This window comes from Agelaius phoeniceus, chromosome 30, assembly GCF_051311805.1.
Source record: "Agelaius phoeniceus isolate bAgePho1 chromosome 30, bAgePho1.hap1, whole genome shotgun sequence".
Taxonomy (NCBI): Eukaryota; Metazoa; Chordata; class Aves; order Passeriformes; family Icteridae; genus Agelaius; species Agelaius phoeniceus.
In genome coordinates, this window is record NC_135294.1 from 4,658,128 (window position 1) to 4,783,266 (window position 125,139).

At 54.2% G+C, this 125,139-nt stretch overlaps 3 protein-coding genes and 2 long non-coding RNA genes across 10 annotated transcripts; 4 read left to right on the forward strand and 1 right to left on the reverse strand.

The window, feature by feature from the left end:
- Positions 1-444: 444 nt before the first annotated feature.
- On the reverse strand, positions 445-35,225 carry FGFR1 (fibroblast growth factor receptor 1). 3 transcript variants are annotated; one of them, XM_054650508.2, is made up of 18 exons: positions 34,950-35,224; positions 29,062-29,258; positions 20,552-20,815; positions 19,622-19,705; positions 18,831-19,006; positions 16,650-16,773; positions 15,193-15,383; positions 12,402-12,546; positions 10,316-10,512; positions 8,812-8,957; positions 7,262-7,383; positions 6,183-6,293; positions 5,886-6,076; positions 4,807-4,929; positions 4,622-4,692; positions 4,247-4,384; positions 3,745-3,850; positions 445-2,832 (listed from the first exon to the last, which is right to left on the reverse strand). In XM_054650508.2, the coding sequence occupies exons 2-18, from the start codon at positions 29,150-29,152 to the stop codon at positions 2,656-2,658; spliced, it is 2,457 nt and encodes an 818-aa protein (XP_054506483.1). In that variant the 5' UTR covers positions 29,153-29,258; positions 34,950-35,224; the 3' UTR covers positions 445-2,655. The 3 variants fall into 3 exon arrangements, with proteins under 3 accessions (XP_054506483.1, XP_077047756.1, XP_077047757.1); XM_077191641.1 differs by having other exon boundaries at positions 8,812-8,956; positions 10,309-10,512; XM_077191642.1 differs by lacking the exon at positions 445-2,832 and adding an exon at positions 3,613-3,669 and having other exon boundaries at positions 8,812-8,956; positions 10,309-10,512; positions 34,950-35,225.
- Positions 35,226-40,015: 4,790 nt separating this feature from the next.
- Positions 40,016-56,245, forward strand: LOC129131741 (uncharacterized). Its single transcript, XR_008535721.2, has 2 exons — positions 40,016-40,185; positions 55,799-56,245. It is a non-coding gene; the product is annotated as an uncharacterized LOC129131741 (long non-coding RNA).
- Positions 56,246-64,386: 8,141 nt separating this feature from the next.
- On the forward strand, positions 64,387-71,777 carry LOC129131787 (uncharacterized). The gene is made up of 3 exons (XR_008535733.2): positions 64,387-64,500; positions 68,778-68,955; positions 69,448-71,777. It is a non-coding gene; the product is annotated as an uncharacterized LOC129131787 (long non-coding RNA).
- Positions 71,778-83,870: 12,093 nt separating this feature from the next.
- Positions 83,871-120,149, forward strand: TACC1 (transforming acidic coiled-coil containing protein 1). Of its 4 annotated transcripts, XR_013185627.1 has the most exons (15): positions 90,529-90,870; positions 91,331-91,443; positions 100,518-101,442; positions 103,825-103,860; positions 105,707-105,770; positions 106,610-106,808; positions 109,436-109,491; positions 112,003-112,125; positions 113,219-113,295; positions 114,308-114,351; positions 114,453-114,613; positions 114,831-114,937; positions 115,559-115,679; positions 116,767-117,038; positions 117,554-120,149. XR_013185627.1 is itself a non-coding variant. In XM_077191779.1 (14 exons), exons 1-14 carry the CDS (start codon positions 83,920-83,922, stop codon positions 116,833-116,835), a joined length of 2,157 nt encoding a protein of 718 aa, XP_077047894.1. In that variant the 5' UTR covers positions 83,871-83,919; the 3' UTR covers positions 116,836-117,153. The 4 variants fall into 4 exon arrangements, 3 of the variants coding, with proteins under 3 accessions (XP_077047894.1, XP_077047893.1, XP_054506578.2); XM_077191779.1 differs by lacking the exons at positions 90,529-90,870; positions 117,554-120,149 and adding an exon at positions 83,871-83,981 and having other exon boundaries at positions 116,767-117,153; XM_077191778.1 differs by lacking the exon at positions 117,554-120,149 and having other exon boundaries at positions 116,767-117,153.
- A 152-nt stretch (positions 120,150-120,301) lies between these two features.
- Positions 120,302-124,667, forward strand: LOC129131566 (uncharacterized). The gene is made up of 3 exons (XM_077191780.1): positions 120,302-121,122; positions 123,152-123,265; positions 124,167-124,667. The coding sequence occupies exons 1-3, from the start codon at positions 121,065-121,067 to the stop codon at positions 124,376-124,378; spliced, it is 384 nt and encodes a 127-aa protein (XP_077047895.1). The 5' UTR covers positions 120,302-121,064; the 3' UTR covers positions 124,379-124,667.
- The last annotated feature ends 472 nt before the right edge of the window (positions 124,668-125,139 follow it).

Genomic DNA, 125,139 nt, shown 5'->3' on the forward strand with positions numbered 1-125,139 from the left:
TGCAAATTCAACATAAATCACTTGATTAAAAGCTCTACTTAATTTAAAGGGGGTGGGGGGTGGGCAGAGTGCAGCTGATCGATTTAATTTACACCGGGAAACAGCAACAAGCAGACACATTTAAAAAGGTTTAAAAAGGCCAGGGAGGCCCCGGTGATGCTGCAGCTGCTTCAGCTGCCTCAGTTTAACCATTTAAAGGCTCTGGAGGGGCTGGCAGCCCCTCTCACCCTCCCTCTATGCATGGCCAGCCACCTCCCACACCCTATCCAGGCCCATGTGGAGTGCAGGGTGTTGGAAGATTTTTATGGGAAGCGCTGGAGCCGTGAAAAACAGAATTCCCCCAAAAGCAGCTGAGCATCACCTTCCCAAAGTGCTGCCTGGATGAGCTGGAGCACCCAGAGTCCCCTCCCCATCACCCCCCTCCCCACCCAAGGGAGATGTAAGGGTGGTTAAAGTCTTTTAATAATTACAAGAATTCCAGAATTTCATTACAGGAAGAGTTTACAACAAATAATATTTCTCCGTACAAAGGCAAAATAAAACTTTTCAAGTAACAGCGGCCTGGCACCGGCGGCAGGGAGGGGTGGGAGGGAGGATTTCAGGGAGTGCCCTGTCTGTCTGTCTGTCTGTCTGTCCGTGGGACTGCAGGGGGAGCACAGAGCTGGGGTGAGGATGTGATGATGAGGATGTGATGATGAGGATGTGAGGATGCTCCCCCCTCCCAGGTAAGGCACTGGTGGGGTTGGCACCGAGCTGGGCACTGCCCGGAGCTCCCCCCAGGGCAGGGGATGGGGGGCAAGGGCAGCCCCCTCCTTCCTTCCCTCCTTCCCTCCCTCCCTCCCCGGGGCCAGGGCAAGGCCAGGCACGTAATGACAATGGATTCCCAAAAGGCATCATCGACACATTATTATTATTCTTCTTATTATTGTTGTTTAATACAACCCCATATAAAACTGAAGCAGCAGCAGCAAATTCTTATCGAGGGGACCTAAACTGAAATAGGTTTAGAACATAATTTAAAAAAATAAAACCAGCAAAAATAGCAAAATATATGACTTTTTTTTTTTTTTTATATATAGCAACTGATATCTACCAGCCACTAGTACCTTCCTACCAAACTGGTATATCTCTGGTAACAACCCTTTTTAAAAAGACATGTAAATATATATTCATATTTATACATATTTTTCGTTATGTACATGGGACTCTGGGTTTAGCACAGGTGGGTTCAGTCACCTCTGAGCAGTGCAGGGCTCCTGCCCTGGGTGTGCCAGGCCTGGCTCAGCAAAGCCCTGGGGTGCTGGTCCTGTGGCCTGGGGGCATCCTGGGCAGGGAGGGAGCCCCACACCACGAGGGTCCTGGCGTGCTGAGGGTCCCAGTGAGGCTCCTGGCACACCAGTGATGGTTACAGAACACCAGTGGGGCTCCTGGCACACCAGTGATGGTTACAGAACACCAGGGAGGCTCCTGGCACACCAGTGATGGTTACAGAACACCAGGGAGGCTCCTGGCACACCAGTGATGGTTACAGAACACCAGTGATGGTCCTGGCACACCAGGGAGAGTCCTGGCACACCAGTGATGGTTACAGAACACCAGTGGGGCTCCTGGCACACCAGTGATGGTTACAGAACACCAGGGAGGTTCCTGGCACACCAGTGATGGTTACAGAACACCAGGGAGGCTCCTGGCACACCAGTGATGGTTACAGAACACCAGTGGGGCTCCTGGCACACCAGTGATGGTTACAGAACACCAGGGAGGCTCCTGGCACACCAGTCAGGGTCACAAAATACCAATGAGGCTCATGGCACACCAGTGAGGCTCCCAGCACACCAATGAGGGTCCTGGCACATTGGTGAGGGTCCTGGCACACCAGTGAGGCTCCCAGCACACCAGTGAGGCTCCTGGTGCACATGTGATGGTTACAGAACACCAATGAGGCTCCCAGCACACCAGTGATGGTTACAGAACACCAGTAAGGCTCCTGGCACACCAGTGAGGCTCCCAGCACACCACTGAGGCTCCTGGCACACCAGTGAGGGTCCTGGCACACCAGTCAGGGTCCTGGCACTCCAGTGAGGCTCCCAGCACACCAGTGATGGTCCTGGCACACCAGTGAGGCTCCCAGCACACCAGTGAGGCTCCTGGCACACCAGTGATGGTTACAGAACACCAGTGAGGCTCCCAGCACACCAGTGAGGCTCCCAGCACACCAGTGAGGCTCCCAGCACACCAAGGCTCCCCCCTTGTGCAGCTGCAGGAGCTGGGTGCTGCTCCCAGCTCACCAGGTTCTCCTGGGGGCACACCAGCCCAGCTCCTGTGCCTGACCAGGCTGTGCCACCCCAGGATGCCTGGCTGGGCTCTTTGGCCACGCATTGCCCAAGGGAGAGGATTTCAGCTCAGCCAAGTGGGAACTCTCCAGCACAGAACTGACGGAAAAGAGGTTTAAAAACAGGAGGAAAGGCCACGGAAACCCTGGAGCCTTTGGGCTGTGCAGAGCTGACACGAGAGGCAGGAGGAGCTGGGTGGTTTTGGTTATGTTGAGATGCTACAGATGTCTCTGAACCCTTTCTGCACCAGCCGAGCACAACCAGGCTGTGCAGGCAGCGTCCACGGGCACGGCCCGGCGGGGCAGCCCTGGCAGTGCCACCCTCAGTGTCGCTTCAGTCCACCATTGCTGTGCTGAGGGGGGAGCTTGGGGAGGCAGGGCTCATCCGGGAGCGGGTCGTGGGAGAACACCGAGTCCTCTCCCGAGGAGCAGGTGGAGCTGCGCGTGTCCGGGAAGCCGGGGGAGTACTGGTCCAGAGGCATGGACAGGTCCAGGTACTCCTGGAGGGACAAACCCCAGTCACAGGCTCAGGAGGGGACAGGGCAGAGCCTCATGTAGGTGCCACTTCTCCTACTGACCCCAGGAACCAGGGGAGTACTGATCCAGAGGCATGGACAGGTCCAGGGACAAACCCCAGTGCCAGGCTCAGGAAAGGATAAAGCAGCCCCCAGGGAGAGCCCCTCACCCAGGTGCCACCAGTGCCACCTCTCCTACAGACCCTGGGAAGCCATGGACAGGTCCAGGTACTCCTGGCAAGGACAAACCCCAGTGCCAGGCTCAGCAAGGGACAGGGCAGAGCCTCACCAAGGTGCCACCAGTGCCACCTCTCCTACTGACCCCAGAGTACTGATCCAGAGGCATGGACAGGTCCAGGTACTCCTGGAGGGACAAACCCCAGTGCCAGGCTCAGCAGGGGACAGGGCAGAGCCTCACGTAGGTGCCACTTCTCCTACTGAGCCCAGGAACCAGGGGAGTACTGATCCAGAGGCATGGACAAACTCCTGGCAGGGACAAACCCCAGTGCCAGGCTCAGGAAAGGACAAAGCAGCCCCCAGGGAGAGCCCCTCACCCAGGTGCCACCAGTGCCACCTCTCCTACTGACCCTGATCCTACTCCTGGAGGGACAAACCCCAGTGACAGACCCAGGAGGGGACAGGGCAGAGCCTCACCCAGGTGCCACCACTGCCACCTCTCCTACTGACCCTGATCCTACTCCTGGCAGGGACAAACCCCAGTGCCAGGCTCAGGAAGGGACAGGGCAGAGCCTCATCCAGGTGCCACCAGTGCCACCTCTCCTACTGACCCTGATCCAGGGGCATGGACAGGTCCAGGTACTCCTGGCAGTGACAGGTTCAGGAGGGGACAGGGCAGCCCCCAGGGAGAGCCCCTCAGCCAGGTGCCACCTCTCCTACCTGGTTGGAGGTCATGGCCACGATCCTGTCCAGGTCTTCCACCAGCTGCTTGAAGGTGGGTCTCTGGGAAGGGACGGCGTGCCAGCAATCCCTCATCATCATGTACCTGTGAGGGCAGGCCAGGAAGGGGCTCAGCCTGGGGACCCTCACCCACAGGAGCAGAGAAGCACCAGGAATGTGTGCCCGGTGTCCCTGTGCCCAGGCTGGACCCATGGCCAGGGCAGATGCTACTCCAGGGTGATCCCCCATGTGCAAGGAAGGGAAACTCTCCTGCCTGCCCTCACCACCCAGGGCAGAGGATGGACACAGTCTGGGCTGCTCCCTGTGCTGGGATTCCCTCCTGTCCAGGGAGATGCTCATTATTGCAAATCTGTTTGATGGTTTTGCAGGGCTGGGACTGTAACTCCAAACATCTGCCTGCCACCCTCCATGGCCCAGCCCACGCTCTGCACCCAGCAATGGCACTCAGAGACTTCAAACCCCTCTTCCCCATGCCACTCACAGCTCGTTGGTGCAGTTGCTGGGCTTGTCCATCCTGTGACCTTCCTTCAGCAGCTTGAAGAGCTCCTCAACGGGCACACCAGGGTAGGGTGACCCACCCAGTGTGAAAATCTCCCACAGCAGCACCCCAAAGGACCACCTGGGAACACAGGGCAGATGCTGAGGGACCAGGGTGCTGACACCCTGCTGGGCCCCAGTGAGAGGCTGCTTTGCTGGGAGGAACAGCACCCACAGCATCGATTCACTCTGCAGGATAAATGAGTCCCAGCACCAAACACAATTTGGATTCAAAACGTTTGGTTGGCTGGCACTAATTGTAATTTCATTAAACCAAGGCAAATCCCATCCATGCATGTCTCCAGCAGGCCCTACTCACACGTCACTCTGGTGGGTGTAGATTCTGTCAAAGAGAGCCTCGGGGGCCATCCACTTCACTGGCAGGCGACCCTGGAGCACAAAACCCACAGTGGCTGTGAGGGAACCTGAGCCCTGCATGCCTGGGGCATTCCCAGCACAGACTGGAGCCTCCCCACCCCGCAGAGCCCCTGGCACAGCACTCACATTTGTGGTCTTCTTGTAGTAATCGATGTGGTGGATGTCACGGGCCAGCCCGAAGTCAGCGATTTTCATCACGTTGTCCTCTGTCACCAGCACGTTCCTGGCTGCCAGGTCCCTGTGGATGCACTGACCAAGCACAGGGCTCTCAGCACCAGAGGGTTCCCCATGATGGGATGTGTCATGGACATATTTTATGAAAATTCCTTTATCATTAGGGTTTTTTGAAATCCTTTCATTAGGATTTGACCAAGCACAGGGCTCTCAGCACCAGAGGGTTCCCCATGATGGGACGTGTCACGGACATATTTTATGAAAAATCCTTTATCATTAGGATTTTTTCTCCTGAGAAGCTGAGAGGCCTCAGAAGCGAAATGTAAACATTGATTATCTGCTGCTGTGGAATGCAACAGGTGCATCTGGGATTGGTCTCATGTGGTTGTTTCTAATTAATGGCCAATCACAGTCCAGCTGTCTCAGACTCTCTGGTCAATCACAAGATTTTATTATCATTCCATTCCTTTCCTTTCAAGCCTTCTGATGAAATCCTTTCTCTCTTCTTTTAGTAGAGTTTTAATATATAATTTTCTTTTAATACAATACGTATCATAAAATAATAAATCAGCCTTCTGATGAAATCCCTTCTCTATTCTTTTAGAATAATTTTTATTATTAAGTTTTAATATATTATATTATAATAATTATATTTTATATTATAGTAATAATATATAATAATTGTTATTATTTATAATCTATAAAGATTTATTATTTATAATTTATATTTATTATAGTAATTATATATAATTTATTATATATACTATATAATAAAATTATTATGTTTTAATATAATATATTTTAATATATCATATATTGTTTTATGAGATATATATGATATTAAATTTTCTTTTAATATAATATATATATCATAAAATAATGAATCAGCATTCTGAAACATGGAGTCAAGATTCTCATCTCTTCCCTTGTCCTGGGACCCCTGCGAGGGACGGGCAGGGAGGGAAGGGTGCGTGCCCCAGGCCCAGCTGCTGGGCTCCCCATCCCACCACAACCTCCTGGGAGCTCCTCACCTTCTTGGAGGCCAGGTACTCCATGCCCCGTGCCACCTGGTAGGCACAGGAGACCAGGTCCTTGAAGGAGAGCTGCTCCTCGGGGACACGGGCGGGGTTGTAGCAGTACTCCATGCCCGGGGGCCGCCGCGCCTGCAGGTACTCCCGGAGGTTGCCCTTGCTGGCATATTCCACAATCACATACAGGGGTCCTGAGGGGATGGTGGGATGAGAACGAGGAGCAGGGCTGCCAGGCCAGCCCCTCCAGGGGACAGCAGCTGGAGGGGTGGCACAGGGGACACCTCCTCCCCTGCTCACCGTCCTGCGTGCAGGCTCCCAGCAGGTTGATGATGTTCTTGTGCTTGCCAATCATCTTCATCATCTCCATCTCGGAGATGAGGTCAGACAAGTCCTTCTCTGTGGCGTCGGCTGAAGTGGAGAAGGCAGCACTTAGGGGGTGCCAGGCTGGGCTGCACACTGCAGACCCCAGCCAGGGCTGTGACATCGTGCCAGTATAAATTTAATATATAATTTTCTTTTAATATAATATATATCATAAAATAATAAATCAGCCTTCTGAAACATGGAGTCAAGATTCTCATCTCTTCCCTTGTCCTAGGACCCCTGTGAACACCACCACAGGAAGGGTGCATGCCCCAGGCCCAGCTGCTGGGCTCCCCATCCCACCAAACCCCCCTTCCCCATCCCAGCACTGCACCCACAGCTGTTGGTGAGCTGGGAGTTTTGTGAGCAACTGCATCTTATAAATACTGACAGTTATCTCTATCTAGTATTGTATTAAGGGCTACTGCAGCACTGAAAGTTTGGCTTTGCAGGTAAGATATAAACCTGAAAACTCATCTCTCTTGCTTGCTAAAGATCTCACAGCACTGTTTTGCAAGAATAATTCGTTACCATCAGTTTCTTGTATAAACTGCTGTGTAGCCATGATATTTTCTGAAAAATCCTTTCCTTGGGATTTTTTCCCCTGAGAAGCTGAGAGGCCTCAGGAACAAAATGTAAGCAATGGTTATCTGCTGCTGTGGAATGCAACAGGTGCATCTGGGATTGGTCTCATGTGGTTGTTTCTAATTAATGGCCAATCACAGTCCAGCTGGCTCAGACTTTCTGTCCAAGCCACAAACCTTTGTTATCATTCCTTCTTTTTCTATTCTTAGCCAGCCTTCTGATTAAGTCCCTGCTTCTATTCTTTTAGTACAGTTTTAATATAATAAAATAATAAATCAGCCTTCTGAAACATGGAGTCAGCATTCTCGTCTCTTCCCTCACCCTAAGCCCCTGCAAACACCACCACACTGCAGTCAGTTAATTACATTCTGTCCCCTTAAATTCCTTCTCTAGCATCATTTTGCTAAGACATTTTTGCTGCCACTCACACTTGAGCATCTTCACCGCCACCTTGGTCACACGGTTGGGCTTGTCCTTGTCCAGGCCGATGGCTTCTGCCAGCACCACCTGCCCGAAGCATCCTTCTCCCAAGGGCTTGCCCAGGATCAGCCTGCAGGGAGAAGACCCCGATTGTTGGGGAAGATGGAACAGGAAAGCCTTATCAATATGATTGCCTGGCAAAAGATTCTGAGAATATGGAAACTATAAGTGAGATTGAAATGAAAGCAGCTTTGAGATCCCTCAGTTACTGAACAACTGGAAAACAATGGTGTGGCTGGCTGAAGGTGATCCCCTTTTGATGGAACAACACCCTCTGCTTGCAGACAGCCCCAAGGGTCAGAGCAGACCCTGCCAGCTTGGCAGAAGGGGCCCAAAGAGGAGTTTGTAGGGTTTGAAATGGAACACAGTGTGGTGATGTAGTGATTCTTACAGGCTGCATGTAAATGCTATAGGATTTGTATCTTGTACTAGATTGGTTGGTGAGAATCAGAATATTCAACACATTAGAAGATTTATTGTATTAGAACAGGAACCTTGCTCTCTTACCCCTTTTACTCCTCTTATGCTCTTGCATTCTTACCCCTTTTACTCTCTTACGCTTTTGCTCTCTTACCCTCTTACCTTTTCTCTCTCACCCTCTCTTCTCTCAGTCCTGCTCTGAGCTGTGCCTGGCAGCTCCCAGCAGTGCCCTGCACCCAGGCCCTTTGCAATAAACCCCAAATTCCAAAACCTGGCTTAAAAAATCTCTCATCTCCGTCCATGCTGACCATCCTACCCCCATTGCTCCTACACCTGATGCAGCAGGGCAGCAGGATGCTCTGGGCACCAGCAGCATCCTCCGGTGTAAGAGCTTAAATGAGAGATGTGGGACTCCAGGCAGCTCTCCAAAATACAGTTTATTCCATCTAAGAGGTTACAGCAGTCCAGGGTCATGGGTGACAGAGCTGTGCCCACAGCTGCCAGCTCCAGCTGCAGGCAGGCCTGGAGACCCTTTGGGTTTGGTTACAATGCATTATTTACTTTTCTTTTGGTTACATTGCATTATTTACTTTTCTTTGCTGAGCATCTTAATGCAGTAGAACCAATCTATACCTTAACTTTTATCTACAGCCTATCATAACTACTATAATTACCATATTCATGTTACTGTTCTCCAGTCACTCAAAGTCAGTACATTACAGTTTAAGCTAGAAGTTGTTTTTCAGTCTTCTTGCAGTAGAAAATTCTGAGACTTTTTTCCTACTTGCAACTTTGCTGACTTGTTTCCCTGTGCTATCTTCCTGCTTGGTAAAAAACATCTTCTTTTTTGGGGTGGGTTTATCTTTTGCTCTGAGTCATAAAAACTCTTTCTAACTAACATACTCTTTACTTCTTTGAGTGGCTCAGCAATTCTTTTTTTCTATATCAAAACTTGCTTCCATCTCTATTCTTTCATCAGACTCAACATCTAAAAATCTTTCTGCTAAGCACACATATCTGTGTGAGACTTTCTTGTCAAACTCCCATCCTTCCCAACACTCTGGGGTGCTGGGCTCACCTGTCCCGGGGCAGCTCCCAGCGTGGATCCTCGGGCAGCTCGTACTCAGAGACACCAGCCAGCATGGGGGTGCCGCTGGAGGAGAGGCGTGAGGGCCTCACCAGCATCACTCCCGAGTTCATGGACGAGCTGGAGTCGGCTGACACCTGCAGGGGGGACGTGGGTTACCTTCATGCAATGCCCAGCCCGTGGCTGGCTGCCCCCGAGGTGGGGGAAATGGTGATGGGAGCATTGGCACCCTATAGAAGTGTGCTCCCTGTTGATGGAGTGACAAAACTATCCTTTGTCCTGTTAAAGAAATGACAAAACTATCCTCTGTACCCTTGAAGGAGTGAGAAAACTATCCTTTGTCCCCTTGAAGGAGTGACAAAACTATCTTCTGTCCCCTTAAAGGAGTGACAAAACTATTCTCTGTATCCTTAAAGGAGTGACAAAACTATCCTCTGTCCCCTTGAAGGAGTGACAAAACTATCCTCTGTACCCTTGAAGGAGTGACAAAACTATCCTCTGTACCCTTGAAGGAGTGACAAAACTATCCCCTCAAAAAGGAAAGAAACCCAGAATTTTCTCTCCTGGATTAGGTGAAAAAACCATCTCATAGGACCTAGGGGACTCAAACTTAAGGATACTACACTTAAGCATATTACACTTAAGGATAGCTAATTGCACAGGAGCCACAAAGTCTTGTATAGGAATGTGCTGGCTGTTGACAGACTCACAAAATTCTCCTTTGTCCCCTCAAAAAGGAGAGAAGCCCAGAAGTTTCTCTCCTCAACTGGGTAAAAAGACACCTCATAGGACATGGGGGACTTCACCTCAAACTTAAGGATACCCAATGGCACAGGAGCCAAAAAGTCCTGCCTGAGCAATTAATTAGAAAAAGAAGTGAACAAAGAAACAAATTGCTTTTGTGAGGTGTTTTACCTCCTACACCTGGCTCGGTTTTTCTCTATTTGTTATTTTGCCTTTTATTAAACCTTTCTGTTTCCAACACTGCACCAGAAGCCATCCTACTGATTTTTATGCATCTAAGGGTAGCTGAGCTATCTTGGGTGTGTTATAGACCTCTGAAATCTTATTAGACCTGGCTTGAGGAGGCTCCTGTAACAGCACCTGCCCTGCCTGCAGCCCCCTGCCCACCCTACCCGTGTGCCCAGCAGTGCTGCTCCCCTCTGTGGAGCTTTTAATTACTCTCCATCATGCTGCAGCCCAAAAATGCACAGCCCGGGAGCTCTCCCATCTCCTCAGTGTGTCCCACACTCTGCTCAAACCTTAACCTGCTGCAAATCCTCCTGGTTCTCCTCATCAGGGGAGGGATGAGGGGGAGCTGTGCTGACTGTGCTGCCACCAGAGGCACAGCCAGGTGGGCACAGGCTGGAGGGGGTGGGTGGCACATGCAGCAGGGTGAGATGGTCCCAGTTCTTTCCATCCCTCCTCCCCCATGTCCCCTGGGCTCCAGGAGAGGCAGTAGGTGCAAACAAACCCCCTCTCTACTTTCTGTTACCTGTCTGCGCAGGGGGATGCTCTTGGCCAGCTTGTGCACGGCCAGCTGGCTGTTGAAATCTGTCTTCTTGGTGGTGCTCTTCAGCTTGTAGATGATGATGGTCACCACCATGCAGGAGATGAGGAAGGCTCCGATGCAGTAGATGATGATCTCCAGGTAGAAGGGAGATGTCATCATGGCTGGGGTGTCTTCAATAGCTGGGTCAGCGTGAACAGGGGGTTTTTGTTAGCACCCACCAGGCCCCAGGGAGTGGCACTGGGGAGCCCCTGGCTCGTCCCCAAGCTCAGTGGGGATGGCAGTGCAGCAGGGACTGGGGGCTGCCCCCCAACCCTCGCAGGGAAGGTGTGCAAGCACCCCCAGCTCATCACCCCCACAGCCAAGCAATGCCTTTGCCACTCTGCAGGCAGCCCAGGGCGGGATGTGGTCAAATGGGACAGGTATGAAAAGTGGGGGGACATGGCCTGGGTCACCCCACAGGGATGTGGCACCACTCTGGGGACAGGTGTCTGTCCCAGCTGCTCTGCTCTGCCCACATTTGGGAGCTGCAGGTCCAGGGAGTGGCACTGGGGAGCCCCTGGCTCGTCCCCAAGCTCAGTGGGGACCTTGGTGCAGCAGGGACTGGGGGCTGCCCCCCAACCCTTGCAGGGAAGGTGAGCAAGCAGCCCCAGCTCATCACCCCCACGGCCAAGCAATGCCTTTGCCACAGGGTGGTCAAATGGGACAGGTACGAAGTGAGGGGACAGGGCCGGGGTCACCCCACAGGGATGTGGCACCATGGGCACCTTTGGGGACAGGTTGTTTACAACTTTGTGGAAGTTGTAAAGCTGGTATGTTTATTACAGTGCTGGACGCATGTGGAAATGATTCTCTTTAAAAGACATGCGTACTTTTGGGAATTTCAGGGTTTTTTAAAATTTTTCTTTTAAATATATATGCATACAATTTTACAATAGGTTTATATATTCATTTTTATGAATTTTGCATGACATTTGCTGTTAGTTCTTTATTAGAAAGAATTTTTAGGTCAGGTTGACTTGCTTTCATTGTCTTTCTGTCTTTTTTTATCACTCTTTGTCTCTTTTTTTTTAATTCCTGTTTTTCACCAAAGCAGTTTTTTTGAGCTTAGGTTTTTGTAGTCAGGCTAAATAGTCATGTTTTCTAACTACAGATTTAACTTAAAAATGTACATTTCACTTAAATTTAAATGGATTTCTGTTTTGGAGAATTTTTATTTTGTCGGGGTTTTTTTTAGAGAATAAGTAAATTTTTTTTTTATTTAATGCAATGCAGCCAGGGGCACTCCAGTGGCAATGACCTGCTGTGGGGAGCCTGGGCTGCTGGGAGAAGGGACCCACAGACCCTGCCCTGGTGGCTGAGGGGGTGTTGGAGCCCTGGACAGCTCAGAGCCCGCTGCCATGTGCCTGGTCCGTGGTGAATCTGGCAGGAGGGGGCTGCCAGTCCACCTTGTGCACCCCCAGAGAGCAGAGCCTCAGAGAGAGGTGTAAGAGGGAGCTGAAGATTCCTGCCCCACCTCTGAGCACACCCGGCTGACAAAGCAGTGGCTGATAACTGGGAAAGTTTTGGCTGGGAAGCAAGGAGCACACAGCAGCACCCCGAAAGCTTTCCCACAGCTGTTATCAGGCTTTGGTCCCTCATTGATAGCCAGCAGCAGCATCAATGGGCACGGGGCAGCCATCCCCACAGGGCAGGCACACACAGCCCTGGACAGTCCCACACCACAGGGCAAGGCCAGGCCTTGGCAGGGAAGGGCAGCACCCCCAAACCCCCCCTGGAGCCCCTGAATGGCAGCACTGGCCTGGCCTGGGGGTGTGAGACCGTCCTGCTCCAGTGGAGCCAGCCCTGGTTAAGTAGCCCAGGTATGCATTGCCTGGGCCAGGGAGAGAGCAGGGGCAGACCCCAGCTGGGGTGGAGGGGGGCACAGAGCCAGGGGACACTGGGGACACTGGGGACACTGCCCCAGCTGCAGGGCAGCCCAGCTGAGCCAGGGAAGGGGCTGGGGAGGGCTCTCTCCCGGACCACAATGCATACATTGGAAAGGAGGGAGGAAAGGAAGAGGAGTATATACCTTCAAGAACTGTCAACCATGCAGAGTGATGGGAGATCCCAATAGAATTACCCGCCAAACATGTATACTCCCCAGCATCCTCAAATGAGACATTCCTTAAGTGAAGCACTTCCATTTCTTTGTCTGTCGTGTTAACGCCAGCCGTCTGGAAGGGAAAAAATGGAAGCAAAAAAACGGAGAAGCAAACGACATGAGATCTTCTGGGAGGAGGCCAGAGAGGAGGGAGAGCCCAGTCTCATTTGCCAGACCCCCGGGGAGCAGACAGAGACCACTGCAGAGACGAGAGACCCTCAGGATGACCACTCATCCCGGCCGACCTAGGGAGATGCTGTTAAATAAAACCCTCCACCAGACGGGGAGTCCTGCCCATCCGAGCATGCTGGTGATGGGCTGCATGGAGAAATCACCTCTGCAGGGCTGGCTGGACAGGGATGGGAGCACAGGGACACGACACAGACAAGGGGATGGTGGCAGGAGGGCAGCACAGACAGGGGATGCAGCACGGTGCCAGTCTGGGGTGCCTGGACTGGCCTGATGGCAGCAGCCTCATGTAGATATTGTATTAAGGGCTACTGCAGCACTGAAAGTTTGGCTTTGCAGGTAAGATATAAACCTGAAAACTCATCTCTCTTGCTTGCTGAAGATCTCACAGCATTGTTTTGCAAGAATAATTCGTTGCCATCAGTTTCTTGTATAAACTGCAGTGTAGCCATGATATTTTCTGAAAAATCCTTTCCTTAGGATTTTTCCTCCTGAGAAAGCTAAGAGGCCTCAGGAACAAAAGGTAACCAATGGTTATCTGCTGCTGTGGAATGCAACAGGGGGATCTGGGATTGGTCTCATGTGGTTATTTCTAATTAATGGCCAATCACAGCCCAGCTGGCTCGGACTCTCTGTCTGAGACACAAACCTTTGTTATTCATTCTTCCTTTTCTATTCTTAGCCAGCCTTCTGATGAAATCCTTTCTTCTATTCTTTTAGTATAGTTTTAATATAATATATATCATAAAATAATAAATCAGCCTTCTGAAACATGGAGTCAGATCCTCGTCTCTTCCCTCATCCTAAGACCCCTGCGAACGCCGTCACACCCTCAGTTATCATTCTTTTTCATTAACCCTTTGTTATTATTGTTTTTCTACTCTTAGAAAAGAATAGCTAGCCTTTGTTATCATTATTTTTCTATTCTTAGCTAGCCTTCTGATCCTAAGACCCCTGAGAACACCAGCACACCCTCAGAGACCCAGGTTCCCACAACTGTCTATCAAATTCTCTTTTTCCATAAAAGAATATAAAACAGTAAGTTATTTACAGAAAGCGTGTGAGAAAGTTTGCTACAAGAATGTGAACATCAGAAGGCTTAGAAAAATCTTAAAAAATCAGGGTGACACCAGACCCAGCAGGCACCTGCTGTGTGCATGATGGGGAGGGCAGCACAAAGGACAGACAGCAGGACACTGGGACACACACACAGAGCACAGCCAGCCCCACCGGGTATTTTTCCATGGTTGTTGCACCAGAAACAGCAGAAACAGGAGAGCCCAGAGTTTTGTCTTCCACCGCCAGGCATTCCTCGTGTTACCTGTGGCCAGGGGCCTGGTGACTGTGAGCCACGCAGACTGGTTGGCCTCTCCAATATAATTGGAAACCTTACAAACATACTCCCCGCTCTCGGCCTCTGTCACATTGTACAGGGTCAGCACCTCCGCATCTGAGCTATTAATCCCCGAGTGCTGGAACAGACCAACAACACGCAGTCACACGGGTGTGCCCAGGAACCCCAGCACCCTCAGGGCTGGCACGGGCTCTGCCAGCCCCCACAGGGCTGGGGGGCATGGGGATGCACACAGGGGGTCACAGGAGGGATGGGGGTGTAACTCTGCTCCCCCCCGGTTAGGAGCACAGCTGGGATGGAATCACTGAATGGCTTGGAAGGGATCCCTAAAGGCCACCCAGTCTGACCTCCTGGCACAGCGGGACTGGTGGCCAGCCTGCCCACTGAGTGCCACTGCTGTCCCTGGGACCATCCAGGGCTCAGCTCCCAGCTCCAGAGCTGGGCTGGTGCCCAGGACACCCACCCAGCCCTGTGCTGAGTGCCCTTAGGGCTCCAAAGGTACTGGGATAACACACCCAGCCCTGTGCTGAGTGCCCTTAGGGCCCCAAAAGCACTGGGGTAACACACCCAGCCCTGTGCTGAGTGCCCTTAGGGCTCCAAAGGCACCCCCAGTCCTGTGCTGAGTGCCCTTAGGGCCCCAAAAGCACTGGGATAACACACCCAGCTCTGTGCTGAGTGCCCTTAGGGCTCCAAAGGCACTGGGATAACACCCCCAGCCCTGTGCTGAGTGCCCTTAGGGCTCCAAAGGCACTGGGGTAACACACCCAGCCCTGTGCTGAGTGCCCTTAGGGCTCCAAAGGCACTGGGGTAACACACCCAGCCCTGTGCTGAGCGCCCTTAGGGCTCCAAAGGCACTGGGGTAACACACCCAGCCCTGTGCTGGGTGCCCATAGGGCTCCAAAAGCACCAGGACAGCCCACCTAGCCCTGTGCTGGGTGCCCTTAGGGCTCCAAAGGCACAGCAGAGCCAGCACACAGCTGGCACACACAGCTGGCACACACAGCTGGCACACACAGCTGGCACACACAGCCCTCCCTGCTCCCCGCTGGTGATGGCTCTGGGCTCCAGCTGCCCCCAGGCAGGTCCCCAGCCCCAGGTGACTCTGGTGGCTGCCAGAGCCCTGCTCCTGCCCCAGGCACTGGGAGCTGGCTGGGAGCCCCCAGAGCGTGGCTTTACCTTCAGGATCTGCACGTAGGGCAGGTTGTCGGGGCCGATCTTGCTGCCGTTCACCTCAATGTGCTTCAGCCACTGGATGTGGGGCTGGGGGTCGCTGTAGACCTTGCAGACAAACTCCACGTTGCTGCCCAGGGCCACTGTCTTGTTGGCAGGCAGCCCTGCCTGCAGGATGGGCCGGTGTGGGGAGCGCTCTGCGGGACCAGACGTATTTATGAAAAATATTTGATTTTATGAAAAATCACGAATATATTTTATTTTATGAAAAATCCTTTTGCTAGGATCTTTTCTCCTGACAGGCTGAGAGGCCTCAGAAATGAAATGTAACCAATGGTTATCTGCTGCTGTGGAATGCAACAGGTGGATCTGTGATTGCTCTCATGTGGTTGTTTTTAATTAATGGCCAATCACAGCCCAGCTGGCTCAGACTCTCTGGTCAGTCACAAGATTTTATTATATTCCATTCCTTTCTATTCCTTTCGAGCCTTCTGATGAAATCCTTTCTTCTATTATTTTAGTATAGTTATAATATATCAATATAATATAATATAATATAATATAATATAATATAATATAATATAATATAATATAACATAACGTAACATAATACAACATAACATTATATTATATTATATTATATTATATTATATTATATTATATTATATTATATTATATTATATTATATTATATTATATTATATTATATTATATTATATATAATAATAAATCAGCCTTCTGTTCCCTCATCCTGGGACCCCCTGTGAACAGCACCACAATGGGGCACCTTACAACAGGGTCTGGGGTGGCTGCTGCCCATCCTGGGGGCACCCTGCAGCCCCCCATGCCCAGGACCCCCGGCTGAGGTGGGCACCAATGCCCCCAACCCAGCATTAGTGTCCCCTCACCCAGGAGCCTGCCTGCAGCGGGGTGACAGCATCCAGGATGGGGGACAGGTGAAACCCCTGGGGGACAGGGACATCAGCACCTATTGGGCAGGGTCAGAGGTCAAACAAACCTATGGAGGGTCCTGGCTGTTCACAAAGGGGCTGCCACTGTGGTGAGTCAGCATTAACAAACCCCTTTGTTCACCTCGCTGACTGTTCCCTTCAGTTTGCTCAGTGTAATCAAATTAAATCACATTTTTAATGGTTCATTTACTGGCATTTAGAGCAGCTCCACATGTGGAACTGCTCAGACCAGCCTTCCCAGCTGGGAATTATGGCCAATAAGGCGATTACAAGAAGTTTCTGTCTGGTCTATGAAATTATTTTCACCACAATTAGAAACCTCCAGAACAGGGTGGGGCGAAGCTCTCACTGCCCAGACTGGGGCAGGAGGCCTGGGATGGTGGGCAAGACCCTTCCCTGGTAGCACAACCCACCCAACCCCACAGGATGCAGCACCCATTGCTGTTTGGGAGGGCTGAGGGTGTGGGGTGAGCCCCCAGCCCCCTGCACTCACCCACAACATCCAGCTGGTAGGTGTGGTTGATGCTGCCATACTTGTTCTCCACGATGCAGGTGTAGTTGCCCTTGTCAGATGGCACCACCGAGTCCATGATGATGCTCCAGGTGGCCTGGCGGACCTGGGGGGACAGAGCCAGTTACCTGCAGCCTGCAGAGCCCCAGGCCCTGCTCATGTTCAACCCCTGGCATGGGCAGGACACACATCTCCCTTTGAGGTCACCTTTTTCCTACCCTGCAGAGGGGCTGTAATTGCTCCCAGCTGTCCCAGGAGGGACAGGAGGCACAGAGCCAGCTCTGGCCACACAGAGCCAGCTGTGCTGAGCAGATGTTGTCGCTGGGCTGGTGGGGACACCCTCCCTGGTGGCCCCTGTGTGTGCAGGGAACAGAGCAGAGCTTTGTTCCTCCTGCAGGAGCTGCTGCCCTGGCTGGTGCTGGGTCCCCATGGTCAGTGGGGGCTGAGATGGGCAGTGGGCAGCTGCAGCCTGGTGTGCTGCACCCAGGGCGCTCTGTGGGTGCTGCTGACCCAGTGCTCCTCCTTTGGGACCGCCTCAGTGGCTCTGCTGGGCACACAGGGCTCTCCAAATTCCAGCCCTGGCACTGCCTGCCCCAGCTGTGGCTCCTCATGGCAAACCCTCCTAGAGCCCAGCTGGAAACTGGTTTATTTTCACAGTGCTGCATTTCAGCCCTGCTGGCACTGTGCTGGCACCAGCCCTGTCCTGGCTGAGCCTGTGTCCCTCCAGGACAGCCTGCACAGAGCTGGCAGCTGTGACGTGGCTGCATTCCTGCTGCTGCCCCAGTCTCCTGCCAGGAGCCCTGGCATGCAGGGCACGTCTGCAGCCACTTGTGACATGTGGCACGTGGCCCAGGGGTGATGGTGGCCCCTGGGTGGGCTGGTTCAGGGCTCCCAGCCTCTGAGCCCCAGGCAGCCCTGCTCTCAAAAACAGAGATGGCAAAAGGCAAAAGTGCTTTTAATTAATGGCCAATCACAGTCCAGCTGTCTGGACTGTCTCAGTCAGTCACAAGCCTTGGTTATCATTCTTTTTCTATTCTCAGCTAGCCTTCTGATGAAATAATTTCTTCTATTCTTTTAGTATAATAATTAGTTAATAATAATTAGTTTTAATATAATATAATATAATATAATAATAATAAATATTATGTATAATAATAGAAGATATAATAATATATGATATAATAAATATAATATACATAATTATATTATGTATATTATTATATATAATATATATTATTATACATATTATATATAATATAATATATAAATATATATAATATTTTTCTATTATTATATATTATATATTTATATAAATATATAAAATATATATAAATACATTGTATATTTTTATATATTATCTGTAAATATATATAATATATAATAGTATATTATGATGTAATAATAATAATAATAATAATAATAATAATAATAATAATAATAATAATAAATCACCCTTCTGAAACATGGAGGGAGTCAGATCCTTGTCTCTTCCCTCATCCTAAGACCCCTGTGAACACCACCACACCCCCCCCAACCACTGCTGGGCATGGAGGGGGCTCCAGACCCCTCTCCCTGCCCTGTCCCCTGTCCTTGGAGGGGGGATTAGGCAGAGGTGGCCGAGCCAGGCTGGCTCTCAGCACAAACCCCCTCCCCCAGGGCTGAGCTGGTACAAACATGACCCAGAAGCAGCAGCAGCAGCAGGAGGTCACTGCTCTAGGGCCCCTCCCAAACAGCAACGTCAGGGGGACCCATCTGCCCAGCTGGGGTGGTGTGGGTGGGGGCTCAGTGTCTGTCCAGCCCCGTCCCAGTGCTGCCCCTCTCCCCAGGAGCCCCCAGCCTGCAGTGCCTGGATCTGGGGGCTGCTCCCCCTGCCCCAGGAGCCCCAGCCCTGCAGTGCCTGGATCTGGGGGCTGTTCCCCCTGCCCCAGGAGCCCCCAGCCCTGCAGTGCCTGGATCTGGGGGCTGCTCCCCCTGCCCCGGCTGTCCCTTGGTGCCTTTCCCTTCTCCCCAGGAGCCCCAGCCCTGCAGTGCCTGGATCTGGGGGCTGTTCCCCCTGCCCCAGGAGCCCCCAGCCCTGCAGTGCCCAGCCCTGGGGGCTGCTCCCCCTGCCCCAGGAGCCCCCAGCCCTGCAGTTCCCACTGTTTCCCCCCTCCCCAGCTGTACCTTGTAGCCCCCGATGCGATGGTCAGGTTTGAACTCTTTGCCGTTCTTCAGCCAGCGCAGGGTGGGGTTGGGGGTCCCGCTGGAGGGACATTTGAATTTCACTGTTTTGGCAGCAGGGACAGCGTGGAGCTTCTTCTCCATCTTCTCAGGATAGGTCCAGTAGGGAGCAATGGCCTCTGGGGAGCAGAGGGAGGGCTCAGCACAGCCAAACCCAGCAGCCTCCTGCTCCTGAGACACCCAAGGATGCCCAGAGCAGCAATCAGGAGAGATGCCAGCAGGCAATGCCAGCTAAAGCAGAGAGGGGAGCTCTGGGGCATTACCCAGAGACACAGCAGCCCTTTCCCTGTGGGGAGGATGCTCAGCTAAAGCAGGGAGGGGAATTCAATATGTTGCATATTTTTTAAATAGACAGGCTAAATTTTTTTAAATCCATATCTTAATAGGTCTTACAATATCAGAATTATTTCTTTGTTTGCAGGTTTTTATGTGGAAAAATATTTCAGCTTTTCAGACTAATAAAGACATGTTTTTGTCTAAGCAGTGAAATTTTGATTATTTCTTGTTTTGGAGTTCTGGGGCATCACCCAGAGACCCAGCAGCCCTTTCCCTGTGGGGTGGATGCTCAGCTGCACCAGCAGTGACCCCAACCCAGCCCTGCTCTCCCCACCATGCCCTCGACACTGCCAGGTGCCCTGGGCTGCTCTCCCCATTCCTGGGTGATGCCCATTTGTGCCCAGCCTCCCCCTGCCTGCCCACAGGGCAGTGCCAGGGCAAACCCAGCTCGCACGTACGGTTGGGCTTGGTGTTATCAGCCTCCTTCTCCTCCGACGAGGAATCATCTTCATCATCATCATCCTCTGCAGAGGGGAGAGCGTCTGCAAGAGAGGCAAGGGCCCTGCTGAGTGCCTGGGTGTGTGAGGGGAGCTCTGTGGCTGGCAGAGCACAAAGGGTGGGTGGGTGGGTGGGTGGGTGGTGGGGCTGTGCCCGGTGGTGCTGGTGCCCAGCAGGGGCACAGGGATCCACAGAAATCCCACAGAATCCCCAGCAGAGCCAGTGCCTGCAGCCATCCTGAAGAGATTTGCTGTCAGAGGTGACTTTGGAGCTCCTCACCCCACGTTTGGTGCCACCAACACCCCTGGGGTGGCAGCCAAGACCCGTGAGCACAGACACGTCCCCACCTCGAGCATTCCTCCCTCTCCAGCCTCACACTCCATCAACAGCACTGCAGAGCACGGCTCACACCCAGAACATGGCCCTTTTGGGGCAGCCCTGCAGCCCCCAACCCTTCAGATAAACATGAGATGATTTCTGGCTGCTCCTCCTTGCAGTGGCTCTGCAGCCTCCTGCCCCTTCAGATAAACATGAGATGATTTCTGCCTGCAGTGGCCAGGAAGCCACAGCACCACACTGGAAACTCTCCTGGGCAAACGCAAGGTGCAGGTTGGCCCTGAACTCACTGTGTGTGACCAGCGTGTGTGCAGGGACCTGCAGGGGTGTGCAGAACTGTGCAGAAGTGTGCAGGGGTGTGCAGAAATGTGCAGGGACCTGCAGAGGAGTGCAGAGACCTGCAGGGGTGTGAAGAAATGTGCAGGGACCTGCAGGGGTGTGCAGAGATGTGCGGGGACCTGCAGAGGAGTGCAGAGACCTGCAGGGGTGTGCAGAGGCTGCCTCCTCCTCGCTTCACAGCCCGGCCCCGTGGCTGCCCTGTCCCTGCTACGAACCTGAGACGTTGACGGAGAAGAAGGTGGTGTCGCTCCCCGAGGGGCTGTTGGTCATGCAGGCATAGAGCCCTGAGTCCTCGGGCACCACGTCCCTGACCTCTACCTCGTCCCCAGTGATGCGTGTGCGGTTGTTCTCGGCCAGCTGGACGCCGTCCCTCACCCAGTTGATGCTCTGCACGTCGTCCCGCAGCCGGCAGCGCAGCTGGAGCAGCTCACCGGGGTGGGCTGAGTACGACTCCACTTCCATTTTTGCTTTGGGCACAGCTGGAGGGGTTAGGGGAGAGAAGAAGAGAAAAAAAAAAGGAGAAAAAGGATAGAGACCGGAGGAAAACCATGCTGCTGCTGCTGCTGCTGTGGCCTGGTTAATGAGGCAACATGCACTGCTGGGATATTCCCACTGCTGGGATATTCCCATTGCTGGGACATTCCCACTGCTGGGACATTCCCACTGCTGGGACATTCCCATTGCTGGGACATTCTCATTGCTGGGATGCTCCCATTGCTGGGACATTCCCATTGCTGGGACATTCCCACTGCTGGGACATTCTCACTGCTGGGATATTCCCATTGCTGGGACATTCCCACTGCTGGGACATTCCCACTGCTGGGACATTCTCATTGCTGGGACATTCCCACTGATGGGATATTCTCATTGCTGGGATGCTCCCATTGCTGGGACATTCCCATTGCTGAGACATTCCCACTGCTGAGACATTCTCATTGCTGGGACATTCCCACTGATGGGACATTCTCATTGCTGGGACATTCCCATTGCTGGGACATTCCCATTGCTGGGACATTCTCATTGCTGGGACATTCCCACTGATGGGACATTCCCACTGATGGGACATTCCCACTGATGGGACATTCCCATTGCTGGGACATTCCCACTGCTGGGACATTCCCACTGCTGGGACATTCCCATTGCTGGGACATTCCCACTGCTGGGATAGTCCCTCTGGGACACTGGGGTCCCAGCACTCAGGGGATGGAGCCCATGGCAGCAGCAGAGCAGAGCAGAGGCTGAGAGCTCCCCAAGCAGCACCAAGTGCTCCCCTCTGCAGCAGGACCCAGCTCCAAAGGCCTCACCCTCCTCAGCCCTTATGGAGCCTGACAGGGCAGGGGATCCCCCACAGGGGAGAAACAGGCAGCAGTGACACCTCAGTGCTGCTGTATGGCAGGATCCAGGCTCAGAAGCACCCCAGATCCCTGCATGGCTCTGCCACCACCTCGCAGGGCTCTCGCCATCCCCACCACCACAAGCGGGCAGCCAGCAAAGCAGGCCAGGGTCCCCATGGCACCAGGAGCCCCAGCCTGGTTAGAGCAGGGCACTGCAGGGGTGAAAGGGCAGCAGAGCAGGCAGGGAGGGAGGGGGACAGGGCAGCCCAGGGAGCTCTGGCCATGTGTTCCCATCCACAGCATCCAGGAGGGGAGCTGAGCTCCCCGAGGTGAGCAGCACAAAGATCCTTTCTCTCCGTCCTGCTGTGACGTGATCTCATCTCTCCCAGCCCTGAAGTGTGTAGGGCTCTGTCCTCAAGTCCTGCCCTCCATGGTGGGTGGTGCATGAGCAGCTCTCCTGGCCCCAGGCTTGGGGAAGATGCTGGCTTCCAAATCACCTCTTCAAATTCCATGCCCCATGGAAGAGTCCAGGCTGCTACAGCTCTGCAGGGGCTCCCTGTGATGATGGTGAGGGTGGATTCAGTGTGATCATCATCCTAGACTGAGCTCTACAGGTTGCTGGGCACAGCTACAGAGCCCAACTCTTCAGGCATCCCTTGACCTCTGCCTCCTCTTCCTCAATAATGTGTGTCTGGTTGTTCTTGGATGCCATGGGATGCTGTGGGAGCTGCAGATGCTCCTCTCAAGGGCTGGAAAATCCCAATACAGGCAGCAGAACCAGCCAGGACATGTTCAAGCTTCAGCTCCAGGGCTGAGCCCCCCAGGATTTTCTGAGTGCCCAATGAACCAGAAAAGAACAAACTCTGCTCCCTGCTCTGCCCACAGAGCAGCTCACCCTGGGTCAGTGCTGCAGAGTGGCACAGGGCTCGCTCCTCCCTGCTCCTCCCTGCTCCCAACAGCCACTCTGTGCAGCCAAAAATGAAACCTTGGCTCTCCAGAGCTCTGATTCACCGCACCGTGACCTGCACTTCACTTTCTGGCCACTTCTCTTTGCCTTGGACTGATGAGAAGCTTCATGGGAAAAACATTCATGAGCAGCTCCAGAGTTTCTCCTCTTCCTTTTGCTCAGCACTTGAAGGAAAACAGTAGGATGGGGTAGATTCCCTTTGCTCAGTTGCTGTAATACCAATGCCAGGGCTCCAGCTCATCCATGAGAGGTTACAAAACATTTTCATGTGGAAGGAGAAGAGCAATGGGAGCCCCTTTGGTGCTGGGGAAGGGTCTTGCTTTGCAATCCTGTTTTCCCCTGATTTTCTCCCACAGGACAGGCACTTTTCACAGCTCGTTTGTGTTTCAAGTCATCCATCACAGGCATGTCCAAGGGCTCCCAAAGCAGCAGGGACACCCCATCCTGTCCCCCTGAACCCCTGGGCTGGGTAACACCACATCCTCCTGCCCACCCCGACTCCCTCCTCACACAGAGCAAGGCCAGTGGGCAACAAACAGCCATGAACACCCCAAAGCAGCACGAGCCCAGTGCTGCAGCCATATCTGCTCTCATCTGCCCCTTCCCAGGCACCAGCAGCTTCCCTGTGGAACAGAACAGCCCTGCTGTGGTCACTCCTCCCAGCCTTGAGCTCCACCAGCACCCCACAGCTGCGCCTCTGCAATGTGAAGAGGTGTCCTGGGCATGGAAAAGGCCTTTGGAGGAGGGGAGATTGCTGTAGTGTGTTTTTATACTTTGCAATAGTTTTGTTTTTGTATCCCTGTATTTTTCCCAAATGGTTTACCCCAGACTGTACCCCCTCCCTTTACCTGTGTAATCCCTTTCCTTTGCCGAGATCATCCCCAAATCCCCACAAAATTTTGGGAGACCCCAGCCTGATGCCAGGGCTTGAGGAAGCAGCATTGCAGGCTCAGGAGTGTCCCTTCCCAATGGCCACAGGCCCCTGGGTACGCTATGGGAGTGCCACTGCTCCTCCAGACCCTTCTGACCCCTCCCAAAGCTTCCAGCCCCCTCCAGCCCCACTGGTTTGCATCAGCAGCATGGCTGGGGCACGGAGGTGTGAGGTGATGGATGGAGAGGGGAGAGGAGGGCACGTGGGGCTGGCCTTTGGTCACCCATGGCATGAGAGGGGACACAGAGGGCACGGTGGGGTGTGCCCCTGGTCACCCATGGCACGAGAAGGGAGGCAGCGGGGACACAGCAGGGACAGGGACATGGGGCAGGGACAGGGGACATGGGGCAGGGATATGGGGCAGGGACAGGGACATGGGGCAGGGACATGGGACAAGGACATGGGGCAGGGATACGGGGCAGGGACAGGGACACAGGACAGGGACACGGGGCAGGGACATGGGACAGGGATATGGGGCAGGGACAGGGACATGGGACAGGGATATGGGGCAGGGACAGGGACACAGGACAGGGACACGGGGCAGGGACACGGGGCAGGGACATGGGACAGGGACAGGAACATGGGGCAGGGACACGGGGCAGGGATATGGGGCAGGGACAGGGACATGGGGCAGGGGCAGGGACACGGGGCAGGGACACGGGGCAGCCCTGCAGACAGGAGCTGCTCGTGCTCACTGTGCCCCCCAGGCTGGGCACACAGCATGGGGAGCCCGAGGTGCACCCTGCAAGCACAGACAGCCACAGGCCGTGCTGGCCATGGCGATGGTGACGATGGCAATAAAGGGGCCAACAAAGCGGCGCGGGGACAATGCGGGCGGGGGGCGCGGAGCCGCAGGCGCCGGTTGCCCTGGAGACCCCAGCGGGGCTTTCCGAAGGTATTTCCTGAAGAAAAAGCACACACATGCCCGGCAGCCCCACTAATCCCAACAGGAAGCGCTCACCGGGACCTGGGGATTGGCTTCTTTTTGATTTAAACAGCTCCTCACGCTGCCGTGTCCCCCCAGCCCGGGGGCACGTCCCGAGGTGCAGCATCCCCAGCCCTGCGTTGTCACAGACATCTTTAAGAAAAATCCTTTCTTTAGGATTTTTCCTCCTGAGAAGCTGAGAAGCTTCAAGAACAAAATGTAACCAATGGTTATCTGCTGCTGTGGAATGCAACAGGTGGATCTGGGATTGGTCTCATGTGGTTGTTTCTAATTAATGGCCAGTCACAGTCAGCTGGCTTGGACACTCTCTCTGAGCCACAAGCCTTTGTTATCATTTCATTCTTTTTCTATTCTTAGCTAGCCTTCTGATGAAATCCTTTCTTCTCTTCTTTTAGTATAGTTTTAATATAATATATATAATAAAATAATAAATCAAGCCTTCTGAAACATGGAGTCAGATTCGTCTCTTCCCTCATCCTAAGACCCCTGCGAACACGGTCACATATCCTTTTCTTTTAATATAAAATATATAATAAAATAATAAATCAGCCTTCTAAATAATGGAGTCAGATCCTCATCTCTTCCCCCATCCTAAGACCCCTGTGAACACCCTCACACTGCGCATCCCTGGATCCAGGGCAAGGCTGCAGCAGGGAGATGCCAACAGACGAGCAGCACAAGGCACACGTGGCTCTCAGAGTGCTCAGGGCACCCCCAGCTCCTCCCGTCTGAGCCAGCCCGGGGCTGCTACACGCCCTCCGCAGGGAGAGGGGATTTATGTCCTGCTCCAGGCCCTGCCTGCACCGCAAATGAAGCAGCACTTAATTAACAGGCGCCTTGGGAGTTTGCAAAGCTGTCAGGATAAACCCGCCCCTCTCCCCCCTTTCCCTGCCCTGGAGGCAGCAGCTTGGGGCACAGACACCTCTCCATCATCACCCCTGGGCATGGCACACATGGGGGGCACAAGGGAACCCCCCAACCCGCAGTTTTGGGCTGGCTTTGCCCGGCCCTGGCTCGCTGCTGGAACCCAGTGCCCATTCCTGTGCCCACCTCCCTCCTGCACAGCCCCAGGCTGCTGCACCACGGGGGCTCCACACTCGGGGACCCTCCTGCTCCCCACAGCCCAGGCTCTGGGTCTTTCCCAAGGACTCTCATTTCTTTTTTTGCTCCTCAATTAAGGGCTGGAGTGACAGCATCTGAGCGGAAAGGCAGGAGGAGGGAACAAAGCCGGCCCTGCAGGCTGGGAGGGGACGGGTGTGATGCCCTGGAGGGCACAGCCGGGACTGGGCAGCTGCAGCAGTGGGGTCTGGGGGTGCTGCTGGGCCCCCCCAAAGCTCCGGGAACAGCCCTGGGCTGCTGCCATCAACAGCAGAAGAGCAGGAGGCTGCAGGCTTGGCAGGGAACGCCTGGGCTGCTCGTGGGGCTCTAGCAAGGAGTCAGCAGCTCCAAATGGGATCCCCTGGGCTCTGGGTGGGAGACACAGGGAGCTGCAGGGAAATGGGGAGGGGACAGAGGGTCAGCAGTGCCCTGGGGAGCAGTGGGGACAAGCCAAAGACCCCCATGGGCTCCCCCAAGCTACCTGGGCTGAGCACATTGCCTGCCCTGAGCGCTGGCTCCCGCAGGGTGCAGAGCGAGACCCCCTGGAGGAGCTGGGGACAACAAAGCCCCGGGAGGCAGGGCCCCTGCTGGCCCTGCAGATGGCCAGGGGGGGTTAAGCCTGTGGCCAGCTGGGCAGCCCTGGGAAATGGGAAATGGGGCAGCCCTGGGCCCCTGCCCCACGGGGAGGGGGCTGCAGCCCGATCCCCTGTGCTTTGGAGGGCAAACACAGCCCTCCAGGGGAGGATCTGCTGCACCGGGGTGGTTTGGGGTGTCCCAAAAGCAGCTGCCCGAGGCAGGACCCCCCCTGCCCCAGGACACGGCTCCCCAGGACAATCTGCTGCACCCTCTGTGAGGAGATGCCTGAGCAGCAGCTGGGACAATGGCAGACAAGGAGAGAGGGGGGGGAAAAAACCTTGGCAATTTTCTGCAGGTTTCTATTTAACCTGGAGACAAAGAGCGGCTTTGTGCGAGGGAGGGACAGAGGCTGCGCATGGAAATTTCTTGGCTTTTCCCCTTAACCGGGGTTTTTTCACCACCTCCAAATTTAGGTAACTATAAAACGCAGTAAATGCCTGTTAATGTTTTATTTGCTCCAGATTTTTTGGTGCCGGGAGCTCCCAAACTCCCTGGCAGAGCACGGGGAGGGGGCGGGCAGAGCTGAGCCCCCCTCCACGTGAGGCCAGGCCGCTGGCCGGCCGCGGGGGATTACTCCTGCCTGAGAAGGGAGCTTAGCTGCCTCAGAACCAGGAGTAAACTGAAACCCCATAAACATGCAGAACAAAGTCCGGGAAAGCTGCTGCCTCCAGCACCGAGCGGGGCCACGGGGGATGCTCCTGAGTGCCACGGGGAAGGACAGACACCTTGTCCCCCAGGATCCACGCCCCTGGGGACCCCAAAACCCCCTGAGGTGAGGTCAGAGCCTGCCCCTGAGAGATGCTGGTGGCTCAGGCCTGGCTGCAGGTCCTGGCCCAGAGCTGGCCCTTCCCATCCCACACGTCCTGCTGGGAACATTTTGTTCCCACCAGTCGGCTCCAGAGCCAAGGGACGGATCCTGCCCCAGCCGGGCTCCTGCTGTGGCACTAATTGGGCCGCCCTGGTGAGAACCGTGTCGGGAAATGTTTCCAGAGGTTATTGTTAGCCCTGGCATGAGGCTGGCGAGGAACCAGCTCCCTCCTCTCCAACCTCTCCTCCTCCTCCACTGCCACCGCCTGACGCAGCTCCCAAACCCTCCAGGGCTCCTCATGCACCCCAAAATTCACCTGTGCTCCATCAGCCTGAACACCCCAACACTTCTCTCAGCGCCACAGCTGGGGTTGGGGCTGCAGGTCTTGCTCTCCTGGCAGCACAGAGCCATCCTTACCCCAAACACTGCCAGGAAACCTCTTCCAGGAAGAGCAATCTCCCGAGAAAAACATGTTTACCACTGTCAACCGCATTGTTTACAGATGCGGGGAGCAGGCACGCCAGTGGAAAAATCTCAGCAATGGTCCCTGGCAGGGAAGCTCTGCCCGGGCTCCCCTCTGGAGCTGCAGCTCCCCAGGGACCATGCCTGGCTCTGGGGTGCCACCTCGCAGGGTGTGACCTGGCACCAGGGCACCTGCTGCCCCACTCAGAGCTGGCATCACCCAGGCATCTCCCAGGGGGCTGGTGCAGCTGCAGAGGGGCCACTTGCCAGCTGCCAGCTCCCACCCTGAGCCCTGAGGGGACCCCAGGGCACCTCGCAGCGCCGTGCCCATGCCGGCCACACCGGCAATCTGCCTCCCAGGGTTCTGCTGGGGGGAAGGGGGAGCGAGGCTTAAAAAGCAGAGCAGTGCCCACAGACCAGACATTCTTGGGTAATTAGAACCAAAAGGAGCGAGTCTCAGTCCCGCTGCCGGCTCTGGTTATTCTCTGCCTCGCCGAGGGGAGAGGCTCCGAGGCGCCGGAGCGGGGCTCTCTGCCAGGACCAGCCATGCCCAGGGCCAGGAGACCCCCTTAGCCCATCCCTGAGCCTTGGGGTGCCCCACACTCAGCTGGAGCAGAGATTTGGACTGCACAAATCAGCCAGCCCCGGCTTTGAGCCCCCACCTTGGGCATTTCCAGCTGGGAGCAACACCGGAGCATCCCAAGGGTTTCTGTGGGGTGCATTCATCCCTAGCACTGCCAGCTGGCAAAAGCTGAACCCAAGGTTCTTCCCAGGGCCAGGCAACTCCCTTGGCCCATCCCTGAGCCTTGGGGTGCCCCACACTGCAGAGCTGAGCCAGCCTGAGGCAAGGAGCACCTCTGGCCACTGCCACCAGCCCTGCTCCTGGGGGACAGCAGGTATAACAAGGGGGGAGATGTCCTGGTCACAGACTGCACTCCCCAGCTCCAAAATCCAAAATCTCCCAAATCCAGAGATTTGGACTGCACAAACCACATGAGCCAGCCCCAGCTCTGAGCCCCCACCTTGGGCATTTCCAGCTGGGAGCAACACCAGAGCATCCTGAGGGTTTCTGTGGGGTGCATTCATCCCTAGCACTGCCAGCTGGCAAAAGCTGAACCAGTACCTTGCACCCAAACCTTCACCCCCACTAGTGAGCCCAGGGTCACCCCAGTGGGGCCAACAGGGTGGGAGCAGCCTCACACACATGCCAGGTTACAGATTGTCACAGGGAATGACCCCAACGGGGGACACAGCCCCCAGGGCTCTGTACCCTCCTCCAAACCAACAGGTCAGGGTTTGCCACAATTTTCTCCAGGTTTAAAATGTCCCCAGGCACTGCTGTGCCCACACAAACCACTTTGGGGACAACACATGCCATGTCCCCAGAGGCACCAGCTCCCAGGCAGCTGGGTGACACCAAAAGTGGCATTGGGGACACACCGGTGGCCCCACAGCTGAACACACACCAGCTGCAGAGAAGAGCAGCTTGTGTGACCCAGGAGGAACAGAAAGGAGGGAGGGGGGCACCAGGCCATGCTCTTACCTTGCTCGGGCAGGGTGGGGGCCGGCCGGGCAGCGGAGAGCGCGGCTGCGACCAGCACAGCCCAAAGGATGAGGCACCGCCAGGTCCACATCCCACTGCTGCAGCTACTGCTCGGCGACTGGGCTCCGCAACTGCCACTCCATGGGGGCCCTGGGCGGGAGCAGGGGCGTCTCCGCAGGGCTGGCAGCCCCTACAAGCTGTGAAGGAGGAGAGCAGAGTCAGGCAGGGCCAGCTCCCCCACACCCCACCATCCACCACTTGTGATGTTCCTCCCGCATCCAGCGCAGACAGCAGGATGCCTCTGGATCAAGGGACATCCTGGATCAAGGGACGTCCCCAGACTGCAGTGGCAGGTCCCCACAGACCCCTCAGCAGCCTGACACGAGCTGGCACTGACTGGCAGGGTTATGTTTCCCTGTGTAAAAGCGCTGATGTGTCAAGAGTGAAACCGCTGGCAAAGCAGAACCGAGTGCAGCAAAATTTCCCAGAATGGTGAGAGAAACATTAACGACACTTAAAGAAAGGGAGATTCCTGCTCTCCTCTTCCTGCACTTTGTCAGATGTTGCTGAACCATGGCTTCACTGAGGGAAATCCCTTACCCAGAGCAAAATCTCATGTTGTCTGTGCCACCCCTAGCAGAGCAGCTCTCACTGCCAACTCCAGCCCCTGCCATTCCCTATAGGATCCATAGGGCACACAGCAGCCACCCCCTTGGAGAGGCCTTCCTGGAGCCAGAGGGTCAGCCAGCTGCAGCCCATCTCTTTCCACCAACAGCTGTTTTTGAAGTGGCTGTGTGGGGAGAAATCCCCCGGCATCCAGGGCCAACTCTGCAACTCGCTCTCGTCCCTGCCAGCTCTCACACTCAGGTCCCCATCCCTTTCCAGGGGACTGCTCCAGAGGCGCAGGGCAGCTCCAGAGCTGGGTTCTGGCACAGCTGGGAGGCCCAGAAGAGCCTGATCCCGCCTCGGGGTGCTGTGGGGGCGTGCCCTCCACGGCCCTCATTCCTCCTTCCCTCTGACCATCCCTCCTTCTCTCCATGCCAGCAGCGTGGAGCTCTTCCAAGACACGTTCCAGGGGGACGCTGGAGCCCAAACCCAGCCGCCCCCGGCCAACTGCTCCGAGCCTGGCGGATGGGAACGAGCCCCTGTGCTCCACCCCCGCGCCACATCTGCACCTCGGCAGCAGCCTGGGATGAGGTCCCGAGGCTGGCCATGGCTGACGGTCCCGCCGGGCTCTGAGAGGAGATCCTGCCCAGCCATTGCACAACGCGCGCAGCCCCGGCCAGGGCGCCGCTGCCAGCGGTGGCTTTCTGTCTCTCTGGGACAGTTACAAGGACAGGACAGGATACCACGCCACAAACCCTTCCCCATGGCACTTCCTAGGGCACAGCTGTGCCTCCAGGCCCCTCAGCCCCTGCCGAGCATCCCAAGCTCACCCAGCTGCTCTCCCCGCGTGCCGTGCCGTCCCCGACCTGCCGCGGGAACAGGCGTCAGGCTGAAGTACACACTGTTAAAAACAGTGAGTAATAATTGTAGTGAGTAATGAACTGCTACTCATCCTCCCCACGCACTCGGTCTACGGAGCTCTGGCCTCTCCTGCTCCAGTGTGAGGCCCTGTGCCTGGAGAAGTGGCTTTTCCTCAAGGATGGGCTGAGCAGCCACAAGCCCCAAAGGGTTTAGATCCTCCAAAAAGCCTCTGCACCCAAAGGAAACCCAGCTGGCGTGTAGTTGTGGGGGCTCCAGTTGCCTCCTTCCTGCCCAACTGCTCTGGCTGGCACAGGAGTATTTGGGACCCAAACTGTTGACACAAGGAGTCGGGCAGGGAAAAGGGCACCCAGCAAACACCGGTGTTATCTCCAACACCAGCGCTCCCAGGCACTGGGTAATGCTTGGAAATAGTTATTGAATGTTCAGGATTTATCAGGGTTTGGAAAGGGGAGGTGGAATTCTTTGAGGGAGGGGGCGGGGGGGGGGAGGAAAAGTCTTTGGTATTTCTGGAAATTATTTTCTGTCTCTCGATGGCTTTGTTTATGGCCAGCACATGCTCCCCGGAACATGCCCTAATGCGGAGCGTCTGCGTGGGCCTCCCGAGCCGGCCCCGCGCCGAGGGGAGGGATGGAGGGATGGAGGAGAGCCCAGTGCCTCCAGTTCCTGAAAAATGAGTCAGTGCTGGCTCGCGCACAGCAGAGCCCTTCTCCAGATACACCTCGGAGCGGGCGCCTTCCAGCTGATTCAGGGGCTTGACAGCAGGATATTTCCATGGCGTAGGGATGGCTCGGCAGCACAGAGCTGTCCCGTGGCTCAGAGGGTCACTGGCAGGGAGGGAGGAAGGGAGGAACACAGGGAAGGGTGCCAGGACCCAGCAAGAGCACACAGGGATGGTCGGCTTCCCAGGGCAGCAAGGGAGGGTGCAGCAGCCACGGCTTTGCTGGAGGGCAGCAGGACTGGGACGCACCCTGCCTGCTCCTTCTGGACAGGTTCAGCAGCACCCGAGGGAATCTCGGTGCTCAGAGATGCTGGAGAGGCAGCACAGACCTCTTCCTCCTTCCCAAGGGAAAAGGGGAGACTGGGGAACCCCAAGACACCTGCCCTCATGGCTCCTTGGTGTCCACATGGGAAGGAGGCAAGGAAGTGGGGAGAGCGCTCCTACCTGTGCAAACACCAGCATGGCTCTTTTCCGTGTTTATCCAGCTTTTATATAAATCCCAACAGGAAACCATTTGCTCTGGAGGATGGCAGCTTGAGCAGGGTGGGTCTCTGGCTCCTGTTGGGTGCTGGGCACCATCCCCACTGCCCGTGGCCCCAGCACACTGCAATTTACTGCTCCGGGGTGGATTCAAACAACTAAAAACAGAAGCAGCTAGAGAGGAGCCAGGGCTAAGTGCCCCTCGGAGACCTGCCTCCAAAACTGCAATTACAACCAACCATTACACCCACGGAGCTATTTCAGAGTGGTGATGGACAACCCTGTGCCCATCCATGCACCCTCCAGGGGCACACACTCCCTTGTGTGCCAGGAAAGACGTTCTCACACTGCCTTTGCACTCCAGTGTGTCCATGAGGAGTCTTGTGCAACCTGTTCCCCCCTGTCCTCAGGGACCCCGAGGGCTGCACTTTCACTCCTCACATCTCCCACAGCCCTGAGTCACAGGGCTGAGCTGTCCCAGGGACGTGGCACAGACAGGACTTTCCCACTTGCACAGCAGATGCACTCCATGGTTGTGAGCTGAGTGGGGAAGCCCCTTCCTGCCCTGTCCATCTCTGGAATGCATGTGAGGTGCCAAACACAGGAGCTGGTGCTGGAGCAGGGTGTCCAGCCAGGGTTGGAGCCCTGCAATGCTGTGATATCTGCAGGGGAGCCCTGATCTGATCGCTGGGTGCTGGCTGTGATGGGCTGGCTGCTGCCATGGGCTCGCTGGGCTGGGGGCTCTGCTTCCTTTCCTCTGCCTCCCTGCTGGGGCAGGGATGGCCTGAGGCAGTCACCACGGCTGCCTTGGCACCAGTGGGTAACACAGCAGGCAGGAAAAGAACAGGGACAGGCCAAACCCAACAGGGAGAAGAGTCTGAGCTCAGCTCCTGGTCTGCACAGCACCAGGAGCCCGAGGTGGCAGAGTGCGCCCAAGCAGGCACGGTCCCTGTCCCTCAGGAGGGGAGGTGGTGACTGCCAGCAGACCACCCTGCCTGGCACAGATGCCCCTCAGCTCCAAAGCAGATGAGAAGAGGCTCCTTTTCCTCTGAGGCACAACAAAAGCAGCCCTCCAGCTGCCCTTGGGGAAGAAGGACACGCCAAAGGCACAATCCGTGGGCAGCAGCAGCGAAGCCTTTCCCTTGCCTGGTGCTCCGTGCCCCAACCTGCGGCTCAGGTCAAGAACCAAGTATTTGCTGAAATAAAAAGCAAACACAACTGCACATGGAACTGTAGGGAAAAACTGTAATGCTTAAAGCAGACACACGCTTGGAAAAATAAATATCCAACTGTGCAGCATAAAGAGCATGTTAACCCTTCCCAGCTGGCCGCCAGGACTTCAGGGCTACCAGGGGCACCTCCAGCACCGAGCTGTGGGCTGGAATCCAGTGGTGGGAGAGCCTGGGACATGGGGCAGGAAGGACAGGGAAAGGCCCAGCCTCACCCACAGATCTCCATAAAACCATCGCAGTTCTAGAAGCATCCTCACACTCAGGGATCCCTCCCTTCCTGAAGACTTGATTTTCAGATCTACAGAACAACCACTGGTATCCAAAAATCTATACTGGGATGGTTGCCCTGACTGCTTTGGGAGGAGACTGGGAGAGGGACAAGGACAGGGACACTGGGACACAGTCACTGCCATCCCAGGCAGGGACAGAACCCCATTGCCCAGCCTGGGAGGGAGCTGGATGGGGTCTTCACTTCATTGCACTCCTCCAAGGAAAGCCATCGGGAGGGGAAGGACACACATTTGCCATCACACCCAGAAGAAGAAGGTCCCCAAAGGGGCAGAAAGTTGGATTTTCAGGATGGGATGAGCCTCTGCAAGTGGCCCCTTCCAGCAGCCAGGACTGGGGCTGGAGACAATAGGGCTCCTGGCTCAGGTTATGTTTCTAGGTGGGTAAATAAAGAGGGAGCTCTGGCAGTGACCCTTCCCACACAGCCCAGGGCAGGCACCTCGTGTGTGGAACAGCCCAGACGAGGCTCCCGCCGGCCGCCTTCACTCGTGCCTGCACCCTGCCGGGGCAGGGGCGATTTATTTTAATCCTCTCGGAGCAACACAAGGGAAAGGCAGCAGTGCATGCCAGCCAGCACAGGGATTAAGGGAGGAAGTGCTCCTGAGTGGGGAAGATGGCTGCTAGCCAGAGCAGGGGGCTGCAGGGCCCACGCTCCTGCGGCGTCCCCGGGCAGCGCGGGGGGGCTCTCGCTGTGCTGGCATCCAGCATCCACCGCTGGCACCCGGAGAGCCCCAAACCACCGCCTCCACCTGCCCTCCGGCCGGGAGCTGGGTTCACTGAACCGCTTGGGTTTAAACATTGCCGGGCAGGGAGCAGCCCCGGCCCGCCGCGATCCGGCACACGGGCCAGCAACTCGGCGATCCGGGCACAGAGGGAACGGCGAGGCAGCCCGGCATCACCTGAAGGCGGACACGCTCTGCTCCGTGCTCACACGAGGCCGTGTCTCCCGGCCCCCAGAACTCACAGAAACCACAACCAAAGCGCTCTGCAGCCGATCCCCCCGGGTGCCGAGGGCCACCGCAGCGGTCACCCGCCACCGCAGGTGTCGCCTCCCCGCACTCCCGTGGGCGGACGAGCGGTTCCCGGAGCCCGGCACAGCGCGGGGAAGCGGCGGCTCCGGGAGCCCCACCGGCGTGGACACACAAAGGGAAGCACCAGCCCTGGGACGGCGTTATTCCAGCGCCTCCATTCCCGCTGCCCGCTCCGGGATCCCAAAACTGAAGCACAACCAAATCCAGCTCCTTCTCCATTTTTTTTTTTTTCTGGAAGCCGCAAGGCTCCCGCTCAGGTACTTTTCGGGAATAAGGGGCCAGGCAGCGACTCGGAAAACGCCCCCCGATTCCCGCCAGGCTGCCCCGCGGCCGGGAGGGGTTTCGGGCTCGGGACGGCGGGGGCGGTTCCAGTCTCGGTTCGGCCGATGGACGGGGTCGGACCCGCCGCCTTCCCAAACTGCTGCCCGCCCGGGAACGGCCCCGGGCCCCGCAAACCTCCCGGTCCCTCGAGGCGGAGCCCCCCCCCGCGCCGGTACCGCCGTCGAGCCGCCCCGCCGGGGCAACGAGGCGCATCTGGGGGGGGGGGGGGGGGGGTTCGGTCCCGTCCCCCGCCCGAGCCCCCGGGGCACAAAGCGACGCCCCGCGGTGCCGGTGTCGCCCTCCCCGCGCCGAGCGGCGGCCGTTACTCACCGGAGCCCCGCGGGCGGCGGCGGCGGCGGCGCGGTGCCGCCGCTCCCGGGAACAATGGAGGGGAGCCCCGGCCGGGGCGAGAGGCGCAGCCCCGCCGCCGCCGCGCTCACAGCGGCCGCCCCATGGCAGCCCCGGTCCGGCCCGGCCGGCGGAGGCGGCGGGAGGCGCTCCCGGAGCCGCTGCCGGACGCGCTCCCGAAGGCGCGGCCGCCCCGACGCCGCCGCTGCCGCTGCCCGCCCGCCGCGTCCCGCCGAGCGCCCGCCGCCGCCGAACTAAGGCGCTCCCGCACCGCCCCGCCGACAGCCGCGACTCCTCCTCCGCCTTCCTCCTCCTCCTCAGCGGCCTGATGGGGCTTGTAGTCACAGCCGGAGCGCCCCCCCACCTGCAGACCCCGGTGCCGTTCCAGCGACCCCCGGGGATTTGCGGGCGGTGGTTGCCCCGAAGGCAGCGCAGGGATGCTGGCCGTGATGCTGCCCTCACCTCTGCACCCTTGCCCTGCGGGTGTTGCCGGCCCCAGGGGAGCCTCAGGCCCCGTGGGTGCAGTTTGGGGTGGGGGGCTTGCCTGCACCCCTGTGCAAGTCTCGGTCTGGAGGCAGCAGGATGGGCAGAGCTCTGGGCAGCCTGGAGCCCCCCAGCCAGCCCCTCTGCAGAGCAAGGCCCAGAGTGGATGTTTAAAGAGTCCCAAATCAGCCCCAAGTCCTCCCAGGAGCCACCACAGCGCTTTTACACAGGGAAACATAACCTTGCCAGTCAGTGCCAGCTCGTGTCAGGCTGCTGAGGGGTCTGTGGAGACCTGGTGCTGCAGTCCCTGCCCTTCCCGGCTGTTTTCACTGAGGTTTGGAGCAGGAACGTGGCAGCTCTAACACAGAGCTCCCCAAAACCCTCCACATGCACTTTTGGCTTAGTCTCAGCTGGGGCCACACTCAGTCCCCAAGCCAAAAGGCAGAGTGGGATATTGTCACACCAGTGAGCCCAGCATGACTTCTGTACTCCCCAGCATGGAAGGCCAGCTCACAGAGCCCCAGTTTGGGCACCCAGATGAGCTCCCCTAAAGCTGGGCTGGCTCAGGGCGATGCAGGGCACCCAAATGAGCTCCCCCAAAGCTGGACTGGCTCAGGGTGGTGCAGGGCACTCAGCCTCCATGCAGGAAGCCCTGTGGGAGCAGTCATGAGCCCAAGTCAGGGCATCCCAGGATGAAGACATCTCCAGTCAGCAGGGGAAGACCTGCCGAGGCAATGTGTAAGTGATTAAGTTATAAGAGGGAAGAGGACAGGCTGAATTAGCCCTGTCAGTCACTGGTGGTAGATTTGAACCAAATGCTGGGCATCCATCCCCAGGAGCAGCCTCCTCCTGCTTCAGGCACCCGTTCAGCTCCCCACGCCAAGACCTGTGGAATATTTCCCTTTCAGATCTGACAGATTTGTGGGCAGGGAGAAGGGGGGAAGGTAACACACCTGCTGGGATGTTCTCCCAGCAAGCTGGAGATGGGAAGTGTTTCAATGAGCCCAGCCCTACACGTGCACAACTCACCCAATGTACATTTAGGGTGCAGTCACCCATGCCCAGCCCTGCCTTCCTCATGGCCCCACACCCAGGAGCTTTGGGTGAAGGTTCCAAGGCTGCTGGGGGACCCACAGCTGCTGGACCCTTCTATCCATGACTCCCACTGGGCTTCTGTCCCAGCCTTTTCTATGCTGGCTCCAAAACAGACCTTACAGGTCTCATGATGGACAGGCTCTGTGGCTGCTGGTCATTTGGCAAGGTTTTCTGCATGATTTCATCAAGAGGGCACAAGTTCTTGGGCCTTTCTCAATAAAGGTGCTTGGAAATGGCAGAAAATGAGGAAAACCACCCCCTGCTCCCAGGAGGCTCCAGGATCTGGCTGCATCCTTGGCCTCAAGCATCATGTTGGGGCTCAGTGACCATGAGCTGTCAGCATCTGGTGGCACGAATTGTGCACAAGCAAGTCCTTCAGGATGGACAGGGACCCTGCAGGGTGTCACACAGTGTCCCTCAGGATGTCACACACAGCTCCTGGCAGGGTGTCACACACTGTCCCTGCAGGGTGTCACACACTATCCCTGCAGGGCGTCACACACAGCCCCTGCAGGGTGTCACACACAGCCCCTGCAGGGTGTCACACACACGTGTGCACACATGCACCCCCTCCAGCCCCACGTGTGCCCTCCTGCACACTCAGTGCTGTCAGTCTGCCCGCCTCCACTTGCCAGCCCAAGGCCACGGGGTGGCCTTCATCCTCCTCCTCCTCCTCCTCCTCATCTGCTGCCTCCACATGCCGGCTCCCAGCTGCGGCATCGGAAGCAGCAGAATCCAGCACGGGCAAAGCTGAGCCCTCCCCAAATCCAGCACAGGCAAAGCTGAGCCCTCCCCAAATCCAGCACGGGCAAAACTGAGCCCTCCCCAAATCCAGCAGGGGTAAGGCTGAGCCCTCCCCAAACCCAGCACGGGCAAAGCTGAGCCCTCCCCGTCCCACCGGGCTGGCTCCCCCACGTCCCCAGAGAGGCTCCAGTGGGAACCGGGCTGCGGAGAGGGGGCACAGAAAGGGCTGAGCCGGCAGAGGAGAGGCCCCGCACAATAGAGCGGCTCCCCCCCTGACCTTGCCTTCCCCGTGAAAGATCTGCAGCTCTCTCCTCCTCCCCACTACAAAGGGGCTCCTTTCAGCCCCTAATTCTGCATTTAGAAAACAAAAGCAGATGCATCTAGTTTAGGTTTGGAGAGGGGGGGGGAGGCAAGAGCAAATGCTGAAGAACAAAGAGCTTTCCCTGACAGATCTGACTGACAAAGACTTTGTCAGCTCCATCTCTCCCTGAAAAGGCTGGAGCCCATCAGGGTGCGGGGCTCCTGGCAGGCAGCTGGCGGCTCCCAGCCCGGCCGGCAGAGCAGAGCAGAGCACACACACGTGTGGGACGTGCCCCAGCCCCGTGGGGCAGAGCTGAGTGTACACATATGTGCACTCGTGCTCACAGGGACCCGGCCTGGGGCTGGGGATGGGGCAGGACACGCCTGTGTGTCCCCAGATGGGAGCCAGCACCACGGGCAGGCTGTGCCTGTGTCACCCTCTGTCCTAACCCCCAGGTGTGGGAACCAGGACATCCCTCTGGCTGTCCAGGATGGCCAAGACCCCTGCCAGGGGGCTCAGAGACCCTGGCATAGAGCCCAAAATGCCCCTGTGGGTTTGATTATGACCCATGGAGCAAATTACCAACCTTAGATGAAGATCTGCAAGCCATGACAAATTAAGTAGAATGATAGTGAATTTATCATAGGGTGAAAATGTAGATTTTAGGGTTTTTGGTATGGGGGTTCAGGAGGCAAGATGGAGGGAACTGGGCATGTCCAGCCTTTCTCCTTCTTCTTCTTGGCCTCCATCTTCTGCTGCGATGGTGGCACTTTTGGATTGGTTTAGAGTAGAAGCTCAGTGTCTAACACAGGTGATAGGCATTGGACAGTAATTGTAAACATTGTACAGGTAGTATTTAGTATAAAGACATAACCCTGCCCTGGGGCAGGCAGAGTGCCTGGAACTGTCCTGCTGGATGGACCTCGGCAGGGCAGGAGAAAGAATTTTTACAGATAAGACACAATAAAGAACCTTGAGACCGAGAAATGAAGAGCCCTGACTCCTTCTTCAAGCACTGGGCTGGGAAAAGAGACTTTGGAACTTTTCTTGGGGTCACTGTGAGCAGCAGAGATCCCCACACCCAGGATGTCATTTCCCACTGTCCCCTCCCAGCCAGGCTGCAGGGTTTGCTCTCCTCCAGGTGTGTTGGCTGCCCTTGGCAAAGCACTTCCCATCATCTGCAACATCTGAGTCACAGAGAGCAGCCTGGCACCCTGCCCAAGGCTGGCAGCTCCGCTCTGGCATGCAGGGATGGGGTTTGCTGATGCCACCTCTAGGAGAACTCGAGCCCCTCTCTCTGTCCAGCCCAGACTTTTGGACCCAAACTGGCTTTTTCTTTTTCTTTTCTTTTCTTGGTGTCATCTCAACACCATAACCTCTCCCACCCACCACTACTTGGCTGCTCCTCTGGGAAACACAGGTTTATAGGAGCCCCTGGCTGCCAAACTGCCCAAACATCATCTTCTTCATGAGGAGAGGGCCTGTTCCAGGACCAGCAGTGCTTGGGGCACCATAGCTGCAGTTTTAGGATACCTGGCAGGAGCTGATTGAGCAAGCTCACCCAGGGAATGCAGAACACCAATGGCACCTTCAAAGCACCCAGCCCAGCTGGTTTTGCCATTTCCTTGGCATTCTTGTGGTATCTCATTTTTAATCACAGCTACACCACACAGCCAATAAAGGTGCTTGGAAATGGCAGAAAACGGGGAAAATGTGGGATGATTATCTACTGCAGTGCATCTCCTGTGCTGGCAGAGCTTGACTTCTGCCCCCCATTGATTTGCAGAGGGAAATTAATGATGTTTGTTTGACATTGCCCCTGTGGCACTGAGGCTGAGCTGCTGTATGAATGTTATTCTGTTCCAGCCCAGCTTGCTCAGGGGCTGGGGTGTTTAATGAGCTGTCCCAGGGGACCTCCAGCTCTTCCCATCCCTGATGCTTGCTGAGGCTTCTCGGGCTCCATGGGAGTGCCCACACAGCCAGGCAGGTTCAGAGGGCTGGGGATGGAGAAAGGACAGGCTCTGGTGCTGCTCAGCTGCCCTGGTGACACCAGCACACCCAGGACTGTCTCTAGAGCCAGGGCAGGGCCAGGACACTGCCCATCCTGTCCCCTCTGCTCTCCACCCTGAGAAATCCTCCTGCTATCTCTGGATTGGCCCCAAAAGATCTCCAGGGGCAGATAAAGGTGCTGAAGTCCATCAGAGCAGCAACAGCCACCTCCTCAGGCTGTTATCTCCTCCTCACAGGGGGAGGACACTCCAGATAAGAGATGTCAGTAATTTACAGCCTTTACAGTGGTGCAGGCACAAGACAAATCTCTTGGGGGTTCTCCTCAGATGAGGACTCTCTCTCCCCTTATCTCACCCCTCCAGCAGTGCCCACAGCACCCACACATTGCCCCTCTCCCTCCTGGGAAATGGGGACGTGGGGACTGGTCCCTGGGCCTGGTGGGATCCCTGGATTGTGCACAACAGGCTGGGCAGATGCAGACATCTCTATGGATATGGGATTCCCCTCTGCCATGGAGCTGGCAGCTCCTTCTCTCAAGGCCAGATGCATTTCCCCTTCTTGTTACTGCAAAGATTCTTCAGCTGGGTAATCTGCTAATGGCATTTTCTGCACGCTGTCATTTGGAAGCCCAACAGCAGCTCCTTGCAGAGGGAGAAGGGCTGTCATTATGTGTCATTACCCACAGGCCAGGATTCCTCCCCCACTAACTGGAGCTGGGTTTTTTTTTTTCTTTCTTTCAAGTACTACTTGGATGTTTACAGGGAAAAATAAAAAGCCACAGCTGGGGACAAAACAGCCAGGATGAGGACTTTTCCCTGCAAGAGTATGAAGGGAAAGCAATGCAAAACAAACTCAGGCAGGTTTAGCACCTGGAAGGAAGGACCCAAGCAGCTGGGTCCCTGTGCCCTGCCCAGGCTCTGATGGGTGAGGGATCCAGTGGATCCCATGCAGAGCTGCAATGGTTGGCATAAGGATGGGAGGCAGAGAGGCCAGGGCAGGACAGAGGGGTGGTTGTGGTGGAGCTGTGCTGCCTCCCCATCTTCCTCTCCCTCATCCAGAGCCTTGGATCCCCTGGATTTGGGAGTGAGTAGCCAGTTTCCCCTGGGCTCCCAGCACAGTCCCAGTCCCCTTTAACTCCAGGAGTTTTCTCCCAGTTCTCAGGCTGTTTCCTGTCTAGACAGCCCTGGAGAAGCCAGGGCTGTATTTATAGAGCAGGGCAGAGAGCTGTGCCCGCTTGCTCTGCCAAACCCACACGAGGCTGATGCTGCCGGATGAAGATGCCTCCCACACGCTGGAAACAGGAGGAGGAGGAAGGCAAAGGAAACCACAGACAGACCCTAAACTCTCTCACCCCTCCAGATTGTGAATGGCTCCTCTCAGTGTCCAGGCCTGCTGGGATCCTCTTGCCCTTTCCTTCACTCTCTAACAGACAGGTGCCAGGAAAAGAATGGCTGCAGGGCACCTCCAGGTGAAGGTGACTCAGTCCCCAGCTCTCCCCAGGGTCCTGTCCTGCCCAGCAGCTCTGGAGCAGGTGACTGGTGTATATATATATAGAGCAAGAGCTGCACAAGTGCATGAAAGCTTTTAAAATCTGTCTCATTGATTAATTCATTTGGGCTTAATTTGCCGGGGAGGAGCATCCTCTGGTACTTCCACCTGCCAATGTTTGACTCAATTCACCCTTGTCTTGGCTGCTGAGCTGGGGAGGCATTAGAACCTGTTTTAGCTGATGCTGGAGGACACAGAGCACAGCCTGGCTCAGAGCATGGCCCTGGCAGAGGCTCCTGGCTCACAGGGAGCTGTTGCAGGGGGGTTTGGTGCCCAAAGGGTGGGTGGGAGCCCCTCTTCCTGCTCTGAGCGCCGAGAGGTGACTCTGCAGGACTCCGAGATGTGCAAGGCCCCTTCAGCATTGCCAGCCCTTCCCAGCCTCTGCCCTGCAGCCCTGGGGGCTCTGAGCACAGGGAATGAGAGCAACAGAAGCCAAACTGGGTTTCCAGGAAGCTTCCCCGTGATGGATTTATAGACACAGTGCCCTTTTTACAGGAGTTCACGCTGGAAACAAGCTGCAGATGCTCTCCTTGGGGTCTCCAGCAACCAGCCCAGGTTTGCTGCTGCAGTTTCACAGCTGAGTTTGGGCAGGGGCTCTGTGGCTGTGCCCACCCCTCCCAGGGCTGCAGCTCCTGGGGGCAATGCCAGGGAGCTGAGCCCAGCTGGTGGCACAGCCTGGGCACTGCCTGGGCCAAGCCCCATGCCCAGCCAGGGACAGAGGTTTTCCCTGTCTCAAGCTGCTCCTCAGAGATGCCAAGGTGCAGGCAGAGTGTGCTGGGCAGCCTCAGGGCTGCATTTGGCATGGGACTGGGCAGTGTGGGGTTAGCAGAGGCACTTGATGATCCCAAGGGTATTTTCCAACCTAAATGATTCCTTGATTCTGTGAATTCCCCAGGGAGCTCGGTGGTGGCTAAGCTTGTGTAGCTGAGGGGGAGGCAGGTGATGCTCCAGCATCTCAGAATGCAAAGTGCCTTCCTTGTCACACAGGGGGTGAGCCTGGCTCGGTCCCAAAGGCAAATTCGTGCTGAATAATCATGCAAATCAAAGGCAAATTCTTGCTGAATAATCATGCAAATCAAAGGCGAATTCATGCTGAATAATCATGCAAATCAAACGCGAATTCTTGCTGAATAATCATGCAAATCAAATGTGAATTCATGCTGAATAATCATGCAAATCTCTCGCCCAGGAGCCCGAGTTTGATGCCCCCAGGGGCTCACTCTGGCTGACAGAATCTCTGGGCAAAACAGTCCCTCCCCTCCCGTGGGCAGTTCCCAGCCTGAGGATGCAGCATTGCCTGCTCTGGGGCCCTCCTTGGCCCTGGGGATCACCCAGTGCCCAGCCACAGGATTTTGGGTGGTCTCAAGGACCAGGAGCTCCACAGGTGCTCTGTGTGTGGGGACTCCAATTCTTGGAAGGCGTTCCCTGAAGTATCTGGGGACAATTTGCACCCCACGCCAGCACTTCCCATGCTCCTGCCATGCAGTGAGCAGCTGCAGCCCCAGGAAATGCTGAGCTGCTGGTAACTCCCAGAAATTCCCCAGAACTTCTGTTTGGTCCTGTGGTGAGCAGAGAAGCCATGAAAAGGGTCCCTGGACAGTGATGGGGCAGTGTCACAGACATCTTTTCATGGAAAATCCTTTCCTTAGGATTTTTCCCTCCTGAGAAGCTGAGAGGCCTCAGGAACAAAATGTAAGCAATGGTTATCTGCTGCTGTGGAATGCAACAGGTGCATCTGGGATTGGGCTCATGTGGTTGTTTCTAATTAATGGCCAATCACAGCCCAGCTGGCTCAGACACTGTCTGAGCCACAAACCTTTGTTATCATTCTTTGCTATTCTATTCTTAGCCAGCCTTCTGATGGAATCCTTTCTTCTATTCTTTTAGTATAGTTTTAATGTAATATATATCATAAACATGGAGTCAGATCCTTGTCTCTTCCCTCATCCTCAGACCCCTGTGAACACGGTCACAGGGCAGGGCTTGCAGAATCTCCTCAGAGCTTATCCAGCAGGCTTTGAGGCTTGATAAGGCAAGGAAAATTTCGAGGCTGGGGCCAGGAGCATCCTGCCTGCCCTGCCTGTGTGTGGAGCTGTCAGTGCACTGGGCAAACTAAGGGGATTAGCTCTGGGATTGGAGCCGGTGTGAAAAGTGACTCCCGTTCTGAATGGATAAAGCTGCTTTTCTCTCCTCTGCTCCAGCACCGCAGAAGCACATCCAAGGTTTAATCCCTTCCGCCTGATCCTGCTCGTTAGACATAATGTAATTAACAGGCTGCAAAGCTGCTTGTGCTCCAGGGTCACGCAGGAGAACAACAGGGGGAGAACAACGGGGCATCAACTGCCGCCAGGCAGGGCGGGGGCAGCGCTGGAATTCGGGGGGCTCACCCACGTTGGGGGGCTCCATTTGGGGGCCACACAGCCCAGGGGACACCTGGCACCAGGGAAGGGACCCTGGTGCTGGCAGATGGGGAATGGAGCCACCTGCAAGCCCCGAGGTGTTGACCCCATCCTGCTGCTGCCTCTTGGCACATGGAGCACCAAACCCTCCTGGGCTAGGCTGGGCTGGACTGGGGCTCCTTTTGGGTTTTTGTGGCTGAGATGACTTTTGAGGTATTAGAAAGTCATTTTTTTCCCAGCCCCACAACCAAAGAAGTCGAGATTTGTCAGTTTTGCTTTTCAAGGTTGTTTATTTTCTCTTATCTATTCCATTCTTTCTCTGTCCAGCTGGTCAGGTTGTGGCACAACCACTGCTCTTGGGGTGGTGTTAATTTTTTATACTAAGAACTATGTGTGCTTTATTTACAATAATTTTCCAATACCTATCACCTGTACTAGACAGTCTGTCTCTACTCTAAACCAATCCAAAAGTGCCACCATCCCAGCAGAAGGTGGAGAGCAGGAAGAAGAAGAAGGACAGGACACGCCCAAAATCCTCCATCTTGCCATCTTGAAATTTCCAATTTCCATCTCCTTCTTTCCATCTTGAAATTTCCAATTTCCATCTCCATCTTTCCATCTTGAATTTTCCAGTACCTATCACCTATGTTAGACAGTCTGTCTCTATTCTAAACCAATCCAAAAGTGTCACCATCACAGCAGAAGTTGGAGACCAAGAAGAAGAAGAAGGACAGGACACACCCAGATTCCTCCATCTTTCCTCTTGAACCCCCATTCTAAATCCCCAAAATTCTACTTCTTCACTCTGTGACAAATTCACTATCATTCTACTCAAACTCTTGTGGCTTGTAAATCTTCACACAAAGTTGCTAAGTTTTTTTTATGGACTAAAATGGAAGGCACAGGTGTTTTTGACTCTGTGCCAAGGTTTCTGAGCTCTTTGCTAGGGTCTTGAATCACTCAGGGTAGCCAGAGGAATGTTTTGGGTCTCGACAGGGTCCCAGCTCCAGGACCCCCTTGGGGGCCATGCAGTGACTTCTCCCCCCAAAAAAACAAAAGGGAAAGGTTGGGATGGGCCAGGGAGCCCCTGGGCTGCCCCATCACCCCGGCCCCTCCCCACCTGTCACACTCTGGCTCTGTGGCCCTGCTGGAATAAAAGGCCCCATTTATTTGAGCCGTGCTAAATAAGTCAGCACAGCCTCACTGGCCTGGCTGAAGACACCCCTGGCTGTCCTCGGGAATGTCCCGGGGTGCCAGCTCCAAAGGCAGCTGTGGTGGGCCTTAGATCTTTATGGCCAGTAAAGGGCTCCGTGGCTAATTTATGCCCCTCCTATAATTTACAGCCTCTTTACAGCTGCTGTAAAATGACCTATAAATCACAGGCAACATCACAGTGCAGGGACAAAGCCCCGGCATCGTCACCTGCCAGTTGGCTGAGCTGGGGGAGGGTGGAGCCCACGGCAGGTACATCCCAACGCAGCCGAGCACTGGGAGCACTGGGAGCACTGGGCAGGGCTCCCCTGCCAGCTGGAGCCCCCTGGGCACCCCTTGGCTGTGCCACTCCCTGCCCTCGATTCTTGGCTGCCTGGCACAGGGGGGTCCCCACTGCTGTCCCCACCAGCTGGGCACCACATTTCTCTTCGCAGGGAAAAGCAAGGCGCAATTCTTCCCAAGGATATTTCTGCATTTCACATTCTCTGAACCTCAGAGAAAGGAAACACAGTTCTTATCATTTGCTGTGCCTCTGTTTGTGCCCAAGTAGGATGCAATATGGAGATTATTTACCCAAAATGATGGTGTTTTGTTTGCCCAAAGTGATGGTGTTTTGTTTCCTTGGCCTATCAGGGCCAAGAGCATGTGTGTGTGTTGGAACTGCTGGGGGACAGTCACGAGATTCAGTGCAGTTGTGTGCAGGGTTGAGTGCTTGGCAGGTTCAGTTTTAGATGCATAGAATAATATAGTATAATAAATAATAAAGTAATAATAAATTATTTATATATATAATAATTCTTAATATAATTTTCTATTATAATATATGTACATTATAAATATATAAAATTCATATATATTATATTATATATTTATATAATTATATTAAATGTATTTTATATAAAAATATATATTTATGTATTTATTATAATATATTATGTATTATGTATTTATTATAAATATATATTTATATATATAAATTATTATATGATTTAGATCTATTATATAATATAATAGATATAATTTATTTATATATATTATTGATACTATTATATATAATATATAAATAAATCATTTATAATTTTATATTATAATATATTTATATAATTGTTTAACAATAAATTATTAACTAAAAAGTATAATAAATAATAAAGTAATTAATTAGCCTTCTGATAAGATGGAGTCCTCCTCATCATTCCTCCTTCACTGGGAGCACAAACATCCCCTATACAGAGGCTGCTGCTGGCAGGGAGGGCTGGCTCTGTCCCTTTTGTCCCTTGTGGGAGGAAGAGCAAGGCCCGGGCTGTGGGCAGGAGGTGGTTTGTGTTTGTGCTCGGGCAGGAGGTGGTTTGTGCTCGTCAGGAGGTGGTTTGTGTTTGTGTTTGTGTTTGTGCTGGGGCAGGAGGTGGTTTGTGTGCTTGGGCAGGAGCCGAGCCACCGGGCTCTCCCTGCCTCTGCCTCCGCCGGGGCTCCTCTTGCACAAATCCCCGGCTGATGAGGATGGGTGTGGGGCTTGGCAGAGCCTGTCCTTGTGCCCTGGTGCGAGAGCAGAGCCTCTGTGGCACCCCTGGCACCCAGCATCTGTCCTGGCACCCAGCACTGACCATCGCCCACTGCCATGGGTGCTGCTGGGCTCCCCTGGGGGATCCCATGGGATGCAGAGGGCCGGGGCTCACCCACAGCTCCACAGAGCCAGGCTTGGCCACTCCAGCCCACTGCAGAGGTTGTTTGAGCTCCTCCAAACCCCATCCACGCTGCAGGATGATGGGCCCATGGCCCTGGCATGCAGCCAACAGCCTGGGGCCATGCCCTCAGCTTGCACCTGTGTCCCATTCCTAAAAACCAGGCTTGGCTCTGGTCCTCCTCCTTGCCCAGGCTTTAAATAGTGACCAGCTCACTGAGTTTCTGTATATATATCTATGTATATTTATGTGCACCAATTACAAACTAAAGCAGTATGCAGGAAAACACAGTGGGTGTTTTAGGTGACAAACCCTCTAGAGGGACAATGGCCCAAGTTTACATCTGGTGGGACAGCCTGGAGGCACCTGGCTGCTGCCTGGTGCTGCTGGACCCCAGTTTGGGTAGAGATGCATCAATTACAAACTAAAGCAGTGTGCAGGAAAACACAGTGGGTGTTTTAGGTGACAAACCCTCTAGAAGGACAATAGCCCAAAGTTTACATCTGGTGGGACAACTTGGCTGCTGCCTGGTGCTGCTGGACCCCAGTTTGGATAGAGATGAATCAGTTACAACTAAATTACAACTAAAGCAATGTGCAGGAAAACACAGTGGGTGTTTTAGGTGACAAACACTCTAGAGGGCCCAAAGTTTACATCTGGTGTGACAACTTGGCTGCTGCCTGGTGCTGCTGGACCCCATTTTTGGATACAGATGCATCATTACAAACTGAACAGTGTGCAGGAAAACAGTGGGTGTTATAGGTGACAAATGTTCTAGAGGGACAATGGCCCAAAGTTTACATCTGGTGGGACAACTTGGCCGCTGCCTGGTGGTGCTGGACCCCAGTTTGCATAGAAATGCACAGGATGGGGGCTCCTCCCAGGCCTGGGAAGAGCAAGGACCTGCAGTGTTGGTGGCTGGGGGACAATGGGAGTGGCCAGCCCAGGGCTGGGGAGGTGGAATGAAAGCAGTGGCACCCTGCTCTGGATGGAGCAGCTCAGGCTCTGCAGGGATGCCCTGCCTGGCTGCTGGGAGCCCTGTGCTGACTCCAGCGGGGCTCTGGCAGCCGTGCCAAACCCAGGGGCAGCGGGAAGAGGTTTGGCTCTCAGCTGCCAGACCACAGAAATATCATTTGGGCAGGAGGGGAGCACCCAGGGACACGTCCGGAGCTCTGCAGCCACTGTGGGCTGTGGTTGCATCCGGAGGGGAGGGACAGAGCAGGGAGGAGAGGGCTGGTGGGACAGCCCTGTGTTCACAGGGGCCTTATGTTGAGGGAAGAGAGAGGATCTGACTCCATGTTTCAGAAGGCTTGATTTATTATTTTATGATATATATTACATTAAAACTGAAGAAAAGGTTTCATCTCAGAAGGCTGGCTAAGAATAGAATAGAAAGAAATTAATAACAAAATTTTGTGGCTAAGACAGAGAGTCCGAGCCAGCTGGGCTGTGATTGGCCATTAATTAGAAACATCCACATGAGCCCAATCCCAGATGCACCTGTTGCATTCCACAGCAGCAGATGACCATTGTTTGTATTTTGTTCCTGAGGCCTCTCAGCTTCTCAGGAGGAAAAAATCCTAAGGAAAGGATTTTCCATAAAAGATGTCTGTGACAGGCTGGGATGGGGCTGCTGCACTGAGGATGCTTGGAGGCATCTGGGGCTGGGCCACGGAGCACATTTCTGAAATGTTTTAGGTTATTCTGGTTAAAAAACAACAAACCAGAAAGTGAAATTTTATCGTTGAGAGAGAATGTGAAGTTTCAGTAAAAAATCTGCAGATGTTCTGTCCAGGTTTGTTTTTGACCCAAAGGCCAGATGGGTGTGGGAGCACCCCAGTCCTTTCCCACTGCTGCTGTACCTCATCCTGCTGGGATGGGAGCCCCCCTCTCCCATTCCCACCCAGCCCAGGGTAGCAGCTCCTGGCCCCCTCCAGGAGGTTGTTTTTTGGTTTTTTTTTTCAATCTACTTTTTTCTTTGTTAGGACAAAGACTCCAGCAGTGCCAAGTTATCCCTGCAGATGCTGCAGCTGCCTGGGCACCTGGGAAGCTGCCACTTGGCTCCAGGCTCTGGCAGCTCCAGGGGAGGGGAGCAGCCAAACCCATTCCTGGCACAGCTGCCCAGACAGTGATGCTGGAGCAGGGACTGTTTGTGCTGCTGTTTCATGAGGCACTGAAGTACCCCAGCCCTCCCTATGGCACACAGCGGTGCCTCTGATGGGTCCTGGCATGGCCTGACCCCCTGTGAGGAGCTGAGGGCTTGGGATAAAACCCAGTTTGGCCACTCCTCTGTCCCAGCCTTGTAGAGCTGGAGCTGGGGCTGTGCTGGGCTGAAATCCAGCGTGAGGTGCAGGGCGGCACCACCTGATGCCACCTTCCCTCCCACCAGTGACACAGCTGGACCTTCCAGGGCCAGGACCTTCTCCATGGACCCTCCAGGCGTTTCATGGGCAGGATGGGCCCTCCAGGGGCTCCATGGGCAGGATGGGCCCTCCAGGGGCTCCATGGGCAGGATGGGCCCCTCCAGGGGCTCCATGGGGAGGATGGGCCCCTCCAGGGGCTCCATGGGCAGGATGGGCCCCTCCAGGGGCTCCATGGGCAGGATGGGCCCTCCAGGGGCTCCATGGGCAGGATGGGGCCCTCCAGGGGCTCCATGGGCAGGATGGGCCCCTCCAGGGGCTCCATGGGCAGGATGGGCCCCTCCAGAGGCTCCATGGGCAGGATGGGCCTTCCAGGGGCTCCATGGGCATGATGGGCCCTCCAGGTGTTCCATGGGCAGGATGGGGCCCTCCAGGCATTCCATGGACAGGATGGGCCCCTCCAGGGGCTCCATGGGCAGGATGGGGCCCTCCAGGTGTTCCATGGACAGGATGGGCCCCTCCAGGCATTCCATGGGCAGGATGGGCCCCTCCAGGTGTTCCATGGGCAGGATGGGCCCCTCCAGGCATTCCATGGGCAGGATGGGCCCCTCCAGGGGCTCCATGGACAGGATGGGCCCCTCCAGGGGCTCCATGGGCAGGATGGGCCCTCCAGGCATTCCATGGGCAGGATGGGCCCCTCCAGGGGCTCCATGGGCAGGATGGGCCCCTCCAGGTGTTCCATGGGCAGGATGGGCCCCTCCAGGTGTTCCATGGGCAGGATGGGCCCCTCCAGGGGCTCCATGGACAGGATGGGCCCCTCCAGGCATTCCATGGGCAGGATGGGGCCCTCCAGGGGCTCCATGGGCAGGATGGGCCCCTCCAGGGGCTCCATGGGCAGGATGGGGCCCTCCAGGCATTCCAAGGGCAGGATGGGGCCCTCCAGGGGCTCCATGGGCAGGATGGGGCCCCTCCAGGGGCTCCATGGGCAGGATGGGCCCCCCTGCCTTGGTTTGCCCTGGCAGGAGGAAGTGTGCACAGGGCGTTGCTGCAGGGCTGTGCTTCCAGAGCAAAGCTCCTAATTAGAAGGAGCACTGTAACCCTGCACTGTAATTTAAGCTGAGCTCAAGAGACTGGATGTCTAATTTGTGGCTGGGAACAGATTTAACCTGCAGGATGGGCACCAGGAACCTGCCTGTGGGTGTGGTGTCCCTTGGCTGGGCACTGGGTGGGGGCACAAGCCTGGGGTGCAGCCCCTGCTCAGGGCTCCCCCAAACACTGAGCAGGGCTGTGGGCAAGGCTGGCTCAGCCTCCCCTGGGCTTCTGCAGGGTTTGGGGGGTGCCAGCTGTGCTGGGGGAGGCCCTGCTGCTCTCCTTCCTAGCCTGGCCTGAAACAGAAAAGGGAAAGAGGGATGTAAAGGGAAGAAAATGATGCAACAAAAGTTGCAGGAGTGTGGTTGTGTTTGCAGGGGTCCGAGGATGAGGGAAGAATCGGGGATCTGACTCCATGTTTCAGAAGGCTGATTTATTATTTTATGATATATATTATATGAAAACTATACTAAAAGAACAGAAGAAAAAATTTAATCAGAAAGCTAGCTAAGAATAAAAAAAAAGATTGATAACAAAGGCTTGTGACTGACTGAGACAGTCCGAGCCAGCTGGGCTGTGATTGGCCATGAATTAGAAACAACCACATGAGACCAATCCCAGATCCACCTGTTGCATTCCACAGCAGCAGATAACCATAGCTTACATTTTGTTCCTGAGGCCTCTCAGCTTCTCAAGAAGAAAAAATCCTAAAGAAAAGATTTTTCAGAAAATATAATAGCCACACAGGAGGGCCAGAGGGAAAATCAACAGGCATGTCACTGGGAGCAAAGCCACCCAAAGCTTTCCAAGCAGCTCTTGCCAGCCCTGCTTGCTGCAGAGTGGGGGCCTCGCTGCAGCCTGGCCCTCCTGAGGCTGCTCACGTATTCCCACCACTGGGCTGCTCCCAGCACTTGCCTCTGCTTGGCCTTTTCTGATGAATTATTGAACAGTGAGGCTGTGACACCCCAGTACCTGCCGTGCCTCTGGCAGCTGGGAGCTGATGAGCTGCCACGTCCTGACCCCTGGACCAGGAGGTCGTGGGTTCCAACAGCAGGACTTGTTTTCCCTTCTCTTTGCTTCACCAGCAGACAGCTGAAAACATTCTTTTCCCTGGAGCACGACCCACACTTCTGGAAGCTTGTCCATCTCCCAGGTGAAGCTCTGTTTTGCAAACCTGCTCGGAGCATGGCAGGGCATGCAGATCCATCCCAGGAAAGGGCTGGCATGAACCAGCATGGTCCCTGTGAAAAACGCCAATCGCTTGTTTTGAAAGTTTTAAAAGTTTAATAGTAATAAAATGGTTATAAAAATAGTTATACAGTTAGAGTAATAATAATTTGGACAATTTTAATTAAATATGAGACAATAAATACAAAGAGTTATGGATATCTGGGTACCTTTTTCTGGGCAGCATGAGCCTGAAAAAGGACCCACGGATTAATCCTTAAAAACAATAACCTGTTGCATATTCATACACCCCATACATGATGCATAAATTCCATTCAAACACAGGATTCTGTCTGCTCATCATCAACTTCTTCCTTCGAATCCTAACAGTGCCTTCCAGGTGGGAAGAAGTTCATTTCTCCTGATAATGGAGAAATAAATTCTTTTTCTCTGAAAGATTCAGGTGTCCTGTGGCTGCTATTTCTCTGTGAGTCCTTTCTTTAAAAAAAGTATCCTACATAGCATCGTTCCTATTTTAACAATTTTTATAACCTAAAACTATATTTAACACACTACTTAAGAGAATTAACACAGCATCACTTTCTAACACAACACACATAATATTCATTTGAATATTTGCCAAAAGCCAATCATAAAATACGTGCATTTTTCACAGTCCCTGCTGTGGGGCTGCCTGCACTGCTCCCTCCAGGAGAGTTTCCATGCCCTGGGGGAAGGCAGGGGGTCCCAGGGAGCCTGGCCCCAGCCCCGGGCAGGACGGGAGGTATCCAGCCAGGCTCGCCAGACTGCTCCTAATGGGATCATCTCTGCCTAATGCACAGGGCACTGTGAGCCAGGCATCATCCCTGCGCTTACCAGCTCATTAAATAGGAAAAGGGAAATTAGGAACGAGGAGTTTGTGGCGAGGAAGGAGCCCGGGGAGGGGGGAATGCTGTGCTCTGTCTGCAGCCCCAGCAGTAACACAAACCTGGGCTGCTTTCCCTCCTCTAAGTGAAACTAATGCATTATTTACAGGACATGAGTAAAGCATCCAGGGAAGCTCTCCAGAGCAGCTCTCTCCTTAAATACAGGAAATGCTTTGAAAACACTGTGGGTTCACAGATTTGAGGACCAGAAACACCACGAGGCCGTTGTGCCTCAGCCTGGCTGATGGGTCTCTCCTGCAGCCCCTCACAACAGCCAGAGATGGAGTTACTCCTCCCTCTTCCTCCTCCCTCATCATCCTCTATCAAATTTGCATGACACCCCTGACGAAGGGAGAGAAGGATGTATCTGACTCTATTTTATCAGGAGGTTAATTACTTTATTATATTATATTACACTATATTATATTATACTATGTTACATTATATCTAAACCGAGTCTGCTAAGCACTCGACTGCACACAATTGCACAACATCTTGTGACTGTTAGCTGATAGTTTTGACTCAAACACACACTTGGCCCTGATAGGCCGAGGAAATAAAACACCATCACTTCGGGTAAACAATTTTTCATATTGCATTTTGCTTTCGTACAAACGCAGGTACAGCAAATTATAAGAATTTCTCTGAGTTCAGAGAAACCCAGAAGTATTCTCGGGAAGAATTGTGCCTTGCCTCTCTCTGTGAAGAGCAATGTGGTGACAATCCTCTCTCACAAGCGTGCGCTGGTCCCCAGGCAACCCCTGAGTGCTCCTGGCTGCAGGCTCTGGCTGTGCCATCTATTTTGTGGTGTGATTGAAGAGCTCTCCAGTGCCCGGCATTTGCTGCCCACCGAGGCACTTACTCACTGCAATCAGGGAGGCACTTCAGCTCCTTTTGATTAGCTGAGCAGAGCAGGGCTGAGCCCTGTGCTCATCAGGCTGCAGGCAGCACCCCGTGGAGATTCTTCCCAATGCTCCTGGAGATGCTCCTCAGCGCCCCAGGGTTAAAAATAAGTTAGAAAGTGTTGTTAAATAGTTGATGGATCGCTAAGCATGTGCTGTTAGTTTGGTTGTTATATGGTAAAAGGGGTTAAAAGGGAAATCCAGTACTCAAGGTACCATCACACACCTCAGTACAGTGCACCACGAGCCGGCCTGGACAGAACTGTCATGGCCAATCAAGTACCTTAAACCTTCATGTAAATGAAGGATCCAAACAGAAACCAATCCAAGGGCACAAAAAACAGGATAAAAAGTGGCTCCTGACCCACTGAATTGTGCTGCTCCATCTGGGACATCGGGGCCATTGCTGCTGAAAAGAAAACCCAGCCCCGGTGGACGGGACTGCTCCTGCTCAGCCCAGGGCCCCTTGCTTTAGACCTCTCTTTTTTTTTATAATAAATACTGAAAATCACCCTTGCTTTAGGCCTTTCTTTTTCTTATAATAAATGCTGGAAATCACCCTTGCTTTAGGCCTTTCTTTTTCTTATAATAGATGCTGAAATCACTTTAGTACCGGGATCCTGCTCTCGTTTCTATCACCAGGGAGATGCCCTGGTTCAGTGATGCTGCTCCCACTCCCAGTGCCCAGAGAGGGGATGCTGCTGGCTGCTGGAGAGGCCTTGTCTGTGCTGCAGCTCCCTGGCACAGGCAGGGAGGGATTTAGGGATTTTTCAGCCTCCTGGCTTGGCTGGATGCAGCTCTGAGACCCCTCAGCCCCAGGACACCGCAGAGCAGCCAGACTTGCCTCTATGAGCCAAACCCTGCTGGGCAGAGAAGAGGCTCAAGAGTGCAATTACAGCACAGATATTGCACCTTGGAGCTGCCACGGTGCTGGACACTGCCAAAACTTGGGTGCTCATGGAATCCCTGCCCCAGGAGCTGCTTCCCCAGCCCCCAGCAATCTGCTCCAGCACTGTGGGGCAGGCAGCAGCCACAGATTTCTCTCAACCAAAAAGCACTAAAAAGCAGGAAGGGTTTAAACCCTCCCCTCGGAACAAGCACAGGCCTCCGGGTGCCGCCGAGGCATGTTACCCATAAATCAGGGTGATTAGTGGGTTTTTAAGGGCGGGGAGCATCGATCCCGGCGGGAGCACTCAGCCAGCACTCCAGGCAGCCCAGCAGCCTAATGGACACGCATGTATTTGCAGGAACATCCGATGAGATTGTTGCTGTGGGGTTTTTTGCTCTTCCAGGATTGTGAAATCAATTCCCCTGACCTGGTGTCCTCATCCCAGGCTCCTGCACTGCCTGCCCTGGGCACACAGGGCTCTGTCCCAGCAGTGCTGTGCAAGATGATGGGGATGTGATACAGAAATGGCTGCTTCACATCAAGAAATTAAAACTTTTATGAATTTTCTCCTGCCTGTTCTGCCCATGTGATGAGAGTCTTTCCCCCATTCCCACTGGAAACATCGTGGGGGGATGGACCCTCCTCCCTCCTCAGCATCATCTTGGGAACCACAAGGGGCTCTGTCCCAGCAGTGCTGTGGAAGGTGGTGGGAATGATGCAGAAATGGCTGCCTCACACCAAGAAATGGAAACTTTTTATAAACCTCCTCCTGCCCCTTCTGCCCATGTGATGAGAGTTTTTCTCCCATTCCCACTGGAAACATTGTGGGGGGATGGACCCCCCTCCCTCCTCAGCATCATCTTGGGAGCCACAAGTGAACCCTGCCAAAGCTGGGATTGATGCTGGGACCCTTTGGTGAGCACATGATCTCCTTTCCTGAGGCCTAATTAGGGTCTGGAATCAAAACTGTATTTCCTCTCACTCCGTGGAGCTGTGAGGAGTCAGAAAAGGAGCACCTGGATAAGGAATGGCCACATCCCTGAGCTCTGGTGGCAGAGCCTTGGTCCTGGAGCTTTTAAAAAAAGGTTTTCATCCCAACTGTGTTCAGGCATCTAAATAAGATGGAGGATTCCCAAAAGCATCAGGGCTGCTGCTGTTTGGACTTGGAAGGGAACAGGGAAATTCTCTGGAGCTGTGGATGGGAACGGCTGTGTGCTAATGGTGCACTGGAAACCTGAGCCCACCCGAGCAGGAATTTGCTGGCAATGGCATAAAACAAAGGCTCTGTCCTGGGAAGTCAAAATGCCGGCAGAATTATGGAGATGCATACTTCAGCTTGCCTTCAAGAGAGACACTCCTGCAGCGGTTTATGCAAAGGCCATGCAAATGAGGCTGATAAATATGTAGTAGGATGGAAAGGCGACAAAAGGTGGCTGAGTAACTCTGGCACACGGCCCGGGGGGGCTGTCCGGAGGAACCCTGACCTGTCAGGACCCAGGCATCCCTCTGGCTGTCCTGAATGGCCAAGACCCCAGCCAGGGGGCTCAGAGACCCTGGCACAGAGCCCAAAATGCCCCTGTGGTTTTAATTATGACCCGTAGAGCAAGTTACCAAGCTTAGATGAAGATCTGCAAGCCATGAGAAATTAAGTAGAATGATAGTGAATTTATCACAATGTAAAAAAGTAAATTTTGAAGTTTTTAGAATAGAAATTCAGAAAAACAAAATAGAAGAATCTAAGCGTGTCCAGCCTTTCTCCTTCTTCTTCTTAGCCTCCATCTTCTGCTGTGATGTTGGCACTTCCAGATTAATTTAGAGTAGAAGCTCACTGTCTAAAATAAGTGATGAGTATTAGAAAGTAATTGTAAACATTGTACACATAGTTTTTAGTATAAAAACATAACACTGCCCCGGGGGCAGGCAGAGTGCTCTGACTGACTCAGCAAAACAAAAGAAAGGTTTTTATAGATAAGATACAACAAACAACCCTGAGACCGAGAAATGAAGAGCCCTGACTCTTTCTTCAGGCGCCGGGCTGGGGAAAAGAGACTTTCCAGCTTTTCTCGAAGTCACTCTGACCAGCAGAGATCCTGACACTGCTCTGGCGGAGCTGAGAGCCCCCGCAGGGCTGCTTGGAGCTCGGGGGCTCCTTCTCTGCCCGAACTGCTCGGCTTTGCTGTAGGTGAATCTCCCTGCCCGGAGCCCCCTCCCCAGTTCCAGCTGAACGCTGTGAAACGCAGCGGGGGCGGAGGGAAAAATCCCAAACAACAACTGGACGCTGCCAGAGGATGCAGCAGGCGGCTCGGAACAGAAATGGCCAAGCGCTGCCAGCGGCCAGGGGCTTGTTGGTGGCACAGATCCGCGGGGAGCAAAGAAAGGCTGTGTGCCAGCTGAGCCCAGCGCTGCCCCGCTGCCTCCTCCTCGGTGCTTTCCAGTAAATCTGTTAAAATAACTGGAATAAATCAATAACTGCAGGCCTTGGTCTCCCCCTCCTGCCAAGGAGCGATTTGGACGGGATGTGGGGAGGAAGGGCTGTGGGGAAGGGGTTTGGGGAAGGGATTTGGGGAAGGGATTTGGGGAGGAAGGGCTGAGGGGAAGGGGTTTGGGGAAGGGATTTGGGGAAGGGATTTGGGGAGGTAGGGCTGTGGGGAAAGGGTTTGGGGAAGGGAATTGGGGAGGAAGGGTTTTGGGGAGGTAGGGCTGTGGGGAAAGGGTTTGGGGAAGGGATTTGGGGAAGGGATTTGGGGAGGAAGGGCTGAGGGGAAGGGGTTTGGGGGAGGGATTTGGGGAAGGGATTTGGGGAGGAAGGGCTGTGGGGAAGGGATTTGGGGAGGAAGGGCTGTGGAGAGGAAGGGTTTTGGGGAGGAAGGGCTTTGGGGAAGGGATTTGGGGAAGGGCTGAGGGGAGGAAGGGCTCTGGAAAGCGCTGTGGGGAGGAAGGGCTGAGGGGTAGAAGGATTTTGGGGAAGGGCTGTGGAGAGGAAGGGCTTTGGGGAAGGGATTTGGGGAGGAAGGGCTCTGGGGAAGGGCTCAGGGAAGGGCTGAAGGGCTGAAGGGCTGCGGGAGCTCCTGGCAGGGCCCTGCAGCGCTGCCCCTGCCCCAGGCCAGCCCCATGGCCCGCAGGGCTCCCTCCCAGCCGCTGCAGCCCTGCCTGCCCTCCTGCTCTCACCCAAGTTAGCAAGGGGCTTTTGTTCCATTGGCCCGGCCTCGTTTCACCGGCTTTGTTTTCCTTGCGAAGGCAGAGCTGGTGATTTCTGCTGAATTCAGCTGCCGGCTAACAGCGTGTGTGTGTTTGCATAAGTTCTCACTGCAGCTTCACACCCGGAGGGCTCAGGAAGGCTTCGGCTCAAAGCAGCCCCTGTTCCTATCGATGCCAGAGAAAACACAGCTCCCTCCTCGGAGAGGGATGGCGTTAGCAGGTTTTGCTGCTCATGAATCAGAATTTCCCCAGAAATCACACATCTGCCGTGCGGCCTCTATTCCCAGGGGCCAGCAGTGGGGCGGGGAGGTCAAAGCCCCCCGAATGCAGTGGGTGTTGGTGCAGGGGTGGCCCCATCCCAACACAGGGCTCTCTGGTGATGCCCTGGCTTCCCAGCCACCCTGTGGATGCTGCAGGACAAGGATTTGCTCATGGTTCAGGGGATGAGACTCCGGCAGCAGCCTGAATCCTGCTCGCAGGACCCCAGGTTTTCTCCTCGCAGGACCCCCAGGTTTTCTCCTCACAGGACCCCAGGTTTTCTCCTCGCAGGACCCCAGGTTTTCTCCTCGCAGGACCCCCAGGTTTTCTCCTCGCAGGACCCCCAGGTTTTCTCCTCACAGGACCCCAGGTTTTCTCCTCGCAGGACCCCAGGTTTTCTCCTCGCCCTCCTCTTTCTCAGACATTTGTTTAAATGCTCGTGGCCCAGGAGCAGCCCTCAGGCAGCTCCTCTCCCTCCCGCACCCGGTGTCATTTTCCCTGCGACGCTTCTTCCCCCGCAATTCACGGCTGGATCCCGGGTTTTGACACTCCAGATCACTCCAGATAGGAATTCGCCAGCATTATGATGCAGATGAGCTTATGAAAGCCTCGGAGTGCTTCTTGTCTGTGCAGCGAGGGGGGTTAAAACAAAGCGGTGTTTATTCCTCGGGTGTGGGAGGAATGCCAAGTGGCATCGCTGGGCTCAGCATCGTCTGCCCAGGAGCAGAGACGGGGCTGCCGCCACCCCCAGACTGCTGCAGGGGGAAACCGCCTTTTTCCTGCTCTTTTGCCTTGGAAAACGGCATTTCAGCCCTCTGAGTTGGGTTATTCTTGTGTGAGTTTGAGGCGATGGGGAGGGGTTGAGTTCCAGCACAGCCCCTGCAGGCAGGGAGAGCGGGGCAGGATGAGTTTGGTGTGGAGGGGGCCGGGGGACAAGGCTGGGGATGGAGGTGAACATTCCTGCTTCCTCCTCACTGCTGTGTAGCTCCACATTTCTCTTCACAGGGAAAAGCAAGGCACAGTTCTTCCCAAGAATATTTCTGGGATTCGCATTCTCTGAACCTCAGAGAAGGAAAACACAATTCTTATCATTTGCTGTGCCCGTGTTTGTGCAAAAGTAGAATGCAATATGGAGATTGTTTACCCACGGTGATGGTGTTTTGTTTCCTTGGCCTGTCAGGGCCAGGTGTGTGTGTGTGTGTGTGGGACTGTCATGGGACAGTCATGGGATTCAGTGCAGTGTGTGCACTCCATTCAGGAAAGATGGAAGAAGTGAAAGATGTGTTAAATGGCAATAACCCCTCAATGAAGTATTTCTCCACATCAGGCACTGTTGCCTGGTGATTTCAGGGTTTGCCTCAGAACCTTGGGTTCCCCCCTGATAATTCCCTGCCAGGTGTGTCAGTCACCTCTCCTTCCCCTCCCAGCACTGTCTGTCAGTCCTGGCATTCCAGAAGGGCCTCGAGTGATTGGGCAGATCCAAAGGATGCCCTCAACCCCTGGGGGGCCCTGGGCCATCCAGGTGTCCTTTGTCCCTTTGTCCCTCCCCTCCTGTCCCTGCTTGGTGCCTCCCTGCCCCTTCCCTGCCCCTCTCCCCGGGGTTAAAGGAGCAGCAGCCACGGGCTCAGGGAGTTCTGTGGGAGCTGGTGCTGCATTCAGAGGCCTGAGGGCCAGAATAAAGCTCTGGATCCAAACCCTCCATCAGAACCGACTCCTTTCCTTCACCATGGCCTGAAAGCTTCTCCACAGAGGGAAACCTGAGGGGCAGCCCCTGGTATGGGGGGAAGCTCCATCCCAGCAGCACCAGAGCTCCTGCAGGCCTGGACTTGTCTGCAGGGCCCAGCTGCAGCACCCAGGCAGCCCAAAGTGTCTGAGGGGTGAAACACCACACACCCAGGCAGCCCAAAGTGTCTGTGGGGTGAAACACCACACACCCAGCAGCCAAAAGTGTCTGTGGGGTGAAACACCACACACCCAGGCAGGCAAAAGTGTCTGTGGGGTGAAACACCACACACCCAGGCAGCCCAAAGTGTCTGTGGGGTGAAACACCACACACCCAGGCAGCCCAAAGTGTCTGTGGGGTCAAACACCACACACCCAGGCAGCCCAAAGTGTCTGTGGGGTGAAACACCACACACCCAGGCAGCCCAAAGTGTCTGTGGGGTGAAACACCACACACCCAGGCAGCCCAAAGTGTCTGTGGGGTGAAACACCACACACCCAGGCAGCCCAAAGTGTCTGTGGGGTGAAACACCACACACCCAGGCAGGCAAAAGTGTCTGTGGGGTGAAACACCACAGTTGCTGCTGTTTGGTTCAGCACCAAGGGCCAGACAAGCTCAGGCAGGTCCCATCCACAATATTGGTAATTATTCCAATAAGGGACCAGTAAATGATGCTGGTTGTGCCCAGCCTTGATTGTTTCACGTCTCCTTGCAGCCTCCATTAGGAATAATCCATGCTCTCTACTCTTGATCCCCTGCCCATACCTGTGGGGTTGATGTTCTGCACAAATGCCTTATAATGAAATTACAAGCAGAAGAAAATCGCATTTTAATAGAAATCCTATTGGGTAACATGCCCTGCCAGATTTGGGGGGTGGGTGGGAGACTTTTATATCATGTTGGTTTGGAGAAAACAAGAAGCCATGGTTGAGGGGACCTCGAGTCCACAGCAATGTGCTCAGAGCAGTAATGGAAGCTACTGCAGCTTTTGGGGGCACAGCATCCCTGTCAAGACCATCCCAGCACTGGAGCATCCTACCAGGATGATGCCACAGTGCCTCTGCCAGGATGGTCCTGGGCTGGGCTGGTGAAATTCCACTTCTGAGGGATTTTGCTCTGTTCAGACTCTAGATAATTTTCATGGAAAGTTTTTGCTGCAACGCCACGTCCTCCTAGAGCCAACCTGGATCTATTTTCCAATTTTCCATCAAAAAATTGGGATGTTTTTCAAGTAGAGCAAGGCCCACTTCCAAGGAATATGGGCTAGGCTTTGGCCTGCTTTCCAAGAAAAAGGGGATTTTTGCTTTAAAAACATGCCAAAAAATTGTTTTCTCAGGGCTTTTTCTTCTGCATAAAAATTGCAGTTTCATTGAAATTGAAGGAAGAAGAGAACAAAAATCCTCATCCAGGGCTCTTTGAAAGATGACCTGCAGCGTGGGGGTTCAGCCTCTCACAGCCACAGCCACCCTTGCTGCCCCAGTCTGATCCCAGGGCTCTATGCCTGTGTGTCCCTGTCAATATAAGAAGAAAGATGTTTCTTCACTTGGTTTGGTTTATCTGAGGAGCCTTTTTACTCTCTCCCCCTCTCATCCTCTCTACCCCTCTCTTCTCTCAGTCCTGCTCTGAGCTGTGCCTGGCAGCTCCCAGCAGGGCCCTGCACTTGGCCCTTTGCAATAAACCCCAAATTCCCCACCTGGCTGCAGAGATCTCTCCTCTCCATCCATCCCAACCATCCTACCCCCTGATGCTCCTACATGCTGCCCCTTCATGGGGGACGTGGGCAGGGAGAGGCCGATGTGAGAGAGCTGCAGCTGCCCTGGGCAGGGCAGCCCTGTCCCTTTGCTGCCTGTGTGTGGCCTTTACAGCCCGTGACCAATGGCCCCGCTCAGCCCGTGCCGGCTCCGGCAGCCGCGCGCTTTCATCCCAGCCAGGAATGCCAATTAAACTTTGACTTTCTCGGTGTCGCTTACCCAAGAGCTCAACTCTAACCCTTCGCCTTTCATATCGAAAATCGAGCCGTGGCACGCCTGTTAACATCTGCACAGATGTTTGGGGAGGGAGAGGAGGGATAGCCAGCCCTGGAGGGACCTTGCTGGTGCCGCTGCTCTCCTCACAGCCCCGGTGATGGTTGCAGTGCGTGGCTGAGCACTGAGGTGCAGGTGGGAGCTGCAGCAGCTGGCGCTGGGTGTCACACGCCCTCCCATCAGCTCTGCCTTGAACTGCTCTGCCCAGCACTTGCATTTGCTTCATGTGACCTTGCTGCAGGGGTGGGAGAGTGTTGGCCATGGAGACTGACTCGGTGATCAGAATCCGGTTTTATTGTGGGATATTGTCAGTGATCAGAATACCATTTTATTGTGGGATACTCTTGGAACCCAGGAAATCCCTCTGGCTGCCCTGGAGGACTCAAGCCCCTGCCCAGGGGGCTCAGAGACCTTGGCACAGAGCCCAAGACCCCTGTGCCTTTGATTTAGCTCTTGGAAAAAACAATTACCAACCTTTATATGAAGGATTACGAGTCAAAAGAGTTTAAGTAGAATAATAGTCATGGAGTCAAAACCAGATTTTTTTGGGGGTTTTTAGAATGGGGGCTCGAGGTCCCAAAATGGAGGAATTTGGGCGTGCCCTGTCCTTCTTCTTTCTTCTTCCTAGCCTCCATCTTCTAAGTGAGGTTGGCATTTTTAAATTAAAGTAGAAGCTCACTGTCTAACATAAGTAATAAGTATTGAAAAGTTATTGTAAATAATGTACATGTAGTTTTTAATATAAAAAGATAACACCACCAAAGTGCCTGTTTGACCTGCTCAATGGACCTCAGCAGGCCAGAAAAAGAATTTTATCGATACAAAACAACAAACAACCTTGAGAATGAGAACTGAAGACTTCTGACTCCTTCTTCAACCACTGAGCTGAGAAAAGAGACTTTCTAACACATCTCAGAGTCACTCTGACCAGCAGAGCTTCTGAGAGGATACAAACACTTATATCCTATTTCAGGGAGACCAGTAATGTGTACTACAATGATTAGGTTAAAATCACACACACAAACTTGTGCATTTAACAGCATCTCTTGCTTGCAGAGTTTAATGGGATTTTCTTTTTCCGCTAAACCCTTTTGATTGAATCTTCTTGCAATCCAGCTCTAATTTTCAAAGTTCTGTTTGCTTTTGCCACAAGGCATCTTGTTATCAAATCTCTTATGTTAACCAGGTCTAAAGTCCATCATCTGTCTTGTGTCCCCCAACATTCCAGGAGGAGAGGAGCCCCCCTGAGCAGCAGTGCAGCTCTGCTGAGTGAGGTGAGGATTATCAGGGTGCATTGCTGCCTTTCCATAGGGGAGCAGGAATTTCCAGGGATGTCCACGTCCCTGTGGAGTTCTGGCTTGGCCTGGTGTGTCCCTTGGCTGAAGGGCTGCCATGGGGACTCCCGTGGAATTCCTGCATCCTCTCAGCTCTCACCTCTGGAATCCTAGCAGAGCAGATGTCGTGTGCATGACCACAGGCAGAAACTCCTGGGCTGGATTTGCAGCCTCAGCTCAATCAACCACCTGAGCCCCATTCCCTCTCACTTTAATTAATGCTCTGCCTGTGTCTGCAGGGAGGACAGGCTGTGCCTGGCTGCAGCACAGCCCTGCCTGTCCTCATGGCCAGGCGAGGGCAGGGCCCTGCTGCTCCCCACCCTGGGCAGCAAAGGATCAGCATGACAAGGAATGTTTTCAGGGGGAAAGCAAGGAGCAGGAGATAGGAGACGAAGGCACTGTTGGCCATGGCTTGCCTGGGTCACCCACACGTGTGCCCCTGATTGCAGTTTCCCTCTCAGAAGGGAGGGAATGAAAGAGCAGCAAGAGCTGCCCAGCCTGGGGGGCTGCAGGGCCCAGCCACAGCCTCACCTGCTGCCCTGCCAAAGAGTCCTTGGCACGCCAGGGGCAATTATTTCAGCTGTAAAATCTAAATTCAGCTCCTTTATTGGCCTGGCCTGTAACTGGATCCAGCATGCAAACAGTACAGAGCCTGTTTCCACAGACTCTGAGCCTTTCCAAGCTCCCCTTGCTCTTCTGGGAGTCCCTTGGGCTCCAGGAAGCCTCCCCTGGGTGCTGGGGCAGCTCTGAGTGGTGCCTCCCAGCCCATCCAAGCACTTTGCCTGCAGAGGGTGAGGGATGGCTCAGCCTTTGAGCAGAACTCCAGGTCTAACCCAGGCAAGTGATGCTGGCCAGGTTTGCAGGTGGCTGTCTCGGTCAGATCTTGTGCCAGGGCTTCCAAAAATACATCCTCTATTTTAACGCATTCATTATTTCTTCATGGCTTTCACCAAGCCCTCGTTGCTCTCCAGTTCCCCCCATCCCCACCATGGGCAGGGAACCTCCCACTATCCCAGGTCCTCCAAGCCCTGTCCAAAGCAGCGTGGTGCAGGGTTTGCTGGGGTGCCAGGGTGTTTACAAACACATTCTGGGCTCATGGAAATGCCTGGCCACAGCAGGGACATCACAGAATCCTGAAATGGTTTGGGATGGACCTTAAAGCCCATCCAGTTCCCCCCATCCCCACCATAGACAAGGACACCTCCCACTGCCCCAGGTCTTCCAAGCCCTGTCCAAATGTGGTGCAGGATTTGCTGGGGTGCAGGGTTTGCTGGGGTGCCAGGGTGTTTACAAACATGTTCTGGGCTCATGGAGAAGCCTGGCCACAGCAGGGACATCACAGAATCCTGAAATGGTTTAGGATGGACCTTAAAGCCCATCCAGTTCCCCCCATCCCCACCATGGGCAGGGAACCTCCCACTATCCCAGGTCTTCCAAGCCCTGTCCAAATGTGGTGCAGGGTTTGCTGGGGTGCAGGGTTTGCTGGGGTGCCAGGGTGTTTACAAACATGTTCTGGGCTCATGGAGAAGCCTGGCCACTGCAGGGACATCACAGAATCCTGAAATGGTTTGGGATGCACCTTAAAGCCCATCCATGTCCCCTCACCTCTCACCATCCCAGGTTTTCCAAGCCCTGTCCAACCTGTCCTCGAACACTTGCAGAGATGGGGCAGCCAGAGCTTCTCTGGACATCTGTGGTACTGAAATGAGCTCTAAGATCTCCTTGAAACCTTCTCTTCTCCAGGCTGAAAAGCCCCAAAATAGAGAGCCAAGTCCCTCGGGAGCTTCCTCCTGCCCTGGCACGGAGCTGGGGTGCTCACCACGGCTCTCAGCCCTGTCCCTCTGCCCAGTGACACGCTGGTGGCGGGTGCTGCCCTTCCTGGGAGGGGCTGGGGACCAGGCAGGAGCCAGCCCGGGGCAGGATGCCGGCTCTGTGCTCATCTGCCGGGCTGCGGGCGGGAGGAGGCTGCTGGGGCGCGGGATCGGGTTCTCCTCTCTGCGGTGCCGTATCTCCTTGAAGCGTGACAGCCGCGATTGCTTCCAGATGTTCTGCTCCTCGCCTCCAGCCGGCCGGGGGGGATGTGGTGAGCTCGGCGATGGAAACCAAAACGCGGAGCAGATGTTCCCGGGGCGGCCTCGGCGAGGAGCGCATCTGGCACCGCCGCTCCTCCCCGCAGGATCCTCCCTCCGCAGGTACCTGTTGGGTTTGGGAGGTGCCCCGTGGCAGGAAGGAAACGATGAACCGGACTCCGTGTTCTTAGAAGGCTGATACTAGGTTATGTTAAGATAAAAGGTATATATAAGATACTATGTTATATTAAAGAATACTAAAGTATAGTATACTTCAGTATACTGTACTAAAATATACTATACTAACATATACTATACTGGAAATACAGAAAATACTGTACTGAAAATACACAAAGGATACAGACAGAAGGTTAGAAAGATACTAATGAAGGCTCATACTATGTTATATTAAGATATAAGATAAGATACTATGTTATATTAAGATATTAGCTATATATAAGATACTATGTTATATTAAAGGATGTTATACTGTAGCATTCTTCAGTAAAGTATATTATACTAAAGTATACTATACTAAAGTATACTATACTAAAGTATACTGTACTGAAAATACACAAAGGATACAGACAGAAGGTTAGAAAGATACTAATGAAGGCTGATACGATGTTATATTAAGATATAAGATATATATAAGATACTATGTTATATTAAAGAATGTTATAATATAGCATTCTTTAGTTAAGTATATTATACTAAAGTATACTATACTGAAAATACAGAAAGGATACAGACAGAAGGCTACAAAGATAATAATGAAGGCTGATACTATGTTATATTTATATATATATATATATATATATATATAAAAGATACTATGTTATATTAAGATATTATATATATATGTATGTATATATATATATATAAGATACGTTATATTAAAGAATGCTATACTATAGCATTCTTTAGTAAAGTATATTATACTAAAGTATACTAAACTGTACTAAAGAATACAGAAATTATACAGACAGAAGGCTAAAAAGATACTAATGAAAACTTGTGACTTTCCATAGTCCTGACACAGCTTAGCCCTTGATTGGCCAATAAGTCAAAAACAATTCACATGAAATTTAATGAAACAATCGCCAGTTGGTAAACAATGTCCAAACCACATTCCAAAGCAGCAAAACAGAGGAGAAGAGAATCAGATAATTCTTGTTTTCCTTTTTCTCTGAGGCTTCTCAGCTTCCCTGGAGAAGAATCCTGGACAAAGGGATTTTTCCAGAAAATGTGATGGTGACAGGTATCAATGGGAGCCAGGCTGGGGGGTAGCCAGGAAGGTTTTGGGAGGCTGTGCAGCCCTTCCTTAGTGCCATTGAGACCTTGAGCTGTGCTGTGGGGCAGGGCACGGCTGGTGCTGTGGGTCCTCCCTGCCCAGCCCCACTGCCACCCCAGGGATGTGGGGATGCGCTGATGATGGCACTGGTGATGGCAGGATGGACTGGGATTGGTGACATCACAGGATAAATTGGCATGGAGGAGGGAGCTCTGCCTGCAGAGGCTCTTGGCAGGCAGCAGAGGTTAGGGAAGAGCAGTGGGGAGCCTGAGGACACACTCAGCTCTCGCCCAAGGGAGGATTTTTGGAGGTGGGAGATGCCAGGACCTCGGGACTCAGCTCTGCAGTGGCACCACAGTGCCCAGCTGGGCTTTCCCTTCTCCTGATGAGCTGCAGGAACAGCCAGCACCAGTCCTGGGGGCGTCCCCTGCAGCCTGCACAGCCCATCCCATCCAGCCAATGCTGGGATGCCTTGGAACTCTGCTTTTACTTTGGATCTCACTTCCCCCCTCACACCCAGCACTCATAACAGCTATCCTCATGTTCCCCCTTCACAGAGGACTCGGGAGAAGCAATTAATCTCAGTAACAGGCTTTGAAGAGCAGAAGTGCTGCCTAAGCACTGTGCTGTCTCCTTTTGATGAGGTTAGCCGTGCTGGAATATGAGCGAAGACATTTGGAGTAAATTAATAAAGCGTTTAATGACATCCAAAAGTTAGGGGGATGGAGCATTTGAAAGGGGTTTATGGCTTTATGGGCAATGGAGAGCAATGCAGAGGGCGTGTTTTCTACATCAGCTCTGTTCTTTGGGCTGCCTGAACACGATAAAACCTTTCTTTGTGTTTTTTACCAGGGTGCATCTGTCACCCCAGCCAGGCCAATCCCACATCCCAGGGCCTGCTGCTCCAGGACATGGATGTGTGGTCATGTTCTGGCTCTCCAGAACAGGAGGATTTGTGTGAATGCTCTGCCTGGCCCTGCTGATCCTCACTCTGCTGATGCCAGCTTTGCCAGAGCCATGGTAGGAAGGTCAGGGTGCTACAGGACAGTTATTTAAATAATTCAGTTATTTAAATCTCACTTTCCCTACAGGTGAAGACATGGATGTGTGGTCATGTTCTGGCTCTCCAGAACAGGAGGATTTGTGTGAATGCTCTGCCTGGCCCTGCTGATCCTCACTCTGCTGATGCCAGCTTTGCCAGAGCCATGGTAGGAAGGTCAGAGTGCTGCAGGACAGTTATTTAAATAATTCAGTAATTTAAATAATTCAGTTATTTAAATCTCACTTTCCCTACAGCTGAGGACATGGATGTGTGGTCATGTTCTGGTGCTCCAGAATGGGAGGATTTTTGTGAATGCTCTGCCTGGCCCTGCTGATCCTCACTCTGCTGATGCCAGGGCTGCAGTGGGAAGGTCAGAGTGCTGCAGGACAGATATTTAAATAATCCAGTTATTATTTAATTATTTTATTATTGTTTTCATTTTTCTCTGAGGCTTCTCAGCCTCCCAGGAGAAGAATCCTGGGCAAAGAGATTTTTCCAGAAAATGTGACAGTGACAGGTACCAGTTTCCCTACAGGTGATGATGAAGGATCATTAAAATGCAGCAGGTGCCATGGGCTGCTCTGAGCTCTCCCTGCTCCAAGAGCACTGCAGAGATAATGTGTTTTCCTGGTGTATTTATGAGAGTGGAGATATGAGTACTTGGCCAAGCTCCCGGAGCGAGCGGCTGATGCCGCACACCCCCCTAGATGGTGTTTTTCATGTTGTTTTTATATTTTTAGCCTGATTAATACCCTTGTGGTGGCTGGAGCACGGAGACTGCTTTATGTTTTGCCAGCAGGTTCTGAAGTCAACGTGATTTATGCAGCAGCTGCTGGAGTGGGAGACACTGATGCAGCAAAGTGTTCCTCACCCACTTCCTCAGCACCTTCCTGAGGAGTTGGCCCTGCCAGGGCATCTCCTGGGATGTGACACTTTCCCTGCACCAAATTTCACGGCACAGCCTTTCCAAAAAAATGCCTTTTGCTGATAATCCCTAAGGGTCCTAAAGCAGGGTTAGGGAGATGGTTCTTCCCTGCAGATGTGCTTGGGAAAGCAAAGGAGGGAGCAGGCAGGGTGCCTTCCCTCTGCTCAGCTCTGCAGGAGAACCTGGGACAGTCTAACACCCAGCCCAGGGTGGGGAGAAAAGCCCCCAGGGTGCCCCCTGGCTCTGGGGCTCCTCCAGGGCTGCTCCAGATGTTAATCTCACATTAATGAGCTGTTAATTAGCAATCAGGTCCCTCCAGGCTATAAAAGCTCTTTGTGACTGTAGCAGCCCAGCCCAAGGCTCTCAGAGCTGGGCATTTGGGCATTTATTTCCACAGGCAGAGCCTTGCAGGTGCCCAGAGCCCTGTGAGCTGTTGGCACCACGCTCTGCAGAGCTGCCAGGGGGACACAGGTGAGGATGAGGCATTTCCAGGGACAGATGCACCTTGCAGGTGTCAGATGAAGCACGGTGGTGCAGCAAAAACGTGTTAGATCCTTAAAGCCAGGCTGGAACACATGAAAGGCACATGTAGAACTGCATAAACATACAGGTATGTGCTTGCACAAGGATACAGCCATCTCTCAGGGAGTCCTGGCCTTGTTTTCCCTGCCTTTTCTTGGGCTGGATGGCTGTTCCGTGTTACTGCTGCCCTGGTTTTGGCAGCACATCCTCCCCACCTCCCAGCCTGGCCCTGCTCTTGTGCTGCTCTGAGAGGCTTCCTTGGGCTCTGGGACCCTGCACTGTCACCGTGGTGCCTCTTCCTGGCCTGATGGGCTTTGCTGGCTAAATCCAAAGGGAGATCTGGGGTGGGAAACATGCAGGGCTAGGGCAGACCCCACTGGAAGCTTCTCTCAGGCTTCAGCACGTGTAGGGCAGTGGTTGGAGAACAGGGACAGAGCAGTGCAGCCAGAACACACCCTCCTGCCCTTTCCATGGGGCTGGAGCTGCCCTACAGATCTGCAGCCATCCCTTAATTCCACGCTGTAACTACGCAATCAAACTCCCCGGTGCAATAATTCCAAACCCCTTCTTGATTCCTGTATGAAATAAAGTACATTTACAGAGTATATGAATTCCAGATTCAGCCCAGGACTCCAGGGATGCATATTCCTCTCCTGGAACTTGTATATCCGGCCTGAGGATGAAAACCCCCCGAAGCCCTGAGCATAACAAGCATTTCTTGTATTTCTGCTGTCTCCGTCACATCGGGCATGTAGCGAACGCTTGGGCTGATAAACAGCATCTGGTTGGAGTCAGGTAAGGACCTCTCTGGGGATTTGCTTCGTGGTCAGCTGCCAACCTTTCTCTCCCTCCTTAATGCGCTTTTGCAGATGGATGAGAAGTGCAGCCAGTCAGGGCTGTGGTTTCAGATAACGCTGGGGAAGGGGAGGGGGGACAAGGTCGGGCTCAGGCTCGGTTCTGTCCTGCTGCCAGGGCTCTTGCTTTATCATGGAGCCCCCTCCCCTCCTCGCAGGGGGCTAAAAGGCACCTCCAGGGGATGAGCTGAGCATGTGAAAAAACCCTGGAGCCCATTTCCCCTTGTGCAGCTCAAGGTGCCAGGGGCCTCTCTGTGCTTGCCTTGCTGCTGCTTTCAAGGAAGGGAGCAGTGATGGCCCACTTGGTTTTTGTTGGAAACCTGGAAGTCCTGCAGGCACCTCCTGGGATGCCTCGGAGTTGCTGCCAGGTTCTGGAGAAATGTCTGAATCCGTGTTTCTTACACAACATTTTTATTTTTTTTTTTTCCTGCAGGAGGCGGAGGAAATTCTTGTACAAAAATGGAAACGCGCCCCTTCTGCCAAGCTATTAATTCTGCTTCCTATGGAAACCGAGGGGTCCCTGCCTTTGTGCTGGGATTCTGCACTCAACTTCCAAGTTTATTTTTATGCCCAGATTTGGCGAAGCACTGAGGGCTGAGGGTGGTGCTACGTGTGAGCTGAGGTCTCTCCCTGAGTGAGGCTGGATCTGAAACACCTACCAGCACCCACAGGCACGTGCTCCAGCAAACATCCCCACACTGGCCTTGTTCCTTACTATGAGACTTTCTTTTCTTGTCCTTGCCAAGTTATCCTCTGCTTTAATTAATTTTGCACAGCGAGCCTGGGAGCTGCTGGTGGTTTTGAGCCTCTGGAATAGTCAGGGAAGCAATTTAATCAGCACGAGTGAGCCAAAGTTGCTTAAGCGATTTGTAATAAGTTCCAGGCTCTTCCACACCAAAGGGGTTTCAGCTGAGGACAGAAACTTCCTGAGCCTGTTCTGCAGGATGGGCTCTTCATCTGCATCTGACTGACACTTGTGTGGGGATGTGGAGCAGCCCTGAACGAGAATTCATAGAATCACAGGGTGTTTGGGGCTGGAAACGGCCTTTAAAGTCCATTTAGTCCAATCCCCTGCCATGGGCAGGGACATCTTCAGCTCCAGCAGGGTGCTCAGAGCCCTGTATATGTACAAAAGGCCACAGCACTGTCAAAAAGTTATGAGTGGAATTTCACCTCCAACCACAAGTATAAAACATTGGTGAGCATTAGTCTGAATTTTGACCAAGGCAATGGTGGTTCTGTTTTCTCAGAAAACATAAAATCCAAGAAATTCCCCAGTGACTAAGCAGGCACTGGAAGTTGGTTGCTATTAAAGTAAAGCTGTGGGTAACATTTCCTCAGCTTTGAACAGATCAAGTGTACAGGAGGAGAGTGGAAAAAAAGACAGCTAGTGAGGAATGAACACAAAAGGCTGTGCCTTTAATTAATGCTGCTGTTTTCTTCACCATTTCCAAGGAAACTCACTGCTGATATTGAAACTAGGTTTAATATTGTGACCTGTAGAACAAGATGGTGGATTTTAAGGTGTCTGAATTATTATCATCCCCTTGGACAGGATAAGAGGAAGGAAGGGGTCAGCAGGTGTTGCTGTGGATTTTTCTGCTTGGTAAAAACATCTTCTTGTTTGGGGTGGGTTTATCCTTTGCTGTAAGTCATAAAAACCCCTTTTAACTAGCACACCTTTTTCTTCTTTAGTTATCCAGTCAGACTGGCTCAGCAATTCTTTTCTTCCATATCAAAACTTGCTTCCATCTCTATTCCTTCATCAGACTCAGCATTTAAAAATCTTTCTGCCAAGCACACAAATCTGTGAGACTTTCCTGTCAAACTCTCATCCTTCCCAACAAGCTGGCATGAGGAGGATCCCAAGTGCTGGTTCTGGGCCCCCAGCTCCTGCACTCAGGGATGCCCTGGTGCTGATGCCCACCCACAGCCACGTTCCCACTTTGCAGGGGAGGCTGGGAGTGTAAATTAAACCCACAAAAAAATCAACTTAATTACCGGGGAATAAAGATCCCATTATTCTCTCCGTGCCCTGAAGCAAGAAAAAGAAATTTCCCTTCATTTCCTTCCTAAATTCAAATGAGGGTTTGTGGGGAAGGTGTGCCTGGCACAGGAGCAAGAGCAACAGGAGCTGGTGGGGCAGGGTCCCAGTGCCCAGGGGCACAGAGCCTGGCTCCAGGCTCCTCAGGAGGAGGAAGGTGCTCCCAGGGCAAAGCTCCTTTGGCTCTGTGATGATTCTCTCCTCAAGGATCTCATTGTGCTGGCGCCTCTCTGATCATCTGCATCGGGTTTGCACCCGCCTGGAGCCTGGGCAGGAGAAAATCCCGCTCCAGTTCCCAAAAATGCAGCTTTGCTCAATGGGAATGGGTCTGTCCCCACCAGCCAGGCAGCTCCAGAGCTCCCTGGGACCTGACTTTATGGTGATACTGGGAACTGAGTGCTGGTTTTTCCATGGAAGTGGAAGCTCCCAGTCTAAACCAGTCCAGCCTGCACCCCTTGATCACCAAACCCTGGAACAGGCTCACACCTGGGTTGACAATAACCATCAATGGAGCAAAACTGCTGCTTTTGGGAGGAAAACAGCTGAGAACGCATTTTTCTGGCAGCTTGACAGTTGTGTCTTAAACAAGACATTTTAAACTTACGCTGCGAGCCAAAAAAAAGTTGTAATTTGAATATACAGCATGGCACATTCCTCCAAAATTGATCATAAAGTTCTGCTAAAACACAGGCACGGCCTGAGTAAAATAAATATTTTTGCTTCCAGAGAAGTGAAAGGTCTGGCCAGCGACTCCATTTATAATATTTTTAGCAGGTGATTCATCGAAGAGGGAAAAAAATACCCAGGGCAGCTGAATTCAGCAATGGCTCTTTGTCTCAGCAGGGCCAATGAGTCCAGGCTCGTTGGGAGCTGCTGCAGTGAAGCTCCTGGGCTGGGGGCTCTTTCCTGGGGTCTCTGAGCCGCCCAGGACCTGCTCCCTTCAGGGTGTGTGGCTGCAGCTCCTCCAGGGGCTGCTTTGGGATGGGGCTGTGCCCCAGCCCTGCTGTGGCTCAGCTGAGGGTCCCCAGTGCTGCAGCCCTGGGTGATTTCTCCTTCCAGAGCGGGAATGGGACGGGCAAGGACAGAGGGCCCTTTGAGGTTTTGTTTGCCCAGAGCAGCTTCAAGAGCTGTGGGTTTGGATGGGGTTTCTTGACTGAGCTCCACTTGCTGCATTGCTGAGGTCTGGGGATGGAAAACAAACCCTTTGGCCTTTCCTATCTCCTGCTCCAACAGTGGATCCTTTTCTTTTCCTCCCCACAGGTTGCCAGGCACAGGAAATGGGGGAAAGTACAAGCAAAAAAGGAATTTCTCCATGTCCTCAAGGCTGTGTTCTTCATTTTAGGCACACACAGGGCAGCCCATGAAGCCCTGGGGGCGCTGCACAGCCCCAGGACTGGTCACTGTTGTCACTATAGGACATGAAATAACACAACGTGGACATGCTGCTCTTTCAAGGTTAAATGAGAATTTTTAAATTTCTGACTCCAACATTTATAGATTTCCAAAAGTGGCAGTGGATTGGAGGGTGACAGTGCCACCTCTCCAATGACACTGGACAAACCAAGAGCACATCAAATTTCTCTTCCCCCATAAAAGAATGCAAAACAATGAGTTATTTACAGAAAGTGTGTGCCAAAATTCGTTACAAGAATGTGAACATCAGAAGGCTTAGAAAATCTTAAAAACTCAGGACAACATGGGTGTCGCTATAGGACATGAAATAAAACAACCTGGACACTGGAACTGCAAGGTAAGAAGAAGGGAAATTCATTTCCTGATTCCAACATTTATAGATGTCCAAAAGTGACAGTGGATTGGAGGGTGACAGTGCCACCTCTCCAATGACACTGGACAAACCAACAGTCCATCAAATTTATCTTCCCCCATAAAAGAATGCAAACCAATGAGTTATTTACAGAAAGCGGGTGAGAAAGTTCTCACACACTTTCTGTAAATAAGAATGTAAACATCTGTCTACAAGAATGTAAACATCAGAAGGCTTAGAAAATCTTAAAAAATCAGGGGGACACTGTGGCTCTGAAGCCCAGGAGTGAGGTGCAGGTCCTGAGACCCTGGCCAGGGATGCCAACAGTCACCCAGAGCCCTTCCTGCTCTCATGCAGCAGAACCCTGGCCCCACGGGGCATTTCTGGAGCTGGAGGGCACTGAGTGCTGCCCAGTGCCTCTGCACCCCTCCAGTGCTTGTGGCCAAATGAAAAGAGTGATCTTTAGAAGAGCTGCTGGCCACGCACGAGACACCTGCTCCCAGCTATAAAAATGGATTCGTTGCATTGCAGCTGGAGCCCATCCAGGCAGCAGCGCCTTCCCCAGCATCCCATTTGGCACACAGAGCCCAGAGCCTGAAAGAGCAGGAAGGGCCAGTGAGGGGACGAGCTGCAGAGTTAAAAGGAGGCTCTGGAGGCTGTGATGCTCTCCTGGTGCACAATCAGAGGGCTGGGAGCAGCCCCAGTGCTGTCACCGAGGCTGGGTCTTGCCTCTGGAGCCCCTTGCTGAGCCTTCCCATTGTTCTTTGTGCTGGAGCCTGGTCCCAGCGTGCTCCCAGCTGGCCAGGATGCAAAACCAGAGCAGCAGATACTAACTCATTGTATTGCAAGTGTTGGAAGGACTCCATGGTCCAACACAAATTGAGTGGTGAGATATTCAGTCAGAGGAAACCCTCCTGGTTAACAGAGCGTCCCAGGCACGCAGCCCTGGAGGTGCTGCCTTAGCCCTGCCCTGGGAACCTGCACCCAAGCCCAGGGAACTCCACAGGGGCCTGCAGGGACATCTGCAGGAGCTGCTGCTGCTGCTGGTGTGGCCCTGCTGTCCCCCAGAGCCCCGGGGGTGAGGAGGCTGCTGCTGGCTGAGTGCCAGAGCAGCAGCTGGGCACAGCCTTGGTGGCAGCGCTCCACTCTCCCATGACAGAGCACAGTGAGCACAGTGAGCACAGTGAGCAGCCCCTTCTCCTCAGCAGCGCTCAGGAACAGCCCAAAACAATGGCTGCGTGCATTTCCTTCATTCACCTGGAAAGTCTTATTCCCCTGCTAGACATCTGCCATAATGCAGTCCTGCCTGGAGTGTCAGCCTCACGTGGAGTTTTATGATGCTCTGAATACCAATTATTTCAGGTCTTCCTGCAGCAGTCTCTGTCCCAAAGGATGCAATAAGGGAACTGGAGCTGAGCTGAGGCCACATCTGGGTGATTGCTACAGGTCTGCTTTTATCATCAGCTTTTTTGGTCAGTGTGCCACTTGGTCCCCACTGCTCTGGCTTGGGCTGACACGCTCTGCAATCCCTTCACCCACCCAGCTCTTGGAAAACAACTGGCAAGGTCAGGGCTGCAAGCAGCAGCTCAGGTTTCTGACTGGTTTGCAGTGCCTGGAGAAGCTCCCAGAGCTGCAGCACGGCCCTGCCACATCCCAAAGGTGGGATGTTGGGATGTGCAGGGCTCGGAGCAACCTGCTGACCAGCTGGGGGAGGCACGAGGATGAGGGAGGAGGAGAGGATGGAGAGCTGCAGGAAGGCAGATTTCCCTGGGTGGGAAGCCAGGAGGGATTCCTGCAGCTCTCTGGGCACCTGGGCTCCTCTACGAGCCTCACCTGGAGCCAAACACCAGCAGCAGCCTGGGAAGGGCAGGAAAACAAAGGAGGGGGTGGGAAATGAAGAGCCTCACCTGGAGCCAAACACCAGCAGCAGCCTGGAAAGGGCAGGAAAACAAAGGAGGGGGTGGGAAATGAAGAGCCTCACCTGGAGCCAAACACCAGCAGCACCTTGGGAAGGGCAGGAAAACAAAGGAGGAGGTGGGAAATGAACGTGGCCCAAGGCTGAGCTCGCTGTGGGCAGGGGGATGCAACCAGGGTCAATTAAGCTGCTACCACACAGCCTCACAGGGCACATTAAGTGCCAATTTTCTGCACTGCTGAAGAGGTAAAGAATGGAAATGAGAGCCAACAGGAAGTTCCAGCTGGAGAGAAAGAGCCACTTGGGAGATGGGAGCTGAAGCTAGACTGGGGCCGGCGGTGAGACGAGCAGGCAAGTGCCACTGCAGCCGCTGGGAACGCCCTCCTGCCCCAAACCCTGGGCAGAACACGGGCTCTGGGGGGTTGGCATGGCTGGCCATGGGGCTGGCAGCACGCAGAGCCAAGCCTGTGGGTGCTGGGACACAGCAACCACCCCAGCAAGGAGGCATCAGAGAGAGAGAAAGAGAGAAAGAGATGGATGGGAAGGGTGAGCAGATGGAACAGCCCGGAAAGGCAGAAGAAATGGGGGCTCCAGGGCTGCCACTCCCCACCCTGCTTGTCCATGGAAGGTGCAGCAGGGTCGTTTCCCCTCGCTGCTCTGCATTTTGCGAGTGAAGAGGGCAGGTTCATGTCCCTGCACGGATGCCGGTCCTGGGGGGTTTGGGAAGGGAATTCCGGGCAGGGCACTGCGGGAACTGACGGCACAATTGGTTTGCGAGGGAAGTTTGTGAGCGGAATTTTCTCTTCTCTTCGCGGAGCAACGCCCCCGCTGACGCTGCCCGAGGACGAAATGGCTGCGCGGAGCCCGTGGCTCATTCCCGCTCCTTGCGCTCCCTCTGCAGGAGCGGCCGGGGGTCGGGAGGGGCCGGGGGTCGCTGCCAGCTCCCACCAGGCTGGCAGCCCTGGCACGGACCCTGCCAGGCAATTCCCATTCCTGGGAATTCAAAGGAACGGCCTGAGCCCTGCCCGGAGCGATGCTCGGGGACCAGGCCCAAGTTTGGGCTTAGGAAAACCGGGGGGTGATGCCTAAAGGCTCCGGGAAAAGGGGGCGGGGGGCGCCTACCCCAAAGGGGGAGCAGGAGCTGAATGGGGACGAGATGCTCAGCAGAGCAAGACCTCAGAGCCCCTCGCTGGGGTGGGCTCCAGAACAAACCTTGGCACCCTCACAGCTCCTCTGCTCCAAAATGTGTCCCCAGACAAACCTCCGGGGATGAGGGCAGCTTCGAATGCGATGTAGAAGAGCGTTAGTTCTGAGGCCGAGAGGGCTGGAAGGGTGAATAGTTGAGCTAGGATCGCTGTTGTGGCAAAGGTTCGTTTGTGGGCGATGGGTTCTTGTTCCAGGTGGTTTTGGCTTGCTGTGATCATGAGGAGGAGGAGTCAGCATGAAAGAGCGGCTCCCCAGGGCTGTTCCCCTGTGCTCTGGGCGCTGCCCCGCTGCCCTGGGCGGCTCCGTGGCTCCGTCTGTCCCTGCCGTGTCCCGCAGGACAAAGTGACAGCCCTGGGCTTCAATCCACGGGCACATCCACTGCCCCCAGACCTCCTTTCCCATCCTCGCACATCCTCAGAACAGCTTCCATCACCTCTCCCTGCACCTCAGCTCAGCACAGTTCCCCATCACCTCTCCCTGCACTCCAGCTTAGAACAGTTCCCATCACCTCTCCCTGCACTCCAGCTTAGAACAGTTCCCATCACCTCTCCCTGCACCTCAGCTCAGAACAGTTCCCATCACCTCTCCCTGCACCCCAGCTTAGAACAGTTCCCATCACCTCTCCCTGCACCTCAGCTCAGAACAGTTCCCATCACCTCTCCCTGCAGTTCCCATCACCTCTCCCTGCATCCCCAGCTCAGAACAGCTCCCATCACCTCTCCCTGCAGCTCCCATCACCTCTCCCCGCAGCCCCAGCTCCCGCTCCCTCTGTAAGCGCAGAGGTTCCCACCCCGTCAGGGGCTCGGCTGCCAAATTCCAGCCTGGAGCGCATTTTTACGCCATGACACCACTGACTGGGGCCCCCGCAGGAGCCGGCATGAGAGCTCCAGGCGTTCCCCCGGTACCGGGACAGCGGCTCCCGGTGCGCGGCTCCCCCAGCGCCGTGCGCGCCCCCGCTCCCCTCGCTCTGCCCAAATATTCCAAAACATCCTCCTTCCTTCCTTCCCCCCCGGCTACAGGGAGCAGAGACACCCTCGGCCCGGCCCTCCCCAGCCCGTCCATCCCCTTCCTTCCTCCCTGCCCCTTCCCAGGCAGCTGCCATGGGAGCGGCTGTCCGAGGAGCCCCGGACAGGTAGCAGGGAGTGCCAGAGCTTGGGACAAGCCTGCAGCTGCAAAGGTAGGAAGGAGGAGGGAGCTGAGGGCTGGGAGGCTCACCCAGAGGCTGGAGGGAGGAGGAGAGCAGGGACAGAAGCGCAGAGTTGTCCCGTGCCACGGCAAAGCCTGGAGGACACCTTTGGGCACAAAGCTCCTGCGGCTCTGCCCCGCACAGAGCTGATGCCACGGAGCTTTCCCGGGGCCGTGTGGCCGTGCCGGGCTCTCCTCCAGAGCCTCCGGAGCCGGCCGGGGTGTGATCTGCCGCCAGCCCCTGTTGTGGCTCTGTTTGGGTTGCTAAGGAGGCGCTGCCGGAGCCAGCCGGGACGGGATGATGCGTGCGATGTGTGCCATGTGTGCGATGTGCGCTGGCACTCGCTGCTCGCACCGCCTGCCCTCCCTCGGCACCCTCGGGAGATGCCCCCAGAGCCCCGAGCCCATGGAGGGGAGAGGGGGACCCATCGTGGTGCTGTTCACAGGGGTCCCAGGACGAGGGAAGAGATGAGAATCTTGGCTCTGTGTGTCAGAAGGCTGATTTATTATTTTATGATCTATATATCATATTAAAAGAATATTATATATTAAAACGATACTAATATATAATGATATATTAATTATATGTATTAAATGAATATGAAAACTATACTAACTATAAAAGAATAGAGAAAGGGTTTAATCAGGAGGTTAGCAAGGAAAGGAAATAATGGAATCATAATAAAATCTTGTGACTGAGCAGCTCACGCTGCCTGCCCTCCCCTGGGACCCTCAGGAACAGGAGATGCCAGCACGGGAGAGCTCCGAGGCAAAGCAAGGGGAGAAGGGGAGTGTGGTGCTGTTCACAGGGGTCCCAGGACAAGGGAAGAGATGAGAACCTTGGCTCTATGTGTCAGAAGGTTGATTTATTATTTTGTGATATATATTATATCATTTTATGATATATATATTATATTAAAAGTAAATGATATATTAAAACTATACTAAAAGAATAGAAAAGGGATTCCATCAGAAGGTTAGTAAGGAAAGGAAAGAATGGAATGATAATAAAATCTTGTGACTGACCAGACAGTCCAAACCAGCTGGGCTGTGATTGGCCGTTAATTAGAAACAACCACATGAGACCAATCCCAGATGCACCTGTTGCATTCCACAGCAGCAGATAACCATTGGTTACAGTTTGTTCCTGAGGCCTCTCAGCTTCTCAGGAGGAAAAAATCTTGGCAAAAGGGATTTTTCAGAAAATATCCTGGTGACAGGGGGAGAGGGCTCAGGCACAGCTCTCCAGCCCCCAGGTGCTGTGCTGCTGCTCTGCCAGGCACAGCTCAGGTGCCCAGGTGTGCCCAGGTGCCCCTCAGAGCCTGGTGCTGCCAGCTCTGGGCAGGTTTGGAGCTGGTGGCACTCACATGGAAGGCTCCGAGGTGGCATTTAAACACCATCCATGTGACACACCAGGCTCTCAGTCCCAGACCCTGGAAACCTCTGCACACCTCTGCCCCGGGCAGCAGAAGGGCTTGCCTGCCTCTTTCCCAGGCACATGGAAATTTCCATGGAATTAGCACGAGGATAATCATTACCAGCTGCCCCTGGCCAGCTCCAGTGCTCCTCGTGGTGCAGGAGCCCCACCTGAGCCGAGTTCTGCTGCCAAAGGGTGGGACCCCACAGCTGGGGCACATCTGGCTGCTCGGTGTGACTGGCACCAGCCCTGTGGGCAGCTCTGGGCAGGGGGCTGAGGCTGTTTAGGGTCCTGTGACACTTGGGCCAGGTGGGAAACAAAGCCTCTCCTGCTTTGCTCACCCCCAGCTGGGGCTGGGGGCTGCTCTGGGACTCCTGGGGGCTCTGAGCTGCCCCAAGGCCGAGGCTGTGGCTCACAGGTGGTGCCTCTGATCCTTCCTGCTGTCCCGAGGGGCTGGGAAAAGCTTCAGCAGGATTTTTCCTGCTAGTTTGTCAGGTTGGGGGAACTCTGGGGAGCGTGGGGAAGAACAGCACTGTGTGCCCTCAGGGATTTTGGATTTGGAAACTGGTTTCCTCTGCTGGTTTGCTACATAAATGTCGCTTAATTTCGGTGCCTTTCCCCTCCTGAGTTCCCCTCCAGGGTCTGCCCGGAACGGCAGCAGTTTCCCAGCAATCCCAGAGTGTTTATTCCTCTCAGGGTGGGACCCTGCCAAGGAGGGTGGGGACTGAGGCCGAAATTGCCGAGCCTGGAGCCGCCGTATCACATGTCCCCACTGCCTGTCCCCGGCTTGTTTGGCACCCGTGAGCATTTTTAAATTCTGGTTTTTAATGTGTGTGTGTGCTGGAGCCTTGGCTCCTGGTCAGATTCACCCCTCCAGTTTAGATCCCTGCTCCCACAGGCTGCACTTTTACAGGAAAAGCTGAATTCCTGCCGCCGAGGGGAGCGGTCCTCAGCTCAGCAAAGCCTCCTGGAAGCATTTCTTCATTTCTGGGATTCGTTTCTGGATGCAGCATCCCAGCCTGGAGTGCAGGCAGGTCCTGGCAGCTCTGTCCAACAGATGCAGATGTGTGTGTGTGTCCCAGCCTGGCCCAGTTGGGCAGGGCAGCATTTCCAAATGCAGCGCTCAGAAAGGGCTGGAGGAAATTCCTCTGAAACCAAAGGCACAGGAATGGAAGGGCCAAGCCCTGGGAATTGTGCCCGTGCCAGAGCCTGGCCCCACAGGAGGATGCTGTGCAGGGACTGAACGTCCACTCCCAGGTGTGAGAGACAACTGCTCACTTTGAAAATTTAAAGAGGTTTTGTTCTTTACGCAAGAAACCTCAGAAATTTGCATTTTCCTCTGCCCTTTGTACCACGGCAGAGGTTTCTTAAGTAAAAAGGTTAAAATTCAACACATAATATAATATAATTCTACAAGGTAAAATTTAAATGCTTAATTCACATTGCTAACTCAAGTGAACTCCAAAAATCTCTATTTCAGTGGCACCAGTGGTGCAGGTGCCTGTGAGGGTGTTCACAGGGGTTTGAGGATGAGGGAAGAGATGAGGATCTGACTCCATGTTTCAGAAGGCTTCATTTATTATTTTATGATATATATTCCATTAAAACTATACTAAAAGAATAGAAGAAAGGATTTCATCAGAAGGCTGGCTAAGAATAGAAAAGGAAAGAATGATAACAAAGGTTTGTGGCTCAGCTCTCTGTCCGAGCCAGCTGGGCTGTGATTGGCCATTAATTAGAAACAACCACATGAGCCCAATCCCAGATGCACCTGTTGCATTCCACAGCAGCAGATAACCATTGCTTACATTTTGTTCCTGAGGCCTCTCAGCTTCTCAGGAGGGAAAAATGCTAAGGAAAGGATTTTCCATAAAAGATGTCTGTGACACTTTGCACCACGGCAGAGGTTTCTTAAGTAAAAAGGTTAAAATTCAACACATAATTCTACAAGGTAAAATTTAAATGCTTAATTCACATTGCTAACTCAAGTGAATGCCAAAAATCTCTATTTCAGTGGCACCAGTGGTGCAGGTGCCTGTGATGGTTCACAGGGGTTTGAGGATGGGGGAAGAGACGAGGATCTGACTCCATGTTTCAGAAAGCTGATTTATTATTTTATCATATGTATTACATTAAAACTATAGTAAAAGAATAGAAGAAAAGGTTCTCATCAGAAGGCTGGCTAAGAATAGAATAGGAAAGAATAACAAAGGTTTGTGGCTCAGCTCTCTGTCCGAGCCAGCTGGGCTGTGATTGGCCGTTCATTAGAAACAACCACATGAGGCCAATCCCAGATGCACCTGTTGCATCCCACAGCAGCAGATAACCATTGGTTACATTTTGTTCCTGAGGCCTCTCAGCTTCTCAGGAGGGAAAAATCCTAAGGAAAGGATTTTCCATAAAAGATGTCTGTGACACTTTGCACCACGGCAGAGGTTTCTTAAGTAAAAAGGTTAAAATTCAACACATAATTCTACAAGCTAAAATTTAAATGCTTAATTCACATTGCTAACTCAAGTGAACTCCAAAAATCTCTATTTCAGTGGCACCAGTGGTGCAGGTGCCTGTGAGGGTGTTCACAGGGGTTTGAGGATGAGGGAAGAGATGAGGATCTGACTCCATGTTTCAGAAGGCTGATTTATTATTTTATCATATATATATTCCATTAAAACTATACTAAAAGTATAGAAGAAAAGGTTTCATCAGAAGTCTGGCTAAGAGTAGAATAGCAAAGAATGATAACAAAGGTTTGTGGCTCAGCTCTCTGTCCGAGCCAGCTGGGCTGTGATTGGCCATTAATTAGAAACAACCACATGAGCCCAATCCCAGATGCACCTGTTGCATTCCACAGCAGCAGATAACCATTGCTTACATTTCGTTCCTGAGGCCTCTCAGCTTCTCAGGAGGGAAAAATGCTAAGGAAAGGATTTTCCATAAAAGATGTCTGTGACACTTTGCACCACGGCAGAGGTTTCTTAAGTAAAAAGGTTAAAATTCAACACGTAATTCTACAAGGTAAAATTTAAATGCTTAATTCACATTGCTAACTCAAGTGAATGCCAAAAATCTCTATTTCAGTGGCACCAGTGGTGCAGGTGCCTGTGACAGTGCTCACAGGGGTTTTCAGATGAGGGAAGAGACGAGGATCTGACTCCATGTTTCAGAAGGCTTGATTTATTATTTTATGATATATATTCCATTAAAACTATACTAAAAGAATAGAAGAAAGGATTTCATCAGAAGGCTGGCTAAGAATAGAATAGGAAAGAATGATAACAAAGGTTTGTGGCTCAGCTCTCTGTCCGAGCCAGCTGGGCTGTGATTGGCCATTCATTAGAAACATCCACATGAGCCCAATCCCAGATGCACCTGTTGCATTCCACAGCAGCAGATAACCATTGGTTACATTTTGTTCCTGAGGCCTCTCAGCTTCTCAGGAGGGAAAAATCCCAAGGAAAGGATTTTCCATAAAAGCTGCCTGCGCCAGGTGCCACCAATGGCCCAGGCAGGTGCCGGCCGTGCCCAGGCTGCTCCTGCAGCCCTGCCAGGGATTTTCTGCCCTCCTGCAGCAGGCAGGGCCCCAGGCCAGGTCCCACATGGCTGTCACCTGACTCAGCCCTGGTGGCCAACCTGGTGACCGACAGAAGCCTCCGAGCTCTCCCCGGCAGCTCTGGTAACTCTGGCTCCGACCGGGGGCATCTCAGGGCTCTGGGGGGGCCGGGATGTTTGGGGGCCCCCCTGATCACAGAGGGGTCCCCAAGGGTGGGCATGGCTGAGGGCACGCTGGGCACCATCATAGGCAGGAGAGCAGCTGAGCCTGGCAGGGCATTTCGTCATCCAAGGAAAGTTTAGTTGGATTTTTTTTGTTTTTTGTGGTGGTTTTTTGGTGTTTTTAATTTTTTTTATTTTTGGGTTTTTTTTTTGTTTTGGGGTTTTTTTTGTTTGTTTGCTTTTTTATTTTTGGGGGTTTTTTTGGGTTTTTTTGTTTATTTTTTTGTTGTTGTTTTTTTGTTTGTTTTTTTGTTTGTTTGGTTTTTTGTTTTTTTTAGAAAGGTGAGAGCTTTCAAGGGCATGGACACTCTTCTTGCCAAGAAACGCCGCAGCTCCGGCCAGAACACCTTGACTGACAGGGGAGAAAAAAAGAGATTAATATTCCAGTTTTCAGTTTCTCAACAGCAAAAAGGCTCGAATGCTGTCAGAAATGGATTCATTCTCAGGCACTTTAATTAAAAGTACTCCGACCAGGAGGTTTCCTTAGCAGGGTCACCTCTGAGCTTTTAAAATGTGACCTTAAACCTTCCTCCCATGGAGGGCTCTGGCCATCAGGACTGGCTGTTTGGCTTCCCCGGCAAGGGGATTTGGGAGATTTCAGGGGAGAAATGACACCAGCACTTTGTCAGGGCTTCTGGACAGAGATCAGGTGCCCCGGCCAAGGGGCTCAGCTATGGGAACGGGAATAACATTCCTTTAGTAGTATGGATAATAAACAAACAAACAACAGCAACTCCCCGCCCGTGCGAGCGGCACCCAGCGCCCCCAGCCCCGGCTGAGCCCCCACCCTCCCTCTTTTCTCACTCTCTCCCTCCCTCTCTCACTCTCTTCGTGTTTCTCTCCCTCCTCTCTCCTTCTCTCTCTCCCTTTCTCCCCCTCTCTCCATCCCTCCCTCCTCTCTGCCTCTGTCCCTGTCTCCCTCCCTCTGTCCCTCACTCTCTCCTTGCCTCTCTCCCTTTCTCCCCCGTCTCTCTCTCCCTCCCTCCTCTCTCTCTCCATCTCTCCCTTCTCTTTCCCTCTCTCCCTCCCTCACTCTCTCCCTCTCCCTCTCCTTGCCTCCCTCTCTCCCTCTTCTCTCCCTCCCTCCCTCCTTTCTCTCTCTCTCTCTCCCTCTCCATCTCTCCCTCCTCTTTCCCTCCCTCCCTCTCTTCTCTCTCCTTCCTCTTTCCCTCTCTTCTCCCTCTCTCCCTCTCTCCCTCTCTCCTCCCTCCCTCCTCTCTCCCTCTCTCCCTCCTCTTTCCCTCTTTCCGTCTCTCCCTCCTCTTTCCGTCCCTCCCTCCTCTCTCCCTCTCTCTCTCCCTCCTCTTTCCGTCTCTCCCTCCCTCTCTTCTCTCTCCCTCCTCTCTCCCGCCCTCCCTCCCTCTCTCTCTCCATCTCTCCCTCCCTCCCTCTCTCTCTCCCTCCTCTTTCCGTCTCTCCTTCCCTCTCTTCTCTCTCCCTCCTCCCTCCCTCCGTCCCTCCCTCTCTCCCTCCCTCTCTCTCTCCATCTCTCCCTCCCTTTCTCCATCTCTCCCTCCCTCCTCTCTCCCTCTCTCCCTCCCTCTCTCTCTCCCGGGGGAGGGACGCTCCGGGACCGGCGGAGAGGCGGCAGCGATCCGGGCCATGGGGGCAGCCCAGAGCCGGGACCCCCGAGCCCCTCGAGCCCCCCGGGAGCCCCGGGAGCGGTGAGTGCTGGGGAAGGGGCGCCTCGCGGTCCGGGCGGGTCCCGTTCCCCCCTCCCCGCCCGGGCCGTGCTCGCTGCGGTGGAGGCGGCGAGCGGACGGTGATGTTTAATTAGCGGGGAGAAAGTTCCTTCCCCTCTGCCCCTGTCTTCCCCCAGCCCTGGGGTCAGCTCAGCCCAGGGGGAGGCTGGGCCGCCTCGGGACCCCCGGGTGGGAGCTGGGGGGGGTCTGCAGGCTGGGGGGGGCTGGGGCTGCTCCCCACCCGCTGCTCGGCGCTGGGAACTGAAGGGGAGACACTGGGATCAAAAGGAAAAGTGGAAACATCTCATCTGTGAATCAACCAAAACATTGCTGAGAACAGGCGTGTTTTCTTTAAGGGACACCCTGCGAGGCTGTGTGTTTGCAAACAGTGGGCTCAGACAAGGAAAACAAGCGTGTTCTGCCCTTGTAAATGCTCGCTCCTGCCTTTATTTCCTGCAGTCCCCTCCTACCTGGACATTTGAGGTATTTTCAGGTGGAAAAGCCATCACAGTGCTCCCTGCGTGGCTGGAGCTGCTCCTTTCTGCCTCGTTGGACTCAGCCGTTTCTCCTTCCCACCTGTTTGCTCCACCTTGAGCAAACTTTGTTTTGTTCCTCCCACCCTTTGCCATCTTCCTGGTCCCCTCCCCATGTCCTGGTTGTTGTCCTCACTCTTTGCTGTCCCCATTCCTGCTGGTAGCCCAGGTTATGGGTTAGGGTGCTGCCTGCATTTCCCCAAATGACTGATTCTGGAGTAAACTCCGGGATCTAAGGGCCTGACAAACACCTGATAAAAGCATTCCTGCCACATAGCACAGATATTTTTAGCAAAGGGAGCAAAGGAGCTGAAGGGGGAGTCAATAAGCTGCGTGATGAAGGCAGCTGCTTGTGTTCATCCAGCATCAGTGTGGAAATGGGGCTGGAGCCTGCTCCTTTTGAAATGAGCTCGCACCCACACGAGTGCATCAGCGAGATTAAGCTGTGCTTGGCATTTTTAAAATGCAGGGATAGCAGAGCATTCATTATCCCATCGGTCCTTTTCAGTGCAGCCACAAATGTCTGTATTTATCCATTTGCTGGCAGTCTGCTGGGGAAAGGCAGCTGGAGCCCGGGGCTGGCTGCTGCTGTCCAGGCTCGTGTGTGACAGTTGTGTCCTTTATTTCTATTTCTGTAGCGCTGCTTTGATGGAATGTGCAGCGATGGGAACTGTCACATCCCAGGCCGGGGAGGGTCCTGGGGGAGCTGAGCTGCTCGGCAGCGCTGTCCCACGCTGGGCACGGCTTTGGAGCTCGGGAGTGCTGCCACAGGGGGGGACAGCGCTCCTGCAGTGCCACCCGGGCTCCTTCTGTGCCACCTGGGCTCCCTCAGTGCCATCCTGCTCCTCCTGTGTCACCCCAGCTCCTGCTGTGTCACCCGGGCTCCCTCAGTGCCACCCGGGCTCCCTCAGTGCCACCCTGGCCCCCTCAGTGCAACCCGGGCTCCCTCAGTGCTATCCTGCTCCTCTGTGCCACCCCGGGTCACTCTGTGCCATCCGAGCTCTTGCTGTGCTACCCTGGCTCTATCTGTGTCACCCGGGGTCCTTCTGTGCCACTTGGGCTCCTGCGGTGCCACCCCGGCTCTCTCTGTGCCACCCCGGCTCTCTCTGTGTCACCCGGGCTCCCTCAGTGCCATTCTGCTTCTCCTGTGCCACCCCGGCTCTCTCTGTGTCACCCGGGCTCCTGCAGTGCCACCCTGGCTCCCTCAGTGCTATCCTGCTCCTTCTGTGCCACCCGGGCTCCTTCTGTGCCACCCGGGCTCCTCCTGTGTCACCCTGGCTCCCTCAGTGCCATCCTGCTCCTCCTGTGTCACCCAGGCTCCTGCTGTGCCACCCCAGCTCCCTCAGTGCCATCCGGCTCCTCTGTGCCACCCTGGCTCTCTCTCTGTCATCCTGGCTCTCTCTGTGCCACCCGGGCTCTTGCTGTGCCACTCAGGCAGATGGCAGAGGCTGAGATGGTTTTGTCTGCCTTCAATTCCAGTTCCAGTGCCAGGACATCGGGTGTCTGTCGTTCTGCTCACTCCGGGCTGTGCCCAGGGGTGTCCAGGCTGAGGTTGTGCCAAGGGCAGGAGAAGCAGAAGGAGCCCCGAGCTCCGGGTCCTGAGAGCTCGGCAGGCTCGGAAACCCATCCTGGGGAGCCCTCTAGTGAGAGCAGAGCCCGCCCGAGCCCCGGGACTGCCGCTGTGCCCGGGACAAGATCCGGGGGGCTGGCACACCTGGGGCTGCGCCGGGATGCTCCCACACCTGGGAAATGCCCAGGATGCTCCACTATGCTCTGGGATGCTCCCACACCTGGGAAACTCCTGGGATGCTCTGGGATGCTCCCACACCTGGAGAACACCCAGAAAGCTCCGGGATGCTGCTGCACCTGGGGAACGCCTGGGATGCTCCGGGATTCTCTCAAACCTGGGGAACTCCCGGGATGCTCCGGGATGCTCCCACACCTGGGAAATGCCCAGGATGCTCCACTATGCTCTGGGATCCTCCGGGATCCTCTGGGATGCTCTAGGATGCTCCGGGATGCTCCCACACCTGGGGAATTCCCAGGATGCCCGGGATGCTCTGGGATGCTCCAGGATGCTCTGGGATGCTCCCTCACCTGGGGAACTCCCAGGATACTCCAGGTGCTGCTGCATGCAGGAAATGCTGATCCCTGCTCAATAGAATAGATCGGAATATAGGTCGCTGTGTTTTTGGGGGTCAGAAATTGTGCACGCTGTGTTTTGGGGTCAGGAACTGTGCATGCCGTGTTTTTGGGGTCAGGAACTGTACACGCCGTGTTTTTGGGGTCAGGAACTGTACACGCCGTGTTTTTGGGGTCAGGAATTGTGCACGCCGTGTTTTTGGGGTCAGGAACTGTGCCTGCCGTGTTTTTGGGGTCAGGAATTATACACGCCATGTTTTTGGGGTCAGGAATTGTACACGCCGTGTTTTTGGGGTCAGGAATTGTACACGCTGTATTTTTGGGGTCAGGAATTATACACGCCATGTTTTTGGGGTCAGGAATTATACACGCCATGTTTTTGGGGTCAGGAATTATACACGCCGTGTTTTTGGGGTCAGGAATTGTACACGCCATGTTTTTGGGGTCAGGAACTGTGCCTGCCATGTTTTTGGGGTCAGGAATTATACACGCCATGTTTTTGGGGTCAGGAACTGTGCCTGCCGTGTTTTTGGGGTCAGGCAGAGGCTCTGCTGCCAGACTGCCAGCAGGAAGTTCATCCCCAGTGTGAAGGGAAGGTCCTTGTGGATCAGAGCTGTTATCCCTGGATGCAGCTGGCTTCCTGCAAGGATAAACGTGAAAAACTAAGCAAGGTTTTGCTTCTTTTTGCAGCTTCTGTGATGACAGGGCTCTTGTAGCTCCAAACTACTTGGGGCTCCTCCTGTCCTCTGTGCAGCAGAGGCCGCTGGAGTCCCCCTCCTGGAAAGCGTGGGCAGTGTGAGAATTGTGGGTGGAGTTTTAGGCAGTTCAGAGCCTTCTGTGAGCTGCACATCCCTGTCCCTGAGCCTCATTGTAAATCAAAGGCGACTCTGACATTGGTGAGGGAGAGGGAATGATGCATCTGACTCTGTGGACATCAGAATGTTAATGAATTACTTTATTATACTACACTCTGTACATTGTATTTAAACTGAATTTGCCATGCACTCACTCTTGCTCACAACTGCTCACAGTGCACAGAATCTTGTGACTGCCACCTGACAGTCTTGACACACACACCCACACCATGACTTTGGCTAAACAATCTCCATATTGCATTCCACTTTTGCACAAACACAGGCACGGCAAATTATAAAAATTGTGTTCTCTTTCTCTGGAGTGCAAAAAACGTAAATCCCAGAAATATTCTTAAGAAGAACGAGGAGAAATGTGGGGCTACATCGCCCTGCGTGTGTGCAGGGCTGGGCACAGTGACAGCAGTGCCAAGGACAGCCTGTCCAGCTGCTGCCTGTGTGGGCTGCCCCTCTCTGCCAGCCTGGGAACTGCTGCCAGGTGTTTTTAAACAGCTCAGCATCCTCCCTGCTCTGCAGAGCTGCGTTTGCTGACCGTGCCAAGCAGCGTTTGGCAGGCACAGCCTCCGGTGTGACCGACAAAGTCAGGTTATCTCCCTGGTGGTGATTTGCAGCCAGTGCTGCTGCCAGGCTGGGTCAGGTGCCAAGCTGGAAAATGCCACTCGAGGCATTTTCTTAATTGCTCCTCAGGAAGAGCAGGTGGAAGCAGGCTCTGCCCCTGCACTGCTCTGGTGTCTTCCTGCCCCAGGGCTCTGCAGGGTTCAGTCCTGCTGATCCTGTTCCTGCTGGCTCCTTCCCGGGGTGCTGGGTGGGATTGGGGTTCCTGGCTGGATGCAGTGTGTGTGCACTGCCTGCACAAGGACAGGTCCTGATGCTTTCCTGCTCTCGTGTGCCCCAGTTCCCTCCTCCAGCAGGTCACACACAGCTCCTTCCCTCTGCAGCAGAGGTGGCTCATCCCTGCTGCTGCTCCTGCTGCTCTCAGCTTTCTCATCCCCTCTGAGCTCCCTGCAGAGCTCCTCAGCTGCTCCTTGGGCTCAGGGAGGTGGGAAGGGGAAGCAGAGGCAGGAGGAGGATGAGGTCAGGCTGCAGCATGTTGCTGCAGCATTGCTCACGCTGAGGAGCTGATGTAAAATTCAGCTGCAGAAATCAGCTCTGCTGCTTCAGAGCGGGGAAGTGGGCTGTGCTCTGCTCACGGCAGCCATGGGCAACAGGATGTGGAGCTTCTGCTTTTGCTTCAGACTCGTGGTTTTGCTTCAGAGTCACGGTTTTGCTTCAGAATCATTGTTTTGCTTCAGAATCATAGTTTTGCTTCAGACTCATGGTTTTTGGCTAAGCTTCAGTAAGAGTCACGTCGTCCCCTCTCGCTCTGCGCCCTCCACAGCAGCAGGGCAGTGTACAGGGTCCCTTGTCCCCCTGGGGATGTGGGGACCGATGTGGTGCAGGGGCCACCCAAGGTGTTCGTTCCCACGTGCCTCTCCTGCCACTGACCTGTGGTGGGAACTGGCAGCGCCTCAGCTTTGGTTCACCCAGAGGAGTCTTTGGGGAAGCTTAGAAGCGTTGTGGAAAGGGGTGAGAGATTTTCTTTTCGAGAGGATGGAGAGTGAAAGCACGCAGGAATGACACATATACCTAATAAGGACACCAAGAGAGGGAAGCCTGGAGAAAGGATCCCTGCAGGGAGGTTATTTGAGATGCTCAACGGTGACTACTGAGCCCTTTGAAGCTTCAGACAGAGGCAGCCAGACCAGATGGACAGGTCTGCTCTGGCCCAGGGGCCTCTCTGTCCGTGCACAGGCATTCCCAACCCCCAGAGCTGCCTGGTGACTCACAGGGAAGCCGTGGGCTCATGGGAGCTCTTGGTGTGGTCAGCAGGGCCAGCAGCGTTCCCTGCAGTGGGCCAGGCTGCTTTCACAGCAGGACACTTGTCTGTCTGTCCTGAGGCCATCCCTGGGACTGGGCTAAACCAGTCAGGGCTCCGGGGAGCTGCCAAATGTCACTGCCCGTGTCAGATCTGCTGCAGAGCCCTGGACATTCCTCCCGGTGCTGCGGCACGGTGTCAGAAATGTTATCCTCCTCTCTCTAGCAAGTGTGTGGGAGGTGATGAATTTGGGAGTGGGAGCCCTTGTTAGGGGAAAAGGGAAAAGTTCTCGAGGGAGGCCGGCAAGGTTGATTTCTGTGGGAACTTCTGGCTGTTATTTTTAAACAACAATAGCTTAATAAATAAATAAACTTGCTGCCACGGAAGGATATAGCATCAGCCAGGGCTGTTGGGGCCGGTATTTCCTTGGAAAGTGGAAAGGACAGGTGTTTCCCTCCCCTCTGCCCCTGCCCGCTGTGTTTGGCTCCTCAGCTCTGGGGGACCCCCCTTTCCTTGGGGGGACCGAGGATTCCTTGGGGAATGAGGATTCCTTGGGGAATGAGGATTCCTGGGCGCTGCCCACCCCCCACGGCACTTCCCCACCCGTGTGGGGTCTTCTCGGGCACGTCCAGAGTGGAAAGAATCTCTTTTAGCACAGGTGCAACCAAATCGATGCGGGATAAACTGCCGGGGATTGGGTTTCACCGTTCCCTGCCCTCTCACAGAGGGGCTCCCTGTGGCGGGGAGGGGAGGGAAGGCAGCGCAGGCGAGGGGTGACAGCGACGTGCCCCGACCCCACTTTTGGGCAGAAATTGGCCGATTTGAGAGCTCGCATAGGAAGGAAAAACAGCGGGAGGGTGGAGAGGGGGGCAAACCGGGGAGCCCCGCGTCCATCCCCGCGTCCATCCCTGGGTCCATCCCCGCTGCAGGAGGCGTTGGGGGGGTTCGGGCTCGGCCCCTCCCCGGGGCGGGGGAGCCCCGTGTCCATCCCCGCGTCCATCCCCGTGTCCGTTCCCGCGGCGGGGGCTGCGGGAGGCGTTGCGGGGGTTCGGGGTCAGCCCCTCCCCGGGGCGGGGGAGCCCCGCGTCCATCCCTGTGTCCATCCCCGTGTCCGTCCCCGCTGCGGGGGCTCCGGGAGGCGCTGGGGGGTTCGGCTCGGCCCCTCCCCGGGGCGGGCGCTCCCCGCCGGCGGTAGCGCGGTGCGGGGGCGGGCGGCCCGAGCGGAGCGGGGCGCGATGGGGGCGGCGCGGCCGCAGTGAGCCCGGCGGGGAGCGGAGCGGGCGCGGAGCGGGGCCGATGGCGTTCAGCGCCTGGCAGATCCTCTCGCCGGTGCAGTGGGCCCGCTGGACATGGTCGGCGGTGCGGGGCGGGGGCAGCCCCGAGGAGGGTGACGGTGCTGGCGAGGAGGATGATGATGATGATGAGGAGGAGCAGGACCCGCCGGCGGGGGGCTCGGCCCTTGGCTTCAGGCAAGTCACCCATGGCTCTTTCCCTTCCCTGCGCGTCCTCCCCGGCCCTGTCCCCATCCTCTCCCCGCTCGCTGCTTGGCTGCCGGGGATCTCGCACCGCACCGGGGGTTGGGGGGCCGGGAGCCGCTCCCCGGAGGATGCCGGGGGCTGGGGGGCCCGGAGCCGCTCCCCGGAGGATGCCGGAGCAGCCGGGCTCGCTGCGTGTCCTTGGAGGCCCGTGCTGTGTGCTCAGAGCTGGCTGGAAGCCCCCGGCAGGGCTGGGGTGCGCAGGGCGCTGCTGCCGCTGATGTTTCACCTGCTCTCCCTGTTCCCTTTGCCAGCATGTCCCGCTGGACAGGAGCGAGGGGATGCCCGCGGCCAGCCTGGGGCCTGGCTGGACGTGTGGGCGCCCTGCAGGATTTCAGAGGTAGCCTTGAAAGCAGTAATTCCTCACTCTTTTCCCTCCCTCCCCCTTCGGCAGCTCGGACTCCACTGATAATTTTGAGACCCCCGAAGCAGAAACGCCGGCCTGCTCGCCAGTCAAGGAGTTCCGTGAGCCCCCGGGATCGCCAGAGCCTGAGGCCGGGAGCCAAGGTAAAGAATCAGCTCTAAAGAGTGCCACCTCCTGCTCTTGGTGCTCTGCTGTGGTGGCAGAAAGGCAGGGTGGGGTCAAGGAGTAAAATTCCCTGACTTTGAGTAATGCCTGGCACACTTTTGGTGGTTGATGGCCTGGACAGTTCAAATGCCAGGGCTGGGCTGGGCGCCCCACAAAGAGCTGTGCTGGGGGGAGTCCCGGGGTGCTGTTGAATTATTTTATCAGTGAAATAATGTTCCTCTGACACTTCCTCTGCAGCCTGGGGGCTGCCCTGGCTGCTGCTGGCTGGTGGGACCTTGCTCATGTGTCCCTCACCCCTGGCTCCTGCACAGCAGTGACAAAATGCCAGGTCTGTGTCCCCCAGGCTGGTCAGTGGAAGGGATTTCATGGCACAGGCCATTTTTCCTTGCAGTTGGGTGCCAGCTGTCCTCAAGATGCAAGAGCTCAATGCTGCTAAACCCCATTTTTTGAGAAATTGCAGGGGATCTGCTCTAACTGTGTGGGGTTTCCCTTGCTGGTGGGTCCTGAGCTGTTTTGCAGGTTTATCCCTATGTCCCACACCTCTTCTGCTCCCCTGAGTGTGGCTCCCCAATAGCCCATGGCCTTGTGAGGCCCCACTGTCTCCATTCCCTCCTCTTCAGGGCTTTGTGCTGGGCTGATCTTGGTGTTTTCCTCTGTTTTTGTGCTGCTGGGAGGAGGCTTTGAAGCTGCAGCAGCCCACAGGAGGTTATCAGGGCAGGGCAGGGCAGGGAGGAGAGCTCCCCTCGCATGTGCTCTCAGCAGGGCAGGGTGGCTGGGCAGTGCCAGGCTCCTTGTGAGCCCTGGGGTGCCCTGCAGGAGCCTCTCCAAGGCACAGGGGAATTTGTGGTGGCTCAGGCAGTCCTGGACAGGCCATGCTGAGCATTCCCTGCCCTCTCAGTGCTGCAGACCCTGGTGTGTGATATGCAATGTTGTGCTTTCCTTCAATGCTGGCAGCAGCAGCAGCAGCTGGGAACTTTGTGTGGGGCTGATTTCAGGGCACATGGGCTTGGTCCAGAGCATGGGTCCTTCTGTGCAGGAGCCCAGGCACAGGATGCTGTGGCTCTCCATCTCCTGTGGTGTTGTTCTGCTTTGGGTGCTCATCCATCCCTGTGCAAAACTCCAGTTTGTCTGCTGTGGTGGAGGGAGTGCTCTGTTCGTGCTTCCAGTAATCACAGCTCTTGGAATAATCCTTTTAAGAAGGGATGATAGAGGCATCTTTACTTTGGGGATAATGCCTGGGAAAGGGGGGGAGAGATAAAGGCTTTCCTGGCAGGTGGGAAGATCATTTCAGGGTGTCACTGTCCCCCTGAGTGCCTGTGCCCCTTGTCCTGGGATGAGCAGCTCCTGCTCAGCAGTGAGGGAGTATCTGCTCCTGCACACAAAGCTCCCAGTGTTCTGCAGACGGGGGCATGATCTCCAGCAAAAGCTGTTTTTTTCTGTGCTGGCTGGCAGAGAGTGGCATGTTGGAGCCAGCAGAGCCAAACTGTGGTGCCCTTCCCTGCCCCTGTCTCTGGCTGTGCCTGTTCAGGTTCTCTGGAATGGTGGAGAGAAGGGATTCTCTGGCTGTGGGTGGCTTTGCAGTGTGCAGAGGCACCCTGGGCTGTCACACCCCCAGTGCAATCCCTGTGCCAAGGCCTCGTCTTTGCATTCTGCTGCTGCACAGCAGCCCTTGGGTCTGGCTGCAGCTCGGTTGCAGCAGTGGCAGGGATGCAATCCCTGAAATGGCTGCATGGCAGCACCAGGAGCTGCTCCCTGCTGGGCTCTTTGGGGCAGTGCCAGGGCTGCACCTGGGGGCAGGCACTGCACCCCTGGCCTTGAGGGACAGGCACTGTCTGTATTTGCAGTGTATTTGCAGTCTCACCCTGCCTTGGGAATAAATAGAGTGAGGAATGACACAAGCTGTGACTCCAGGGCTGGCTGCTCCATGCACAGCCAAGAGGTGACCTGGCTGTGTTAAACCCTGTCCTTGGGGACAAAAATTCAGCCCTGGAGGGAGCTGCAGCGAGGGTTTGTGCCCACTCAGTTTCTTCTTGTGGTCTTGGCTGGTGGGATTAATTCTACCCCATTCTTGCTGGAGTTGATCTGCAGTCATCTGCCAGTAGATGTTTTGCACAAGGAAAAGTAGGTATTGGAGTTATCTGCAGTCATCTGCCAGTAGATATTTTGCACAAGGAAAAGTAGGTATTGGAGTTATCTGCAGTCATCTGCCAGCAGATGTTTTGCACAAGGAAAAGTAGGTATTGGAGTTATCTGCAGTCATCTGCCAGTAGATGTTTTGCACAAGGAAAAGTAGGTATTGGAGTTATCTGCAGTCATCTGCCAGTAGATGTTTTGCACAAGGAAATGAGCAGAAGCAGCAGATCTGGAGCCATCAGAGCTGGGAGCTGCCCTGATGCAGGGCACGTGTTTTCCGGTGTGTTAGCAGCATCCTCCCTCTGATGCTAATTCTTAACAGAATGGATTTAAAAATAGATCAACGGCTGTTGAACACTGACAGAAAGCAGTGGTGGGGCTGAGCTGGGCGTGTGGGGCAGATATCCTGTGCTGGGATGGGAAGTGTGTGACTCACAGCTGAGCCCAAAGAGAGCAGAGGGGCTGTTCTGGCACAGGGGTTGCTGCCTGTGGGATGGAAAGGGCTCTGAGCCTTTGCTGCCGAGTTCTCCTGGCTGGTTTGAGGGATGGCGTGTTGGAAAGCTGTTTAAGTCGGTGTTTGTGTTTAATTTCAGCCCGAGGAAGACAAGCAAAGCAATTATAATGCAGAGGCACAACGCGTCTGTTACTGCGGTGCCAGACTGCCCTGCCTGCTTTTCTTTAGAAAGTAAAAAAAAATAAAAAAAAATCTCTGTTTTCACTTTGTAGCATCCCCTGCAGGTACTCAGCTGGGTGTGGAGCAGGTTTGCAGCCTGAGCACAGCCAGGACAGGGCTGTGGGTGAGATCCAGCTTGTCCTGTGCTGTGTGTGGGGCAGAGCCTGGGGTCTGTGTGTGCCAGGCTCTGAACTGTCCAGAACTGACAGGGTGCAGTGCCAGAAGTGGGGCAGGATTGTATTTGGGTTTCCCTTAGACAAAGGAAGGAATGATTATTGTGGTGGTGTTCACAGGGGTCCCAGGATGAGGGAAGAGATGAGAATCTTGATTTCATGTTTCAGAAGGCTGATTTATTATTTTATGATATATATTATATTAAAAGAAAATGATATATTGAAACTATACTAAAAGAATTGAAGAAAAGATTTCATCAGAAGGCTTGAAAGGAATAGAAAGGAATAATCACAAAATCTTGTGACTGACAGGAGAGTCTGAGCCAGCTGGGCTGTGATTGGCCATTAATTAGAAACAACCACATGAGAACAACCAAAGATGCACCTGTTGCATTCCACAGCAGCAGATAATTATTGTTTTTCTTTTCCTCTGAGGCTTCTCAGCAGAAAAATCCTGGCAAAGGGATTTTTCAGAAGATATCATAGCAACAAATGATGAATTTGACTCTATGTTTTTAGAAGGCTAATTTATTATGATATGATATTATAGAATATTATACTAAACTATACTGAAGAATACAGAAAGGATACAGACAGAAGGTTAAAAAGATAATGATGAAAACTCGTGATTCTTTCCAGAGCCCTGGCACAGCTTGGCCCTGATTGGCCAAAACACTCAGACTAGAAATTTAATGAAACAATACTTGTTGGTAAACAATCTCCAAACACATTCTAAAGGAGTAAAACACAGGAGAAGCAAATCAGATAATTATTGGTTTTGGGGTTTTTTTTGTTTTGTTTTGTTTTGTTTTTTTTCTGAGGCTCCTCAGTTTCCCAGGAGAAAAATCCTGAGCAAAGGGATTTTTTTCCAAAAAAACGTGAATCCCACAGGATGGGCCACCTCAGGGTCACCTCTTTGGGACGCTCTGGAAGGGGCAGAGCTGTGTGTGGTCCGTGCCTGCCTGCCCTCCTTCTCCTGGGCTGCTCAGCCCAGATTTGGCCCAGAAGGAGGATTTGAGCAGTGACAGGGCTGGGGGACAGCTGCAGGAGTTGGGGACAAGCTGGTTTCCCTGGCAGGAGCCACGAGCCAAGGGAGTACGTGCGGAGCCGGCAGGGCTGCTCACAACGTGACTGCCTGGGGCTGGGGCTGGGGGAGAGCTCAGGAGGAGCAGAGAGAGCTCAGGAGGAGCAGGGAGAGCTCAGGAAGAGCAGGGAGAGCTGCAGGGCTGGGAATGGGGCTGGGGATGAGAATGGGGATGGGGGAGAGCTGCAGGAGGAGCAGGGAGAGCTGCAGGAGGAGCAGGGAGAGCTCAGGAAGAGCAGAGAAGAGCATTCAGGAGGAACAGGGAGAGCTGCAGGGCTGGGAATGGAGCTGGGGGAGAGCTCAGGAGGAGCAGGGAGAGCTGCAGGGCTGGAAATGGGGATGGGGCTGGGAATGGGAATGGGGCTGGGAATGGGGATGGGGGAGAGCTCAGGAGGAGCAGGGAGAGGTCAGGAAGAGCAGAGAGAGCTGCAGGAGGAGCAGGGAAAGCTGCAGGGCTGGGGCTGGGAATGGGGCTGGGAATGGGGATGGGGGAGAGCTCAGGAGGAGCAGAGAGAGCTGCAGGGCTGGGAATGGGAATGGGGCTGGGAGAGAGTTACAGGAGGAGCAGGGAGAGCTCAGGAGGAGCAGGGAGCATTCAGGAGAGGAGCAGGGAGAGTTGCAAGGCTGGGGCTGGGAATGGGGATGGCAATGGGGATGGGAGAGAGCTGCAGGAGGAGCAGGGAGAGCTGCAGGGCTGGGAATGGGGATGGGAGAGAGCTCAGGAGGAGCAGGGAGCATTCAGGAGGAGCAGGGAGAGTTGCAGGGCTGGGCATGGGAATGGGGCTGGGAATGGGAATGGGAATGGGGGAGAGCTCAGGAGGAGCAGGGAGAGCTGCAGGGCTGGGAATGGGGCTGGGGATGGGAATGGGGATGAGAATGGGGTTGGGGGAGAGCTGCAGGAGGAGCAGGGAGAGCTCAGGAGGAGCAGGGAGAGCTGCAGGGCTGGGAATGGGGCTGGGGATGAGAATGGGGATGGGGGAGAGCTGCAGGAGGAGCAGGGAGAGTTGCAGGAGGAGCAGGGAGAGCTCAGGAGGAGCAGGGAGAGCTCAGGAGGAGCAGGGAGAGCTCAGGAGGAGCAGGGAGAGCTGCAGGAGGAGCAGGGAGAGCTGCAGGCACCGTGCTGGGCTCGGGGAGGGCTCCCTGGGGAGAGCCAGGGCTGCACTGAGGTTTTTTGCCAGGGCTGGGCAGCTGTGGGAGCCCCCAAGGACGGGGCTTGTGCTTTCTGCATCCTGTGTAATTGTTCCTGCTGCTGTTGGAGGCAGAAGAAATGTAGAGGGGGAGAGGAACTAGGGGAAACCCAGCCCCCCTGAGATTGAGGAGGGGCATTTCTGCTGCAAAAGATTTCCAAAACCAGCAGCTGAGCCTGCACCTCCTGCCTCCCAGTATGGCCCAGTTCCTCAGCTCTCAGGCTGGCTGTGGGAGGGGATGAGCCCTCCTGGGTGCAGAAAATGAGGGAATCACAGAACTGGAGAAGCTGGCTGGGTGCTTCTTCTGCTCTTTGTGGGAAAACCGTTCTGAGCTATGGCCGCACGCTCCTTTCCTCCCCACCCTGGAGTCAGCACGGCGTGGAGAGGCAGTTTGTGTGCTGGCTGCTTGGTATTCAAGGAGTAATTACTCATTGCTTGGGTTAGAAACCAGGATGGGCTCACGTCTGTGAGAACAGCAGCTGCCAAACCTTCTGCTGGGAAGGCAAAATGCACTTAAATAGTCCTTTTGCCCTGACTTTGAAGTGTGTTCTTCTATTCAGGGCTGTCTCAGGAAGGCTTCAAACAGCTGAGCAGCACAGCAAGTGTAATAAAGTTTTCTTTGGGGTCTGTTAAGGAGGTTTTCCTGGTTTCTAATGATGGGAAGGCCTGCCAGGCGCTGCCTCAGACTGTTCCCTGGCTGCACTCCAAGTACTCATCCACTGCATTTGTGTTTACTGATGCATTTTCTGGGGCATCAAGGCAATGTCTACTTGGAGGGAGCTTTTTTTAAATTTTTTTTGCAGTCTGAGGAAGCATTTTTGCAGTCTCAGGGAGCACACAGACCCTCATGATTCATTTTCATGGCTTTTAGCATCCTGGGGATCAATTACGCCAACCACGAGCCATCAACTGAGTCAGGGTTGTTGGCTCCATGTCCTGGATCAGTCCTGGGATCAGATATTTGCCTGATTCCCTGTTCCTCTGCCAGCCTGGCTCTGTTACCAGCACACATGAGCTGGTTGCAAATGCCTGGTGATAGGAAAATGTAAGAGCCAAAATGAGGGATGTGGGACTCCAGGTGGCTCTCCAAAATGCAGTTTATTGTATCCAAAATGCAGTTTATTGTATCCAAAATGCAGTTTATTGTATCCAAAATGCAGTTTTTTGTGTACAAAATGCAGTTTATTGTATCCAAAATGCAGTTTATTCAATCCAAGATGTCACAGCAGTCCAGGCTGGTGGGTGACAGAGCTGTGCCCACAGCTGTCAGCTCCAGCTGCAGGCAGGCCTGGATACCCTTAGTTAAGGTTACAAATGCATTATTTACTTTTCTTTTGGTTACATTGCATTATTTACTTTTCTTTGCTGAGCATCTTCATACAGTAGAACCAATCCATACCTTAACTATTATCTACAGCCTATCATAACTGCTATAATTACCATATTCATGTTATTATTCTCCAATCACTAACAGTCAGTACATTACAGTTTAAGCCAGAAGTTGTTTTTCAGTTTTCTTGCAGTGGAAAATTCTGACACCTTTTTTCTGCTTGCCACATTTGCTGCCTTGTTTGCCTGTGCTCTCTTTCCCCTTGGTAAAAACATCTTCTTTTTTGGGGTGGGTTTATCCTTTGCTCTAAGCCATAAAAACCCCTTCTAACTCACACACCCTTTGCTCCTTGGTTATCCAGTGAGACTGGCTCAGCAATTCTTTTCTTCCATATCAAAACTTGCTTCCATCTCTATTCCTTCATCAGACTCTACATTCAAAAATCTTTCTGCCAAGCACACAAATCTGTGAGACTTCCCTGTCAAACTCTCATCCTTCCCAACAGGCAAAAGCTCTCCTGGGTGCTCAGGGGTGCGTGTCTGTGGGAGCAGGTGGTTGCTGTCCCCCTGCCAAACAGGGGGGATGCTGGAGGTGACTCTCACCTCTGTTCCAGGGCAGGGACAGACAGATTCCCCTGGTGCAAGCTCTTCATCACCCAGGCTGCTCCTCCCAGCCAGGTTTTCAAACTGTCACGAACATATTTTATGAAAAATCCTTTTGCTGGGATCTTTTCTCCTGAGAAGCTGAGAGGCCTCAGAAATGAAATATAAACAATGGTTATCTGCTGCTGTGGAATGCAACAGGTGCATCTGGGATTGGTCTCATGTGGTTGTTTCTAATTAATGGCCAATCACAGCCCAGCTGTGTCAGACTCTGGGCAGTCACAAGATTTTATTATCATTCTTTCCTTTCCTTGCTACCCTTCTGATGAAATCCTTTCTTCTATTCTTTTAGTATAGTTTTAGTATATAATATAAATCATAAAATAATATGATATTTATCCTCTTAAATAATATAATATTTATATTATTTAATAGCATAATATATGCCATATATTATAAATCATATATATATGACATATATTAAAATGTCATATAATATAAATATATATGTCATATATTATATATATGTATATATATGTATATGTATATGACATATAATTATATATGTCATATATAATAAACCAGCCTTCTGAAACATGGAGCCAGATTCTCATCTCTTCCCTTGTCCTTGGACCCCTGCAAACACCACCACATTAAACCAGTTTGGTTTAGGAAGAGCATTGGTTCTATTTTGCCCTTGGAGGGCCTGGTTGTGTCTCCCCAAAAGGTGCCTGTGAGGGCTGCAGGTACCAAGCGCTCCCTGATGGGTGCTGGGCATCCCAGCATCCTGTCTGGAGGATTTTTCTCCCAGGAATCTGTGCAATTGTGCCTGGTTGAGGTGCAGGAGAAGCACCAGATGTTTTCCTCTTGTGCCTTGGCACAGCTGCACCACAAGCCTGGCTCTGGGTGCTCGGTGGGTGCAGCTTTCAGGGTGCCCCAGTAGATAAAGGATCTTTCCCATCCCTTGATGTCAAAGAAAAGATTAAACAGTAAAAGGATTGAGGGGAAAGGATTGGAGATTAAGTCATGGATCAGGATTTGTCATTAGAGGAGGCTGACAGCAGTGTGGAGAGCCTGGTGTGACTACAGCAGGTGGAGAGGAGCTGGTGTGGGGCAGCTTCCCCTGCCTGCTGCAGGCAGGAGCATCCAGCCCTGCAGCCCCAGATCCCTCCTGCAGCCAGACTCTGCTCCTTCACTGAGTGCACCTTCCCATTCCCCTCCTCCCCGGGCCCTGCTGGCTCACATCTTGTGCTGCTGTCTCGTTCTGTGCCTCCCTGAACTCTTCTCACTGATTTTTAACTCTGCCCAAGCGAGCAGTGACTCCCTTGTGGTGTGGCAGGAGGGAAGCTGAGCTGTGGGTCAGTGAATCCCCCATAAAATCCAACCCTAGAGCAGCTGTGGGGAGGGAACAGAGAGCGCTCTGGAGGGGAGTGCACTGCAGGTTGTCACAGACATCTTTTATGGAAAATCCTTTCCTTAGGATTTTTTCTCCTGAGAAGCTGAGAGGCCTCAGGAACAAAATGTGAACAATGGTTCTCTGCTGCTGTGGAATGCAACAGGTGCATCTGGGATTGGGCTCATGTGGTTGTTTCTAATTAATGGCCAATCACAGTCCAGCTGGCTCGGACAGAGAGTCTGAGCCACAAACCTTTATTATCATTCTTTCCTATTCTATTCTTAGCCAGCCTTGTGATGAAATCCTTTCTTCTATTCTTTTGGTATAGTTTTAATATAATATATATAATAAAATAATACATCAATCCTTCTTAAACACGGAGTCAGATCCTCATCTCTTCCCCAATCCAAGAACCCCTGTGAACAGCCCCTGTCACACAGGTCAGGCTTTAACCATCTCCTTTTCTCTTTCCAGAGCCAGGTGGCCATGGTGACCTGCTGGTAGGGGAAGCCCACTGGGACAGCTCGCCTGGGAAGCTCCCCAAAGATGAGGCTCAGCCAGAGATTGGAGCCCCTACAGGCAGCTTGGATGCTAAAACTGCCCCTGACAGCTCACCCCTGATGCAGCCCCTGGGCTGCCAGGCTGACCCTGGCCACTCTGCTGGGGAGCCTGTGCCCCATGTGGGCACTGCCACCATGCCAGCAGGGGACACTGGCACGGGGCTGCTGGAGCTGAGGGCTGATGATGCCCTGGGCCAGGAGCAGCTCGGGAAAGGGAAAACACCGGGGAGGAAAACAGATGAAGCCACAGAGGAGACCCAGCTTGAGCAGCACGAGAGGAGTGTGAGCCCCTGCCAGCTGCAGAGCTCTGCCCCAGCAGCCCCACAACGCCTCCCCCAGCCCGGGGAGCTGGGGGCAGACCCAGCTCTGGAGGCCCCAGGGCAGCTCCTGAAACCTGGGGCTGATTCTACAGAGGCCAAGGAGAGCGTGGAGGCCAAGCCAGCTTCACCCAGGAGGGGCAGCAGGATCCCAGCCAGCAAGCTGACACCCAGGAGACACAGAGAGTCCCCCAAGAGAGCAGCTGAGGATGCAGAGAGGGGTCCCACAGAGCCACCCTGGGGCTCCTCCCAGCTGGCTCCCGGCCTCAGCTCTCTCAGTGGCAGCTCTGTACTGCAAAATTCACCAGTTCTCCCCAAGGGCTCTTACCAGTTTGACCCCAGTAACTTTGACTCCATGGATCCATTCAAGCCCACCAAGACTCTTGCCAACAGTGACCCTGACTCCTGCTCCACTGCAGACAACAGCCTCAATGAAATCCTGGAATCTCAGACTCTGGAGCTGCAGGACGAGGCCCTGAAAGGCAGAGACTCCCCCAAGAAGCCCAAGTCACGCCTGATAACGTGAGTGCCAATGCCAGAGCTGGGGCTGCAGCCCCCCTGTGCTCCCCATGGGGCAGGCAGAGCTGCACTGGTGGAGGTGATGGAGGTGGTCATGGGGAGGTGATGAAGGAGGTGATGATAATGGAGGAGGTGGTGATGGAGGTGGTGATGATGGAGGTGGTCATGGGGAGGTGATGAAGGAGGTGATGATGATGGTGATGGAGGTGGTGATGGTGATGATAATGGAGGAGGTGATGGTCATGGTGGTGATGATGGAGGAGGTGATGGAGGTGGTGATGATGGTGGTGATGATGGTGATGATAATGGAGGAGGTGATTGTGATGATGGTGGTGATGATGGTGATGATAATGGAGGAGGTGATGGTGATGATGGTGGTGATGATGGTGATGATAATGGAGGATGTGGTGGTGGTGGTGGTGGTGGTGATGGAGGAGGTGATGGTGGTGGTGATGATGGAGGTGGTGATGATGGTGATGGAGGTGGTGATGGTGATGATAATGGAGGACGTGATGGTGGTGGTGGTGATGGAGGTGGTGATGATGGTGATGATAATGGAGGAGGTAATGGTGATGGAGGTGGTGATGGAGGTGGTGATGATGGTGATGATAATGGAGGAGGTAATGGTGATGGAGGTGGTGATGGAGGTGGTGATGATGGTGATGATAATGGAGGAGGTGATGGTGATGATGGTGGTGATGATGGTGATGATAATGGAGGAGGTAATGGTGATGGAGGTGGTGATGGTGGTGGTGATGATGGTGGTGATGATGGTGGTGATGATGGAGGAGGTGATGGTGGTGGAGGTGGTGATGGAGGTGGTGATGATGGTGATGATAATGGAGGAGGTAATGGTGATGGTGGTGGTGATGATGGTGGTGATGATGGTGGTGATGATGGAGGAGGTGATGGTGATGGAGGTGGTGATGGAGGTGGTGATGGAGGTGGTGATAATGGAGGAGGTAATGGTGATGGAGGTGATGATGGTGGAGGTGGTGATGATGGTGGTGCTCCTGCCCTGGTGGTGCTCCTGCCCTGGTGCCTCCTGAGCCAACCCCAGATCCTGCCATGCCCCTCACGTTCTGCTGGTGGCTCAGTGTTGTCCCCCTGTGCCTGTCAGGGTGCTGTGGGAGCAGAGGGATGGGAGTTCTGGAGCAGTGCCAGCGTCCTGAGTCCCAAGGGAAGGCTGGACTGGGACCTGCTTGCAGGGTCACCACTTTGGAAACCCCTTGGGGGTGCAGCTGGTGGCTCAGGGTGTAGATGTGGTGTCAGAGGAACCCGCAGGGGAGGCTGGAGCTGATGTGTTTGCTAGACTTGTGCTGGACCAAACACACCCTGGTGGATGCAGGTGTGGTTGGTCAGATGTAGCTGAGACATTTTGTGAGCTGCCACCAAGTTTCTGTTTTATGTCAGAGAAAGAGAACAGGTTGGACAGGCAGTCTCTCACTCTGCTGTCGGATTCTCCAGTGTGAAAATTAGATGGAGGGTTTTAACAGTGAAAGAGAAAACCTCACAGGCAAAAATCAGGCTGTGCTGGATGGTTTTGTCCAGGAAATACTTTACAGAGAGTAGATAAAAAAGAGCTGGTGTTCCAGTGTGTGGCTGTGGGTGAGCAGAGCCTGTGGGGAGGGGAAGCAGCAGGGAATTCTCTGCTCTCTCTGTGTCACCTTGGAGCAGCACAGGCAGCAGGGCACTGCCCTGGCAGTGGGGTTTGTGTTGGCATCTCACCCCACAGCAGGGCATTGGAAGTGGGGTTTGTGTGTGGATCTCTCTGCCCTGGTACTGAGGTTTGTGTGTGGATCTCATTGCCCTGGCACTGAGGTTTGTGTGTGGATCTCATTGCCCTGGCACTGAGGTTTGTGTATGGATCTCTCTGCCCTGGCACTGAGGTTTGTGTTGGGATCTCACTGCCCTGGCACTGAGGTTTGTGTATGGATCTCACTGCCCTGGCACTGAGGTTTGTGCCTGGATCTCATTGCCCTGGCACTGAGGTTTGTGCCTGGATCTCACTGCCCTGGCACTGAGGTTTGTGTGTGGATCTCACTGCCCTGGCACTGAGGTTTGTGTGTGGATCTCACTGCCCTGGCACTGAGGTTTGTGTGTGGATCTCTCTGCCCTGGCACTGAGGTTTGTGTGTGGATCTCATTGCCCTGGCACTGAGGTTTGTGTGTAGATCTCACCCCGCTGCTGTGGGCAGCACAGGCAGGATCAGAGTGTCCCATGTGTGTGTGTGCCTTCCCAAAGACTGAGCTAGGCAGCTCCCTGTGCTTCTCAGAGCAGAGTTAACATCCAGGTCTTTTCACACACTCTTCTTCAGGTCTTTTCACACACTCTTCTTCTCTCCATCTGTCTGTCTCTCTCCCTGTCCGTGCTTTGGTGCATCAGGACTACTGAGCAAGTGAAATTTCTCTGTTTTCTGTTGTAAGTACTCTCTCCTGTATTCCTTTTCTTTTCCTTTGCTGTTTTTGTCCTCTCTCTGGGTGTGTGCTGCCCCACTGGTCTCCATGGCATGCTGGCTCCTTCTGCCCTTTGACTTGTGCTCTCTGCTGTCTGGTTTGTGTGGTGGGGTCCCCAGGGTGGCCTGGCCTGGTGTGAGGGAGAAGAGGAGAGCTGAGCTGGGCTGAGCTGAGCTTAGCTGAGCTGCACTGGAGGCACACACCCGTGCTTGTCCTCGCAGCATGCTGCCTTACAGCATCTTCTGATGGTGGGCAAATGCTCAAAACCTTCAGCTCATGGAGGGGCAGCAGCTTTTTGTGCAATCCAGAGCTGTTATCTTGGTGCTGGGGGGGAGCTCAAACCAGCTGCCAGGCGATGGGATAACCCTGGCACAGGAGAGGGTGCAGAAAAGAGGAGTTTGGCAAGTTTGTCTTGCTCGTGGCAGGGCATGAGGGAGAAAAGCAGTGCAGAGTGGTTGTTCAGTGTGAGCCAGGTGTGCATGGCAGCGTGCAGAGCCAGCTCTGTGTGCCCCACGTTGCTCCTTGTGCTCTGCTGTGCTGGGCTGGGGGGGCTGGACATTGCCAGAGGCTGGGGGCAGCTCCATGAACCAGGGAGCAGCCCCATGAGCCTGGGAGCAGCTCCATGAGCCTGGGAGCAGCTCCATGAGCCTGGGAGCAGCCCTATGGACCTTTGAGCAGCTCCATGAGCCTGGGAGCAGCTCCATGAGCCTGGGAGCAGCTCCATGAGCCTGGGAGCAGCTCCATGGATCTGGGAGCAGCTCCATGAACCAGGGAGCAGCCCCATGGACTTAGGAGCAGCTCCATGAACCTGGGAGCAGCCCCATGAGCCAGGGAGCAGCTCCATGAGCCTGGGATCAGCTCCATGAGCCAGGGATCAGCTCCATGAGCCAGGAAGCAGCTCCCTGCAGTGCTGCTGGAGCCTGTGCCTGGAGGCTGGGGTGCCTCCCCTGCAGGGGCTGTCACAGGAGCTGTTCCAGCTCAGCAAGCGTCTCCTGGGGGGTCAGACGTGCCCATGAGGCTGGGAGGTCCCTGAGTGTGGAGTGTCAGGGGTGAGATGTGGGAGAAGAGCTCCTGCTGTCCCACCCACGTTCCCCCTGGGGCTGTGGGGATGCGGCCCTGCACAGGTGGCTCTGGATGGGTGCCTTCAGGGACATGGGATGGAGTTCCAGGGACAGCCTCCTCCCTGAAGGGCAAGGAGACCACCTGCCAGACCTCCTTGGGCTAAAGATCCCACCTGAGGGGCCCCTCTCCTTGGGGCAGCGTTCGTGCCGCACGGAGCGTGCGTTTGGGGCACAGCACCCTGCCTGACTCACCTGCGAGATGGGGATGCTGTGGAGAAGCCCCAGGCAAGCTTCCAGCTGCAGGGAGAGGCCATGAGACAGCCTGGACATGGTTCTTCCTGCAGAAAGTCGACTTGCACCGAAGCCTGGGGTGCCACGGTGCTGGGCACGCAGGGCGAGGGAGATCCTTCTGTGCCAGCTCCTTGTGCAATCCAGAGCTGTTATCTTGGTGTTATCTCTCTTCCCATCGGCCTCTGGGGGTCCTTGCTCGGCTCCTTACCTTCCTCAGGAATAAACACCTCACAGACAAACCCAACTTGTGTGTAGTTGTGTCTTTTGTTTGCCTGTTCCTTCTGTCCCTCCCAGAAGCCGCTCTGCCTCGGTGTTTGACTGGTGAGTGGGGTGCTGGCACACCATGGGTGCAAGGCTGGTGCTGGGACTGCCTCCCCCTGCTTGGGCTGTCTGGCACTCACCCCACATCCCCCTCGCTGCCCCTGAGCCCCCCTGAGCTGCTGCTCCTCTCTCCTGCAGGAGTGGATGCAAGGTGAAGCAGCACGAGGCACAGCAGCCCCTGGTCCTGGACATCAGTGCTCAGGTAGGGGGGTGAGACCCCAGAGCTCTGGGCTGGGCACAGGGGGCTGGGGAGAGCTGGGCTGGCTGAGCTTCAGGCTGGCATCTTCCCTGTGGGCAGGTCCTGGTGGGCAGGTGTTGGGGAAGATGGAACAGGAAAGCCTTATAAATGTGATTGCCTGGCAAAAGATTCTGAGAATATGGAAACTATAAGTGAGATTGAAATGAAAGCAGCTTTGAGATACCTCAGTGACTGAACAACTGGAAAACAATGGTGTGGCTGGCTGAAGGTGATCCCCTTTTGATGGAACAACACCCTCTGCCTGCAGACAGGCCCAAGGGTCAGAGCAGACCCTGCCAGCTTGGCAGAAGGGACCCAAAGAGGAGTTTGTAGGGTTTAAAATGTAACACAGTATGGGAATGTAATGATTCTATAGGCTGTATGTAAATGCTGTAGGATTTGTATCTTGTACTGGATTGGTTAGTGAGAATCAGAATATTCAACACAGAAGAAGATTTATGGTATTGGAACGGGAACCTCGCTCTCTTACCCCTTTTGCTCTCTCCCCCTCTCATCCTCTCTCCCCTCTCTTCTCTCAGTCCTGCTCTGAGCTGTGCCTGGCAGCTCCCAGCAGGGCCCTGCCCTTGGCCCTTTGCAATAACCCCAAATTCCCCACCTGGCTGCAGAGATCTCTGCTCTCCATCCATCCCCACCGTCCTGCCCCCATTGCTCCTACAGGAAGGGAGGCAGCAGCAGCTCACCTGTGGATTTTAAGCTTTCCATGCTATCTGTGCAGTATCAGCTGCCCACCTGGTGGCCTGATCCCTGCAGATCTTGCCTGACTGCGTGTTTTGCTCCTGCAGGAGGAAGGAGTGTTGATCTCAGAGATCCCAGACATTACACACCGGGATGGACGTGCCACTGATGAGGAGAAGTTGGCCTCCACCAGCTCCACGCAGAAACCAGCGGGGCTGGAGAAGAAGGCTGAGGCAGAAGATGACCTGGAGTACTTTGAGTGCTCCAACGTGCCTGTGTCCTCAGGGAAGCACAGAGCAGAGGCAGGTGAGGAGCCCCCTGCTTGCCTTCAGCTCTGGGAATGTGCTGTGGGAGCCTCTGGCAAGGAACTGGTGCTGCAGCCTCATCAGAGTCTGTTTGCACTGACAGGGCTGAAGGCTGCTGCAGGTTCTCATGGAACCTCCCATTGCTTCCCTGCATTGTTTCCAGCATGGAAAATGATGGTCCAGGCTGTGTTTATTTAGATTTTGTGTACAGTGCACTCTCCCTGCGATGCTGCAGAGGGATGTGGCTCAGGCATGAGGTTCCCCCCACCAGTGCTCACTGCTGAGCAGAGCAATTGCTCACTCAGAGCATCCTGCCCTGACTCCTGGGCTGCAGGGGCCCTGCTTAGAGCAGAGCTGCCAGGACCTGGTGTCCTGGCACAGGGCTGTGCTTGATGGAGATCTCAGTAATGCCCACACAGACCCAATTATTGCTCCTGGTGGAATTCTGCCATCAGTTTCCCACGTAATTAGCCTCTCTGCCCAAGCCATTACAAAATAATTAAAAGCCAGGCAACATGACATTTAATCAATAGCCAAGCCTTAGGTGCAAGCAGGGGAAATCACCACGGGGGGGTTGCAGGCTCCCCTCTGCAGGAACCCATTAATCATTTCTGCTGAGGGCTGTGCTGGGCTGCCAGCTCCATGGAGAACGGTCCTTTGTCCTCAGGGGAGGAAAATCTGACAGTCAGGGGAGAGGCTGGAGGGTTTATTTATTATTGCTGCTGCTCCCAGGGGCCAGGCAGGTGCAGGGGCTGGGTGCTCTCTGCAGGGATGGGGTGGGAGCTGTGGGTGCAGCTGCTGGCACTGGGAGAAATGGAGGGGAGCTTGGGAAGAGGGCAGTGTCACATTACCTGTTCCTCTGCAAGCTGGGCCCTCTAAACACACTGTCAGCACATGAATTGTGGCTGCACTTGTGGGAGTGTGGCCCAGAAATTACCCCTCATGCTATGTGAAGCAGCACCTGCAGGTCAGGGTGTCCCTCAGGTCAGGGTGTCCCCAGATTGGGGTGTCCCTCCTATAGGCAGTGTCCCAGGTCAGGGTGTCCCTCCTGTGAGACAGTGTCCCCTCAGTGTCCCCTAGGTTGGGGTGTCCCTCCTATGAAGCAGAGTCCCAGGTCAGGATGTCCCTCCTGTGAGGCAGAATGTCCTGTAAGACAGAGTGTCCCCAGGTCAGGGTGTCCCTCAAGTCAGGGTGTCCCTGCTGTGAGACACAGTGTCCCCAGATTGGGGTGTCCCCAGATTGGGGTGTCCCCAGGCCAGGGTGTCCCCAGCTCGTGGTGTCCCACTCCTTGTCGATGGGGGAGATGTTTTTTGTCTCCTCCCTGCTGTTCAGAGCAGCAGGGGCCGTGTGTCAGGTCCTTTGGAGGGTGTCAGGGCTGGTGCTGGGGCTGAGCCTTGCCCCCGGTTTGTCCCTGTGGCTGCAGCCCTGGGCAGGGCACAGGAGTGGGGCTTTGGGAGAGGAAGGCAGGGGACAATGGGGGTACAACCCCCCCAGGCCTTGCAGAGGCACCCAGAATGGCACCAGGAGGGTGCCAGGATCTCTGTGTGAGCATCTCCCATTCCAGAGCTCTCCTGCAGCACCAGGGATGAGGGGTGCTGGTGCTCTGGGGTGGTCTGAGCAGCTGCTGAGGTGCAAAACGTCCTGTCCCAGCCCTGGGGACATGGGCACAGCTGAACTGCCACCACATGGTGGGACATGGGCACGGCTGAAGCCACCACATGGTGGGACATGGGCACAGCTGAACTGCCACCACATGGTGGGATATGGGCACGGCTGAAGCCACCACATGGTGGGACATGGGCACAGCTGAACTGCCACCACAGGGTGGGACATGGGCACAGCTGAACTGCCACCACAGGGTGGGACATGGGCATGGCTGAACTGCCACCACATGGTGGGACATGGGCATGGCTGAAGCCACCACATGGTGGGACATGGGCACATCTGAACTGCCACCACACGGTGGGACATGGGCACAGCTGAACTGCCACCACATGGTGGGACATGGGCACAGCTGAACTGCCACCACATGGTGGGACATGGGCACAGGTTGAACTGCCACCACAGGGTGGGACATGGGCACAGCTGAACTGCCACCACATGGTGGGACATGGGCACATCTGAACTGCCACCACACGGTGGGACATGGGCACAGCTGAACTGCCACCACACAGTGGGACATGGGCACAGCTGAACTGCCACCACATGGTGGGACATGGGCACATCTGAACTGCCACCACATGGTGGTCCCAGCCCTAGGGACATGGGCACAGCTGAACTGCCACCACACGGTGGTCCCAGCCCTGGGACATGGGCACAGGTTGAACTGCCACCAGAGGGGAGTGTTGGTTCCCACTCCAGGAGTGCTGGAAGGCTGGCAGGGTGCACCTTGTGGCACCTGGGGACAGGGTTTAATGGTGACCTTGGCAGTGCTGGGGACTCCATGCTCTTAGAGAGCTTTTCCAACCAAAATGATGCCAGCAAGGAGCTGGGGGCAAAGATGCCTTTGGGAGGGGAAGCTCAGGGGATGGGGAGGCTCAGAGGGACCCTCCTCTGTCTCAGAAAATCTGTGTGTGCCCCAGGGTGCTGTTTCCAAATCAATTAAAGGTTGTATTTCGTTGTCTTTAGGTTTTGAAAAGGAGATCTGCAAGCAGATGGAAAAAGGAGGGCCTGGCATCTTCCCCGTGAGTGCCTCTCGCTTTCTCCTTTCTGAAATGAGTTTCTCTGGGAGGTAAAATTCCTGACAAGCCCACGCAGGGACTTGATAAAAATAGCAGAGATTTCCCAGCAGGCCTGGAGGAGCCTGGCAGAGACAGATCCCTCCTGGGTGGGCGAGTGGAGGGGGAGAGGGAGGGAGAGAGGGAGGGGACGGGCAGGACAGGGCTGGGGACAGGCAGGGAGGGAGGGATGGGGGCTAGGGACAGGAGTGGGGCTGGGGACAGGGAGGGAGGGGACAGGAGCAGGGCTGGGGACAGGAGTAGGGCTGGGGACAGACAGGAGCAGGGCTGGGGACAGGAGCAGGGCTGGGGACAGGAGTTGGGCTGGGGACAGGAGCAGGGCTGGAGACAGACAGAGCCAGGGCTGGGGACAGACAGAGCCAGGGCTGGGGACAGGGAGAGAGGGAACAGGAGCAGGACTGGGGACAGGAGCAGGGCTGGGGACAGACAGGAGCAGGGCTGGGGACAGGAGCAGGGCTGGGGACAGGCAGGAGCAGGGCTGGGGACAGGAGCAGGGCTGGGGACAGGCAGGAGCAGGGCTGGGGACAGGAGCAATGCTGGGGACAGGCAGAGCCAGGGCTGCCCTGGGCGGTGGCTGAAGGACAGGGAGGGCAGAGCAGGCTGTGGGCAGCTGCCAGCACAGTTTGGGTCTCACAGGGAGTGCCCAGGGCTGGCTCTGGTGGCCCCTTGGTGCTGGAGGGACCCTCAGGGCTCTGGCCTCTGACAGCAGAGGTGGGAAGAGCACAGGAGCCCTGCTCTGCAGCCACACTGCCCCTGGCAGCCCCACTGTGCTGGGACTGCCCTGCCATGGCCTGAGGAGCCCCAAGGGACACCCTGTGCCAGCCCCAAAGCTGCTTGAGCTGACAAGCAGATGACAATGGGATTAGCAATATCAGCAAAAGCAGCCCCTGTGAGGCAGATTTAGCTGTGCTGAGCCCCACAAGGACGTGGGCAAAGTGAGCTCTCGTTTGGTGCCCTGAGAGCCTGGGCTGGCAGCTGCTGTCACCCCAAGGTACTGCAGGAGCTCAGGTGTGCAGCAGCTCTTGGGAGGCTGAACCTCCTCAGTGCTGGGGTGCCTGGCCCCAAACCTGCCCCAGGGGTGGCTCCCACTCTGCCATGGCCACAGGGAGCTGGAGCTGAGCAGCTGAAGCACCAGGGGGAGGACAGGGGAGGGGAGAAGTGCTCCAGTTTGCTCTGGTTTCCACACTGTGAGGAGCAGGCTGCCTCCTCCCTCCCCTTCCTCCTTCCTCCCTTCTCCAGTTCTGGCAGCCCCTTCTCAGGGAGAGGCTGCAGGGCTGTCACTGCTCTGGGTGGGGAAAGGAGGGACAGGCAGGGCCAGCAGCTGGGGCTGAGCCTTGCCCCCAGTTTGTCCCAGTGGCTGCAGCAGTGTAGCCATGATATTCCCTGAAAAATCCTTTCCTTAGGATTTATTCTCCTGAGAAGCTGAGAGGCCTCAGGAACAAAATGTAAGCAATGGTTATCTGCTGCTGTGGGATGCAACAGGTGCATCTGGGATTGGGCTCATGTGGTTGTTTCTAATTAATGGCCAATCACAGTCCAGCTGTCTCAGACTCTCTGTATCTTGTGTCTGAGACAGTAGCCTTTGTTATCATTCTTATTCTATTCTTAGCCAGCCTTCTGATGAAATCCTTTCTTCTATTCTTTTAGTATAGTTTTAATATAACATATATCATAAAATAATAAATCAGCCTTCTGAAACATGGGGTCAGATCCTCATCTCCTCCCTCATCCTCAGACCCCTCTGAACATGGTCACAGCAGCACTGGGGCACAGGCAGGGCACAGGAGGGGCTTTGGGAGAGGAAGGCAGGGGACAATGGGGGTACAACCACCCCAGGCCTTGTAGAGGCACCCAGAATGGCACCAGGAGGGTGCCAGGATCTCTGTGTGAGCATCTCCCATTCCAGAGCTCTCCCGCAGCACCAGGGATGAGTGGGGCTGCCCCTTGCACCCCTGCTCTGCAGAGGGGTGAATTCTGCTTCCCCCACAGCCTCCTTGGCCATTTGGGTGAGCAGCAAAGCCCAGGAAATGTCCCTGCAGCTGCCAGCAGCATTCTGAGCTGCACTGCTGTCCCCTCCAGGCTGGGAGGGCCTGGAGACAGACAGACAGACAGACAGACAGACCCTTGCAGACCATCCCTGCCTGTGGCTCACAGCCAGCAGAGACCCTCCAGGCTGGGGATATTTTTAAAGCAGCCATGGGATAAGGGAAGTTGGATGTGCTTGGGGCTGGGTCTTTTCCTTCTGAAAGGGTCCTTAGTGGGTTTCCCTTTTGGGATGTTGCCTCCCTGGGGCAGCTCGTGGCTCCTTTTGCCTGCTCCTGGCACCTCCCAGCAGCTCTGCCAGGGCTCTGGGCTCTGTGTGTGCAGAAAGGGAAAATGCAGATGCTGATAAAGCAGGGGTGGGGTGGGTGAAAAGAGCCCCCTCCCCAACATCCCATCCCTGGGTGATTCCCCCAGGACAACCCCGGGCTGTGCTCCATGGACAAGTGCCCCAGCGTGGGCAGCAGTGAGAGTCCCTTGGCTGGCATCTGCCTCAGCGAGTCTGAGAAGGCAGCTGTGCTCACACTCATCAGAGAGGAGGTAAAGCTCTGGGCCTGTCCCCTGGGGCTGCCCCTCGTGTCCCCTGGGGCTGCCCCTCGTGTCCCCTGGGGCTGCCCCTCCTGTCCCTGTCCTCTGGGGCTGCCTCTTAGAGGTAACATCCCTGTCCCTGTCCCCTGGGCTGTCCCTTGCTCATCAGAGACCAGGTAACAGCCCTGTCCCTGTCCCCTGGGCTGCTCTTTGGAGGTAACAGCCCTGTCCTTGTCCCCTGGGCTGTCCTTTGCTCATCAGAGAGGAGGTAACAGCCCTGTCCCTGTCCCTGGGGCTGCCCTCGTGTCCCTGTCCCCTGGGCTGTCCCTTGCTCATCAGAGAGGAGATAACATCCCTGTCCCTGTCCCCTGGGGCTGCCCCTTGTGTTCCTGTCCCCTGGGCTGTCCTTTGCTCATCAGAGACCAGGTAACAGCCCTGTCCCTGTCCCTGGGGCTGCCCCTCGTGTTCCTGTCCTCTGGGGCTGCCTTTTAGAGGTAACAACCATGTCCCTGTCCCCTGGGCTGTCCCTCGTGTTCCCTGGAGCTGCCCCTCGTGTCCCTGTCCCCTGGGCTGTCCTTTGCTCATCAGAGACCAGGTAACAGCCCTGTCCCTGTCCCCCAAGCTGCCTCTCAGAGGTAACAGCCCTGTCCCCGTCCCCTGGGCAGCCCCTCATGTCCCTGTGCCCTGGGGATGCCCTTTGCTGATCAGAGAGGAGGTAACAGCCCTGTCCCTGTCCCTGGGGCTGCCCCTCCTGTCCCTGTCCCCCAAGCTGCCTCTCAGAGGTAACAGCCCTGTCCCCTGGGCTGTCCCTCGTGTCCCTGTCTCCTGGGCTGCTCTTTGGAGGTAACAGCCCTGTCCCTGGGGCTGCCCCTCATGTCCCTGTGCCCTGGGGATGCCCTTTGCTGATCAGAGAGGAGGTAACATCCCTGTCCCTGTCCCCTGGGCTGTCCCTTGGAGGTAACAGCCCTGTCCCTGTCCCTGGGGCTGCCCCTCGTGTCCCTGTCCCTGGGGCTCACCCCAGGGCAGCAGGGGCGGCTCTGCTCTGCCCAGGATGGGGACACCCCCCAGAGCACATCCCAAGGGTCCTGTGCCTGCTGCCCCCCAGATCATCACCAAGGAGATCGAGGCCAACGAGTGGAAGAAGAAATACGAGGAGAGCAGGCAGGAAGTGCTGGAGATGAGGTGAGAGCTGTTCCCTGAGGGGGCATCAGGGGTGGCACAGCTCAGCCTCACCAGGCTGGGGTGGCTTGGCAGAGACTTCTCTTAGTGCTGTGTCACTGTCAGATTTTCTGGAAAAATCCCTTCACCAGGATTTCTTCTCCTGGGAAGCTGAGAAACCTCAGAGATAAATGAAAACAATAATTATCTGATTTGCTTCTCCTGTGTTTTGCTGCTTTGGAATGTGGCTGGAGATTGTTTACCAGCAGGTGGTTGTTTGATTGGTTTCATGTGAATTGTTTTTAATTAATGACCAATCACCATCCAGCTGTTTCAGACTCTGAGGAGTCAGTCACGAGTTTTTATAATTCTTGTTAAGCCTTCTGTCTGTATCCTTTCTTGATTCTTTAGTATAGTTTTAGTATAGCATAATATAATATAATGTAGTATAATATAATATAATGTAGTATAATATAATGTAATATAATATAATGTAATATAATATAATGTAAGATAATATAATGTAATATATAATATAATATAATATAATATAATATAATATAATATAATATAATATAATATAATATAATATAATATAATATAATATAATATAATATAATATAATATAATATAATATAATATAATATAATATAATATAATATATCAGCCTTCTGAGAACATGGAGTCAGATTCTCAATTCCTCCTTCATCATGGGGACTTCACAAACTCAACATCAGTGTTCTCTTAGTGCTGGTGCTGTGTCCTGCTCGTTCCTTTGCTGCAATAAAATAGAAATAAATAGAAATAAAATTGAAATAAAATCCCATGAGCTGTGCCAGCCCCAGTGGCAGAGGAGGGCTTTGGTCTGAAGCAGCACTGATGGGTGGTGCAGCCCCAACATGTGGGCCCTGTAACTGTGATCCTGTGGGGGTGCAGTGGTGCCAGGGCCAGCAGGGCCTCCATGGGGCAGGAGTTGGAGGTGCATGTCCCCACAATCAGTGGCCTCTCACCTGTTTGTTTTTTCTCTTCCTTCTAGGAAAATCGTGGCTGAGTATGAGAAGACCATTGCCCAGATGATAGGTAAGGTGCTGCCAGCTGGCCAGGTGTGCAGGGCAGGGAGCTGGCTGCCACAGCTGTCCCCACCCAGGCACTGTGTCCCTGTTGTTTGTTCTCCATGCCAGAGGATGAGCAGAGGACAAACATGACATCTCAGAAGAACCTGCAGCAGCTCACAATGGAAAAGGACCAGGCTCTGGCAGACCTGAACTCAGTGGAGAGGTCCCTGTCGGATCTGTTCAGGAGATATGAAAACCTGAAGGGCGTCCTGGAAGGATTTAAGAAGGTCCTTACCTTGGTTTGCCCTTTCTCCCTGCAGCTCTGGTCCTTGGCCACAGGGCTCCTGGGCTGTCACACTCCATATTTCTATGCTGCTGAGTGTAAAGCAGAAATTGGGTTTGTTAAAAACCTTTTTTCTTACACTCAGAGCAATATCTATCATCCTGTCAGAGCAATGTCTTTGTGCCCAGTCCCATTGCAGATGGATTTACTTACTTTTCCAGAATGAAGAAGCTCTGAAGAAATGTGCTCAAGATTATCTGACCCGTGTCAAGCAGGAAGAGCAGCGGTATCAGGCCCTGAAGGTCCACGCAGAAGAAAAATTAGACAAGTAAGGTCATGCATGAGATTGCTGGGTGCTTCCAGACCTTGTAGGGAGGCAGCTTCATTTGCTCTCCAGAGGCTGGAAGGCAGGAGCTGAATGATGTGAAAAGCTGCATTTTACAACCTCAGGCTCAAGTGTCTCTAAGCAAGGCAGAGCAAATCCCTGAATGCACTCTCTGATCTCTGCTTATTTATTTTTTAATGGAGAACCTGAGGTGCACAGTCTATTTCTGGCCACTTAACCGAGTTCCCATCTGTCCGAGCGCTCGTGTTTGTGGTACAGGAGGGGAGCTGTGCAGCCCTGGGGCCCAGCTGATGAGCAGGATAACCCTGAGTGGGGTGGGTGGTGAGGGGGTTTAGCTTGGCCCTGAAGGAGCAGAGCTTCACACTTTATTTTATGGTGGTAATGTGCGTGCAGATGGGAACACCAACCCACATCTTGCCACCCTTCTAGAATTCCAGGGCTGACAGACAGTGCTGGGAGGGGCCCGGAAAGGGAAGGGACAGGTGACTGGCACACCTGGGAGGGAGTTATCAGGAGAGGGAGCCGGGGTTCTGAGGTAAACCCTGGCGTCACAAGGCAGCAGTGGTGCCCCCTGAGCAGCCCCTGGCCCCCTGTGTCCCCCAGAGCCAATGAGGAGATCGCCCAGGTGCGCACCAAGGCCAAGGCGGAGAGCGCGGCGCTGCACGCGGGGCTGCGCAAGGAGCAGATGAAGGTGGAGTCCCTGGAGAGAACCCTGCAGCAGAAGGTACCACACACCTGCCCCTGCCTCCCTGCAGCCCTGCAGGCAGCTCCTGCTGCTGCCCTGAGCATCCTCTTGATGCCAGAGGTGTCCTCCAGATCTTTGGTCCAGAAGGTGTTTGGTTTTTGGGATTTTTTTTTTTGTTGTTTTTTTGTGTTCTGGCATCTAGATTTTTGGGATTTTTGTTTGTTTTTCTGTGGTTTGGCATCCAGGTTTTTGGTCCAGAAGGTGTTTGGTTTTGGGATTTTTTGGGTTTTTTTTTGTGTTCTGGCATCTAGATTTTTGGGATTTTTTTTTGTTTTTCTGTGGTTTGGCATCCAGGTTTTTGGTCCAGAAGGTGTTTGGTTTTTGGGATTTTTTTTTTTGTTTTTTTGTATTCTGGCATCTAGATTTTTGGGATTTTTGTTTGTTTTTCTGTGGTTTGGCATCCAGGTTTTTGGTCCAGAAAGCGTTTGGTTTTTGGGACTTTTTTTGGGGTTTTTTTTGTGTTCTGGCATCCAGATTTTTGGGATTTTTTTTTTGTTTTTCTGTGGTTTGGCATCCAGGTTTTTGGTCCAGAAGGTGTTTGGTTTTTGGTATATTTTAGGGATTTTTTTTGTGTTTTGTGGGGTTGGTTTGGATGTTTTTGGGGCAGAATGGGCATTGCTGGCTTATGTGGGCCTGTTTGCAGAGGTGTGGGCCTGTTTGCTGGCTTACTGCAGATCTCTGCAGGTCTGACTGGGATGAGGAGTTCCTGTTCTGCCCTGAGCATCCTGTTGATGCCAGAGGTGGATTTTTGGTCCAGAAGGTGTTTTGTGGGTTTGGTTTCTGGGACTTTTTTGGGGGGTTTTTTGTGTTTTGGGGGGTTGGTTTGGATGTTTTTGGGGCAGAATGGGCATTGCTGGCTTATGTGTGCCTGTTTGCAGAGGTGTGGGCTGGGGCTGGCTTGCTGCAGATCTGGAATGAGGAGGGGTGAGCACAGGGCTCCACACAAAGCCTGGATGCTCAGAGGAGCTGTTTCAGGGTCACATATAGGACCTGGCTGCCCTTTCCCACACGTGCTTGATGCCAGATGGGCCCTGCTGTTGGTCCCCAAGATGTGCTTTTCTTCCAGAACCAGGAGATTGAGGAGCTGACCAAGATCTGCGACGAGCTGATAGCGAAACTGGGAAAGTCAGACTGAGCTCAGCACCCCCTGCTCGCCCAGCACTCTGCACTTGGCTGCTTCTCCTGTGACCTTGAGCACCTTGCCTTAGCCCTGGGTTCCCTGCAGGAAAGCTCTCGTGTCCAGCTGCCCCTTGGCTGCCAGACCTGTGGCTCCTGAGCAGGGCTGCTCCCCTCACTGTCCCTGTCTGCTTCCCACAGCTCCAGGCTGGGATCCCTGCAGTCAGCCTGGGCTCAGCCTGGGCTCAGCCTGGGCATCATCCTGGGCTGAGCCTGGGCATCATCCTGGGCTCAGCTTGGGCATCATCCTGGGCTCAGCCTGGGCATCATCCTGGGCTCAGCTTGGGCATCATCCTGGGCTCAGCTTGGGCTCAGCCTGGGCATCATCCTGAGCTCAGCCTGGGAATCCTGGGAATCATCCTGGGCTCAGCCTGGGAATCATCCTGAGCTCAGCTTGGGCTGAGCCTGGGCATCATCCTGGGCTCAGCCTGGGAATCCTCCTGAGCTCAGCCTGGGCTCAGCCTGAGAATCCTGGGCTCAGCCTGGGAATCATCCTGGGCTCATCCTGGGTTCAGCCTGGGCATCATCCTGGGCTCAGCCTGAGAGTCCTGGGCTCAGCCTGGGAATCATCCTGAGCTCAGCCTGGGAATCATCCTGAGCTCAGCCTGGGAATCATCCTGGGCTGAGCCTGAGAATCCTGGGCATCATCCTGGGCTCAGCCTGGGCATCATCCTGAGCTCAGCCTGGGCATCATCCTGGGCATCATCCTGGGCTCAGCCTGGGCATCATCCTGGGCTGAGCCTGAGAATCCTGGGCATCATCCTGAGCTCAGCCTGGGCATCGTCCTGGGCTCAGCCTGGGAATCATCCTGAGCTCAGCCTGGGAATTCTGTGTGTTCCTCCCAGGGTGTGCTGCCCTGTCCCTCTGCACCTCTCAGGTGGGAGGTGACGCCCTGGGCTCTGTCCCCCTCGGTTGGGCTGGCTCTAGCTGTGTCCCCACTGCACTCTCTTGTCACTGATTGTCCTCATGGGCTCAGCAGAACAGGTCCAGCCACTGGTGGGTCCTGCCCTGGGATGTGAGGGATGGCAGGGGGGACCTGCTGGCTCCTGCACTGGGTTTGGCTGGTCTCTGGTTTGTGGGTGAAGCACAGCACAGCCTCTCCCTGTCCCTGGCTGTGCCAGCCTCAGAGGAAGGGAGCTGACATCTCTGCATTCGTGCACTTTATGAGCATTTATGGGCACTTGGGCTCTCTGCTCACACTCCTTCCAGTCAGGCACAACTGGTTCCCCCCAGAGCAGCCACAGAACCTGCAGCACCTTCAGCCCTCTCCAGGGAGAGTGCAGGGCAGGGCAGGCAGGAGGTTTCTGCACCAAGAGGTGTTTGAGAAGCAGGGGCTGGTTCTGGAGAGCTGGGACTGCCTGTCCATCCTCCCTCCCTGTGCCCTGGCCCCTGCAGGGCCCTGCCTGTGACTCCCTGAGCCATGCTGAGACCAGGGCCCCCTTTCAGAGGCTGCAGGAGGAAGGAACTGAACCCTGATGTGCCTCGTGGGTGCTGCAGTAGCTGCAGTGGTGGAGGATTCTCTGCCTTGAATGGATAGGTGTGAAATAAGGGAAATATTTGCAGTTTGGACTGTTTCCTGCCCAGCCTGTTGAACACTTTCACAAACCTTTTTGCTGCTACCTTTTTGTAACAGAATTGAGCTCTTTTCCTTCTATTTTCTAATTCCCCATGTCAGAGCATGCAGAGCAAACACCTGTTTAAGCCAGAGCCATACACTTGATTATATTTTATTAGTTATATAATATATAGAGAGTTTATTCTACACTTTAGCAAAGGTGTCAGCAGCCTGCCCCAGCACACAGCTCCCCAGTTCTCCACGTTCCTCCTTGTTCTCCATGCCCCCAGTTCTCCCAGTGACAGACTGGTCACAGAAGCCAGTGGCTGACACCACTCCAAGCAGTGCACCCATTGCTTGTGCTGGATATTCACCCTTTGCACAGTTGAATGAAAAGAAAAACCCTTTTCCCCCCCTTTCTTTTTAACCCCCTTGACCTCCCCACATGTCCCTTCCTGGGCTGGTGATAAAGCTTCAATCCTATGATCCACAAGGACTATTTCTGTTCCCCTTTGGGAGTCTGTGCAGGTAAAGCAAACCCCTGAGACGCTGAGATTTCTGGGGCAGGTGGCTTTTTTCTCTTGAGGAAGCAGAGTGCAGCATTGCATCACCCTCAGAGCTGCTGACAGGCTGCTGCAGGGCTGCTGTCTGCTTTGGGGCCCTGGGGCACTGCCCTGCCTGCCCCCAGCAGCACCCACAGTGTGGTGTGAGGCTGCTGCAGGGCTGTGGCAGCCCCCAGCCCTCTGCTTTGCTCAGGGCTGTGATCCTCATGTGCAGTCCTGGCTCAAGGTGAGGTCAGTCTCTGCTTGGGGCGTGTTTCTGACCCTTGGAGCTGATGGATCATTGCAGAAATTGAGATTTCACCGCTTCCCCAGAGCCCTGAGCTGCACACAGCAGTCACTGTGGGCTGTCTGCAAGCAGGGCTGCACTGTGGTGCCCCACAGGACACAGCCCTCCATCCCTCCTGTCCCCAGGGCCACCCAGTCCTGCTGTGCCACCTCCCCTCACCCCTCCCGTGCACCCCAGCCTGGGCAAAGAAGATTCCTAAGGAATGATTTATTAACTATAATATGGTTATAGCTCCAGATGTGGATATAAATACATGCATCATGGCTGTGGTGATGTAAAACAGAAGGTGTTTGCCAGCGGGCAGCGTGGCTGCACCTCCAGGTGCTGGGGTGGTGTCAGGGAATGGCACAGGGACTGGCACAGGGAATGGCACAGGGACTGGCACAGGGAATGGCACAGGGAATGGCACAGGGAATGGCACAGGGAGTGGCAGGTCCCTGTGTGTGCTGTCACAGCTGGGTGTGTGTTTGTCCTCTGTTCCTTGCAGTAGGCTTTAAATGCCCTTGTGGCAGCGGCAGGCCCTGCCCCTGCTGCCGTGTTGCTGTTTGCAGTGTGTGTTTGCCAGCAGATCTGTCTGTAACCAAGTGCCAACCAGTGACCCCCAACTACTGAGCCCCTCCCCTGTCCCTCCAGTGTGGCCTCCCCCAGGCAGGAACTTCCTCTGCATTGGCTCCCACCCCTCTGCTTCCAGCCATGTGTGTAACTGCCATTGCCATTGGTTTTATATGTATGATAATTTCCCTTTTATATGTCAGGTAAATATTTGTAAGAGTTATACTCACACAAATGAGATTATTATAATGATTACTAATATATTTTTTTTCCATGTTTCATTGCCTGAGTAAAAACTGTGTTTATCACTCTTGAAAGCTTTCTTGGTGTTTGTGAGGTTGGTGAAGAGTTTTGGGAGGAGTTGGTTTGGTTTTACTTTCCAGGATGGGCTGCATTCTGCCTTGTCTTTATTAATGTGGTTTATATGATTATTATTTGGTTTCAAATAAGCACAGTTATCATCTGTTCCTGCAATCTGCATTTCTGAGCTCTGAGATTCAGACCTGGGATGACTTTTCTGGCCCTGTGGCTCCCAGCACACTGTGATGGTCCTAAGCATGGGCTGTTTTCTGACTTGTCTTTATTAATGTGGTTTAATGTGGTTTCAAATAAGCACAGTTATCATCTGTTCCTGCAATCTGCATTTCTGAGCTCTGAGATTCAGACCTGGGGTGACTTTTCTGGCCCCGTGGCTCCCAGCACACTGTGATGATCCTAAGCCATGGCAGTGAGCTCAGGCAGCAGGAAAAGCTGAGGCAGCAGCAGGATGCCAGGCAGGAGAATCCTTGTCCTAATCCCTGCACTGACCCTGACAACCCTTCTGTGCCCTTGGCTAAATCCTGCTGGAGCCTGGGGAATGGTTCCACCGGGCTCCCAGGGGTTTTCTGCTGTTCTCTTGCACTTCTCCTTTGGTGGGTTGGAAAATCTAGGGGGGTTTTCTCCAACTTGTGACAAGAAAGGGGCTGTTCTCTGATGGAGCAGCTGGGCCTGATCGAGACCTTTGAAAGCCACCCCGAGGTTCTGTGTCCAGAGAAGGTTTCCAGAGCAGGACATGGAGCACCCACAGCACCAGTGTGGTGCCACCACCCAGCCCATGTCCTTGGGGAGCTGTGTCCTGTGCCCCCAGCTAAGATGGCATTAGCCCAGCCCCTGATGCACTCACCCAAGCAGATTAGCTGTAAGACCTTAAGACAAAACAGCAGCTCCACAGCCCACCCTGCACACTGCTGAGGATGCCTGCCATGAAGACCCTGCTGGCCCTGGCCCTGGTCACATCCCTGGCTGGAGGAAGTAAGTGTCCCTTGGCTCTGGGCAGCACGAGGTGGGGTAAATCCCTGTAGCTGCTCCTGTCCCTGTGCCCTGCCCCGTGCTGCTGCCGTTTTCCTGCAGGAAAATGATGTTTTGGGGGGTAGGGAGGGTGGATTTCTCCTCTGAGTGGCACCAAGAGAAGCCCCCTGTGCCACTGGCACAGAGCCTGGGCATGCTGTGCCCAGCAGGGACCACAGAGCCTCTGATGGGGGCTCCTGAGCCAAAACCCTGCAGCTTCTCTTGTTTAAAGCTGTGTTTGCCTGCTAAAATTTGGTTCCTTCAAGGCATAATCACAAAAAAAGATGTGGTAAAAGGGGGGTGGCTGCACTGCTCAGAGCAATGCCATGGAATTGGGGCAGCTCTGGAGTGTTTCAGGGTCTTTGGACCAAGGCAAGATGAACATTGTTGTGTTGTGAGGTCCCCAGGATGAGGTGAGAGATGAGAATTTAACTCCATGTTCTCAGAGGGCTGATTATATTATATTATATTATACTATATTATATTATATTAATTATATTATATTATATTATATTAATTATATTATATTAATTATATTATATTATATTATATTATCATTTTATACTATATTATAATTATATTATATTTACTATATTATATTACATTATATTACATTATATTATATCTCATCATATCCCATTATATGAATATCATATTAGATTCTTATTATATTATAGTATATTCATATCATATGCATATCATATTATAATGTTACATTACATTATGGAAATTATATACTAAAACTATACTAAAGAAAGAGAGGAGACATCAGCAGGCTAGAAAAGAATGAACAATAAAAACCTGTGACTGACCAGAGAGTCTGACACGGCTGGACTGGGATTGGTCATTAAATTAAAACAATTCACATGGAACCAATCAAAGATGCAGCTGTTGGTGAGCAACCTCCAAACCACATTCCAAACAATCAGATAATTATTGTCTACATTCTCAGGAGAAAAATCCTGGGCAAAGAAGATTTTTTATCAAAAAATATCATAGCGACAGAACACGACTGTACTTTTAGCTCAGGGCAGATGAGAGGCAGTGAGGAACAGTGAAGGTGACACAAACACAGCCCAGCAGCAGAGGCTGGGTCGTTGTGGGTTAATGGAAGGTGTTTACGGGCCCCTGAGCCCATGAAATCCCAGTTTTGGCCCCACCATTCCGGGTTTTCTCCCTGGGATGGAGGTGGGAGCTCCGGCCCCGCTGCCACGAGAGGGCTCTGCTCTGTCAGCTCCAGCCCCAGCGCTGCCTCATCCAGCCCCGTCAAAATCAAAAATTCCCTCATTTCAGGCAGGAGCAGCATCTTCAGGTCCGGGTTTTTCTGGGGTGTGTGTATGATTTGAGGGGTCACAGGGCTGGCTGCTCTCTAACCTGCCTGTGGGCTCCTTAAAGGACAATCTGGAGATGGTTTGTCCCTCCTGCATCTGCCTGTCGCCCTCCTTGTCCCCCAGGCTGAATTTCCTGATTACAGGGAGCTGCTCCCACAGGTTGGATGGATTCTCCCTTCTCTCCCCCACCCCAAAAAAAAAATTATTAAAATGAAATCTGGCACAAGAAGACAAAGATCTAGGATAGTTTTTAAATGTTATGTCTACCTGTTTTTACCATGAAAGGAATTCCAGGACTCTCAGGGAGTCTTTGCAGGGCAAGGACTTGGCAGAGCTCACCTGCCAGGTTCAGCTCTCATCGTTTTGAGTCACACTTGGAGGAGTTTTGCATTAATTTTTGTGGACGGATTTTTAAAATTAATTATTATAATAATAATAATTATAAATGAATAAATTTTAAATTAAAATTTGTGCATAGGTGCCCCATCCTGCATCCTGCTATGGTATGGTAGCTCCTGCTCGTGGCTTGGCTCTGTCTGGTGCCAACCCTCACCTGTGACCCCCCAGTCACAGGTTAGGGGTCACCAGTGTGGGATTGTTGGGGGCTCTGGGATGGTGCATGGCTCTCACCCCCACTCCTCCTCCTCCTCATCTTCACCCAGGCAAAGCTCTGAAATGCCACAAATGCGTGGCATCCAACGAGAACGACTGCAACCAGCAGGGATCCCACAGCTGCCCCCAGTACGCCGACGCCTGCTCCACCATCACTGCACCCAGTGAGCCCCTGGGCTGGGGGGCCTGGGGGGAAAGGGGGGAGCACCAGAGGGTCTCAGAGGGGACCAGAGGGTCTTGGAAGGAACAAGAGGGTCTTGGAGAGGGCCAGAGGGTGTTGGAGGGGATCAGAGGGTCTTGAAGGGGGGCAGAGGATCTTGGAGAGGGCCAGAGGGTCTGGAAGTGGATTTTGGAGGGGGCCAGAGAATCTTGAAGGGGGGCAGAGGGTCTTGGAGGGAACAAGAGGGTCTTGAAGGGGACCAGAGGGTCTTGAAGGGGGCCAGAAGGTCTTGGAGGGAACAAGAGGGTCTTGAAGGGGACCAGATGGTCTTGGATGGGCCCAGAGAATCTTGAAGGGGACCAGAGGGTCTTGGAGGGAACAAGAGGGTCTTGGAAGGGACCAGAAGGTCTTGGAGGGGATCAGAGGGTCTTGGAGGGGACCAGAGGGTCTTGGACGGGACCAGAGGATCTTGAAGGGGGTCAGAGGGTCTTGGACAGGCCCAGAGAATTTTGAAGGGGACCAGAGGGTCTTGGAGGGACCAGAGAATCCTGAAGGGGGCCAGAGGATCTTGAAGGGGGCCAGAAGGTCTTGGAGGGGGCCAGAGGGTCTTGGAGGGAACAAGAGGGTCCTGGAGGGGATCAGAGGGTCTTGAAGGGGACCAGAGGGTCTTGGAGGGAACAAGAGGGTCCTGGAGGGGATCAGAGGGTCTTGAAGGGGATCAGAGGGTCTTGGAGAGGATCAGAGGGGCTGAGAACCAGAGGGTGAGGAGAAGCAGGGGGACACGAGGCGGCGCAGGAGGGAGATGCGTTCATTCCACGCTGCACTGAGGGGTTCCTTCTCCTGTGCCACTCTAAGCCGGGTTCCCGGCAGTCCCTGACCCTCTGTCCCCGCGCCTTTCCTTGCAGACAGCATCATTAAATCCTGCTCCTACAAATCCTTCTGTGACCAGGCTCGGCGCGGCGGCTCCGGCGGGGCCACCGTGCGCTGCTGCTTCAGCGACGACTGCAACGGGCCGGCGGCTCGGGGCTCCCGGAACGGCGGGGGAACGGCCCGGCCTCCCCCCGGCGGGCTCCTGGCCACGGCCCTGGCCGGGACCATGCTGCTGGGCTGGCTCTGAGCTCCCGCTGCTCCTGCTCTAGCCTAGGGACGGGCGGGATGCTCCAAGGGAGGGTCCCAGCGCCGCCGGTCCAATAAACGCTGTGAGAGAGAGAGAGAGAGAACCGCGTCCGCAGCCTCTGCTTGCCAGGGAAAGCAAAACCGCGAGAGAAAGCACGGAATGGAGCTGGTTCGGTGTGTGATGGTGTTCACAGGGGTTTTCAGATGAGGGAAGGGATGAGGATCTGACTCCATGTTTCAGAAGGCTGATTTATTATTTTATGATATATATATTACATTAAAACTGTACTGTAAAAGAATAGAAGAAAGGATTTCATCAGAAGGGTAGCTAAGAATAGAAAAAGAAGGACTGAATAATAGAGAGTCCGAGCCAGCTGGGCTGTGATTGGCCATTAATCAGAAACAACCACATGAGCCAAATCCCAGATGCACCTGTTGCATTCCACAGCAGCAGATAACCATTGCTTACATTTTGTTCCTGAGGCCTCTCAGCTCCTCAGGAGGAAAAAATCCCAAGAAAAGGATTTTCATAAAAAGATGTCTGCGACAGTTTGGCTCCTGCTGCCACCCCAGAGGGCTTTGCTAGGCAGGGATTCCCTCCCTGCTGGTCCAACAGAGACGTTTTTGGGCTGCTCTCTGCAACCTGAGGCTGTGGAGAGAGACATGGGGGAGAAGTGACCGTGTTCACAGGGGTTCTTGGATGAGGGAAGAGATGAGGATCTGACTCCATGTTTCAGAGGGCTTGATTTATTATTTTATGAT

What these genes read in the sequence shown, in the direction of transcription:
- FGFR1 (XM_077191641.1), bottom strand. Translation starts at nt 29,152, where the DNA reads ATGTGGACCTGGCGGTGCCTCATCCTTTGGGCTGTGCTGGTCGCAGCC. An exon ending in CCCCACCCTGCCCGAGCAAG is followed by an intron (nt 20,816 to 29,061) that starts GTAAGAGCATGG and finishes TAACCCCTCCAG; the next exon opens with CTGTGCCCAAAGCAAAAATG. An exon ending in TGATAACACCAAGCCCAACC is followed by an intron (nt 19,007 to 19,621) that starts GTACGTGCGAGC and finishes TCTGCTCCCCAG; the next exon opens with AGGCCATTGCTCCCTACTGG.
- TACC1 (XM_077191778.1), top strand. Translation starts at nt 90,698, where the DNA reads ATGGCGTTCAGCGCCTGGCAGATCCTCTCGCCGGTGCAGTGGGCCCGC. An exon ending in GAAGCACAGAGCAGAGGCAG is followed by an intron (nt 106,809 to 109,435) that starts GTGAGGAGCCCC and finishes CGTTGTCTTTAG; the next exon opens with GTTTTGAAAAGGAGATCTGC. An exon ending in CAGGAAGTGCTGGAGATGAG is followed by an intron (nt 113,296 to 114,307) that starts GTGAGAGCTGTT and finishes TCTTCCTTCTAG; the next exon opens with GAAAATCGTGGCTGAGTATG.
- LOC129131566 (XM_077191780.1), top strand. Translation starts at nt 121,065, where the DNA reads ATGCCTGCCATGAAGACCCTGCTGGCCCTGGCCCTGGTCACATCCCTG. An exon ending in CACATCCCTGGCTGGAGGAA is followed by an intron (nt 121,123 to 123,151) that starts GTAAGTGTCCCT and finishes ATCTTCACCCAG; the next exon opens with GCAAAGCTCTGAAATGCCAC. An exon ending in CTCCACCATCACTGCACCCA is followed by an intron (nt 123,266 to 124,166) that starts GTGAGCCCCTGG and finishes CTTTCCTTGCAG; the next exon opens with ACAGCATCATTAAATCCTGC.